The 144,179-nt window shown below is 46.4% G+C and overlaps 1 protein-coding gene across 2 annotated transcripts; it reads right to left on the reverse strand.

The window, feature by feature from the left end:
* Positions 1-13,577: 13,577 nt before the first annotated feature.
* Positions 13,578-117,825, reverse strand: ETS1 (ETS proto-oncogene 1, transcription factor). 2 transcript variants are annotated; one of them, XM_067563669.1, is made up of 9 exons: positions 117,742-117,825; positions 111,905-112,043; positions 46,837-46,956; positions 45,642-45,842; positions 40,898-40,975; positions 39,142-39,390; positions 34,954-35,214; positions 20,904-21,022; positions 13,578-19,465 (listed from the first exon to the last, which is right to left on the reverse strand). In XM_067563669.1, the coding sequence occupies exons 1-9, from the start codon at positions 117,811-117,813 to the stop codon at positions 19,250-19,252; spliced, it is 1,455 nt and encodes a 484-aa protein (XP_067419770.1). In that variant the 5' UTR covers positions 117,814-117,825; the 3' UTR covers positions 13,578-19,249. The 2 variants fall into 2 exon arrangements, with proteins under 2 accessions (XP_067419770.1, XP_067419761.1); XM_067563660.1 differs by lacking the exons at positions 111,905-112,043; positions 117,742-117,825 and adding an exon at positions 82,040-82,470.
* Between the last annotated feature and the right edge of the window lie 26,354 nt (positions 117,826-144,179).

The raw sequence follows: 144,179 nt of genomic DNA on the forward strand, positions 1-144,179 counted from the left end.
CACAGATGGGGAAACTGAGGCACAGAGCCGGGGCTATGCCAGTCTGTTGCAGATGGGAAGGGAACGCAGATATCCTGACTCCATGGCCCAGGCCTCTTAAAACAGCCACTGAACATGTTTGATATAAGCTAAGGACGACTGTTTCAGTGGAGGGTTAAACCCTACCTTCCTATTCTACTCTGGGTGATTTCCTTCTCTGGCTACCCACATCCTGCCCTGCCATGGCATGTACAACTCACCACTGGTCTGATGCCACCTGCTGCTCACTGTGGCAATTAGCTTGAGGTCAATGCCCTCGTCCACTGTTTGCACGCCGTTGCTCTGTCTCCCCTTCTGGTCTGCAGCCCCAAGAACCACAGCGTCCTCTTCATGACTCAGCCCTCCGGCCAGGGCACTCGCTATTCCCCTCTTCCGGGGGGCAAAGTCCCTTCTCCCTAGCAGACCTAGGCCGTCTGCCCTCTCACTGCCTCAGTGCCACTCCCTCAGGGGCTGGCAGGGAACACAGACCACCTGCCCTCTCCTGCAGTCCGGGAACCCGCAGCTCAGCAGTTTTGGGTTTTCCTCTCTTAGTCCTCACTGCTCCTTCCCTGGACTGTTTCCAACCACAACCAGTTCCCCTTCTCTCTCTGGGTGTACCAGCACCAAACCCTCCTCCCTCTTCCCAGGGAGTACCCACTACCTGCTTTCCTGCCGCCTTAGGCTGTTGCCAGCTACCTGGTTTTATACAGGCCCTGCCTGGTCCTACACGGCTGAGCCTGCTCTCAGTTAGTTCTCTGCTCCTAGCCCTGGCTTTGCCTCCAGGTGCAGCTTGTGGAGTTAATTGGCCTACCTAGCCCCCTTAACACCTGTCCAGTTCCGTGTGGGGTGGACACCCTGTCACATGCCCCCTTACAGTTACTAGTGCATGTTGCATCCTTCCTCATGGCCCAGCCCAAATCATTGTGTAATGCTGCAGCATGCTGTCACTGCAGAAGGGAGGCAAGTGATCACTGGAGGGTAAGATTTTTTTCAGAATAAAAGGTGCTTAACATAAGAACGGCCACACTGTGTCAGACCATGGTCCATCTAGCCCAGCATCCTGTCTCCCAGCAGTGGCCAATGCCAGGTGCTTCTGAAGGAATTAACAGAACAGGCAATTATTGAGTGATCCATCCGTTGTCATCCACTCCCAGCTTCAGGCAGACAGAGGCTAGAGAGACCGGGGTTGCATCCCTGACCATCTTGGCTAATAGCCGTTGATGGACCTATGCTTCATGAATTTATCTAATTCCTTTTTGAACTCCATTGTAGTTTTGGCCTTCACAATATCCTCTGGCAAAGAGTTCCACAGGTTGACTGCATTGCGTGAAGAAGTCCCGCCTTTTGTTTGTTTTAAACCTGCTGCTTATTAATTTCATTGGGTGACCCCTGGATTTTGTGTTATGTGAAGGAGTAAATAGCACTTCCTTATTCACTTTCTCCATGCCATTCATGACTTTATAGACCTCTATCATATCCCCCCTCTTAGTCGTCCCTTTCCTGAGCTGAAAAGTCCCAGTCTTTTTAATTTCCCCTCATATGGAAGCTGTTTCATCCACCTAATATTTTTTGTTGCCCTTCTCTGTATCTGTTCCAATTATAATATATCTTTATTGAGATGGAGTGACCAGAACTGCATGCAATATTCAAGGGGTGGGTGTACCAGGGATTTATAGAGCAACAGTATGATAAGAAAGACACCCTAACTCCACAACCATCCTTCTGAGTCCACAAGTGGTAAATAGCAGAGCTGGGACAAGAACCCAGCTAATCAGACTTGGAGGTTATTGCCCTGTTTACTAGACCATTGGCCATCTAACATACCACTCAGTAGTCTTCAATACGGCCTTAAAATTGGCTGTTCCCATCATCATTCCTGCCAGCAAAATGCTTCAGTACTACTGGGGTGCGTACAGCATGAGAATTCAGATTGGTGAAAAGCGAGCACAGAAGGGACATGAATCCCGCTGAAACAAAAAGCTTTGAAAATGTAAGCTAGATATTTTGCAGTGGTTCAGCCAGGATGAACTTCATCGCCGAGCAGAGGGACCAGCACAAGCTCTGTATGCCACTTAACACCTATTTGGGGGCTTAGATGCGATCTACAAGATACTTGGCTTTTTGCAGGCTCTCTGCACAGGTCCAGTTCCCTGGCTCAAGCTTAGCATTGGCAAAGCAGGGTGTTAGCACAAAATGATGACAAATAACGTCGGGCAAAACTTTTGGTCCAAAACCTTTTCCAGTCAAAAATGCAGGTGCAGTTTGACTGAAACAATTTGTGAATTCGTATTGCAGCTGCTGAATTAGTTCAGTTCAAATAAAATCTAAAGGAATCAAAACCGTTCGTTTGACGTTTTCGAAAGGAAATGATTTCACTTTTCAATCGACCCAGCTTTTTGTCTAGACGCTTCCTTCAATTTTATATATATAAAAAAAATCTAAAAGCTTGAAAACAAAACATTTCATTCGACCCGAAACAAAAAAATATTGGACTTTTTGATGAACTGAACATTAAAAAAAGAAATCATTTTGGGTGGACCCCTCATTATTGACTTGCCCCTGATTTTTTTTAACTGCCTGCGAACCAAAAAAAGCCGTTATTCTCACAGCTCTAAGAACAGATAAAGAACCAACTTTTAATTTTAAAAGACTTCAAGAGCCTCTTGTTCCTGTGCTGGAAGGCCCGTTTTCTGCTTTTGATGTAACTTCGTTCCACTCCACTTCCCATGCGTTGCAGCATCTGCAGGAAGAGTGCGATGGTAGCACAAGCCAGAATCACTTTCGTTTTCACTGCCCCCTACCAGGGGGACATGTCGCATTTTCAGACAGAGCGCACAGCTGTAATCAGTCATTTGGTAAAGAGAAGTGAGTAACTTCCATGCTGAATTTCATCTCCTCGACACTGTGGTGATTGATGATGTGTAAATCAGAGTGATCATTAGTCGTCTCCTTGTGGTCCATTGATCACTGGTGATCTGCAGTGCGCTTGCTGGTGGTCTGTGGACAGCTGGCTGGTTACACGCTGTTGGCTCCTCCTTTCTGTTTCCAGCTGGTAAATCTCATTCAAAGCAGCTAAAAACACGTGGAATACTTTCCCGTCACTTCTTTTCCGTGTTGCCGTAGTTGTCACGGGGACGTTGTGAGATCGCACAGTGGGGAAGGGGGAGAGATTTGGGCCATGGCAAATGGGAAGGGAGGTGGATCTGCATGAGCATAAGAACAGCCGGACTGGGTCAGACCAATGGTCCGTCTAGGCCAGGATCCTGTCTTCCAGCAGTGGCCAATGCCAGGTGCTTCAGAGGCAATGAACAGGACAGGCCATCATCAGGTGATCCATCCTCTGTTGTCCACTCCCAGCTTCTGGCAGTCAGAGAGCTAGGGACACCCAGAGCATGGTTTTGCATCCCTGCCCATCCTGGCTAATAGCCATTGATGGACCCGTCCTCCATGATCACGGTGATGAACTGGTGAGGTGACGCCATCCTGAATGGGAAGGGAAGAGGCAGCGGGGGAGTTCAGCCATGGGGAACAGGAGGCCGGGTGGGGAACAAGAGGGGCGGTGCATTTTGGGGAATGAGCAGGGAAGCAAGGTGGGGTCGTGAGGCATGAGAGGGGAGGTAAGACCAGGCAATGGGGAATGGGAGAGGAGGTGGGGCCAGGCGATGGGGACATGGGTTCGACTTGTGAGGAAGGAGGCGGTTGTCCCCACGACCCATGGGACTCGGGGATGGTGGTGCCTCCCACTGGGGCTCGGCCAGTCCAGCTCATCCCAGTGCTGGCCAGGTTTTCCTGTGGTAATCGTTCCTTAGCCAGGCTCTGAAATCTCCTCTCGGTTCCTTCCCATTGAGCGGCTGGGCACAATGGCGCATGGTGTGGATGGCTTCCGAGCAGGGCCAGGGTACAGCAGCTCTCGTCAGAGTGGAGACGGCTGAGGGAAAAGGAGATGGGAGAGGGCGGAAAGTTTCTGTTGGACAGGGTTCAGAAGGCTCTGTGCCGCGGGAGAGACTAGCGGGGAAAGAAAACAGTGCGAGGAGGGGAAAGTGCTGACTCCAAAAGGCAGCCCTGGCATCCCCAGTCAGCCACTCTCAGCAGCCACCTGCAGCTGGAATAGCAAGTGGGCTGCCTTGCCGGAGCTGGCACACATGCCTAGTGAGGAGAGATCTACCTTGGACAGAGGGTGAGGGGGACTTTCCACAGGGGAAGGAGTAATCAGGGCCCAATGATTTGAATTCCCCAGCTCATTGCCCCACCCTCACCTCCTCCTGTCCCCATCCCAGCTCAGTTTAACGGGGAATTATCTGCTTTGTCTAGAATATTTAAAGCCCCCATAGGATTCTCTAGCAGGGCCAGAATTCTCGGTTATACTCGGTAGGGCTTTGCCAGTGGGGGAATCTGAGAACCAATGTCCAGTGTGTTTCCACAGCTCCCCTTTGGAGTTTTCAGCTCACAAGTCACGTCACATTCCCAGATCCTTCCCCCCACCTTTTCTGCGTCTTAATTCTTCATTGAGCAACTGCATTTGAAGGCGAGGTGATTCCCCTCTATGCCTGACAGAGCTGTCTCATCTCATAAAGATTCTAATCTCTCCTGAGGAGCCCCGGTCAACCAGTCAAGCATGAGCCTGGCCCAAATGAAAGGCAAAAATTGAAGAAGGCTCATATCGGACCTTAAATTAGCTACGAGCATCAATGTAAATTTCTCATCTCCAAGGGGAAACCTGGTACAGTAGAACCTCAGAGTTACAAAGACCTCGGGAATGGAGGTTCTTCATAACTCTGAAATGTTCGTGACTCTGAACAAAACATTATGGGTGTTCTTTTAAAAGTTTACAACGGAACGTTGACTTAACACAGCTTTGAAACTTTACAATGCAAAAGAAAAATGCTGTTTTCCCTTTCTGGTTTTAGTAGTTTACATTTAACACAGTACCGTACTGTATTTGCTTTTTGTTTTGGTCTTTGCTGTTGCCTGAATGTGTCCTTCCAGTTCCAAATGAGGTGTGTGGTGAGCGGTCAGTTTGTAACTCTGGCATTCATAAGGCTGAAGTTCTACCGTATATAGATCTCACTGATTAACAAAACATTCTCATTCTCTCTTTCACACACACACAGTTCAATTCAAAATCATCAAGTCAATCAGACTAAAACTAGCATTACAGGTGGTATGTCCCTGCCTTGAGATGCTCTGTGTGTGCTGCTAGAAAGACTCCCGGTGTTCAAAGCACTAAACTCTTTATAGTTCAGAAGTCTATCTATGGTATTTCTAAAGAGCCCATAATTAAGTTTAGACTTCAGCAATTTCACTTCCCATTTTCAATATCACTTAGTTCCGTCCCCACCCAACCACCCTTTTAGATTTTTCAGACCAAAGAGACCAAGCTGGGGGAAAAAACACCAAATTATCTACATATTTTACCCTCTATGTATGCTGCCCACCATGTTGGGTATGTGCTGCTGCTCTGGGCTCTGTATGGCCATCAGAGCTTGCACCCTCCCTCTGTTACACGTATACCTCGGTCATAAACCCTGCATTGGTCCCAGGCATACAAGTGCCTGAACTTCATCGCAAACTCCCCCACTATGGCTGAGTTCTAGCCCCAGCAGTGTTGCACCATGCCCCCACTCATGGTTTTACTGGAGCAAAGAACAGGACCAGCAGCAAAGCGGTCTAGTAGAAGACATCCTCTCCCACCCACCCACACCTCCCACCAGCGAGAATTGCTTTTGTTGTTGTCACTGGGTCAAATTCATCCTAGCCTCCTACAAGTCACTCGGGTTACCCCAGAGCCGGGCCCTCAGTGAGGCAGGATAGAAAGCAGACACTGAGTCCATCTCTTCCCCTCTTGAAGGCTGACAAGTTGCTGCTGAGAGGCTGTCTGCTCCTGGAGGCCTTATCAGCTGGGGACTACCATGGCTGATCTCCACGTGTGAGGAGCTTGTTGACAGCCCCTGGGAGAGCTAGGGGCATGAAGGGGACGGAGAAGAGAGCAAAGGGGTGGCACCTTCCCAGCTGGTTATTTCTAGGCAATCAGAAATGCACTTCGCTTGTGCCCGCCCAGGCGGATCCCCCAGTTATTCATGCTGGAGCCCGGTCACTCCAACTCGCGTTTAAAGTAGCTCATTTTAGTGCCGGTGGAAGGAGCTGGAGGGCCGACTGCCGGCAATCCACACAGATGTTAAGGTCAAGGCAGCTGGGAAAGTTTTCACCACACGTGCCTGCCTCATCCTGACCCGACGGCATTAGCTGTAGGTGTGTGAAGGACGCTCAGGCTCCATGGCCCAGTCAGTCCTTAGCCCCTCTGTTTAGGTGGCCACTTAGTGTCGATGGCAGGTTGGCTTTTGTGTCCAGTTCAGACTAGACCGGGACCCTTCTGATCATTTCTTAGAAGGCATCCCTGCCACTGAGTCATGGTTTTGGATCATGAGGCCTGGCCTGGCTTCAGACCACTGGTATTGCTGTGAAACATCGCCAGCCTGCCATTCAAGTGGCAGATGGCACTAGCTGAGCATCAGTTTCCTCATGTCGCTAGGTGTTCTCGTTCACTCTTGTCTACACTAGGGAATTCTATTGGTGCAGCACGTTCTGAATAAACTCCATTGATGCATCATACACTACTGTGTGCATAGTCGCACAACCACAGTGGTTATGCCAATATAAGCTTCCTCACATTTGTTCCACATCTCTGCACTGCACTATACAGATTATAGCTCATTGCATTATGGGTAGGTACCCCAGGATTACTGGCTCTGCTCCCAGACATGATGCATTCTTGACAATTTTTGCACTGAATGTGTGTTACCTTCCAGAGAACTGTGGGAAGTGTGGTCAAACTCCCACAATCCTCTGGGGGTAACCCAGAACTCTCCAGGGCCAGAGCCAGTCTTCACAGGATGGAAGTGGTCCAGAGGCTGCTGGGATCCTGGCCATCGTTGGGGCAGAGAAGCAGAGTCTAGTTTTGGTCTAGGAGGTAGGGTGCCACTGGGGTCTCTCACTCGGGCTGGCTGGGAAATGATTTTCCCACCCCGCAAGAACTTGTAATATTTTGCAGTTGTTTCCTGTCCCAAATCGTGAGGAAAAGTCAAAACCTCGACATTTTTCATAAAGAAACAAAATGTTTTGACTGACCCAGACCAAAAACCTTTCAGCTCTTTGGTTTAACGTCCAAACATTTTAACCTTGCCCCCCTCCCTTTTTTAAGTACGAATTTACCAAAAATTTGAAACAAAGTCATATTCACTGGGGAAAAAAAAAATCAGACCTTTCTGGTTCAACAAGCTCAAAAAAATGTTGTTATCCAAGAATGTTTCGAGCAGGGTGTTTTGTTGAACTTGTCTCTGTTTTGGGAACACTTTCAGTTTCCATGAATTGGCATTTACTGGCAAAAAAACATTCATCAAGAAGCTCCTGAACAGTTCTCTCTCTTCCCTGGCCCTTCTCTTGTTGCCTTTGTTTTTTGCTTTCATTTTTCTCTACAACATTCTGAATAATACACAATCTCTGCCCTCTCCAGCCAATCTTCGAAAGCCAAAGGAGGAGAAGGCTATGTAGGTACAAAGGGTTTTTTGTTTCCTAGCACCAATTAGCTTGTCAGTCTATTAATAATAATTACGCTTCTATAGCACCCCCTCCATCTGAGGATCTCAAAGCATTTTACACTTGTTGAGAAGTATTATTATCCTTATTTCACAGATGGGGAAACTGAGGCACAGAGGAATAAGGGAACAATTTGTTCAAGCCATTTGGACTAGAATGCCACTCTCTCAACTCTGTTACAGGGCTTTAGCCACTACAGCCTTAACTAACGCAATCTCTTCCTACCAAACCGAATAGTGTCACAGTGCTGCCAACTCCTGTGATTTTATTGTGAGGCGCACAATAGTTAACTTTTTTCCAGAAATCACCAGCTCCTGGAAATAACTGATTATGAGAGAATCTCAGGTGGTTTTTAAAAGAAGTTTCTCACTCCTGTGGTTGTGAAGAAAAGCTTAAAACATGGCCCAATTGTGCCCAGAAGGTTTAAAAAAAACAAAAAAATCACAATTCAGGCAGAATGAGATTTTTCAAAATAATAAATGTTGGGTTCATTTTATTTTCCTTCTGGTGGGTTTTGGGTCTTTTTTTTTTTTTTTTTTTAACACTTGATGCTGACGACACTGCAAAGGGAGAGAGACTAAAGCAGAGCTGGATCCAAACTGGAAAAACAGGTCAGGACCAGAATTTGGGGGAGTTCTCTATGCAATGACAATGCCCCCAACTTTGGAGTCATTTGACTGAGGCTCCAGTTCTGAACCCCATGTTCTACGCTCATTCCGGCAATCAAGCACCACTGCAGAGCTGAGCAAATATTGTGGGTCAGGGAACAATGGACAAGAACCTTTCCCTGAATTGCTAAACTCAACCATGAGGCTTGAAAATGTTTAGATCATTTCCTCCCCCACTTTCCCAGGTCCAACCAACTGCAGTTTTTCATCAGGTGCATAGGCTCTGTGAATGTGGGTGTATTTCTACTGTTGTTTTGGGGGCCAGCTATCAAAAGACATGCCAAACAGAGATTCTTCAGGCCGTTTAGGAACTACCAAATGTCTAGTGGTTAGAGGAGGGGACTACAGGCCAAGACCCCTGGATCTTTGTATTTGAGTGAAGTTCTGTTAAGAGCATTTGCCGCTCTGGGAGTTGGTTTCCCCATGGACCAAGCAGAAATAACAGGGCTTACCTCCAGTGGGGTAGCAAAGCTAATGAGACCCTCAGATGAAAACTCAGTAGAGGGCCAGGGTGCCTCCCCCAGGAAGGAGTGGGATTCCAGGCGCCCCTAGAACATAGTGTGTTTCACGTCTGCTTGTCACAGGGTGAGCTGGTCTTTGAAGATGGTTGAGGTCATCAGCTGCACCTGTGCCACATTTGACTGGCTTCCTCAGCTGGAAGCAATGAGCAAAGCCTTTGCACCAGGCACCATATGGCTAGGAGAGGGGGCTTGCTGGAACCTGGTCGAGAAAATAGGGAGCAGGCAAGTCAGCAGAGACTGTAGGAGGCCCCAGGTCCTGGAAGGGGGCTTGAGGGATCCCCTGGGACTGTCATCCCTGAATCTGGATGGATGGAATGGCTCAGGACCAACACACCCATCGACCAATGGTCTCTAGTCACTGCCCTGAGCAGAAAGGGGGAAACCAAGGCTGTGACCCAGCCCAGATGCACCAAGTCCTGACTAGGAAGTGGGACCCCACCCTCCAGTTCCTGGCCAGGCAGCAAGCTTTCCAACTTGCCTAGCTGCCTCTGGGCTGCCAGTCTCCTGCTCCAGAGGTTTTGAGATGATTCCGAGGTGCATTAGGAGTTTATCCAAGGATTTCCCTCCATCCTTTAGACAACTCAGGGCCTGGCTTTCGTTTTCTAGCAGGGCAAGAGGAACAAGACCCAGACCAGAATCCAGCCTCCATGCCAAAGAGCCCTGGCTAGTGGGTATGGCTGAGGAATCCAGGGGTTAGCTGCACAAATGGCGGCGCTCTACGGGTCGGTCTACGCTGTCCTCTCCTTGTGGTAGTGTGTAGAGTACATACACCCCTTCCCCCCACCCCCAGCATGGGTATCAACAGCAGTGTACACTGCTTAGGGAAGTACAGACAGGGCAGAATGTTAGGGTATGTATCCTACAGGCCTCGCAACACACCCAAGCTGTGCCTCCCACGTTTATACCGCTGTTTTACATATATTACATAGTCCAGCCTTGAGGGAGGGGCCTGGACTTGATGACCTATTGAGGTCCCTTCCAGTCCTCCACTTCTATAATTCTCCTCTATGATTTTTACATCCCGCGGCCGCAGCCTTTCACCGCTGCCTTCCCTGGGCCGGGGCCTTTCACCGCTGCGTGAAGCTACACACCGCAGTATGGCCACAGCCTGCTTTTCATGGCGGTGGGCAGCTGCACAGACCCTACTCACCACCACCTGGGCGTGCTCAGTGTAGGGCTATCAGACGTGCCAAGACCATGGGTCACCAGTAGGGTTAACCTTAAGGGGGGGCCCTAAGGGCTTTACCACGGCTGTTGCTGAGGGAGGCATTTCCGTCTAGGTGAGCAATCGTACACCACGGAACAACGCTGAACGCACTTGCAAAGGAAATGCAAGGCAGCAGCAAGAGGCAGCCAGGGGAGTATTTGTTCATCTGCCGTTGTTTTAGTTGCAACACTCCGAATGTTTCCTCTTGTGCTAGTATCCCTGCAGGAACAATGAGGCATCTGTGCATCTGCCAAGGGCGGGCACAAAGGCTCGTACACGAACTGTGTCTGACACAACTGGTTTCCGTAGCCAGGGCCCCAGGTGCAGAGGGGTTTCCCCTTTGAGACCGCCAGACTGCATTTTGTGTGCAATCGTTACAACGCTGTTCCCCTCCTCGCTCTCGGTAGCGCCTTCAGAGCCCTACACGCTGCTGACTCGGGGGCTTTCCAGGGAAGACGCAGAGGGGACCAGGCCTGAGGGGCGGGGTGTATTGGGAGTGGGGGGTGCCCCTTCCAGCTGGACAGACACGTCAAATCAGCCTTTCCTCTTGGTTGCCCTCCTGGCCCCATCAGGGCAGCTGAGTAGGGAGACCTGACCCTCTTAACTGCATACAAAATTGCCCACCCTAACATCACCCCTGCAGCCCCTCCTGCACTTGCCTATGCACCCCTCACAGGCCCACAGGCCTCTAAAGCTAATTTCCATCAGGCATTGTTCTAAGGAAGGTAGACACTGGCTGAGAGACTAGAACAGTCATTTTTCCTTTTAGAAGCTTGGCATTGTGAACCCTAAGGGTACGTCTACACCGCGGCACAGCTACGGCTGGCCTGGGGCAGCTGACTTGGACCAGCCGCGGGTATTTAATTGCAATGTAGACGTACCGTAAGTGGCTAATCCACCTCGGTTCTGACCGTATTGCACTGCTGCTATTCCAGTCCTGGCGTCCCCCACCCAGCTCTGACAGCGCCGCAGTCCTAGAGTTAGCTGGAGCGGAGACGAGTCGGGTGGTAGAGACAAATGTCCCCTCTGCTCTGGAATGAGGCCAGCGAACTGATATTCAGTTATTCCCTCCGCATGATTTGCCGCGAGGCCGCGTGCAGCAACCCTATGAGAGAAGGCTTAAAGAAACAGCTGAGCATGGAGTCAGCCTGTCCATTTATTTATCCGCGGCAGCTTGGCTTCAATACAGCATGAGGTTTCTTTGCTTTGCCCAGCTTCCCAGCTGAGATGAAAGGAGATCAGAAAGACGCATCTAAGGTCACACAGCGTGTTGGCGGCTCAGCTGGGACTGGAGTCTAGGTTTGTGCCTGCCTGCCAGCCCGTTTCACTACCCACTAGACCACATGACCTCACTGCATAGCGCAGTGTCAGCCAAGCATTGGATTCCCACATTGGCGAGAGACAAGCGCTCAAAGACAGAAGTCCCATTGTGTGCTAAAATGCTTAGATCTGTTAGGCCAGCATCAGCCTCCAGAACTGGGTGTTATTTAAACCAGTCCAGCTAGCAGAACCCGAGGCCGTCTGTAATCACTAGCATCAGGAACTTGAGCCCGTGGAAAAGACCTGTTGGGTCACCCCCCATCCATCCCTCTGCTACGCCACCCTCGTTCCCCCATCACGTCTCAACCTTGCCTTAAATATCCTGCTCACCTCTGCCCCTAACATATATCTCACGACAACTATTTTAGTACCTGGACAGACAGATGGCCACCAACTCCTTGTGGTTCATATCCTCTGCGTTCTAAGCATTCGTAGCGTCCATGGTGCCTGTAAGCTGAGAGTCCAAGTTATTTCCTCTTAGGCAGTCCCCACTGCACTTTGTATGCCCTATAGCCATCTTCCCTTTTTGCTGATGGCCTGTAAAAGATCCACTGCATTGTTGGCACTAAACATATGAATAGGGTAATCTCAAGTGCTTTGTCTAATCCAGTTTTCATTAACTCAAGCAAATGAGTTTCCATCACTTCCCCACTTTAATAGTCTTACCTGCTAGGGGTCTATGTTACTGCTATCCAAAAAGAGTTTCTTTTTTAAATTTAGGCTGTGACTTGGAGCATATAACTTCCCTGTAGCTAGAGCTGTGCATTTATCTCTCCATGGGGCTAGGTAAGGGTGAAATACCCTTCTGTGTGGAGACTCAACACAAGGCCTTCAAATAGACAAGTGGTGCATATGTCTAGTGCTGATCCCCTCTACGCAGGGGTGAATTTCACCCATCCATCCACGTTAGAGTTGGAAGGTGACTTAGATGTGCTCCCTCAGGGCACTGAGGCATCCCCATCACCCCACTTCACGGGTTAGCTGATCTTGGGTCCAGACAGGTAGGAACAAGTGCCTGCTTCGTGTTTGGAAACCAATTTGAGATGCATGGAGGAAAAGTGCCCAGTATTGCAATTACTCCCCGCAGCAGATGGACCAGGACTAGGTGGAACTGACTCCATCCCCACAATGATCTGGCCAGCCTGAGGGATGTTGCACTTTGCTGTCGAGATAGCCCAGCAGTAGAGCTGGTTGAACATTTTCCAAGAGAACAGTTTTCCATTGGAAAATGTTTGCGGGAACAGATTGAAAAATACCATGATCTGGCTGTTGTTCTAGGTGCAGGGACTATCTTGGGGAAGAGGTGTGGGTTGGGGGGTAGATGAGTAGGCAGTGAGATGCCAGATCTGAGATTAGGTTGCAGGGCAGAGTTGGTTAGGGCATTGCTGGCAAGGTTGAGAAGTGATGGAGGGAATAAGTGTGGGGCATTGTCAAAACAGAATTTTTAAATGTTAAGAAAATGTTGACTTTTTGTTCTGATTTGGGATGAAAAGAAATTTCAAAATGTGACAATGTCCCAGAATGAAAATTCGGAGTTTTGAGCAGCTCTAATCAGCAGCCAGTTATTACACACAAGCACTCCGGAGCAAAGAGAGAGCTGGGAAAGTGTTGTGACTTTGAGGGGTGTCTGTGAGTCACCCCATCTCTTCGGACTATTCTAGCAGTTGTGCACCTTACAGACCACCTCTTTGCTGAGGACTGGGTCTAATGTCAGTATTGCCAACTCTCACAATTTGACCGTCAGACTCTAAGAAAAGCATCAAATCTCATAAGTCCCAGCTCCTGGAATCCTGTGATTACATGAACATTTCAGTTTTCATTTAATGAAAGAAAAATAAGTTTCAAGTCTTTGCAATTACAGGGGAAAACTCAAAAATGTGACATCTACCAGCTCAAAAACCAGAAGCAAATAAAAAGAACCTCACATTTATTGCTTGTACAATCTCATTGTTTTAGTGACCATCCCATGATTTTTTGGGAGGCTGAATCATGGTTTTTGAACGTTTGGGGCTGACAATACCACTAATGGCATATTCTAACCCTCTACAGCAGGATAGGGGGCGGGAGGGAGGGGAGAAATAATCACACAGACACCAAACCTTTATGATTTTTTTTATTCACATGTTTTAAAATACAATATGAAATAAGGCTACAGTATATAAAAAAACTCTCCAGCAAAATGATGTGCCAGCATCAGCAATTAAAACAAAAACAAACCCCTCCTTTAAGAATCCAAGGTAGGAGGGGAGATTTTTGTATTCTTTTTCTTTTTAAAAAAAACAACCCCAAACATACACAGACACACACACACATCGCTACATCTCTAAGCTACCTCAGTTCAGTTTAAAAAAAAAAAAGCACCTGCTTTTTCCTTTTTTTTAATCTTGCTTTTAAATTTTTTTTTCACTTTTAAAAAATATAAATTATATGAAAATACAAGTTGGAAAATAGTTGAACAGCATAATATAACAATCTTTTTTTTTTCCTCTTCTATGTTTATCAGCTTAAAAAAAAAAATCCCATGTGTAAAAACAAAACAAAACAAAAAGACATATTCTTTTACTGAGGCAGTTATTTCCTGGAGATATTCCATTATAACACATATGCATACATATATTTAACGTGTATTCAAAACTCTTTGGAATGTAGACAATAGCTCAACTGACGTTCTATAGACCCCATCAGAGGGACGCATGCCAAGGAAAGCAAATTTGCAGTGTTGAGAATGGAAAGAAACTTAACAAACTCTAATAACCCCATAGAGGTCACCTCCCAAATGGCGATGCCCAAAAAAGCAGGGATTTGGATGTGTGCAAAATTTCAGATGCTTATTGGGACCATTTTTTTGTCTTGACATTGGGCTGGAAATCTCCTGAGAGAAGGTTAAACCTTAGGACAATGATGGCTCATCATAGAAATGTAGGGCTCTAAGAGACCTCAAGAGTTCATCTAGGCCAGCTCCCTGTGCTGAGGCACGACTAAAGAAACTTAGACCATCCCTGGCAGGTGTTTGTTTAACCTGTTTTTGAAAACCTCCAATGACAGGGATTCCACAACCTCCCCTGGAAGCCTATTCCAGAACTTAACTACCTTTAGCGTTGGAAACATCTTCCTAATATCTAACCTAAATCTCCCTTGCTGCCGATTAAAGTCCATTACTTCTTGTCCTATCTTCAGCGGACATAGAGAACAATTGCTCACCATGCTCTTTATAACAGCCCTAAGCATATTTGAAGACAATTATCAGGTCCATGCCCACTCAATTTTTTCTCAAAACCATGGTATAATCTGGTTCTTGTCCTGTTCAGATATATCTCAAGAGTGGACTCCCACAGATTGATAATATTCTTCTTCTGGGCAGAATCTAGCAGTGTAATAAAGTGTGAAAATATTGATGCACACACAAATGTACAGGTGACTGTGTATCACTTTTTGTGTATGTGTGTATTAGAATCAGCTACGCATAGACAGAGAGAGATGGGCAACTACTATAATGAAAAAATGTCTGTAAATATTTGTTCACATTTTTTAAATCCATTAGCTTTGACTGAGCTCCCTTTTCATGAGCTTTCCAATGCACGGTTTTACTGGAAGGAAGCCAGTTTTAACCAAACGCTGCAGAATAGTCCCAACAAACAAACTTTGAATTCCTGATCACAAGTATTCAACGCTACAAAGAATCCTGCCTCAGCGTGGGAGGATGGACTAGCTGACTTCTTGAAGTACCTTGACGAACTACACGCATAGAACTGGACTCATCCAGTTGGAAAAACAGGGCCATATCATGTGACTTGAGTGCTCAAGCACCACATGTTGGAGATGAAATACTCGCAATGAACCGAGAGATCAAGAATTAGTCATAAAAAATATTTGGAATCAATTAAGAGATCGGAGAAATTCCAGAACAAAAGACAAAATGAACTGAATTAAATCTGATTTTACCATTCACCCAGGATGCAATTCATCCCAGTCCTAAGGGGCCAACACAAGAGCTAGATCCAGTTTAACCCATCAAAATAGGACTTGTGCTGGATCTTTGCCCAGAGGTGAAGTGCAACCCCAGTGCATGCTCTCTTTCACACACACTATAGAGATGTTGCGTGTATGTAGGTTAACCAAACTTTTTTCACACCTCATAAAAGATGCAGTTGAAGGTTTAGGTGGAGGCACATATTTGGCCTTAACGTTTCTCAATCTGGGTCACACATCTCTGTTCAATAGTCAACATGCATTTTTTTAAAAAAAATCTGCTCATTTCCAGTGTATAAACAGCACACTGTGCTTTTTTTGACAGTCTCTAGCCTAGAAGGGAGGGGGAAAGAGCAAAGTGTGGGTCAAGTCGCTACATGTCACGAAGGCTATTCTGTCTGTTGGTTGTTGCATTTACATGCAGATTGCAATCTAGGTGGCAAATGGTGGTTGGTAAACTTGGCTAAGCACTGACAGAGGCACATTGGCAAAGATGGAGCCATTCCCTTATAGATAGCAGCCTTTATAGATAGCTTTGAAAACACATCACTGCACTTTATGGAAACAGACTGTCTTGGGCAGAAACAGCTTAATACACAAAATCTGCCCATGGTCAACCCTAATGGAATGAATGACTTGATCAGGTCTGGCAGAAATATTGGGGTCAGCAGCTGAACCCAAGTTCTGTGCTGTGACTAACCCCAGCGGCAGACACTTGCTGCGTGGGTTAGAAGGCAGAATGAGGGCTGGAATGGTGGGGCATCTGGAGTGATCCTGAAATACAAGGGATGATTCAAGGCCTGGCTACAAACCTCCCACAACTGACACTGTAAAACGTCAACCTTCCTGTGGTTCTATGGAACGTATAAAACCCTAAACGCCTAGGAGAATTGTGTTACCAGTTGAGAACTGAACTGCTCCATCTAAAGAGTCACGGGCTTCTATCCTGGTTTTATTTGGGACAAGTGTATTTTGCTGGAATTACCTCTGCCTTGGGTGGTTCTCTGCCTCCCTGGAAAAAAAAAGAGTCTGAAATCTTCCTCCTCACATATCTCAGAAGCTCTCTGAACTCAGCTATCACCACCTTTATCACTCAAAAGCTCCATCAGCCCACTCAACGTGCATGGAGCAGCATCACACAGCCCTCCCACTACAGTGCAGTCTGTCATACACCACTATGAATCAGTCACCTTCTGGAGGAGCATATTGCTTCATGTAGTCTCTCTTTGCATCTAGTTTCTGGCAAGTAGGAGGAGGACCTGGCCTACAGCCGCACAGCATCAGCGTCTTCCTTTGCTTTCGCCAACGTGATCTGAACTCCAATCCCCTTTTGCATCAGGCCTCATTTCTCACTTCTGCAACCTCTGACCTGTCACAGCTGCCAGTCCCCCTTTGCTGAGGGTTAAAGGCACTGAATGCTCAGGATGCTAGGTGAGAAGGTCTCTTTCAGAAGGCAGATTTCATTCGGTGCCTGCTCCTTTCATCTTCCTTCCATTAGCCTTTCCTTCCGCTCTTTCATTTTCACCAGTCCTCTCTGTATGTATTGTGGGATCATGTCTAGCCCCAGCCATGTACTCTGACACCTGAACTTCCTTTTCTCCATAGCCGCCATCTGCCTTCAACATTCTTGGTTTAAAATGCCCTCCGAATCAGCTTGCTGCATTTCTCCACGTGTTCATTTCTACGCCTACCAGCCTGCTAAACCAGGCTAAGCACTCTGACACACTGGCCCTGAGTGAGTTTCAATCAAAGCTTGCTTAAAAACAAATGCCCTGATAGACACAGGTGTGGAACACATGCAGTTCTTGTAGTGTCCAATGGAAGCTCAGCACCTTTGTGTCAGAGCATCATCTTTCCAAGGAACTCAACTGATAGCCTCCCATTGCTTCCTGTTGACACTGCCCCTCTATACCCCAGAACTCTTGCTACACAGAGATGGGAAAACAGGAAGCAAACTGGATGTTCAGACTAAACACAAGAGTGTTTTTGGCAACTTTTATTCAGAGCCCAGTTCTGCAGACCTGATACATTATCTCCCATTGTTCTGTTTCCCCTGCGTCTCTCTGCCCTCCCACTCTCTGGATTGTTTCACCACAGTGCTTCTGAAATTAGTTCAACTGTTAAATGTTTGAACTGAATATATTTCCTTTAATACTGTCTTTACCGCCCCCAAAAAAGATATTTAAGGTCAAAAGCCCCAACCCTAGAATCCGATCTGTAGGAATCTACCCTTGGGGATCTACCCTTCACCTTGGGATTGATCCAGAATTGAAGTCAATGAGGAGTTGGCCACTAGCTTCAGGTGTCTGTCAAGAGTAACTCCTTTGAAGTCAGTGGAGTTTACCAAGGGCAAGGGAGAGGAGTATCAGTCCCTATGGCTATGTCTACACAGCAAAAAAGACCCACAGCAGCGAGTCTCACATGCTTAACATTAAGCACATGAATGGTCCCTCTCACTTCAATGGGGCTGTCATGTGCTTAAGCACGTGCTTACGAGTTTTGCTGGACTGTATGCTCGGCATCCTGAGGGATCGCTCCCAAGACAGGGAGTCAGGAACCCATCTGTGAGTCTGAGCTTCCATTCTGCATGTGCTTAGAAGGGCTGAACATACAGCACTGAAGGCAATGCTGGTCAAAAATGGAGGGGAAAAATCATCAACAGTTTCAAAATCATTCTTGTTTCACTTTTAGTTTCCCAAAACTTTTCATGGTTTGTTTCCTCACACACTTTTCCATTTTCCCTTCACCACCGACTGTGTTCAAAACAGGAAAATTTCAAAGCTGAACTGTTTTGGTCAGCTTAGTGGTGGCATATTTAAAAAAAAAAAAAAAGAAAAGAAAACCACCTGGCATCTGAAGTGTTAAAAACATTCCTTTTAAAAAGAAGCTTTCTGATTTTGAAAATGATACGTGAAATGTCAGCAGCGTTTTCGATACATCAGAAATTTCAAAATTTTTTTTTTTTTTTAAAGTGTGGCTGTCCTAAAAGGATGTTTTTTGACCCAAAAAAAAATTCCTTTCAGAAATTTCATTCGGCTTTAACAACAAAAAATAAAGCAAAGTGCATGGGACTCAATGCAAGCGCAGAGCATCCTCCCAGAATTTTTGGTGGCCAATTTGGCACTAATTTTCCTTCACATAAGATTCAGAGATCGTAAGTCAGAGCGCTACACTTCTCCAGTGGGGTCTACATAAACTATTTTTTCTTTCTTCACTGTGATAAAACTCTCTGCTGGCATAACAGAAACATACACACACACAATATTGCAAGACTGAGACCATCTTAGAGCTTAAGACTATTTAAAAAAAATACTGGCACAAAATTTAATAAAATAAAATTTTAACAAATAATAATAAAAAAAATCTTGGTCCCTCCTAAAAAAAATCTGTCCTTTGTGTAACAGAAAATAACCGACAGAAAGGCAAAGTAACAAGAACTGTTCTTGTTTTTTTCCTATGTCTTCCCTGCCTGCGAAACAGGAAGTTCCGCCCACCCTTGTTCCTCCCATCAATAAAACAAAACAATTGCATAATCCTTTGGAGTTTTGTCACTTCCTGAATTGTCAGTTTGTTGCACTGGTAACACAGTAATCAAGGGAATCTTTCCATTAATAATTTTTCCAGATGGTATGAGATGGGAAGGGCTTATTTTGATCTTTTTTTTAAGTGAGCTATATTTTTCTGGCTTCCTTAAAACTAAGAAATTCACCCCCAAAACCTCTCTAAGAACATTCAGACAAAAAGTTCCATCTTTCTTCTCCCAACCAAACATTGTCAGATTCATCCAAAAGCCTGGATGAAGCTCCTCCCCTCCTTTCCCCCATCAAAAATGTCAAATTTGAGTTGCTCTTGAAAAAATATATATATATAACAGCAAAAAAAATATTTTTAAGGTCCCATTGAATCTCCAGACTGACACAACATAACCTTCCACACAGTCTGGCTGGTCCAATTCACTCATCAGCATCAGGTTTGACATCCAGCATGGCATGGAGTTCCTCGGGCGTGTAACCTAGAAGGCTCTGCAGGTCACAGACGAAACGATACACGTAGCGTTTGCCTGCCGTCTTATGTATGATGTTCTTGTCGTAATAGTAGCGGAGGCCACGGCTCAGCTTCTCGTAGTTCATCTTGGGCTTGTTTTTCCTCTTGCCCCATCGCCTGGCAACCTGGTAGAGGAGGAGAACAAATGTGAAGGGCACAGACATTAAATATAGACATTAAAATAAACTTCTTCCTCCTGGGTTGATTTGGTGATAAGGGACTGGAAGCCCCTACCACTGGGAGCACTTATAGTGATAGGGAGGAGTTGAGTGTGAGGGTTTGCAGAGGGCCAGCAGATCAAAACCCTCCTGGGTTGCACAGACAGCACCCATGGACTGTGTTGGGGATCATGAAGTGGAATCAGATAAAGACAGAGCACGGAGAAGGGATGAGGGCCTGATCTGTCCATTGAAGTCAATGTAAAGTTCCACCTCTCGTCTCAATTTCTTCAAAATTACTTCAATTTTAAGCTCTTTGGAGCAGTGGCTGTCTTTTTTATATGTACAGCACCCAGCACACTTGGGGCCTGGTCCATGGTTGGTAGCCTCTAGAGCTGTGCAAATACCAGATTATTTCAGCACACTCGCATTTCTGAAAAATTTAGGGAAAACAAAAACAACGAGAGGCCTGTAGCACTGTAAAGACTAACAAATTTAATTTCTGCAGGCATAAGCTTTCATGGCTGCAACCCACTTTCTCAGATGTAAGGAATAGAAATCAGATAGGGGGTATATATATACATCCAAGGGTAAGGAACAACAATGGGGAGGGTAGGTGTTAGCAAAATCCATTCAGTTAGAGTAGATGACGCCTGTTCATAACCATTGATTAGAAGATGAGAATGTGTGAACAGTGACAATTACTGCTTGTAATGAGATAACCATTCCAAGTCTCTATTCATGTATATATATACCCCCTATCTGATTTCTATTTCTTGCATCTGACAAAGTGGGTTGCAGCCCACGAAAGCTTATGCCTGCAGAAATTAAATGTGTTAGTCTTTAAAGTGGTACAGGACTCTCGTTGTTTTTGCTGTATACAGACTAACACAGCTACCCCTCTGGAACTTCTGAGGGAAAACAGTTTCGGGTAAAACTGAAAACAATTTTTTTTTCAACATTGTTGGTTGTTTTTTAAATAAAATTAAAGGACATTTTTAACTGAAAAATGGAAACACTTAATTTTTTCCGGAATTATCTTTCCCGCCGACAGAAACAATTTGGCAAAAATGACACAAAGTCGTGAAGCATTTTGCTGTTGCCGAATCTGCATTTCTCCCCCGCCCCCAAACTTTGGTATGAAATATTTCACCCAGCTTCTAGGTGCTATTGCAATAGAATTAATAATTGATTATTAACAATCAGACTGTAATGCACTCTCTAAAACCATTGATTTTTTCCAGAAAATATCCAGGGACCGACATCCTGCTAACCTTATCCCCTCTACACAGGGTCATACTGTCATGACTCACAGCATCTCAGCCATGAAGAGAGAGAACATAGATTACTCTCCTAAGCATTTTCAATGGTCTCTGTATCTCTGATCAGTTATAATGCACCATACCTCATCTGGGTCCGAGAGCTTGAATTCCCAGCCATCGCCTGTCCAGCTGATAAAGGACTGGCAGGACTTGTCAGTGAGCAGCTCCAGCAGGAACTGCCACAGCTGGATGGGTCCACTCCCTAGGAATGCAAAGAATCCATAAACTGTTAACATCAGGTGAGCCAGGAATGAAGCAGATGCAGATTTCTTTTCATGCCAACTGGAAGACACACACAAGCAGATGGATACAAACCGTGTTGGCTGTTTGTTAGTACAGAGAGCACTGGGAACTGTGACTCTGCTTCTGTTATATGTTCCACCACTGACTCAGATGCCTTCAACTCCCTTTCTCAACTCCTTTGACAAAATTAGGCCCCTTCCTTTTTTCTATATTCTTAGACTGCGGGTCCCTTGGGGAAAAGTCTATGATTTCCTCTGTGTTTGTACATTGGGCCAGGAGCAATAGAAGTCTGATCAGGGATGGGGGCTTTGAATATGACCTTAATATCAATTATTATTAATATGAATCAGTGGAGTTCACTGTATACAAAAACTTCCGACACCTCAGGGGCCTACAGGAGCAGTACAAGTGAAGTGAAGTGAAACTGGCAGTTTGAGAGTTAACTCCTACAGGTAAAGCTGCTTCCTACTGCAGTCAGTTCAACCACTGGAACCTCGCTCTAAGTTACATAATGAGAATTATTTCTTGGCATTAAAATAGGGAGGAATCGTTCTGCCACTGGAGCATCGACTTCCCGTCATTGCTCAGACTCCTACACTATCACCCAGTGCCCCCTGACCTTCCCGTTCTGCTCTTTGGCTGTGCACAGAGATGCAATAAAAGGGACACAGGTATGGAAATTATTTGGCTTCTCTCCAGGACGTGTTGCTGCAGGAACAAACTACATAAACTCGCAGAGAACAAAGATGAGGGAGGCAGCACGGCTGTTGCTGCAAGGAATAGTGATGGCTGGGTGAGTGGGCAGCTGGGAGGAAGGAAGGCATTTCTGATCAGTGCTGTCATAACATAACCCAGAAACACAGGGTAAGCAAAGATGGTCTCACAGGTTAGCATCTTGAATACTTCCAAGATTTAGAACAAGAGCCTCTGCAAGATTGGAGTGTGCAGGCTGACACTAGGGTCTTCTGCACTAAAGGCAGTGAGTGGGTGGTTGTATGTTTTCCAGCAGTGTCCTAGCACACTGAAAATGGAATCCCACCCGGCCATGACATCCTGAAAGCAGCTAGGCCTGAATCCCTTTGTACACTCTGCAGCTTGGAGTCAGCAGAAGAGCGAGCTTGCAATGTCCAACCAACTCCGAGCTGGCCAAAAGCAAATTCCCCAGGTATTGTTCTCATAATGTATCATCATGGATGCAGAGGTGAAGGGTTTGTGTGTGTGAAGCATCCCTTGTTACATATAATTCTCTTTGCCCCAGAACAGATTTTCTAAAGCCTCCTCTAGGGGGCCTCAGCTGTATTTAGCTGAGGCTGGCCAGATAATTTAAAGGCACGGTAATCCCTGTCTATTTGCATTGTATCTTGCCAAGCCTCAGGGCATCTAATTCCTACATGCTTAAGCAGGGCCGATGTGATGCAAAGTACGTAGCATATTGCCCCAAGACAGTGTGGGTTACACACTTTCCAGGCAGGCTTTCACTGGATTAGAGTCACAGACCGAGTGAGTCCTAAATACCGATCTCTTCTTTTTACTCATGTCCCAGCCAAAGCCAAAATGGAAGCCCTCAAGCCAAAACCTGTCTGATTAGCACCTTTCAAATGGGACCACACCTGGAACACTGTGTTCCATTTTGGACAATGCATTTCCAGCAAGCTACTGACACATCTAAGAGGGGCTCAGAAAAAAGCAACAAAAACGATCCAGGGCTTAGAGGGAATAACTTGCAAGAAAAGAATGAAATATGTAAAGCTGGGTTCGGCAAAAATTCAAGTGAACAGAGTAATAATGGCGTTGGGTGTAAGGCGCAAGAAGGGAGAAGAGATACTTAGCTGGCAAAAGGGGTGGCTAATAGAGCAATGGGATGAAGTTACTGGATGACAATTCAGGCTGCCTGTCAGCATACAATTCCTGCTCGTGGGAATCTGAGGATGTGGGATAATCGCCCAAAGGGTGTGATGGATGCCCTATTGCTTTTAGATTCAGAGATTCAAAGACTAGCAGGGATCATTACCATCAGCTAGTCTGACCTCCTGCATAGCCCAGGCCAGAGAACTTCTCCCAAATAATTCCGGTTGGAATTAGTGCAGATCGTTTAGAAGAAACAGCCAAATCTAGATTTAAAAATTGCCAGGGACGGAGACATTTAAAACTATTGGAAACTAGACAAACCGCTAGTAGACAGGGAACAATCCTGCCCACTGAAGAGACAGACTAAATGGGACTTAGTGTGTCTTTTTTGGATCTAGAACAGATGGGCTCAGTTCTGAGCTCACCTCAGTTCTGCCTTGGTGTAACCCCAGTGACTCCAGTGGAGCTACCCCTGATTTACTTAGGTGTGAGACCACAACCAGGCCCTGGGAATGGAGGGTACGTCTACACTGAAAAAACCAAAAATGAAAAAGCCCACCAGGGTAGCAAGTCTAAGAGCCCATGCCTACAGACTCTGGCTCACGCTATAGTGTAACCCTTCCCCCCTCGGGCTGGGCACCGAGACCCAGTCCACCTGGCAAGTGTCAGAGCTCAAGCTCCAGCCTTACTGGAAATGTCTACACTGCTGTTCTTGCACCACAGCATGAGTCTCAGGAGCCCAAGTCTAGGCCCTGACAGTCGCTGCTGTGGGTTTTTTTGGTTTTGGGGTTTTTTTTTTTGCAGTGTAGAGATGAACCCTGATATATTCCTTACTGTCTGCTAGCTCTTCTTTTATGTAAAGGGTATCTCAGTGATTCTGAGACCCTTTATCAGTGGATTGATGTGCAAACCAAATCAGGTTCTTAGTATCTCTTACCCCAAATACGAATGAGAAATACTATGTTCTGCAGGGAAACATGTGAGTAAACTGCCCTCTGTGCAACTTTTCCAAATATTGGGGCCAAGGATTTTGTGGCACACTGTCTATATCTGGCAGGGATTAAGCTTCAACCACATTCCCCAGATCATTACGCTGGGGAAGCTCAGCTCGGGACTCTGCAGCTGTCTGCATTACAATGGGCTGATCCAGGTGCCCCAAACTTTGGGGAGCCAAAACTTCACCACTTGAGCACCTTCCTAACATTCTGAATTACAGCTTGGTGGGGCGCATGACTAGGAGGTTATTTCATCCCTACGTAGTGTTTCAGCAAGGTAATGTGGGTGGATGAACACAAGACAATCCATTTGCTTTGTGCTGCTATTTAGGTCCGACTGAGCCAGGTTCTGTGCCAGCCATTGTCACTGGCGAAGCAGACGTGCTGGGGGTGAAAGAGGCAAGGCAAGTGCAGGTCAGAGCAGAGGGCCTTTACCCCAATGCTCCCATGGAGTAAATCAGAGCAGCCCCTTAGTTGCTCTAACTAATGTCTGTGCAGGTTGACACTGGGATGCAGAGTAGAAAAAAGACCAGTATCTCCAAATCCTGTTGATTTCCCTGAACCTCTGTCAACCCAAAGAATGATGTTTTAAACAGTGGGAACAAAAATGGGAAAATGAAAGGGGCGAAGAGAAAAACACAGCCTGCCTTTGATGCATGTTCCCACGAATGGGAAGGGTTGTCATTAAACATTCATTTAGGGCTAGTCTACACTTAAAACTTAGAGAGGCATAGCTGTATCAGTACAGCTGTGCCGCTGTAAGAGCGCTTGTGTAGCCGTGTTATGTCGACGGGCGAGAGCTCTCCCGCTGACATAACGCTGGCCACACAAGTGCTTATGCCAGCAAAATTGATGTTGCTCAGGGGGGTGTTTTTTTCACGCCCTGAGCAACAAAAGTTTTGCCAGAGCAAGCGCTAGTGTAGACAAGCCTCTAGACAAGTGGCTGACCTGGCATGGCACATCACCAGGTCACAACAGCTTTAATGAACACTTCTGAGGCGTTCCAAGCTTCCAGAGAAAAATTTCTGTAACCTTACGCCAAGTAGCCCAGTGCAATTAGCATGTTCTCCTCGCCCTTTGCTGCCAGCTGGCACGCAGAGGTGTAGGGAAGCCTAGCAATCACTTTATCACTCTAAGCAGCATGGGATCACATGGTGTGGCATGATGCAGGATGCCTTTTCTTTGCAGGAGGGAATGTTGTCCAATGGCTAGTGCAGGGAACTAGTTTTGCTCCACAGGGTCTACTCCTGGCTGCCCATTGGAGGATGAGTAGTCTGATAATGAACGCATTCACTGCCTGGCTAGCAAGCAGACTTCAGCTCATGCGCACACACACACACACACACACACCGAGCCAGAGGGGAAGGCAACAGAAACATAACAGCCTTGCTGCTGCTGGGGTGACACCTTGTTTGAAATGTCAGAGTCAACCGATGCAGGAGGCAGCAGGAACTGACACATGATGCATGTCTGAGCTTGTGTGTCTGAGCACAAGACTGGAGAGCCGGCGTTATCTGGCACCGCCTCTCTTGGTATTTTCATCTCGTTCCTAGCAATGATTACATTGTTCAGGAAGAGAGAGGGCTGTGAGCACTGAGGACATATGCTGAATCGGGCTGTCTCTGAGTTAGAGTGATAGGATCTGGGATGAGAGCCTTGGAGAATGAGGCTCTTATCTTGCCATGGAGCAGGCATTAATAATGGGTGGGATTTTCAAGTGCTCAAGGGAGTTAGGTGCCCTGACTCCTGGAGGCATTTTTGAAAATCCCACCCAGTAATCCTCAGCACTGACACGGCGTTACACTTTTGAAGTGCTGGGTGGTGCAGGCAGCTCAGGAACTCGTGTTTGCTCTCTGTGATCTGTACCTGCGTCTCTCGGAGCACGCAGCACTTTATCCCTCTAGCTGCACATAGCGACCCATTTCCCACACCTTCTGTTCCAGCCTTCCACATCCCGGATCCAGCCAGCCAAGCAGGGTGCCAGTTACCAACCAAGACACCTGGCCCCAGATCTTCCTCTGGCGTAACTCGGCACCGCTCCCATCGAAAGCAGGGGAGCTATGCTGATTCACACGGAGGAGCTGGCCATTGAGGTCTTTAAAAGCCAGTTGCCAGCGGAATAGTAAGAAAAATCATTGAGAAATGAGGTAACTCCAGGCCTGGCTGGAACATACTTCCTGCCTGGTGACACAAGCAGTCTCTGAAATGAAAGCAGATCCCTTTGCTTCTGCCAGTCCTACAATCCCCACCCAGGGGCCAGATTCTCAGCTGGTATAAATCGGTGCAGCTGCATCCCAGATGAGACACGGGCCCAAGGCGAGAGATCCTCTTGGGGCTAAGTGTGGTGAAAGCCAGAGTGGCACCGGCAGAGCCCCCAGCTAAGACGCAGCCCTGCCTGTCGGCAGTCCACTGCACTGCTGACCTCGTGGGGACATCCCCATACAGATATCAGTCTTTAGGCACAGATGCAAGTGCAGTGCAGACACAAAGCTGCCTTTTACGATGGGGTCACTTCAAACACATCCGGGAGCTTTCAGCCGTGCCTGGGGGGGCGGGTTGCTGAACCCACGCATTTTCATATGCGCCCTGGAAAGATGAGAACCTCGCACACACCGCCCCCAAGGCAAGGGCTGAGAATTCTGGGCTGTCCCCTGAGCACAGTCTGATGATGACCTTTGTCCCTGGACGGGCGGGAGGGGGTGCTAAGAATAGAGCCAGTCAGAGGGGGCTCACATGCTAAATGTGACTCACAATGGACGCCCTGTCTCACTTCCCTCACAGCGAAGAGCATTGGGGAGCATCACGCATTAGGAATTCTCGAGCGTCATGGGGAAAATATGCCTCTTAAGCCTGATTATGAAATGCCACTACAGTGGGAACCCTGTCTGAGCAAAGCCTCTCCACAGTGCTCCTGGGCGTGCACTTCATGAGTCCCAGCCAGGTCACCTTTGCAGGTTGCCCCTCTGGCTCTGCCTTCCCATGGGGCTGCTAAGAGGTGGCTTGTTCAGGGCTGAGCGGTGTCCTTATGGCGAGCTGTTTGATGTGATCCTGCTCCAAATAAGGCCAGATGCAGCTGAATGAAAAGGCGTCTCTGGGCTAAGCTCACTGGAGCTTGTTCCCAGGACAAAATGGGAGTCTGCAGTAGCACAGAAGCAGGGCTGGACAGGAGCTAATCATGTCCAATTCCCTTTGTCCTCTGCAATATTCTCTGCTGTGCAGACAGCAGTGCAAGTCCTCTGCACCACTTACATCCTATTTCAGGCTTAGAAGAGGACTCCTGTGGCCCTCAGGATTTGAGCTGGCTCCCTGCACAGGGGAGAATTTCAGCCCTCAGCAGATTCTCCCTCTAAAGCCTCCCACTTGCAGCTGTCCCATCTTGGCCTACGATCTCATCAGGTCTCGCCAGCTAAGAGCAGCTGGGCCTAATCATTCCAACAGGGGAAAATCCAGGTGGACGCAGGAAGCGATGCTGGTGATAAAGTGGGTGCCATACTTCTGGATCAGCGCTGAAGGAAGGAATGCTCCAGTATGGAATTAGGGGCGCTGTGCTGATCCGAGTGCTGGTTTTCAAATGAGATGCAAAACCTAGGCCCAAGACACATTATGCCTGAACGTCCCTGGGCCCTATTGCAAAAGGGTTTGCATTTGCAAACCCAGGGTTTTGGTTTGGGACCATCTCTAGCACTTAATACAATGCAACCCAGCATTTAAACCAAACTCCAGCATGGTCGGTGAATTCTGCTGACCTGAATGCCCCCTGCAGAGTGAAATGAGGGTGGTGCTTCACTGCCTGCCCTGAACTGTTGCTGGGGAGCTTTTAAACAGCTGCTATGGTCCACCCCAGAGGTGGGCACATTTCAGCAGTGTCTGATGTGGTTTCAAATCACTTTGAGATGAAAGCGTCTGTTATAACAATGAAGCATTGCTAGAAACACAGCGAGCTGTGGTGAAACTGGGTTTTATTAGGACTTTAGAGTCTTCCTCAGGAAGGGGAGTCCCATTAACAGCAGGATTGAGCCCAGAGGGGCAGGCGGGCCTCAACTAGGGAAACTTGCACCACTTCACCAGTGCTTGCATGAGTACCAAATGGGGTAAATCACTTGGGTTCAAGCCGCCTTGCACCGGTTGCAATGAATTTACATGATGATTTGCACTGGCATGACTACATCAGTGCAATCCACCCGCACACCCTTTCTCTGCCTCCTCCCCACGCCTTCCGGAAGAGACAGGTCATTACTTTACTTGGTAAGGCCTTATCTGAAACATGTCACCCCGCTCTTTCTCTGGCTGATTTTCACATCCCCTCCCCCCAACGACATTGTTTGAAAGAAAGAAAACAAAAAACGAGAGCGGCGCACCTATTCTTTTCACAGTGTGGTTTGTGGTTCCAACCAAACACAACAAGTGGGCATAGCAACATCTCCAAAGCAGCCTTCACTTCTGTCATGCACTGTCTCTGCCCTGGGACAGAACTTCAGGAGGGGCTGAGATCTGTTTGCTGGCCCTGGGCAGTAGGTAGATTTGGGCAGTGGTGAGTTTGTATCTCAGCATTTCATCCCCCATATCAGCCACAGGCAGCTCTTCCCCATCTCTTTCCCTCACCAAATTTTGCTTTGTTAGGAGCATCCTAGAGGAGTGTCAGTTTCAAACAGAGATGGGTCTCAGTGGCAAAGTGCAGCTTCAGATCACCTCAAAGTTTGGGCATGATCAGAGCAGAGTTTTGGTTTGAGACCATCTCTAGTTTCAGAAGCACCCAAAAAGCATCCACAGTGGAGCATGCAGACTAAAGAGTGCCAGCCCACATGGCAGGCGGAGGATGGACCGGGGAACTGTGACATGAAGCTGACACTGGGATTCCAATGTACTATCTCTGTCCAGGACACCCACAACTTGCTGTGGCCTAGTCTGATTACTTGCTCTGTGGAGTGACTAGTAAAACTATATCACCCAAGAGTCAACTCCGAATTGCAAAGGCCATCCCACTCGATGGTTCAGGCTGCACATTTTTGTTTTAAAACCTGAGCTACAGTCATGGTTGGTCAGTGTTGCGTGGGGTTGATTTTACTGTCGTTTGCATATGTCTGGCAGATGGCACATGGGTCACTGAACCAAGCCCGGGCCCCACCCTCTGGGCTCCACCTTAGGGTGAGAAACACACCTCAAAGAGCCGTTTGCAGTGGAAGCTGGTGAAAGCTAGAAGCGGGTAGCATGGGAAACGAGGAGGTGAAGTTACGCTTGAAATCATCCCTCAACAGCAGGGAATGTTTATATTGAATCGGACTCCAAATAGGGCAGGCAATGGAACCATCGCTCTTCCACAGCCGCCTGCCCCTAGGAGCGTCCACTTTTTGTCTGTCCACCAGAGGCAAATGAATGCACTGATGAACTCTCATAACTGACACATACCAGCTTCACAGGGATGGCCGACTTCACCCTTCTCTGTCAGAAGGGAGTAGTCACGAAAGCAATAAGGACCTTGACGTTTCTACCCAAGCAACTGCACTAAGCGTAGATGTCCAGGCCACCACATTCCATGTAGCCCTGCGAGCATCTCCTCCCGGGACTTGAGAGGAACTGAGATTAATGCACTTAACTGGCTTTCTGATGCTGGCTGGCGACAGCAAGCTTCCACCCCGCATCAGATCGCACCTGTCAGGCCTGCTAGATGTGAGTTTCAGCCGACAGCGTGGGCGGCAACATAAAGAGAAGGAGTATGCAGATCTCCTAAAAAGACCCACTTTCTTCAATGCTGTCTCTTCTTTCTTGTAAATCAGTAGCTGTGTGCTTTCAATTTTCAATGGAACAGACAATCCTCACTCAGAAACAACAGCTTGTCCAACATGGGCCCCTGGGCTTTGCATTGAGATTTTTTTTAGGGGGGAAGGGTTTTCGGATGCATATTCCGGAGACATCGGTGAGACGTGGCAGGTGGGGAAAGGTGGGTGCTCAGGTCTGGATCGCAGTTGGGCAAAGTGGTGGTGACACTTTCATGACTGATTTGTTCAATGGAAATGCTCCTGCATGTATCAGGGAGGTAAAGTCTGACGGGAGCCAGATACTCCCCTGTAGTCTAACGTTGGCTGTCCTCTTGATTGGCAGCACTTCTGTCTCAGAATGAAATTAAGACCATGTATGCTAGTGCCTAATTTGCATAACTGCATAATACTCTTGCATACTACAAATTAAGACCCTGCATGCTATTAATTTGGGGCTATAAACAGCTTTACACCTGGCTACTCTCTAAAGCACCGGTAACTTCTTACTCATTAGCGATGGCCTAGAGAACAGGAAGAACGGTCTTGTTCTTAAGTCACTGAGCTAGAACTCAGGAGATCTAGGTTCAGTTCCTTGTTCTCCCACTGATCTGCTGCATAAACTTGGGTAAGTCGCTTCATCTCTCTGGGTCTTGCTTCACCATCCCTGAAATAGGAGCGATGATTCTGCCTTGTCTATTTCGACTCTGCGCTCCTCGAAGCAGGAGCTGTCTTTGATCAGGTCTCTGTGCAGTGACAAGCACAAAAGGGCTCTGAAATCAGTTTCGTTCCAGGCGTTACTGCAGTACAAATAACAACTATATGGAAAGCCACAGCCAAATGTCAGGGACTTTGCAGAGAAGCTGACGTGCTAGGGCTTGTGAAGTGAACAAACCCCATGTTTCTGCGCAATGCGCTCTTTTGTTTGCTGAAGAACAGCTCACGGTGGTGCAGGCAGGTGGCCACAATGGGCAGAAGGGGGTGTTAAGTGCTAGCTGGTCCCACTGGCTAAGAGGTCAGCAGAGGAAGCGGGTCAGGCTACAGACTCCAGGTACACATCAATGGAAAAAACAGGTCACAGAAACCTGAGAGAGTTAAGACCTAGTTTAGTATGTTGGACCAGTGCAGGGTTGCTGTCTGCAATATATTCTTCAGTGCTTTGTCTGTCCAGTTTTAAAAACCTCAAGGGATGAAGGCCTTGCTGCTCCTTTTGGGAGATCATTCCACAATCTAACAGCTCTCACTCTTGGACCTAACTCACCTACTTGCCATGGAAGGGTTGTCTCTAAATCCCCATGACTGCTTTGAAAATCTCAACGCTGCAGTCGGCGTTTGGGCACCTTGCTTTGAAAACGCTCACCCCAGCAGGTAAGGGGAACAGTCTCTCAGAGGAGCACTCGCAGCTGACCTAGCTGTGTCCCTGTGAGTGTGGAAACAGGTTAGAAACTGAATTTTCATGAAGTCTTGCGCAGTTACATTCTTCTTCCAAAGATAAGAAAATTGCATCAACCTCTCTGAGCAACCATGGCAACTTGTTAAATTAGGTCAAGATGTGGGGGCAGATAAGGCGACTTTGAAAGTCTGCTCACTAGCTGAGTTACGAACACATCAAATGCAAGCTGGGCTTCCGCCCAAATGCACCTTCTCTCCAAACTGTGTGCCTCCTAGGGCTGATACCATCGGAGCTCTGCTTCTCTTGCGATAAAGTACATCGGCACCTCCCAGAGCCATCGGCAAAACAGGCTCTTGAGAACAAAAGCTGAACGACATTTTCAATGTCTTGCATGCAAAAATAGGGGTCGCTGCAAAAAATACCATGCGCTTGTCCATTGTCTTTGCTCACAGGAGCTCAAAGCGCTTGGCAAACATCAGTGGAGCCTTGCCGTGCAGGTAAAGATTGTTGTGCCCATTTTACAGAATGGTGACCAGAGGCATGGAGACTGGGATTTGCACAAGCCACCATGTGAGTCAGTGGCCAAGTGAGGAGTAGAACCCAGGAGTCCTGACTGCCAATCCCCCGCTTTAGCCACTAGAGCCCACTTCCTTACCAGAACTGGGAACAGAGCCCCGGCATCCCGGCTCCCAGGTCTGCTCCAGCCCCTAGAAACTACTTCCCTCCCAGTGCTAAAAGTAGAACTCAGGCATCCTGACTCCCAGCCCCCCCCCCCACCCTCCTTGATCACCTGCACCAGGAGACTGGCTCAAGTCTGCAGAAGCAGTTATAGTTTGGCAGTTTGGCCTCAAGTGCTCACCATTCCCCAAGCAGAAACACTTGCCCCATTTTGCCTTTCCTGCTATTTATTATTAATTTTAACTAGGGAAGCCCTGTCGCTTCCCAGTGTGAGCTCTGGGCATCATCTCCTGGATGGGAGGAGCTTGCAAAATACCAACACTTTTCTGGGCTCACCGCTGTCTCTAACTGCTCATTTAAAAGCTACAGCATGCAGTGAAAGCAGAGGTTGTAAAGGCCCATTATAGAGATGGCCTGAACCAAAACCTCAGCTCCAAACACTCCTGGACTTTGGAAACGTCTTAATCCAGATTAGAATTTTGGAGGCTCAATTCGCCTCTGCTTTGGAGCTTGTGTTGTAACAAAGCAGTTATATTCGGCTACCAGATCAAAACGGCTGCGTTTTGTAACCACACTGTTCTCCCTTTGCCCGGGTGTAAATGATGACAGAAAACGCAAAGCCCTGGAGAATCAGGGATCTTTATAATCACACGTCTGGATTGATACAGCCACAAACTTTATCTGCTGTAGTATTTCTCCTACAAAAATGAGGTGGGTCCAGTTCCTTATTAAACTGAGTTCTAACAGACAGCAACTCCCCTAGATTGAGCAAAGGCCAGTGATCTGAGGCCATGATTTTCAAAGTGACTGGTGATTTTGAGTGGCTGAATTTCCAAGGGCCCAACTTGAGATGCCTTAAAAGAGCCTGGCTTTCAGAGCACAGGTGCTCAGCACTTCCCAAAAATCTAGTGCTTCTAAGGTCTGGACACTGAAAAATGGAGGCATCCCAAATCCCTAGTCACTTTTGAAAAAACTTGGGTCTGGTGTCGCTACTTGCAAAGTTACTGTACAAGAAAATGGGCACTTGGATGCCCCTGTATTCCATACGCCAAGACCTTCCTACTGTGGGAGAGAGCATCGTCTCCTAGTTAGCATATGGGATGGGGAAACAGGAGATCTGGCTTTTATACCCAGCTTTGCCCCTAATTCAGTGCCATACTTTTGTGCCGCATTTTCCCAATTCCATGGAGATCAGCACTAGTGCACGTGGTCATCACAATTCCAAAGCACTTTGAGATCCCCTGGTGAAAGGAGCTATTAGAAGTGGAAAGGATTCATTGGCTTGGAGGGAAAAATGCCAGGGCTGTTTATGGGCCTATTTTGTGGGAACAAATAAAGTGGTTTATGGAAAGAAGCCATAATGAATATATCATGTTGCACGGCACCTCCCACAGCTGTATGTTTCACCGGTCACGTCCTATAGTGCAGTAACTAATTCAGGAATGCAACATGATTCAATTTGGTTTTTGCACAGGTTACTTAAAAGACTCCCATTCAGCTGGCTGGGTTGATCTCTCTAAAATTAATGCTATAGAAACAAACCACTTCCTTTTTACACATAGCTCCAAAAATTATCTTCCCACCTCCCCCTCATCTCCCTGCAAAAAAATAAAATTCTCAGCCCCGAGATGAACAGTGTGAGTGGGAGGAGATTTCTGGGAGGGTCTCACCTCAGGATCTGCTCTGAGCCTTTTGATGATCTTTATCTGCACAGGCTATTTCTGCCTCATGGCTCCTCCAGGTCACAGCTGCCACCAATAGGTGCCGTTATTTGTGAGTGGACGGGGAACTGATGAAAGATACTGTGTAATGCCTGTTTTGCTCTTTGATCTAGGTTTCAAATAAGTTCTGAAGTCCAATCAATTTCCCCTCTCCCCTACATTTTTCCCCTCAAACTCAAAAAATAATACACAGTTCAATAACAAAACCTGCACGCTGAGATTTTGAAACAAAGAAGGACAAAATATTCTAATATTGCAGGAGAAAGACCCAGCCATCACCACACTTGAAACGCGCTCCACAGATCTGGCGCTTGCCCGGAGCCCCATTCTGTCAGCCACAGCCAGTAATGACAGATGGAGGCTAGCAGCCCACCTGAAATCAGTAGGATTGCTCCTGGAGTGCTGTGTAACACAGCATCCGAATGAAACCCTTCACAAATGTATAGGGCCTAATTCTTCATTGCCATACACCTGTTCAAAGTGAATGGAAAGAGCTACTATTCTGATCTGGTGGCATTTGAAATTGCATTGGTGTCAATGATAAGGTAAGGGGTAAGGCCGTGGAGAATCCAGCTCCTAATAACTCCATCACCCTTCATTCCCGAAGCTACAAAAGCATCTCGCAATCTATACTCAGACTGTGTAGTGCCTCTCCAAATGCAGACATTTCTGGGGTGGAGGGCTGCAGCACACTGCACAACAGCATGGAGAGGAGAAAAATTGTCCTAGCTGACGATGAAAACTCCTACCTTGAAAGATAAGGGGCCTGGCTCTCCAGTGCCGTGTACCTGGTGTTGTCAGTCACAGCTGTGCAAAGTGAGGGTAAATTGCTATCGGACTCAGCAAGGTGGCATTCTGCACCCACTTTGCACAGGTATAAATGAGACCAAGACCGACTGGCTCAAGAGACTGGCGATAGGATAACAGAGACTCTCACCTCTAGGTCACTGCTAGGAAACTGCTCCAGCAGTAATACCCAAAAGCTGTTACCGTCTGTGGGATGGTTGGAGACTTACGTGAGACGGCAGGTGAGATGGGCCCAGGTCACAACATTGAGACCGAGGTTCTGGAGACCTCAAAAGTTATGGGGTGTTTGGAGCAGCCTCCTCTAGAGACAGGGAGCAGAGGTAAAATGCAGACCCTGATGCAGATTCGGAGTTTGAACCCTCTCAGAGTACAAGGCTGGAGTGGGTGCTTAAAGGGACAGGTGTCACATCCCAAATGCCATCACTACACTAAGATATGGTGTGCTTGAGGCCATTCGGAGGGACCCATTCATCACTGCCCTGAAGGCCAAAGCACTTTCTCCCCCCATAGACACTGTCCCTCTCAGTCAGGGTTGAGACACATAAACGAGGGACAGTTTGCTGATCTGCTGCCCGTCCTGCGCCTCCAGTCTCCAAGTCAGCCAATCTCATCCCTTTCCCCAGCGCCAAATCCGGTTCAGAACGGAATCCAATAGCCATCTCTGAAAGGCGCTGCCCTGGGGCAGGTGAGCCTACCTGTGTACCCAGCGAGGGCAGCGGCAGGAATGACAGGCTTATCCTTGTTCATGTCAGCCCGGTCTCGAACATAGTCCTTGAAGGTGCCTTTGGGTTTGTGATTGGGCAGCGCCGCTGGGTAGTCCTCGGAATCAAAGCTGTCATAGGAGGGGACGCGCTGAAGGCTCTGGAAGGATGACTGGCTGCTCCAGGACTGCGTCAGGCGGTCACAGCTGTCGTAGCTCTCTATGCTCTCGAAGGAGTCCTGGCCCCCTAGTTTACCTGGCAAGAAGAGGGAAGAATGAGAATCACCCAGCTGGCGAGGAGGCAGTTTAAATGTGATGCACAAATCAAGATCAGGAGAAGGCCAAGACCCCAGGTATGCACTCCATCTGCCAGCCACACAGACAGCAGAAGGGGCCTCAACCCTGCTAATTGCGTTCAGCTCCAACCCGGACAAGACAGTGCTGTTCCACTGCTCCCTCCACCTCGGAGCAAACTTGAATCCAGCACTGACACTGTGGGGCTGGGGTATCTTTATCATCCCCATATTACAGAGCAGGGCGATTTGAGGCACACAGAAGTGAAAGGACTTGCTCAAGGTCACAGAGTAAGTCGCTTGTAGAGAGTCGGGAAAGAACTCATGAGTCCTGACTCCTAGTCTCCACCCCAGAAGCAGGAAATAGCCTGAACCGTGTTCATGGCCGCCTAAAATGGACACGCCTTCTGAACGGGGATTGCCCTGGTTCCAAGGGTTTGAAGAGAAATACGCCACTAAAACGGACAGGCAGGACCACATATTCCAAAGACAGATATGGAAGCTTCATCCACAATACAAAGATGCAAAGGAAAATCCTAGAACCAAACCCTGCGGGAGCTGGGTTTGAATCTCCTGACCTGCGCCCATCTCTACTGATCCCTTGTACGGCACCATAGGCCTGCATGGCACTTCACACTGCCTTGGAGAGCTTACATGAACACAGATAAATTCACAGAAGGTAGCAGTTACACATCCCAAACAGGGTACGCAGGGATACGATTTACCCCCATGCAGAAGGCTAGCACAAGGTCCAGCTAAGCCTTATTTTGAGTTTCTTTGCTTGCGGTTTTTTGCAACAAGAATATATTGCCACGTGATTGCAGAAAATCCTAACAGCAGCTCTTCACACTCCAGTGTCCCCAAGCAACAGTAGACCTGGAAAGGTGTGGGCTGAGAATTCAAGCAACTATTTTTTCTCCTCCACTAAGGTGCACTCCTGTAGGGCTACCCTTATGCAACCAAGCAATATATTAGGGGCCATATCCTCAGCCAGTGGAAAGCTTTGTTGAAGCCAATGGAGCTGTGCTGATTGACACCAACTAAAGATTGAGTTCCCTGTATTTGAAAAAGTGCAGGCAGCTAAAAAGGGACCCAAACATAGCCTTAACTGCACTCTCTGGGATCCCTTACTCTGCCTGTTGCTCAACATCTTTGCTGACAAGCTAAGAGCGTAACAGGATCATTCAAGTTCATTAATTTCCCAAACTAGGCTAAAAACAGCTGCCGGGATTGTGTAAGAGCTCCTGAAGAAATTTCCACTGGCTGAGTTGCCTGTGGCTCAGACCCAGATAGTAAATCTCAGAGGGGAAAGGCGGGCGGAAAGAAGCTGGCATGCTCACCCAAATATTTGTTGTGTTCTAGTTTAAACAGCTCTCCCTGCAAGAAGAGCTTAACTAATGCGGGCGTGAAAGCCTATTGAAGTTTTCTTCAATGACTAATGGGCTGCGTTTCAGAACATTTGCTCCCATTCATCCTAACGGTGCATTGATTCTGAAGCCTAATGATGATGGCTTATATGTCAACATTAACTATTTACCTTCTGACATGAGCAATTCTGAATTTGAGATTCCAACTCAGGCCCATCCCTAAATTAAATGATTTTACTACAGGTGACGATGCCTATAATTAAGATTTCCAGTAATAAGACCTGTTTTCAGTTGCTTATAACTTTTGCCAAATTTCATCCATTTGGGCTGAAAATTTCCATGATTCTAGCTGATATATTCTTGGAGCAGGAGGGGTGGGGGGAATTTCAGCAAAAATGATTCAGCATTTTCTCAGAACAGGGTTAGGGGAAAACAAGGGTTTTGCCCAAAATTCCTACGTTTTGTTGAGAAGCTCTAGCACCTCCATGCTTTGTATCAGGGGCTTGAAGGGTGGTCAGGCCTTTTGTCATCTATGTGAAAATCTACCTAAATTTGGCCAAGTTATGAGACTTTAAAACAAAAATCCCAGTTTGCACATGTGCAATAGAGACTTGCCAGCTAAATTCTCCAAAGATTCTATCTGCACTGTGCATGCGCAGTAGAAAAAAATAGTCCGTGATCATGTAATTAAAGACTGTATCAGGATGCATATGCATAAGGGGCCAAATAAAGGTTGCATGGGTAGCCTTAATTCTGGCATTTTTAGCTTTTAAGGGCTGAATTTTGCAAAGTTACCATTCTTTTAATTTGTTTTTTGTAGAGAATTTATAATAAACTTATCATTATAAACACACAGGTTGGATACCCATTTATACTGAGGTTCCTTTGCACCACTCTGATGGGGTTAGGGAACCTTACCCTTAATATATTCACACCTAAAGGAGGGTGCATTTACACTGCCAGGGCAGGATTTAGTGTCAACTAAAATGTGGCCCATGGTGTTTCTTAAATCACAAATGTTAAGTGGTTCACTGATATAGGTCTCTCTCTCTCTGACCCTCTGTTCCTAGCACTAGGTTGAGGGGCTGTTATGTCATAAGAACACCCTTCCCTTCAGGGTTTGTGAGGACTGCAGGCCAGCATAGCATTGAGTCGTGATAGTGAAAGGCTTTCAGTAAGAATTACCAAGGTGCCTTCTTTAAAGAAAAGTTCAAGAGAAGAGAAGGAACCAAATTAGAAGCCGGTCTGCAAAAAAAACCCAAGCAAAAAGGCTTGCCTAAAATTGCAACACAGCTGCCCCTCGGCTCACCACATCTGCCTAATTTGCCTGTGTTATATAAATGTTTAACCAGCAGAAGTCGTTTTTTGTTTTGTTTTGTTTTTTAAATAACCCTCCCAAAACCCATTTCCCCAGCTTGGAAATTAAGGAAAAAAGAAAAGAAAAAAAGAATAATGAAAATGGCCCCAACCGTGTACTGTACATGTGATCCCAACGAGGGGGGGAATGATGCTGGAATTGGCAAAGAAGCTTGATTTTTCACAAAGATCCAACCCATAGCATTGTTCACTTCTTGTTCCACGTTAAAAAATTAAACAGATGTAACATTCAGCATCAAGACCAACTCATATCGATGCTGGCACTATGATAAGTACTGAGATTCAAGACACCTGAGTTCTACTCAACGTGTGATCTCAGGCAGGTCACATTGCCACTCTTGTGCCTCAGTTTCCTCTTCTGTAAAATTAGGATAATGACCCCCTCCTTTTCAAATGGCTTTGTGCTCTCTGGATGACACTCTCTTCTTGCATCAGAATTAAGAGCCAGATCCTCAATTGGTATAAATCCGTGTAGCTGCTTAGACTTCAGTGAAGCTAAATCCATTTTAACTACTTGAGGAGCTGGTTCTGTGTGTTTGGAGTTTAATAATGTTACCCTAGAAAGGCATTTGGTCTCAGTGTTTAGGGCACAGGAGTTCTGGGTGCTATTCCTGGCTCTGCTGTTGACCTCATGTTGAACTGAGACAAGCCACTGCCCTTCTCTCTGCCTCAGTTACCCCACCTCTAAAATGGGGATAACAATACTCACCTCACCTCAGAATAGTGAGGTTTAATTCATTGGGCCAGATTCTCAGCAAGTGTAAATTGCAGTAGTGCCATTGAAGTCAATGGGAGAGGCAGTGATACCTAGGGGCTAGATCACTGCACTGGACCTCAGGAGACCTAGGCTCCATTCCTGTGCCATCTGTAAAATGATACTGACCTCCACTGTAAAGTGCTTTGAGATCTACTATTCATTATCATCATTGTACACCTGCTGATGTGTAAATACTTCCAGACCCTTGGTTACCAGAAACTATGAAACTAGTTATGGGGCACCTATGGTTTCTTTGCCTGTGATTCCTGAAAAGGAACATCCTGGGTAGAGAGAACCCTCCTGTTTGCATAGAGAAGGTGAGGAAAACATCCAGGGTGGAGGGAGGTAGTGGAAAACCAAGCAGAGATTTTGGAGACTCTGGCCATTACCTCGACTGGTGCGACCCATGCACATGTTATCTGGCGTTACAACTTCCTGCTTGATCGTGAAGTAGTCTGTCTGCAGGGAGTCCGTCTGAACAGGGTCACGCAGGATGACCGACTGGTAGTCATTCTCATACTTGAGGGAGAGGAGCTCCTCTGAGCTGATCGGATGGAGGGTCTGGTAGGACTCTGTGATAAAGCTGGGCTCAGAGAACTCTGACGGAGGCACGCACTGAGCATGCTCAATGCCATAACCTGTGGGTGGAATGATTGGGTGGGTTAATGTCAGCTGTTGACCGAAAAGACAATAACTCAAAGCTAAACAGAGCACTGCTGTCTCTAGCTCTCCTCTCCTGTAATATGTTGATACTGTGAGATCTTTGGATTTTTTAAAAATTATTGGTACAGCACCTAGCATAAAGGGACCCTGATTTCAGCTGGGACTGCTAAGTGCTACCACAGTACAAATAACAAATAGTAACAATAAGAACTTCCGTTGACTTCAATGGGCACCAGATTGGGCCCTTAGCAAATAGGAGCAACCTCAGAGTTGTTGTGGGGGGAAGGATTAGATAAACCACCAGGGGGAGGCTCCCAGCAGTTTCCCCAGGAAATGGAGTATGAGGATGAGGAGCAGGGTCCTTGTCATCACATTGGAGCTGTATACCGATTGACATGGCAGCCCCCATGGAGATTGCTCACCTTCACAATCACCAGGAGAGAACTGGTGCCATCATTAGGTTTCAGAGTAAACGTCAAATTAGGATAACATGGAGCAGTGGGACTCATGCAAGGGATGCACTGCTCTTCTATGCAACATGCTGGAGTAGGATTAGCACTGTCTTCCTTAAAGCAACGGCAACCAGGAGAATCCCCCCATAAAATGACATCTCTCTGCTTTATACTTATACTTCTCCTCCTGCAAGCACTTTCGGATCAAATCTGCTCTATTTACACATCAAAAACAAGACTTCCCCTCACTGCTCACCGAGCAAGCTTCACTTGGCATCAAAGCCAAGCGAGCTCCTGTTTGCTCCAACCCTCTGGACTGACCAGAGAGAATCTGGGATCCAAATGTACATGACCATTCTTTCAATAGTGTATGAAGCATAACAGAACTTTCCCTCCTGTATGAGCTCTGAAAGGCTGGAACTGGGGGTTGAATCATGCCAGATCAGGGAACCAGCGCTTTCCCTTGGTGGCTGCCATCTGGCACTCCAGAAATGCTGAGAACCCACAACCCCAATCAAAAGCAATGAGAGGGTCAGGTGCCTAAGTGTCTCAAGTTGATCACCCAAAATGCAGGCAACAAAAACCAGAGGCCACTTCTAAAAATGTAGGCCTAAGTCTCTAGATGAAGTGATATCTGTCAGACTGCAGACAGCATGAAGCAACAGCTCTGAGGTGTGCACTTCTCTCAGTAGCCGCAGTATGTGTTAACTCTGAAACCTAATGATGACCCCAACATTAACTATCTCATTAATTGTCAAAGGACACAAGACAGAAGAGGGATAATCATACTATGAAAGCTGCATATTCTGCCATGACTGGGGTAGTTAACTGTCAACACATGAATCAGATGGGGCTCAGAAGACACATGAGAACAGAGACAAGCCTAGAACAAGTGTCACTCTTCTAACCACAGCCAACAATTTTAAATAGGCTAATGACCAGCCCACTGTAAACCAGATGCAATAACATTAACACGCTGGATTATTTGGAAGAAGAGAGGAGCAGTTTTGGGAAAAGGGCTCCAACTTACTAATGAAGTAGTCCGATGTATAGCGGGATTCTGGATATGAGGGGTTCACTCCATTAGCTGAGTACGGCTTTATCTCTTCTATAAGAAGAAAGGGACATTAAAGAATCAAGTCCATAGGAATCTCATCTCTGCTGAAACTTTCAGTTATACATGGTGGTCAGAATTTCCAAAAGCATTCAGCTTCCATTTAAACCAGGATTTTCAAAGGAGCAGAAGCAAGTTAGGTGCCCAAATCCCATTGAACTGAGTGCCTAACTCCCTTAGATTCTTTGGAAAAACCTAGCCTTAGGACCCAATAAGTAGCCTGATTTTCAAGAGTGCTGAATAGGGTTCCTATCTCAGGTGGATCCTCTAGGCAATACTGAAATATTATTAATTATTAGGCAAAAGCCCCGATTCTTGCATGGTGTAAATTGATCAAGTGTAAAAGTGCTGAAAATGGCTGACAACTTAAAAATTGGACAATAACGGACCACAAATCCCAGTGATGACTGAACCTGGTGATATTCGGAACAAAAAATAAGCTCTCCCGTCAGGTTTCATGCTGACTCAACAGACATTCTAAGCTTCAGAGTGACAATCCTGGAATCTCATTATATAGATGATTATTATATTTTAATTGCTTCCATTAATTGTGGCTATTTTTCATTCTTTGATGTTTCTGGTGTTGAGTGAAGAGCTCATCACAAAATTTTGAAATTGGACTCTTTTTTTTTTTTTTTTTTTAAATGAAAAAGAGGGACTCGTTGTTCCAGAAAATTTTCCCAATTTTTCAACCAGCTCTGGTGGGTGTGTTTGCCTAAAACACACCTGCGGTTTGAGCATACACACTTCTGCTGCTCCTGACCTGCCCATATGAAAAGGAAAAAGTGCAAGACACTGAAAACCCTGTTCCTACTTTCATGAGGCATTGCTCCACAGCCACCAACTTACTCCTACTGAATACTCTTTGGTGTGTGTATCTACGACACTAGCACAATGGGGCCCTGGTGCATAATTAATAATAGTAACTGTACCCTCAATACATGGATCATTTCACCCCTGCCCATCTCATCAGTGCTGTCACATGCAGAAGTTGATTTTGTCTCCTCAGTTTGGAAGCTGCACAGTTTCTGCCTTGGCTCCTCTTATTAAGATCTCGTTCAATGCAGGAGCAGTTGCAGAGCACACAGCGCAGGGACACAGACAGCATAATGGGACATTAAAAAGGGCAACAAAAATAAAAGCACAAATTGCTCTGCCTGTGTTTATTTCTGCTGAGGCTGGAGAAAAACTAACCAAAGATAATGCACGTTCACTTGAAGGAGGCTAATTTTGGCCTCCCCTCCTGGGATTGCAGGGTGGAAAATATTCTCAAACAAAGGAAGGTTTTGTGTAGAGAGACCTAATCCCGGGCGCTTTTTTCCCCTCCCCATGGAGTCTGCCAAGTGGCAGGGTGGGTGACCACAGGGAAAGGGTGGGACTAGGTTAAAAAGGGCAACTTTCAGCTAGGTTTACAGTCAAGCAGAGGGCACTGATGACTGCTGGTAACTGGGGTTATTTTAGGAAGAAATTTGGAAAAATACGACTGCAAACACCCAAATACACGAAGGCAAAGTCGCCCATCTGCTGCCGTTTTTATACCTTGTGCAGCTTGCGGTAGGTGAGTCACTCCCTCTGAAAGAGCTAACAGGGGAGGCGTGTTAATGAGAAGGACCAGGAGGCTGCTACGTGTCCTGCTGTGACCTAACGCTTCTGGGTGGCTTAGTGAAGTTGAAGCTAACTGCTTTGGGTTTAACAGACCAGGCCCTGGTACTGTTCCCATTGAAGAGGATGGCAAGCTACTCTCAGGAAGGAAGGGCTGACAGTGAAGACACTAGATTAAGGTTCAAGAAACGTTTGCTCGATCTCCAGCTCTGCCAATTTACACTGGGTAATTCGCTCCATCTCTCTGTGCCCCAGTTCCCCACCTGTAAAACATGGACAGAAAAATCTGTCATGTCTATTTAGATGTTAAGATCTAGCAGGGACTCGGTGTTTGTACAACACCTGGCGCAATGGACCCCTGATTTGGGGCAGAGCTTCTAGGTGGCACTGTAATGTGAATAATAATGAAACTTCCCATTGATTGTATTAGCAGGATCGAGCCCTGTCTTCCCAGTTTGGAAGGGCAGTTTCTGCCCTTTTTTATTACTCATAGGTACTTTTTCAGTCCAGGAGCACAAAGTGATGTACAAACACGACTTCATTCCCATGGGCCTCTGAGAGGCATGCAGATTACTGTGTTTTACAGACAGGGAAACTGAGGCATGGAGGCATTACATGATTTGCACAAGGTGACACAGCATGCGTGGAGAACAGCTAAAAATAAAGAACCTAGGCATCCCGAGGATGCCTGGAGGATAAATACGGAGAGAACTGCATCTTTATTCTTGTCCTCACACAGTTGAAGGAGAAACAGCCAATGCTAAATCCAGGACCTGGCCTGTAAAAAACCTTTTAGTTTTCTTCTAAGGGCATCTATCTACCTAGGTAATTATACAACCCTCACTACCACTGAGTCTGGGCAATTAAGACATTAATAAATTCAGTCTCACAACCCCTCTGTGAGAAAACATTCTCCATATTTTACAGTTTGGGAAACTGAGGCATGGTGCACCCATATCCTCAAAGGTATTTAGGCACCTAGCTCCCACTGAAATCAATTCCCAGCTTTGCTACAGACTCCCTTGGGCATGTCACTTAGGTCCAGATGCTCAAAGGGAAATCAGTGGGAGTTAGGCACTTAAATGCCTTTTCAGATGTCAGCCCAAGTGACTTGCCCCACGTTGCTGGTAGAAGAGCCGCGAATTGAAACCACATCTCCTGAGTGCCAACCCAGTGCCTTCACCACAAAACCATCCCTCTGCAGTGGATGACTCAGTAAAAACTAACGGAAAAAGAGAAGAACTGAAAAGATACTGGAGCCAAACATGGAGTGGAAAAACACAGGCTAGTGCAGCCCCCATGCACAGCCATGTCTACCTTCTCAAACCACCGGTGAGGGTAAAATTAGTAATCAGTAATTAACCTCCATTTGTCAACAGGTTTCATGGAAGGCACGGAATCCCCCTTCGCTCCCAGCCACCAAAGTAGGGTTACCGACAAGGGAAAGCAGTGGGTGCCATGGATATGGATACGCAATGCAATGGAACTGCTATGAAGCAGCCCTAGGACTGAACTAGATGCTGCATCATGGGGTTGAGTGGACTATGGAGCGTCTGAATTTGCTCAGTGACCTGTGGTTTTCTGGGCCCTTCGCAGCATGCTAGCAATTCCTTGGTAGCACGGTAGGGAGAGTGCAGCAATATAGTCTCGAGGGCTCCACTGATTCAAACTGAGGTAGCTGTCTTTTAAATTCTCAGTGAAGGAGCAATGTGTTTAGGGAATGCTGGGGTCCTAAAACCCACCATCTTCCCCACCCTCTCCACACATTTAGCCCTCAAAGCAATTCAGCCCATGCCAGCACCTGCTTAAGAGCCAGATCCAAAAGCCCCCTGAAGTCCTTCTATTGACTTCAGTAGGCTGTGGACCAGGCTCTAAATCTTGGGGAAATTAATGCGATTAAAGCAGATACTTAAAGTTAAACACGTGCTTTAGAGCTTTGTTGAACTGGGTGTGTCTGCTGCCACTTTTCATCGCAGTTACACAGCTCAGGCTCCCATCAGCCATTTAGGTAGCTCTGTCACTCCAAGATATCTTATCAGACATTTTGCATTTCTATAGCACCCTCCTCCCGCAGAAATCATTTATGAAAACCAAGATCCACAAAAGGTGGTATGCAGGGATATATATAGAGAGATCACTTCACCCACCCCCTCTGAAATGCAGCCACCTCTGGTGTGAAACACAGCAGCTGTTTCACCACACCCAAGGAATAAAGAAAAATAATTTCCAGTTGTGACTGGAGAGTCTGGGTGTGATTCAGAAGTGTTGGCCTAGCTGCTCTCATTGCTCTCAATGATAAAAATTCCCAATAGGAGCAGTCAGGTCAATCCCGAATGCCTTGGAAAAACCCACCTTTCATCCCTTGGAATGCAGACTGGCCCTGCCTTGCCCTGGAATTCAGTCAAGATACTGGCGCTAACACCCTTCCTCTTTCAAAGAGTGCCAGGAGATCTTCACTGGCCACAACCAGTCAGGCCCCTTTGCTTTATGTTTTATTGGAAAGCCGGCATCTCCAGCACAGCCAGTGCTGACCCAGGGTACGTCTGCATTGGATCAGGGCAGTGTGATTCCCAGCCTGCATAGATATTGCCACGCTAGCCCAAAAACCAGCCGTGTATACACTGGGGGTCTGGCAGGATTGCACTCAGGGTGACTAACATGAGCCCAGCCCGTACCGCCATGGACACGCTGCTATTTTTAGGCACTCAGCTGAGTTGGGCCAGCATCGGTACACGCACACGAGCTTGGACTCACACCTCCCCACTCGAAGATAGACTTACCCTCAGAGGGAAGGTCGTCAGCTGCAGAGAACCACAAACACCACTTCCGGCCACACCTGTATCTTCCTTAGAGGTCTCCCATCCAAATAGGGCCTCACTAGATACTGCTTAGTTGATAAGTATGGTGACATCACTGCACAGGGTGTTGGTAAATTACTGAAGCCTACAGCAGTCAGACCCTAAGCCTGGCTCTTCGGGGACCTGAGATTCAGTCTGCCTCCTTAATACGTGAGTCCAAGGCCCCTTGCTGTAGCCCACGTGGTGACCCGCTCAGTTACCTTTCTGCAGGATCTCCAGATGCTCCCAGAGAATCTCTCCCACGAAGTCAGGCGCTAGCTCGAGGAAGCAGTCCTTGCCCAGAGAGCAGAGGGCAGCCCCGTTCATGCAGAACTTCTGGAAATCCACGCCCTTCAGACTGAATTCATTCACAGCCCACATCACCCAGTCCCGCACATGAGTCTCCGTCCACTGCTGGGGGTCTGCACCAAGGGGTCACGGGAGAGAGCCGTTAATAAGACTTCTACGGAAGTTAATACAGTTGTCAGGGATATATGGCCATCCCTTTGCCCGCCCCCTGAAATGCAGCTACTTCTAGTGTGGTACACAGCAGCTCTTTAATCGCACCAAGGAAGCACCCTTAAAGTCAGGAATCAAGAAACATATTTCCAATTGCAACTGGAGAGTTAGGGTGGTATTTCTGAAAGTGCCCATTGCTCCCATTGAAGTCTGTGGTAAAACTCCCATGCTCCAGGTGTTACAGACACGCCATCTCAATGGGGAACAAAATATCAGCTCTCCCTACAACTGTACACACTGGGGCAGTGCCCCACAGATCCCGCTGTTGGGTTGACATAAGTATAACATACAATGGTGGGGAATGTCATAAATTTAGCTTCATCCGGTAGGACCAAGTGTTACTTTTGTCTGCCACTGGAGAGCCTTTCTCTGATCCTGTCCCTGGCTTGAGACAAAGTTTATAACAGCCCATCTTCTCCCTATGGGCGTCAGTCTTCCAGTAACTTTTTTTTTTTTTTTCCATTCAAACCACAAGCACCTTGCAGGTTATGCCAAACAACACCTGACACTTCTGCCCATAGTAAAAATTAAAGGAGGTGAAAATCTCCCAGCTAGGGCCAGGACAAAATATTCATGTCCCGTTGGGTACAGGCCCCCTGTGCTACCTCAAGAGGGAACCCAATTCATGGGGTATTGCTCACTGGGTAGCTGAGAGCAAAAATTGTCTCAACTTCTGAAAGGGGTGGGCAGAAATCACATAGGCCAATCTGTCCAGCAATGGAGGAAGATATCGCTTATGTATTCCTCTGGCCAGAGAAGCCAGGGATCAAGGTGGTGGCAAGAGAGATGGAATGGAAAGGAGCAAGGGGTTTGGAAAAGAGGATTTTTCAGATGAAGAAATGCCTCTGGTTTATAACTTACACAGAGCTCTGCCCATTGGGCACTAGCGTGCCATACCTTTGGGGATTCCCAGCCGCTGTTGCTCTTTCGTGAAGCCGCTGAAGGTGGCCTTCAGTGCCTGGGACATCATTTCTTTACTGCTAGGGGTTAACAAAGGCACATCTGCACATTCCATATCTGAAAGAAGCAGAGGAGGAGACAAATAAACAACTCACCGAGTCACACGCCCCACTAAGGCAGAGGATTATGCTGTTTGGAGCCAGAGGAATTATACATCCAAAACTGAATCCAACAAATAAGCGAGCCTAACAACATGAGCTTGAACCTCCTTCCAGCTGCCTCATAACTTCACCCACAAACTCTCCAGCAGAAGATCACGTGACAACATATCACATCAATGAGGCACAGGTTGGAAGTGGTACTTGCGTGGTCAAAGGCCAGTTTTAACCTGGGGGCATGACACTGTTTCAAGGATGTTCTTGATTAAGGGACAGTGCTGGGTCAAAAACAACAGGCCTGATTCTCTTTTCAGTTCTCCTGGTGTAAATCAGGAGTAACTTCACTGATGTTAATGGAGTTACACCAGTGTAAAAGCACGTAATGATACTGACCTCCTTTGTAAAGCGCTTTGAGATCTCCTGATGAAAAGCTCTATGTAAGAGCTAGGTTTATTATCATTAAAATGGGGAAAGTCAGACCTTAGTATTTTTTAAACAGAAAACCACAATTATATTATCTACACTATAATTATACCTTAAAACTATTAGAAATCTTGTTTGCGACACATGATTTTAAAAAGAATCCTAGGGTCTGCTCCAAACCCGACTGAAATCAATGTAAAGTCTCCCACTGACTTCACTCAGCTCTGGGCAATTATTTTAGGGCTTGATCCTGAAAGGTGCTGAGTGCCTGCACATCCCATTGAAGTCAGAACAAACTGCAGGTTCCCAGAACTGGGCAGGAGCAGGACCTAATTTAGACTGGTCCAGTAAAGACTTATTCCCAGTTTACAAAGTTAAGCACGTGTGTATTTCCATTGACATCAATGGGACTTTTAATGTGCTGAAATCTTTGCAGGATTAGGGCACTAGTAACAATTTGTGGGGCTCCCAGTGCATCCGTCCCCCAATATATTGTCTAATTCATTTGAAAGATCCTCAACTCATGTCTCTATCCAGGTGTCTTGTCCAGACTCTCACACACTGTCAGAACATCACAAATGCTTTGTTTTAGTCCCAGGCATGAAGATGGAGAAAAAATCAGTCTCATTTTCATTCCTAGTCAGTTACACTTCCAGGTTCTCATGCACTATCCCAAAGGTTGCAATGTTTGGATTGCAAAACTCTGCAGGACTTTTGTTTTAAATAAGATTAATTTATATGAAAATTCTTAAATACATTAGGATGGGCCTAGGGTTTTCTAAAAGCTTATTTTTACCAAGCCTACATTCTGCACAAAACTTGACCAAACACTGTACCATCTCAACATTTTCACGTGTGTTACATCTTCCTCCACAGTGATGTGCACTGAGGCCTGATCCAGCAAAGCACATATGCATGTGCTCGTTTTTCAGCACGTGAATAGTCCTATTGACTACAACAGGATCATTCACATCCTTAAAGAAATGCTTGTGCTTCAGGGCTTTACAGAGCACTGTAATGTTCTCATGTGGTGTAGACGAGATAGCATTCCATTGGTGCAAATGCAAAGGGGAATCTAGGCTGATCGGCACAGACACGCCCACTCTGGGTCTCTGATTTACAGGGTTTATGTAGCATAACATCATTCCACAAGGTCTCTCTAAGTGCTGGCCAGGATTGAACCATCATGGAATGAGTTGCTGGCTACCCTACAATCAAAACACTTCACAGACATCAATCAGTTAAACCTCACAAGCATCCCGTGGTTCCCAGGAGCATGGAAAAGGAAAAAATATAATTAGCTGAACACTTCAAATTACCCAAAAAGGTTTTGATTAGGTGAAAGCTAGAGGGCAAGGGGGGAGGGAATATTACTTCCCCTGAGCTGGTTTGCCCCATAACCAGCACTTAATTTCCTGTCACAGATCGTAGAGGGGAAAAAAAGGGGGGGGGAGGCAGAGGGAATCCTGGAAAAAGTTCATTCGTAAAGGACAGGGCGTGACGAAAACCAAGCAGAAAAGCCATCCAAGGAGGGAGGCGAACAAAGAGCTGGAAAATCCCAGATTAACACAGAGTTACATAACGCACAATCCATACAGTGAAACAATTGCTGAGTCAGTCACTGAACAATGCATAGCCACCCCCAGCAGAGACCAGTGATGTCAGCCCAGAAATGTTGGACCTGGGGAGTAAATCCTGGTGAGAAGCATTTACATGGCAAGAACCACTTTGTGTTCTGGGGCAGCTGCAATAAAATATTTGGGGGGGCGGGGCGGGGGAGGGGTTTTTTAAAAAACCCCTATCCTTCCAATTAGATATCTGACCCTTGATTTGCTTATTTTTAAAACACACTGCTGAAATGATAATCACCAAACACTTCACCCTGCCATAGCACTGTGCGTCTCACAGCACTTTATGGCGGCAAGTCAGATTTCACAAATGGGGAAACGGAGATACAGAGCAGTGACATGATCTGCTCAAGGTCAATGGCAGATCCTGGAGTTTATCTAAACTTTTTTTATTTGAATGAAAAAAAGCTTCTCAATAAAAGAGAAACTTTCACCCCCCAAAATGCCATTTGAGTCAAAAACCCTGCTTCCTGCTTCCTGACCTGAAGGGACCCTTCCTAGACAGTAAGAACTTGGGCGAAGGCTCCAAATTCATTTCACACAGGCGAGTCCTCAGGTGATAACTTCCAGTCCTCAAAGAGTTGGGCGGGATTTCAGCTGGTGACTTACGCAGTGAAAGGCTCTGAATATTCCATGACCCTCCCAGTTACGCAACCCTCCCTCTTTGACTGAGATTTTAATACTAAAAATAGAAGCACATCCACAAAAATATATCCAGGGATCACATTACAATAAATTGCACCCGCTACATTTGCATGCTCAAATTCCCATCTCGGCATGCACAAATGGATTAACTTCACATGTGCCTTGCTATTTGCACATGCACGAGGATTTGCACATGGAGATGGGCACATGCACCTTTTTTTTGATGAGCACTATTTAAAAGTATCTTTAATGGGATCCTCTAGTGCAGATGCCCTGTGCTTGTAGGGAAACCCTTTGAACTCCACACAGGTCCATATTAGTAGATCCAATTGCAGGATGAGGGCTGAAGAGCTAACTTTGAGCCCACAGCCCTGCATATCAAATGGATCTGCCCACAACCCACACATTCAGCTCTGCTGTTCAGAGCAAGGATGCAAGATCCAAACCTCCTTCCTGGATTCAGACACACAGCTTGGTGTAAACGCAGTTCCATCACAAATCAAACAAAGCTGTTTCACCGTCTCCACATTTTCACCTTCTGCTGTTTGTTGCCGTGTGCAAGATGCACAGCAGACTCAAACAGAGAAGCCAGGGAGGCTAAATGAAATCTGGCTCTTCCTTTTAACTCCCTTCTCCTTGAATCACTCCAACCAGGTATCCTGCCACTCACGTATTACGACTTACAGAATTCCACGGTTGGATAAACTGCTACTGATCGCTCCTCTTCCCCTTTGCATTTGAAATTCATGGCCTAATTCTCCTCTCACTGATGCCACAGTCTTAATCAAGAAGTTATTTTGCTGTGCTATTTGCATGATTTACAGGCAAATCAGGACTTTAGAAAATAATGAACAGATTCAAACGTTGTGTTCGGTTATTTACTGGGTTTGTTAGAGAAGGCTTGAAGGAATGAGCAGGAACCACAGACATCTCTCCTATCCATCTTCCACTTTGATTGAGATCATGCTGAGAGAAAATGGATCAATGCACCTTTCCCTTCATCATCATGTTACTTCATAATGCTTTGCTTTTTTTACTCTGCAGTTACAGGGACCACCCAGGCACACACTGTCCCCTCCCTTTAGCAGGCTGGTTACACAGCGGCTCATTGCTCTCTGTCTGTATGAAAGGATGATTCAGGATTAGCCTAAGGAAACTTCTTTAGCCTTGTTTCCCACTGATTCAACCACATAAACACGTGCAAAGCAGAATTCTTTAGGCAATGTACCGGGAGGGGGAGAGGACATTTGGATGTGCACAATTGTGAAAATGCTTGTGAATATGGTCCCTATTTTATTATAGGCAAATTAGTGTCTGCAAAGTTGTTTATAGGTGGGGTCCCCCCGTTTCAAATTTAATGAATTTAGGATTTCGGTATGAACATTTGCACAAAGAAAGCTTGGTAAATGGGAGAGCCTAGCTTATAGTCAGGGTCATTCAAGGAAAAGTGGGCCCATTTTCAGGCTAAAGAAAGAGAGACCGAATTTTTCAACGTTTCTCAGGGGGTTTTTTTGTATGAAACTAGATCACTGAAATAAGCACGAAGCCTTACATTTCCAATTTGTCATTTCAAATACTAGGCACTAGTTTTTATGGGACAGTGTAAATTAGAATCAAAGTGTGTTCTAGAATGATATATTGTATTTTTTTCCTATTGGACTGTAGCTATGAGTGAAACAAACTCTCTTTAGCACTTCACATATTGGGGCCCCAATCCTGCAAAAACACACCCAGCTTCATTTCAGGCACTTTGGTAATCACACTGAGCACCATGGGAATGTTGTCATGTGAAGCTAAACACATGCATAAGCCTTGGCAGGACAGAGACATACGTTTGCAGGCTAGTTCCAGGCGGCTGATTTGGAGGCTACTTTGGAAAGAAACACCTTTCTATCTCAGCTCTGCCTCCCTTGGTTTTGAGGTACTTAAATTAGACCCGTCAACTTTTTTTTTCCCCATTAAAGCAGTCTATATTTCCCCAGAGTGGAGGATGGGCTTGATTTTCCTCTCACTGGCACTACTGTAATCCTGTTGAACTCAATGCAATTTCTCCTGATTTGCACCAGGCTAAGTAAAAGAAGAATCAGGTCCTAGAGTTCTGTCTCCCATCGATCCCCCATGCAATGTCACGTGTGCTGTGGGTTCTGGTGTTGGGAGCAGGCACTTAGAAGTCAGAGCCAAGAAGCACTTTTATAGCAAAGACAGATGAGGCTAAAGTCTGCTGCGGTCAATTTTTGTTGCCACCTTAAACTTGGTTCCCAAGACAAAACCTGAGCCAAATATCATGTGCCTCTCTATGTACCTTCCCCGTCCCCAACACACACACACACACACACACACACAAAGAACAAGGGCTTGGAAAGAATTTATCTAGAGACAGTGGGGTTTAAATCAGGCCAAGCTCATTTGTTTCTCCTAAGCTTCTCTTGGAATTTTCAGCTTCATTTAAAAGCAACAGAAAACAGCCTAGACTAGCGGTCTGCACGCTTGTCAGGAGGTTGTGAGTTCTAATCCCAGCACTGCATGGCTAAGGCCTTGTTTGAGCTGGGATAATGTGTTGTTCTGCACATTATGCTATAAATAACAAATAACCTCCCGTGTCTTAAGACCCAGATCTGCTGTGATGCCAGTAAGAAACTAGCTAATTTATAATAGCCAGCTGGCCAAGCACATGAGGAGTTTGGGCACATTGGAGCAACATCTTTGATATGTTTGTACAGCACCTAGCACAATGGGGGTCCTGGTCCTGTATGGGGCTCTCTGGGCATTATGGCAGATAGGGCCCAGGTGGTTTTATCACCATGTCCAGCACCCTGTCTACAGTCAGCTTCCACTGTAACTACAAGTGCTGGAGTTTGTACTGATGGTGAAATACGCTTGCCCTGCTCCCACTGAAACCAATGCACAACGTTTCCTTGACGTCTAAGGTGCAGAACCATGAGAGGCAAAGTCTTATGGCTTAGGTCAAAGGGAGTTGCAGATCAGGTCTCTTTCAGGTGCCTCAGGATGGGAACCCCAAAGAACCAGGCACTGGAGAACCCTGCCCTGACTATTTCTAAAACAAACATTTTGAGATCCTGGGACAAACAGTTCTAGCAGGATCATTAGTCACATGGGCCTTATCAAAATCCAGAGACAGCTTTTATTATTACCGATTATTTATACAGTAGAAGCACCCAAGCTCCTCAACCAGGGACCAGGACCTCATTGTGTTGGGCACTGTACATTATTTATTAGGTTTGTTACAGCTGCACTAGGAACCCCAGCCACGGACCAAGACCCTATTGCGCTTGGTGCTGTACACACACAAAACACCAAGACAGAGGGCCTGATTTCTCAGGTGCCTAATGCCCATCGGTTTTGTAAATACCATTACAAAAGCATGGCTGGGGAGAGTAAGACAGCAAACTATCAAAGAGGCAGGGTGTCCCCGAGTTCATCTCCCAGCTATGAGCACACGCTGTCCCGAACCAGCTTCACATTCATAAACTATTTATGCACCTCTTTTATTTAAAAAAAAAAAAAAAAAAAAGAGGTTGAAAATTTCTAAACTTTAGGTTTTTGACCTTAAAATGCAGTGCCTGTGCCTGATGCTGGTTGCTTAAGCAAGATAAATAACCTTTTTTTTTTTTTAAACAATTAAGTTGCGTGGTGGGGAGCAGAGGCATTTTTATCCCAAGCTTCCACACAGAGTCAATGCCCCTTGAAAGTTCCCATTAGTAGCTCATTTTGTTTCCCATCAAAAGCACCAGTGTGTCCCTGTCCAGCCCCCACTAGTTTACACAGTAGCCTGCACATAAATGGATGTCCGGTGGGTCAGAGTAGAGCTGGCTGACCCCTCCCCTCCTCCTCCCATGCATGCCCCTCCTGTCCTTGCTCTGATGGATGGACGCAGAGGTCAGGAACCCAGCGCGCTGTTGTCTCAGGTAAAAGCGAAATGCCCCCTTTCCTCCCGGCTCCAAGGCCCCCCCTCACACTCCCGGGCTAATCAAACAAGATGCCTGGGATTCCGCTGCCACTGCATCCTTATCACACAGAAGGCTGAGATCTGCCTCCATCAGGGCCAGGCACTCTGTTCCACAGGCGCCCGACGCCAAACAGAGGGGGTCAGCAGCTGTTTGACTTGACCCAGCGGAGTGAAAGCCGGGCCATCCCAGCCAATCCCTGCCCCGAGGAGCTTCAAGTGCAAAGGGGTGACGTGAAGGGAAGCCCAGAGCAGAGAGAACATGGAGGGGGTCATGCTGCTGACTCGCTCCTTTCGGACCAGGCAGAAGGTGCGAGCCACAAGCAGGGAACTGGAGAACTTGGGAGAAGGCGGGGGCTGAGGGGCCTGCGGGGGAAACGTAGAAAGGCACAAGGAGATGGATGGGGCGTGGAGGCTGGCATCCGACTCACCCTGAAAGGAGAGAAAGGGATGGCTATGGAGGACAAAGAGGAACAGCCTCTGTTGCTTTCCCGGCTGCTCTAGAGTCACAGGTGGACACACGTGCACGGAAGCGCCTGTGAGAAGGGGCTTCCCGTCCAAGATCCAGTAACCCACCTCACACATGTTTTCAGTGAGCCCTTGACCATGGCAGGGGAGGTGAAAAACAAAGGAAAGCAGCTGGTAATTTGGCACCCAGAGGTGGGACCTGCCAGCTGGCTGATCTGGTAAATGCTTCCCCAAATTCAATCTGGCACCTGACAGCCGGAGCTATTTTTAATGCTGTTTGTTTAGTTTCTCCCCTCCTCCCTCCAGTGTTCAGAAGACAAGATTCACCCAGAGGAACAGGGCTGCGGGGTGGGGAGAGGGGAGGAATCAGGACAAGCCGGCTCTAATCTAGACTCCAAGAAAGAGGACAGAGCCCACTAATGGGCTGATGCAGAGTTTACAGGCTCACCCGTGAGACAGACACAGGTGAATCCTAGAATTCTCCCCCGCCAGATGAGAGAAAATTCCAGTCTGGACGTTAGTGCCCATCCATGTTGTCTGCCCACTCCTGCAGGTTTGTGTGTGGAAAACAGGGGGCAGAGCTGCTCCCTAAGACTGCGGGAGATGTACGCTTTGAGCACCTCCCAGCACTGGTGGTGAAAGGGCCTTCTCCTCCGCATCTTCTGCTGCCAGAAACTGACTTGCTGTCTCTTATTGTGCCCCTCGAGGGGGGAGTAGTTGAAGGACTCGGTTCATCTCTGGACTGTTTGGAGTCTGCTTGAAATTATCCCCGCCTTATATTGTGGAGCCACTACAAGCGCCCCCATAATAGTGCCGCACACCAACTCAGCTAGGATGGGGGGACGGGGGCGATCCAGAAAGGGAGGCAGAAGGACCCTGGACCTTCAAACCTGAATGAGCAGAGCTCAGAAGCTGCCCACCGAGGCAACGTTCACCCCGACAGGAGAGGCTAAAATGGAAGGACCCTTCCCATGGCCCCCAGAGGAGTCCACGTTGGAGTGCATCTCACCACAGCCTGTGCCTCACACCCATGGCCCCCTCAGCCTGTCCCAGAACAGCCTGGCCTTTCCTAGGCGCCCTGATCTGGGTGGGCGGGGGGTGGGAACGCCTGGGCAAATAACCCCAGCTGAGCTCCTGTTTATTTAGGCAGGATTAGGTAAAATTTGTCTGCACTTCTGAACTGTTTTCACAAGCCCAGCCTCTTCCTCCCACGCAGGAACTGAGCCAGCCTGTTCCAATTAGGGCCCCTGGATGCACCCAGCCCAGAGAGCTCCCAAATGGGGGGCTGAGGATGACAACGAAGCGTGGGAGAGGGGCAGGAGAAAGGGAAAGGAGCAGAGACCGTGGATGGAGAGAAAGGAGTGGGGGTGGATGGAGACAGGAAGAGTAGAGGAAGGAGGTTGGCAGAAGGAATGGAGAAGACGGAGCAGAGCAAGGGAAAGGGAGAGAAGGGGTGCTGAAGAGGAGAGATCATTTATCCCTTCTTGGTAGCAGTTCTTCAGGCACCATCCTTCTTCCCGGAACGGCCAAAAGGGGACAGACATTAGCTCTTTCCACTTGAAATAAATCATTTGGGGAGGGGGGGGAATAAGGCTTTTTCCCAAACAGGGAAAATAAATATTCTGTGTTGGAGATGAAAGCCGGGCTTCAAAAAAGAGCAAGAGTGGAAACTGACACCCCACATTGCTTAGCACTGCAGAAAGAACAACAAAGCCGGTTTTCTTCCAGAGCGCGGCAGCTTTCTTATGGAGGTGGGGGGGAGGAAGAGAGGTTCTTCCAAATAAATAAAATTAAAGATTGGGAAAATGTCTCCCCCCAACTCAGAGAAAAGGATTTGTTCTACGTTTAGACCCTTTGCGGCTCCATCAGCGTGGCAAGCCTCACAGAAAGAGATGGGTTTAAAGGGATTTCTAAGCGTTGAAGCAGGGCTGGGACTGGGAGCCAGGATTCCTTGATTCTATTCCCATCTCTGCACAAGCTTGCTGCCACGGGCCTTGGGGAAAGACATGCCACGTCTCTGTGTCTCAGTTTCCCTATGTGTAAGACTGAGGGGATGCTCACCTGGTGTGAGGCTTAATTCATGGTTATACAGTGCTTTGAGATCCTCAGCTGAGATGGGTTCTAGAGGAGTAGAAAACTAGCTCAGCAGTGCGCTCCTGTGATGTCGCGAGGGCTTTAGATGCTGCTACGGCATCCTGCACTCAAAGCAAAGCCAGCTGCGATAGATTTCCATAACATTAACAGCTCCCTGCACTCCTCAGACAAATCTCTGCTGCATGCCAGAAACACTCCGGTCAATTCCGCCTGCTAGCTGGGAGCTCAGGGCCCAGCTCTGCCCTGCATGCTGGAGCCCCTGCAGCATGGAGAAAGTCACGGCTGAAGGTCTCTCTTAGTGCAACCTCCACCACGTCCCATCCTCTCAATCCATTACTAGACTCTTTAATGTCTCAAGTCAGGTCCATTCCATGTTACAGCAGCTTGTCTATTGCAGGGTGTCCCTTTGGGCTTGTTATTCTGAATGGAGCCATATTTATGGAAAGAAAAGGGAACATGATTGAAATAAAATTAACAGGGATGGTGGGGAAAGGTGGAAGCTCACCTGGATAATGTGGCTTCTGCTGCCCTGCCCCTCCATTGCAGTCTGCAATGAAACGCGACAAAAGAAGGTGCCCAAACACGTGTTCTCCATTCACGATCACTGACTGCCGGCTCTATCTATGGCCTTGTCTACATTAGAAAGTGTTGTCGACGCAAGTTACAGTGATGATCCAAAAGCGCTATCCCAAAAAGCTATCCCACTGTGCAATTCGCCACCTTGTGCTGCTAGGAGTTGTGGGAAGGCAGAAAGGATCGCAGTGCATCAGGGTGTGGGCTCATCGCCCCATGATGCAGTGATTTCCGTCCCGTTATTCCGTGAGTTTCCGATTGCATTTCGTGACATTTTTCAGTGGCCCCAGTTTCAGCTGCCCTCTCAGTGGACAAGCGTGTGGCCATCGCTGTGTGGAAACTGGCAACTCCAGACTACCAGTCGGTCGCTAATCATCTGGAGTTGGGAAGACAACTGTTGGAGCTGTGTTATCACAAGTGTGCAGGGCCGTTAATTGCATTCTGCTACGAAGGACTGTGAGTTTTGGAAACGTGCATGAAATAGTGGATGGCTTTGTAATGATGGGATTCCATAACTGTGGCAGGGTGATAGATGGCATGCATATCCCAATTTTGGCCCTGGACCATCTGGTGACGGAGTACATCAATAGAAAGGGGTACTTCTCAATGGTACTGCAGATGCTTGTGGCTCACCGGGGGCATTTCATTGACATCAACGCGAGTTGGGAAGGGAAGGTACATGGTGCATGCATCTTCAGGAACACTGGCCTGAACAGAAAACTGCAAGCAGGGACTTACTTTCCAAACCAAAAGATTCCAAAGGGGAATGTTAAATGCCTATTGTGATCCTGGGAGACCTAGTCTACCCCTTACTGCCATGGCTCATGAAGCCTTATATGGGCAACCTGCATAGCAGCAAGGAACCCTTCAATAACAGGCTGAGCAGATGCTGAATGACCGTTGAATGTGTATTTGGCAGATTAAAAGTTCGCTGGTGATGCTTTTATTTGCCTTTATGTGCAAGAGACGAAGATTGCTTATTCTTCACAGAGTACGTCTTTATTAAATAACAATTATTCACAACACGTACAAAAAGCTGGTCTGGATGGGCAAAAGCAGTGAGGGGCAGCATGAGCTGTGACAGCTTGGTGTAAGTCCAGCTATTGTTCTGGAAGCTATCTGAACGGGGTACCAAAATGGGCCGGGAGTTTGGTAGGAAAGTGGAGGTGGAGTTTGCCAGGACATGGAAAGCAGGTCTGTATTGGCTGCAAGAGGGGCTGAGTATGCATTAATTCCAACTGCAGCATTATTAGTGACTTTAGAACAGCTCCATTTGCTCCTCCACGGCTTTTCTCATGCACTCATAACCTGCTCCTGGTTTTCCCTTCTCTCCTGCTTATCAATTTTCTGATTTTCGGACACAGTGTGTCTCCGTGCTCTTTTTTCTTTTCTTTTCTTTTCATCTCAGAAGACTGGAGGAGTTCTTGGAACATCTCCTTGCTTCTCCGTGGTTGTTTTCTTATCAGCCGCAGGTGCTCGGCAGGTATGGAGGGGTTTCCCCTCAAGTGCATGTCTATAGAAGCACAATAAACAATGAACAGAAGCATGATTGTGAGTGCAATAACAGCATTGATGCATTTCTGTAAAACACACCTCTTTCTCACTGTCCCCGGGCAGGTGCACAGCTTAGTGAGGTTGTGCCTGGGAGCAGGGGGCACTCAACCTGGGGAAAAGGTTTTGGCTGGTTGTTTGGGGTATTGATGCAGGTAGATAGGGACAAAATTTTAAATTGTGCCACCATTTTCCATAGGTGGGGGTCATAAAAGCCGATATCTCACTCCTGAGAGTAAGCAGGGATGCTAAGGTGCATCTCCTCCATGTGAGCAGCTTCAAACCAGGTCCCTGTGCTGCTCGCCTGTGTGCCACTTTGGTCCCTGCACAAGTGATTGCCGATTGTTTCCTACAACAGGGAAGAAACAAAGTAGCTCTGCTGAGGAATCTCCGGAAGAGGATTGCTGAGTACCTCCAGGAAAGTTTCCTAGGGATCTCTCTGGAGGATTCCCGTGAAATCTCAGTGGGCATTAACACATTTTTCTATTGCACTGCCTACCTGCACTGGGGAATGCGAAGCACATGCAAACACAGCTACTCTTGTTCATTTCTATGCCTTCAACCAGCTGTATAATGCAATAAAGCAAAGGACAGCTGTACCTCAGGTAACTGAGCAACATCAGCTCAAAATAATCACTTACCCAGGCTCCGCCTGCTGCATCGCAGAGCAGGAGGACTGGGACTGGCTCAAAGCTTCTGGGGTCGAGAAGAGGTCCTGGCTCCCCATGTCAGCAAACGATCCAATCTCCTGCTCCACATCATCCTCCAACTTGACCTCCTCGTCCACGACATCTTTGTTGAGGCTGAGTCTGGTGTCCGCTGCCACTGGGACTGTGGAGGTATCCATAGGTCTCTTGGCAGTAGAGGTGGGGTCACTGCTGAGGATGACTTCCAGCTCGTTATAGAAGCGGCAGGTCTTTGGCTCCGCACCAGAGTGACGGTTTGACTCCCTAGCCTTTTGGTACCCCTGCCACAGTTCCGTGATTTTCACACGGCACTTCAGCAAGTCCAATTAATGGTGGTCCCTTCTCCACCATTAAATGAGAAATTTGACCCTATGTATCAAAGTTCCTTTGGCTGGAGCGGAGCTGGGACCGCACAGCCTCCTCACTCCAAATGATGATCAGATCCAGCAGCTCTGGTGTGCTCCAAGCAGGACAGCATTTGGTGCATAGAGCCGCCCTGCTCAGCTGGGAAGATGAGATGTGAGCTCTCCACACGGACCAAGCAAGAAGTGGAATTTCAAAAATTCCCAGGACTCTAAAGGGGAAGGGGGGATGGCTGCAGGGCAGCGGGAGTTCAAACTGATGGCCAGAGCAGTCAGGATAGGCATTGTGGGACACTTCCGGAGGCTGTTTACCTAACCAAGCACGGTGTCTACACTGATGCTGTGTTGCTAAAAGTTTGGCGTAAAAAGCTCTATGCCTCTCGTTGAGACCGTTTTCTTTTGTTGCAAAATCAGGGGAGTTGGGTCGACGGGGGAAGTGGGGTAGAGGGGGAATTGCAGTGCATGCACTGCCACTATTTTGGCACCAAAAGCTGACTTTGGTTGACAAAAGTCTGTAGTGTAGACCAGGCCTAAATGTTCAGATTGGAACGGCGCTAGGATGCTGGAGCGTATAAGGGAGGGAAAGGAACTCTGTATGCCCAAAACACCCCTATTTAGGAGCCACCCTTCAGAGACAATTATATTTTCAATGACCAGAAACTTCTTTCACTTCTGCTGCCTGTTAACGTTCAGGGAGGAAGGGGAATGATGATGCAAACAGTATAGGGAGGTGGGAAGTCCCCTTTAAAAGGTGGGATTAGTTATTTCACTTTCAGGTTTGTTTTCCTTAAATCCCTTTTTAGCAGGAACAGGAGGGCCCTGCTGGAGTTATAAATTCAATGCTCTTCCTTGCCACATGCCTCCCCTGTGATAATCAGCTCTAATCCCCACTAACTGCTTTGCTAAATAGCTTTGATTTGCAGGCACACACTTGCTGCCTCTTGAAAGATAAACTAAAGGGAGCACAGGGTGGGGTCAGCAAAGCCTGTAATAGGCACCAGGCTCAGAATGAAAGGAGGTCAAGTGAACCTAGCAAGCGGTGCAGAAGAGAACAAAGCTTGGATGCAGACAGAGCTCATCAATGTACCAGCGGGAGCTGTGTGCCTAGCAATGAGACGTTGCTCCATGCAGGAAAGGCTAAGATGCAGATCTGACTGAACCACCGTGATTCCCAGGAGTAGAGCTGAACTGTTGCACAGCAATGGGAATAAGCTCCAAAACTACAGAGATCCTGACTGTTTAAGCAACCAGAAGTTCATCTCCCTCTTGGAATCAGTCCTAAGTATTCAAACTGCTCCAGCCTGTAATCTCTGGACTGGACGGGCTTTGCTGCCCGAAGTGTTAACTGTCTCACTTTTCCAATCCCGGTTACAAGCACCAATCTGTTGCACTACCCTGTAATCTGCGCCCAGTGCACTGTTACGCTGTGCTATGAACACCCATTCAACTGCATGGGACAGAGGCATGAGAAAGCTTAGGAACTGCTGAGGGTTCATGGCTCAGCTCTGACTCGGAGCCTTGTCACCAAGATCTGTAGGTGAAGCTAGAGTATCTAAAACTGGCAGAATGAGTCTGTTAGTCTCTTCCACTTCGATCACTGAAAGTCTCTCATTTCTGGGATGTAATTTATTCCTCCTTCCAGCCCTTAGGTCTTTCCCCTGCATTTGGCTCTATTCTATTCTGTCTGGATTTTTATACTGCACTCATCACCGTAGCATCTGAGCCTTCCAGCGGAACACTAAGCAACGTGACTACACATCTGTCAAGTGTTGTTTGTTCTCTCATCCTCTCCCGAGAGGGAGAAGCATGTGGAGCGGAGTTTTGGAAGGCTAAAATTCCAATGCACACACCCTCCAGAGACTTGGCTTTGAGTCTCAAGGTCAACCACGTGAAATGGGTTGGCTAGTTACAACCAAATCACCGAAAGTTTCGTCTACATCACCGGCGTGTTGCTGCCCATCTCTGCTCAAGAGAGGCTCAGGCACTCTGAATCAGCACTGAGCTGTACTGCAGTAGGCATTGCAAAGACCCAGGCCAGGGAGAGCGGAGGTATTTTCAAGTCAGGAATGGGATGAATTGACAGCACATTGCCAGGGGTGGTCTAGAAAGCAGGCATGAGGGCCATAATAAACCCATCAGATGCCTTTCCTCTAGTAAGACAGACACACACACACACACACACACACACCCCTCCATGGCCAACCCTTTCCAGCATCACAGCCCCACTCTACACTGATACTGCGTTGACCTACCTACATCGACCGTCAGCGGAAGCCAAACTGAAGCGAAGACACTTCCACAGCTAGATCAATACAAGGCAGCTTACGTCGACCTAGCCCTGTAGTGTAGACCAGGCCTAAAGCTGTGACTCCTCCGTAACACCCAGCAGCTGTTACACAACAACTACTGGGAGTTATCCGCTTTAATCCTATTGGCATCCAAGGGACATTAGACACACCAAACCATAACACCACACCCCTCCTCCCACTGCCCAGCCATCCCCGCCTGGAATTCCCCAATCGCAGTTTGACTGACAGCCAAAGGCTTGGAGACACTGCTCTCTCTGTGTCCCTAGTGCTAGCGCCTTGCCCCCAGGCTGAGTCAGTGACATGTAATGCCAGACATAGGGCCACACGGCGGAAGACGGCCTTAACTGCCCTCAAGCTAAGGTGACGTTCCATCCCAGATCTCTCTCTGCCCCCCACCTCCGGTGCACACAAAAGCCATCCACATGCTAGCAGAGGAGTGCAAGCCCCTGGACATCTGATACCTGGGCTGCTGGTGAACAGTTGGTGAACAAGTTGGCGCCGCTCAGTGAGCTCAGCTCAGTTTAGCACCGACGCTCTGGCTGTGCAAAAACAACGAGAGTTCTGTGGCACTTCAACAAATTTAATTTTAGCAGGCATAAGCTTTCGTGAGGCTCGGCTCACTTTGTCAGATGCAGAGGTAGAAATGAGTTTCATTGTTCCTGAGAAAAGGCCCCTTTCTCTAATACACGGCCACTGTCCATACAGCACATACAACTTCCCTTTCCACTACAGTTCAACCCCCTCTCTAGAACAGAGACAAGCCTTCTGTCTGGGAACTGCGGGTATGTGGACACGGCAATCCTTGGATGTGACTGCAGCTCATGCAGACATACCTGAGCTAGATTAAAGCTACCTAGCTCGGGTCCTGGAGCAGTGATGGCATGGGAGCAAAGGATTCAGCATGGGCTGGGCTCCATGCCCAAATAATTACCCAGGGTTCTGGGCAGACTTGTTCAACCCGTGCTGAAGTTTGCATTGCTAAGGTGTCACTGCTCTAGTACCCAAACTAGGTAGATTAAAGCTCGCCTAGGTATGTCTACACAAGCTGCAGTCCCAGATGGGTTTACAGTGCATACATACCTTTAGAATACACCACTTTCCAGAGGCCCTTGATGATACAGGACAGTATGTGTGGAGGAAATCATAAAGAGTGAATGTTGTACTGTCTTGGCTGTCTCGGACACTAGGGTCAGTTCTCATCACCCTGCTCTTTGGCCAACCCAGTTCTTTTCTGCTCACAGATCTTTCCAGGAAATCAGAGGCTAACATCTCTTTCTTATCAAAAGACTTTTCCCATCCAGCACAGAACGTGCACTCCTGAATTTATGATAGCTGGGCAGGCCTCAGTCCCCCCGCACTGTTCTCATGTATAGCGGCCCTACTTTGTTTGCAACAATTTTTTTGTTTTTTTTAAAGAAATAAGATATTTATGTCTTTGTTTTTAAATCAAACAAATAATTGCACTGGCTTGGCAAGCAGATCGGGGTTGGGAGGTCAGAGCAAGGCGGATAAACTTCAGGAGCATTTGTTCAAACCAAATAATATTAGACCAAAAATAATCATCAAAACCACTTATGGCTCCTCTGAACAAATAACCAATTCCTGTAGCTACTGACTAGATTCATGTGGCTATTAATGATCTCAGCCCATTTTCTCTCTTGCCCTACAATCAGAGTCATCCCTTTGCACCATTGCATCTATTGCCAATGGAGTTTTGAACTTGGAAGTGTCCCCTACTCCTCCACTATTTCTGGCCCTCATGTCTCCCGCACTATAGTTCAGCCACTCAAGGAACAGCCCCTGCATCAGATGTTAAAAGCAGAGGAATTCACAATGCACTTAAACATTTAGCCAAACTGGGGAAGGTGGTTAGTTTCCCTACTTGAAATTACGTTGCATTAAAAGATGAGAGAGAATGGATCAGAAATGCCAAGGATGAGGGGAAGCTGGGGCCTCTCAATCCACCAAGCATTTCCCCTCTTCTCTCGTATGCTACTCAGACAGCTGAGAAAGCCCTATTCCTAGAGCCCTGCACGGATACAAATATGTGGATCCACATCCAATCTGCATCCTTGAGAATAAACTTCTATCTGACCGGCAATCCACCTTCCCTCTTTTAGATGTATCCCAGTCCCCACCCTCAAACAGTTGATCAGCCCCGCTCACCACCTAACAGCTGATCAGCTGTTCCAGTGGTGCCAGGGGCTGGCAGCTGCTCCAGCCCTGCCCCAGAAGTCACAGAGGTCCTGGAAAGTCTATCCGTGACCTCTGACACCATCCGATCTGTGATCTGCAAAAAATAGTCTGCGGATAGCCGCATCCAGGGATGTGGATACCCACGGATTTGCAGAGCTCTAGCTATTCCTTCAGCACCTGGCATCAGGGCCACCATCCTTCCAGCAGTTACAGCACCAGCAATGCCACCATGTGGCCAGACACAGGGGCCGCTGCAGAGCCCACAAGGCACTTCCCTCCTACAGTGTTCAGCCTGATCTGTAGCTTTTCTGCCTCCAGGCTGTGAGGAGTGGAGCAGCCACTAGCCACTGGCCCGGCCCAGCTGGACTCTGACTACTTGAGGCTGCAGGCAGAAGGCTAAAGAAGTGCCACCCTCAAGGGCACTAGAAACCTGGACTCCGGGGCCTCTACCGCTTGAGCACAAGGAGCTTGCTCACAGTAATAGAGCAAATCCTGCATCCCCTCACTCGTGGGCTAGATTGAGACCCCAGAAAGCAACATCCCACGTTCATGCTCACAGCACCAGGGCATTATGTCCTAGCACCAGTCCTGGCCAAATTCCATGGAACAGGGAGGTGTTCATGAGTCCCCCTTGCAGTCCATGAACCAGGCGCACTCTGCACAACGACCATTGCTCCCCGGTAGCTGCGAAGTAAGAAGATTTCTCTGGTTTGGATGAAAAGCGTTCGAAGTCAGTTTACTGCTGAAGAAAGGTGCTGGATGGGCAGCCTCTATCTAGCCACAGAGCAGGTACAGCCTGGGTAGTAGCAGGGCAAGCATATGCGCGCACACCATGTCACTCCGCCCACACAATCCATGCCAGCTGTGGGAGGACATCTCCGCTGCACTCTCCATGGCCTGCTCAGTCCTCAGACTCTTGCTGAAACCGCAAACCAGGGGACCAGTTGTGGTGGTTACTACGCTGCATAAACCTGTCTGCTGGGAAATGGATGGAGCACATCAACTACACTGGCTGGCGGCCATCCCACGTTTTATTATCCACTATAATTATTACTGGAGTGAAGTTAGTGCTGGCAATAGCCCTGCAGACTGGAGTCCTCTGTTTATCTCTGTCTTCGGGCTTCTTCAGGGCTTCTCAACCTGGGGGCCATAGTCTCAGTGGGTGGGACGTGTGCAGGGCCGGAATTAGGGACAGGTGACCCAGGTGACCTCCTGGGGTGCTGGGTTTGCGGGGGCACCAGGCTCGCGGTGCTGTATTTGTTGTTAGCGGCAACAGGGAAAATAGAATGCTGGAAGTAAAATCTTTCAGGTATTCAGCGTGTGGGTCCATTTTTCACTAGCCTCCTTGTACGTTCTGGACTGTTGTAGAATAAATAGAGATTTACAGATCCTAGTGTGCAAATTTATCATCTCATGTGACAGGGATAAGTCATGCGTGCAACTCATGCATCCAAGTCATGAAAGGGACTGCAAATGCAATAAAAAATAAGGTATTGAAAAGTTTAAGAGATGGAGAGGGAAGGCGCCGAAGACACTCCTCTATGTGGGGTGCTATTTGGTCTAGGGACAGGCCTAGAGTGTGGCTAGATGACAGGGAGTCACCCCATACTGGTGAACAGGAGTCAGGGAGAGTGGTGAGTTCTCGGTTGGATCCCAGCTAGCCGGAAGGGGAATCTGGGGCAAGAGGGGATGGAAGGAGAGGAGGCGGGCTAGAGAGGAAGGATGGTCCAGTGGTTGGGTGCTAGGATTTAGGAGAGAGGGGTTCAAGTCCCTGCTCTGCAACTGACTTATGTGACCGCGGGTAAGTCACTTAGCCACTGTGCCTTGTTCCCTCTCTGTACAACGGGGATAAAAGCACTGCCCTGCCTCCCAGGGGGCTGTGGAGCTACATTAATGACAGTGAGGTGCTCAGATATTATAGTAACGAAGGCAAGAGAAGAATCTCCAACAGAGAACCTGAGAGCCAGTGGCCTCTAGCTGGTACTGCAGCGTCTAAGCACTTTTAACAATGTACGGATTTCGCCCCCCTTGCTAGGTGATGTATTGTGACCTTCCTGCCCTGTTATTTTTACACACATGGGGAGAGTAAGGCACAGAGAGGCAATGGGGGGATTTTCCAAGCACAAATGGCAGAGAGGTGGCCCTAACCCCCCCAATCCTGCCCTCCCTGGAAGTCATTGTCACACAGCTGACACAACACAGATCTCCTGAGCCCGCACCACCTCCAGCCTTGTCCTTTAGGACTACGAGAGGCAACCAAAGGGAAAGGCACCAGGTTGCCAAGTTGCTGCAAGCTGATCTGATGTGACCTCCTCACCCAATGGCCTGTAGGAAAAAGGCCACACTGACCCCAGGCTAGCACCGGATATGCCAGAAAAGGTCTTTACCAGCCCTGATTTCTAGGATTCTTCCTACCAGGGATGGGATAAAGCAAACATGGGGAAAAGGAGGGGGTGGGAATGAGCCATGGAAGGCAGCCAGAGTCATGTTCCTTCCCACGGGGCTGCCCTGACAGCTTCACTCCTCCCGGCCCAAGAGCCGAAGGCCTGGACAACGGACTTTTCCATGAATGACTCCGAGTGGGGATTGCGTCACTCACCAGCCTCCCCCTCACTCTCTCGACGGACAGATGGGAACAGTGCGGGGGAGGGGGATTAAATCAGAGGGTGCTCGGATCTGCTCTCAGGCCGGCTGAGCTCGGAAGCAAGGGGGGAGAGACGGAGATGCACACAGGATGCAGTGCGCAGCATTTGCAAGCTATCCAGGCATTACAGCCACTCTGGCCTCAAGCCTTCCCCAGCAGAAGCGCTTGGGAGCAGATGGTGAAAGGGTTGATTGATTGTCGCTGTTTAGGCCAAGTGGCTCTTCACGTGGGGCGAAGGGGACAGGAGGAGTGTCCTTTGGCTACTTGGAATCTGGGGTTCCTTGCCAAAGGGACTCGGGGAACCCTCCACAGATTGTAACCCCCCAGTGGGGCAGTTCACCTCAGGCCTGACTGGATAGCTCAGCAGATCAGCCATGGGCGATGGCTCCTGTCACTGCTAGCTCACCATTTGAAGGCAGGTTTCACCACCCCGTGGCTTAGGTGAGATTGGGGAGGGGGCGGGTGTGAGGAGCCTTGGTCCAGCTCCTCCCAGCACGTAGCCGGTCGGCAACTACTAGCAGAGGATATCCCCAATGGTTGGTGCGACAGGACGCTGGGCGGGGAGGGCTCTGAGTTACGACCGCGAATTCTTTCCCAAGTGTCTGGATGGTGGGTCTCGCCCACATGCTCAGGGTCTCACTGATCACAATATTTGGGGCCAGGAAGCAATTTTCCCCCAGGTCAGGTTGGCAGAGACCCTGGGGTTTTTGCCTCCCTCTGCAGCAGGGCGCCTGGGTCACTTGCGGGTTTAAATCCACCAGTGTAAATGGTGGATTCTCTGTAACTTGAAGCCTTTAGTTTAAATCATGATTTGAGGACTTCCGTGACTCAGCGAGAGATTAGGGGTCTATTTCGGGAGTGGGTGGGCGAGGTTCCATGGCCTACGATGTGCAGGAGGTCAGACTAGATGATCACAATGGTCCCTTCTGGCCTTAAAGCCCCTGAGTCTGTCCCCATCTCAAAAGGTAGCACTGCCAGGGTGATGACCTGGCAAGGGGGCCATGGACTGAAGGGGCCGGTCGGCAGCTCCCTCCATGCCACAATGGCAAGTGGAGCGTACAAGCCTGTGCTGGGCCTGTGAATAGAGGACAGGTAGGCTGCTCATGTGCTGAGGTCACTGCCCAGCAGGGTGACCAATGTTGTCCCATTGTTTCCTTGTACTTCCCCATCCGTTTATATCCAGCAATTGTCCCTTGTCTTATACTTGGTTTGTAAGCACCTTGGGCAGGGATTGTTCTGTGTTCGTACAGTGCCTAGCACAATGGGTCTCCTTGTCCATGACTAGGTTCTCCTAGGTGCTCTGGTACTACAAATAATAAACAATAAGAGAGAGGATTTCAAATCTCCAGGGCTGTCCACACAGCACCATTCACCAACATTGCAGCCCAAAAAGAAATTGCAGCCACCTCTCCACCCAGTCTGTCCACCGGAGGTTTGAGTTTTGCAAAGATCTGGGTCAAAGGCTGATCAAAACCCCACTGAAATCAATGAGACTGTCTTTGATGGGTTCTGGGTCAAGGCGGGCCGTGTGTTGCGGGTTTCGTGACCATGCTTTCGGGGAAGAAGAGCATGTCAGGCTTTTCCTGCTACAGCATCCATCTCGTTTCTTTCCCTTTGGCTAAACCTGAAATGAACAAACTCCTCTGGCCTCACTGAAGCCAGCTGAAAATTTGCCTCAAAAGGGAATGTTACTGGGGTGACATTCTGCTCAGCAGAGGCGGTGGGGAAAAGAGAGTGAGGCGAAAAGGAAGGGAGAACCCACTGAGAAGCTGGAGAAGGGTGGAGACACAAAGCTAAGGAGAGGAAGAAACTGAACAGAAAGGGAGTGTGGCAGAGAGGGGGAGAGAGAAGATGACAGGGAAAACCAAAATACAGTACACAGGGGCTGAGAGAGAGCCAGTCCCTGAGAGGGAGTGAGCACTGGCTTCCTTGGGCTAGAGAAGACAGGAATCTAAAAGGTGCATCAATCTCAGGGTGAGGAAAAGGTTTTAAAATCACAAGGCCAGAAAAGATGAAGGACCAAAAGCAAAACCCGAATTCAAACTCTGGGCAGGGCTCCTGGCCTCCAATCCTGGGTCATGCTCCTGGCTCCAGGCCCAGAGTGCCTGGGTCTCTGAGTACGTCTCTCATTTCAATCTTGCCAAGCAAGACACAGCCAGCAGCTCCCACAGGCTGGCTTGGCTCAGGCCCCCAGAGATTGGGAAATCGTGAGTCTCGTAAGGGCTCTGACGAAGGCAGTAGCACAAAGAGCTCCGTGACCGTAAGGGGATCTTTTTGGAACAATCTTTTCCGAGACAAGTCATGAGATTGTTTCTTCCCTGGAATTTGCTCTGGCAGCTCCCATTGGCTGGGTGCTGCTGACTCAAGAGACAGCCTGGCTTTGCCCTCAGATGAGTAAATAAATTGACATGGGGGAGGGCGGGGGTTGGAGGAGGAGCTCCACATCGATTGCAGGATGAGATGAAAGAGGGGAACGGGTGCAAGCGTGGAGCTATGACTCCTCATGCCTTGCACACTCAGTCAGACAGGGATACAGCTCTGACTTGGCAGCACGCTAGCTGCTACTTTGTAATACACTGAATTAATCACTGGATTAGCAAGCACATTTACACACACTTGCTCCCAGCTGTTTAAAGACACACTCTCTTCCCCCCTGCCCTGCCCCTCCTCCCCCCACATATTTTTATATCCAGAGGCCAGATTCTGGCTTTCAATCCAGGCTTGCTCTATACAGCCAGCAGACTCCACAGGCAAGATGCCAACCTCACCAAGAGGAAGCCCATCTCAGTTACAGACTGGAGATGCAGAATGGCCCGTGCTGCTTAGGTCAGCCCCCTCCAATACGTATGGATCGGCCTGGGAATGGATCAGAACAAGAATGATAGGAAGTTGGGGAGTGATGGGACCTCCCCGTCCCCACTTGTTTCTCACTCTCTTCTGAATCACATCAACGTAACTGATTTCCACAGTGGCTAGATGGGCCCGACAGACCACAGATCACTCTACAGGATCCATACAGGCCCCATACCGCAACGTCTAGCTTCTTGAAAGAGGGAACGACATGGGCGCGTCATCCAGCTCGAAGGCAAAATTCACATATGGCCGGGACCTTCATGTTTAAAGTGTTAGAGCAGGCTTCAGATCTGAAGCCGCTTACAGGGATGGAAAATAGCAGCAGTGACTAATGGCCCTGCTGGGCCACAGTTACCGTGGCAGCTCCAAAACCTCACTGCTTACGTAGGAAGCTGAAGCTTTCCTGGCATAACTGCAGAACACACAGACCACGATGCAGAGGTACCCGGGTACCAAGAACAGGATGTATCGCTGCGACACTAGCACCTCATCCCTTTGCATCTAAGTTTGTAGATGAGACATACCCATACGTCAGAGTGTATTTTACTCCAGAAGAGAGACAGGCAGGTCCAGTGGTCTAAGCACAGGTCTGGGAACCAGTACTCCTGGTTTCTAACCTCCAGAACTAATGTCCTCTGCAGTCAAACCAGGAATAATTCTACTGACTGATCTCACACACTTGTTTTGAGAGCTCAGGAGTTAATATCCACAAAGCGCTCAGCACCTTATTAGAGTTGTTTGGAAAGTGTATTCTTTTCCACGGCAATTTTTTTTCTTTCAAAACGTCTCACTAACATTTTCTGACTTTTCAATGGAAAAAAAAACAAAAAACCCCCAAAAACGGAATGTGATGGTTTTGAAAGCCGGTTTTGCTTGCAGTGTTCAGTTTTGGATAAAAAGTTCCATTTTTGAAAAACAAAAAACAAAAGTGTGGAGGTTTTGGTTTCCAAAATGTTGACCAAAACAACAAATTTTAAAACTGTTCGTTTGAGTCAAGCAGTCATTTTCTGATGACTCTGGTTATCGAACCAAACCCCCCACCACCTGAGTCCCCAGCTACCACTGCACTACACAGTAATCCACCCACCTTTATGGCACCACTGCATATAGAATCTAGATCCTCCTTCCACAAAGCCAGAGCCCCTGATTACTCAATCTGCGTCAGGAGCTCTGTTAATGCCACGCAGTGTAGGGCCTATGACACACAGCTAAGTAAGTCAGAGTCCGGCCAGTAGAAGGCAGTGGTGCACATGTAAATTAACTGTTAATTATATTGACTAGCATGCTTGATAAGTAGTCTCATGGATGCTAAAACTTCCAGTCCCACTAGTCAAATGCAGCATGGCCTCCCTTGTAACTACAAAGCAGTTCGCTAGAGAGGTTTTCAGTGCTGTTGAACTCAGGAATTTTCAATTCAGCTGTCAAGGAAAATACCCAGAGAGGTGAAAATGGGTGGTGATGGCACATTTTAAAATAATAATTTGACATGCAAATCAAGGGTAGCTCTACCCCTGCCAACATGGCTCTGATTTTACACTTCAGGGCCCATTTTCTACCCTGTGGATAGGCAAGGGCAGTGTACATACCTGCACCCGAGTGAGCATGAGAGTGGAAGGATGGTCTTGAGGTTAAGCACAGTAGCTGGAGACCAAAACCTTTGCGTTCTGTCCCCAGCTCTGTTACAGACTTGCACAGTGACCTTGGATGAGTCTAGCTGCCTCAGTTTCCCCTGGAAAGTGGAAAAATGATCCCTTGTCTCACAGAATCTAATGTTAATAAAGAACTTGGAAACCCGTTGATAGGATGTGCTAGATAAGGGTCTGAACTGAATCGTGCTGAAGTTAACGCAAAACTCCCACTGAATGCATTAGTGCAGGCTTAGGTTTCAAGAATGCAAAGTCCTTAGCTCTTTGCTGCAGAGGGCAGGTTCAGTCACCCCACTTTATGTTTTAATGCACACGGCTTGTTTTTCATCACTTTACTCTTTCCTGTTCAGATAGAAAAAGGGGGAGGCACCTACAGAGAGGCTAAAATTAGCAGAAGAGGGTTTGTAAGGCTTGCCAAGGCATATCATAAGTCGGCCTATATGCACATTCCATGTACATCTGACAGATTCCTTGGAAACAAGTCCTCCGTGCAAATACTTTAAACAAAATTGACGGCAGGATGGTGGGGGCGGGCTGTTGGGTTTTTGGCGCTGTGTCTGGGTTCTCTCATTCAAACCCAAATTCCTAACTATGCCCATCACCCTTTCGGAAAGTGCTCCAATGTACATAATCCATGTGTAGCCAATTTAAGCCCCCTCCATGCAAGAAAATGCATTTCTTTCCTTAACAATCCACTAATGCCTTGCAGAGCTTGGGCGCCAGCTTGACATTTCCAAGCCTATCCCATCAATATCAACCACATGGAAATCTACTCCCTTTGGTTTGTATAGGGAGAGTTGCACGCTCAAATCCCTAGAGGGAATATACACCAGCACCCCAGCAGCACACTAAATCTTGTATGGGCACAGATACAAGTCCCTAGCCAGGAACCAATCAGAGATTAGCTGCATGTTGAGCCAGTAACACTGATTCACCCTCTGCGTGTGCGTGCATACTCTTCCTTCTTGTAACAGTCGTACAGCACAGACTGTCCTGTGATAAAGAGCTCTGCATCTGCAGGTATTAGAGGAGCGATTTAGTGGTTGGAACAGAGGACTGAGAGTCGGGGCTCCTGGGTTCTAATCCTGGCTCTGCTGCTGTCTCTGCTTCAGGAAAGTCACTTAGGCCTCAACATCCCTGAAAACTGCGAGATGGGCTCCGCTTTACAGATAGAGAAACTGAGGCAGAGTAGCTAATTTGCAAGGTGCTTTGAGATCCTCAAACAAAATGGACTATCCATGAAACTATAATTACATGACAGGTGGGGGGAATCAAGCTACTGCCCTAGCCCTCCTCAACCCCAGGGCAGAACAGCACCAAGAGATACCTACATAGGGTCAGGTAGGCCTTGGCTGAGACCAGGGGAGATGGGGGATACACAGGATAGGAGACAAAAACGGAGTAAATACTAAACCTCCTCCATCCTCAGCAGGGAGGAAGATGGGCCTCCTGAGAAGCAGAGTGGCAAGGAGTGAAGATGTCACAGAAGATGCTAAAGAACAGAGATCTACCATTTTAACTCTGCCCCATGCCAAGAAAATACTGGAAATAGGGACATGCATAGGGGAAAGAGCTGTTTGGAGGCCAGAGGGCTTGGGGGCCTCTGTCAGTTTGGAATAAACCTCCAGACTTCTGCACACCTACTCAGACCCCAGGCTCTGAAGCCCTGATTGTATGGCAGCCATATTTTCAATGACCTAAATGCCACCAGAATGCACATATAACTTAGCATCACCTACACATACCAATTCTTAAATTTAAAAGAAACAAACAAAAGACCCAGGTACAGTTTTTGCCTACAAAGGTTTGCAAAACAGAAAATTAGAATGATGCAAACAAAACATCTGCCTTCCCATCCCCTGATCCCAAGGATCTCAAAAACTGGGGGAGATGGGATTTAGATAAGAATTTGGGGCCAATCATTCGTTTAAATAAAATCTCGGTTGCCAATTTTATTTTATTTTTTTACATCTCTCTGGGCCAGGCTGTGAGCTCGGTATTCAAGGAAAGGGACTCGTGTTCAAGTGTTTGCAGAGCTGAGCTCCAAATTATCACCGTTTGCAAGCACTGCCTGCTAGCAACAATCAACAGAACAAAATCAGTGTGGATTTACACCAGTTGAGACGGGTGTAAACGCAGCAGGGAGGCAATATTGAATGTATCATCTCACAAAGAACAGCAATAAAGTCCACCTTTTAGTATCCAACATTAACATACAGCTATTATCGTTGGAAGCAGTGGAGTTATACCACGATTTCGTGATAAGCAGAACCAGAAATAAATACTAGAAAATTAATCAGAAATTCAGCCTCATTCGAACTCGAGCGGTCCCCAAAAATTCCAATGCACCTGGGAAAAATGTAGGAGCTTGCTAAAGAATCAATAAATATTTATTGTTTCCCCAGAAATATTTTGACTGTGGTTGTAAGCATGGCCTGATGCCAGCAAACTGGAGTCTTCTTGGCCAGCACCGCAGACAAATTTCTCTATCTATTTGGAAGATTGTAAAGTACACAATGAAAAAAAAAAACCCAAAACACAATGCAGAGAGCAGCTCAGTCACGGAATAGACACAGAGCCAGGTGGGGGGAATCAGCATAGTCCCATTGGCTTCAATGGAGCTATGCTGATTTACACCAGCTGTGGATCTGGCCTATCATTCACAGCCTTGTGCCCCACCAGGAGCAAACAGCCCGTGTTAGAAAACTGGAGAGCTCGGGACAAGTCCTGCCGCTGGATCACTGCAGGACCCTGGGGCCTTAGAAAGGAAGCTGTTAACAATAATACAGCTTGATCAACAGGTAAAAGTCCTATTGACTTCAATGGGCATAGGATCGACCCCTTGGCAACTTAAAGGATGCAAGATTTGATCTTGGTAAGCCTGATACAGTGAACCAGACAGTAGGGCATAACGGGAAACACTGAGGTTGCGTGGCGGTACATTTTATCCAACTCACACCTGTTCCCTGAGTTAGCCGCTCTCAGCCAGACAGTACAGCTGGAGGAAACAAGGGGTCTTCCTTTCTGTCTGCAGCAGCACAGCTGTCATCTCAAGTTCTGATTGTTGGATCTGTATTACTGAAGGTAAATGGGACCCTCAGTTTGGCTTTCAGATCCCAGGTGGCATTTGCAAAGCCAAAGGTCTGATGGGTCGTGGGAGAGACATCTTCTTACTTCTAAAGCAGACAGAGTCGGAGGAAGGGTGGTCCAATGCTTAGGGCAATAGCATAGGTCTCAGGAGACAGGATCAATTCTCTGAATAAATGGGATCTGTTCACTGATATCAGTGGGAGCTAGACTAGGCCCGAAAGCATCTACAATTCTGGAATATCCCTCTGCCTTAATCAATCGCAAATGGTTGAGTGCCCAGGTGTAATGAATGTTCAACAGTTGTCTTGCAAGCAGCAAAACTGGTACAACTATAGAGATTTTAATCCCCTCCTGCAACACAGTAGTTCATCCATGCAGTTTTAACAACAGTGCTGACAACACTCTCCTCACCCCTCTGAATTTCCATGGGCCAGGGTAAAGGAATCACCTGCCATAACAACACCGTATCTAGTTAGATAAAATATCTGAAGCAGAATAAACTAGTCTGAGTGAACTGCTGCAACCTTTTAAAAATATATATTGCCTTGGATTTCAGATCATTATAATCCTAAAACAGATTTACACCATCACCTAGAATTCAGGCAAGAGGGTTTTCCTCTTGGATCAGTGACAGACACATCAGTCTTTTACAGATGCATCCACTATACATGTGAGCATCTTTACTCATGTAATATACTTGTCTTCCTAGACGTGAGTACTGGGTCGGACCCAGTCTGACCATGGAAAGTGGATTTGCCAGATTAAAGTGATAGCTATTCTTTTACAGAAGCATTTCTTTTAGCTGATTTCCTTGTAAATATCAGCCTGTCCTACTCCAGGCAGAGAACATGCAAACCCCAACTACCTTGCTGTGTAGCCACCAGCCACCTGCCTTCAGTGTGCAATGCTTGAAAAGCATGAAACTTGACTACAAACACTCTCTCTCTCTTTGGAGAGCTGAAAAGCAAAAGACCAAAATGTTACTTCATCACTTCATTTTCTAAGGTTTGTCCAACTACAGCACACAGAAATGAGCAAATTAGAGGATGCCCCATGTAATTACATTGTAATTGCACAGGTATTACATAGATATCTGAGTTAGGTGACATAAAACAATGCCAAGTTCAAGGAAAGAATGTTGTTTTTGCTCCCCTTGATTGGAAATATTGTTCTGTTTTCCATACACAGAGCAAAATATGCCCTGTTATTCTAGGTGACTTTTTAAGTGAAGAAAGAGAGACAAGGAAAGAACCAATATCATTTCACCTGTCAGGGATGGGGGAGATAATGCTTGGTCCTACCTTGAGTGCAGGGGACTGGACTACCAGTTCTGTGATTCTTTGATTCTGTCACATTACAATCCTTTTGACTGCCCTTCCCTTTAGCAGACAGACATTTTACATTTAAACAAATTGCAGCACATAGAAAACATAATCAAACCTTCCAATGGGAGTCAGTCATCTAACCTGCTTTGGTGCTTTTGAAAATCCTACTAAGTCTCTATTTTCATCTTTTGGTGTCTAAATACCTTTGAAAATCTGACCCACAGTCCTTTCATGTTTCCAGTCCCAAGACCCCATTATGGTAAGGTAAGAGTTAAACCTGATGACAGGTAGCCTCTCTCGTATACAATAGTGAAGAACTTTGCTTGTATCTTGTGCTGCTCCAAACCACCTTACACAATTTGTATTTAATATTAAATTGTTATTAGTGATGAGTCCAAGACACCACACTTCACTGCTGCTACGTAGTCGCACAGTACCATAAGGAGACAATTTGCAATGCACTTCCAAAACTAATACCTTCACCAGCTGATTATTTGCAGATACCATGTGTTCTTTTATTTGCAGCAGTGTTGTCTAGCGAGTAAAGCATTAGTCTAGACATCAGGAGACCTGAGTTCTAACCTTGGCTCTGCTGTGCAACCTCAGAAAAGTCACTTCCCCTCTCTGCAACTGTTTCTTTTCTCGCCCTTAGTTGGCTTATAGTGCAAGCTCTCAGGGCAAAGGCAGTCTCTCATTATGTGTGCAGACAGCACCTAGCACAATGGGTCACTCACCTCAGTTGAGACCTTTAGGCACTATTATAATATAAATAATACTACTAAGGTATAATGAGGAAAGTATCACAGAATAACTAGGAGCAAAGAGAGCTGGTGGCTGCATTTGTGATCAGTACAGTGCTTGGCGATGAAAGGTGCTGTAAATAGGTGGAAAAACCAGAAAGAAAAAAAAATGTAGGTCCCCTAAAATCAAAGGGAAATAAAGTCATGGAAAGAAAAGATGCTGTGGATTCAGAGAGCAGCCTGGTGGCACAGACCTGACCAAGGCTGACAGGAGTGTATGGCATGGAACCAGGACTGACTTCATTTGCATGCTGTGTGAACAGAAAATCTGTTCTTTCCCCTAAAGTTATTGCCCAGTCAGCTTCCCACCCAGCTCAGCAACCCACCTGGTCACTGATCTGAGCAACTGCCTCCTCCCAAGGGATTCTTCCACTTCTGGAGCATGCCTCTAGTTCCCAGATTCTGCTGCAGATGTGCACTGATGGAAATGTCACAGCAGCCACGCTTAAGATTCTGGGGTATATCCTAAGACCCTATGGTGCCCACAGCCTGATCAGAACCAATGACCTGGCCCCTCCCTGCCCCCCCCCTTTTTATTTCTGCAGGAGTGGGAAATTAATGGCCAAAAATTGTGCAGGCATAAAGAGCAATTCGGGAATAGCTTTCTTCTGAGTAGCTACAGCAATGCCAGTGTTCTTCCCTTAGGCTAATCAGATGACTCCCCTTGAATGAGACTGCCCTGCTGATTCATTAGTCACCCCTGCCCTAACCTCAAAGTGCATGTACCAGGCCCGAGGAATGAAGGTGTGTTTGGGAAGGTGTTCCTCTTACACTTGCTACAGGAGGGAGAGTAAACATTGCATTTTACAAGCCATGAAAGATGGTTTTGTAGGCAACAGGCCTGGTGGCCAGACGTCACTATTTCTATGCCCAGTCCTGCCACAGACTCAGTGCATCAGCAAGTCACTTTCCCTCAATTTCCCTACCTGTGAAATGGAGATCAGAACATTAAACTCCCACCCCAGGGGTGCTGCGAAGGTTCATTCATTCATATTTTCCAAGCACTCTAAGATCCTGATAGGGAAGGCACCGTAGACATGTAAAAGTTCATGTGCACTCGCAGGAGGATTTGCTTCCTTTGGAAGGCCCCTCCGCTAGGTCACTAGATCGCTTCTGCCTTTAAAGAGGGGAGAGCAGAAGGAAGCGATCCTGCCATTGAAGATAAGCCATTTGATGCTTCTCGGTCCTATGTCCAAGTGCGGCTGATCAGAACCCCTTCACCTGGTTACCCTGGATTACACACCGCATTGAAGGGTTCCACTTCTCCTTTCCTAGCAAAAGTCAAGTTTGGTAAAATCTTGCTTCAGAACCTGAGCCCATCTCATCCCAGCCCTATCAACCAAGTGCAGGGCTCGCCCAGATAAAAGATGCCACCCACGTGTGACCCAGTGGAAAATAATGTGTCTCGTTGCATTCATGGTTATGGGGCTTGGGAAGATGCATGGGAAATAATGTCATGATTGCCTTCCCACACCGGATGGATTCTTCTTTTGGTGTAAATCAGGAGCAAGTCCACTGAGCACAATGGTGTTACACCCGGGGCAAACTGGGAAGAGCAAGAGGAGAATCAGGCCACAATCTCTCTACCCGTTTTATCTCTCTATTGTCTTACTGCTCCGTTACCTGTGGAAAACCCCGAAGGCAGCAAGTGACAGAGTTCATTAGCGAGAAATGTACTCTTTTCTCAGCATTTCTGATTCCCATTATGCACCCCAGCATTCAGCAAGGCTTGCCAAGTTGCTCTTTGCTCTGACCACAGAGGCCAGGTCAGCCTTTGCAGAGCTGCAGCAAATAGAAGGATTTACCTAGGGCAGAGTTTACCAATTTCAATATTAAATCACTTCTAAAAAAAAAAATTGGTAAGCTGTATCCCACCTTTTATAGAACAGCTGGCAAACTGCACCTTGCCAAATATACCCTGCAGGCTGGTTGGGATTTGCAATTTAAGCTGGCTCTCCTGTACATTAAAATCATGTATTAAATTATTACACTAATAACTCATCTAAAATGCAACATCTATCTGTCTAACTAGGTTCTTATACAGATGCCCATCACCCTGGGATCTGAATTCTCATCTTCCACACAGGCACATTGGCAACTTTTAATTTTGTACAACTTTGCACCCTTTGGTCCAAGGCAACCTGTTTTAAACCATCAGGATATGCTACACGGCCCAGCTAACTCTCCTGAGCGGAGGTGAGTTGAACAGAGCGTGAGGGGACGGGAGAAGGATTTTATTCCAGGGGCAGAGGAAGAGGGGGAAAAGGTGAGGGATGAAAAGAGCTTTCCATGGCTATCAGCCCAGCCAGTGCATCTTCATCATTTTACAAGAGCATCAGACACCTGGCATATTCAGTACTGTTGATGCACTGAAATAAACTAAGACTGCAGCAATTCTCACTGCATACAATTAAGCCTGCAGATAACAGTGACTCACAGAAAGCAAAAACAACTGAACAGCAGGAGGACTAGATGGGTCAGGGACTGACAAAAGGAGATGGAATATTTCACCTTCTTCAGCAGTGACCAAAAGATGTCACCATTCCTTGGCCTCCTGGAAAGGAGTTGCTGGTCTCCATCCATTCCTAATGAAGCAAGTGTACACATCCCAAAACACGGCCACCTTTGTGGGCAGCCTCAAAGTGGCCATCATCTGAATGGGCCCTGGACACTGAACCCCCACCCCTTGCAGAGTAAGGATTGGGGAGGTTTATGTTCTACGGACAGAGCATCATCAGCTTCCAGGGATGGTTAGCCCAGCACCACCCATGATCTTGACATTCATTAAACCGAGTGAAGGGAAGTTTCAGGTTTTTCTTTACAAAGTTATGGGGGAAATGGGGTTAAGCCGTCTAACTGACAACACTGAAATAGTACAACCACCGAAACAGAAGCAATGGGAACTACAGGCGATAGGAAATGGTCTAATTTTGTAGTGCTCTTCCAGACAAAGTTTGAACTTTGGGTCAACTTTTTAAAAATGCCTGCAGTCCTCAACAGCACAGGAAGAATCAGGTTTAAACTTTAATGGGCTTGTTAATGTGCAGAAAAGAAACTCAGCTGAATATTCAAACTCAAACTTAGCAGGGCAAAATTCTGCTCTCAATGTCCCCCCAACGAACCACATCAATCCCAAAGATATTGAATGGTGTAACAGAGCAGAATTTGGCCCCATGTTCTCAAACGGCAAAGAAGCCTGTCACTTACTGGCTAGTGCCGGGAGATGCTCAGATTTAAACAGACGCCTTAATATGGGTTGAGACACAAAACAATTCCCCTGTCCTCCCCCAACCCTTCCATTCAAATGTCCCTAGTAAATCCAGTTACTTCCGCTCATCATATCTCCATGCTTTTAGCTTGTGGACAAAGTGACTGTGTTCCTTAATCATGGGAATAATCTTTTGTTTAACGCTCTCCTAACCAGAGTCTACAGAAGTAGGCATTAATGGCTAACAATTTCAAAAGTGACTCAGGGCCAGATTTTTAAATGTTTTTAGGCACCTAAAGATGCAGATAGGGATTTTCAAAAGAGGGCGCAAGTCCCATTGAAATCAATGGAAGTTAGGCACCTAACCTGCTTCACTACTTTTGAAAATTCCACCAGGTGCTTATCTGCATCTTTCAGTGCTTAAATACCTTTAAAACTCTGGCCATTAGGGGCCTGCCTTCCACTGGCTTTCAATGAGACTTAGACTCCTAAGTGACCAAATTGCCTTTGAAAATGGGACTTAGATGCTTTTGGAAATTGTACCCAATATCACATTATAGGGCCATATACATCATTGGTCTCATTGAAGAGGTACTGGAGCATCTGCAAATTTCCACTGAAGTTGCTTTTGAAAAATCAGGCTGCATATACACCTAGGTATTGCATATGGCTGGAGGCCTGTTTAATACATTACACTTGCATGTGATTTTGTGCAGCCTATGCATGTATCGATTTACTGTAGCTATCTGCAGACAAGCTGATCTGATACCAGCTTGTAGTTTATCTCTGTGTGCTAACCACTAAACTGTGAGGGCCCCCTGTATTTTTACTGTCAGCTGTCACTATATTTCCCACATGCAGCCTGAAAGTGCGTAAGCTGGCAGGAACAGAACTCAGACTGGATTTCCTAGAAACTTGATAATTGACAAGAAATGCAGAATTCTCCGACTGATTAATTTATTTATGACACTGGCACCCAACAAAAGCCAGAAACTTCAATTTCAATCAACAGGAGATCTTGCCACTACTATAACAGTGGAGAGAAGCAATGGAGTTGAGCTTAACCCCCTCATGAAGCTAGATGGAAAAGTTTTTGCTGCAGGCTCTTTGGTGATTAAAGCTCTATGCTCTCCCCTAGCAGAAGCTGAAATGGAAGTTGTTTTAGCATTTGGGGACAGACAAGCAAGTTAAATGAGGTTAGAATGAGAACAGCAGCCCTCATTATGGCAGAGGCTGAGCAGCGTTAACCACAGAGAGCAGGAGCTAACTTATAGCTGTGTGTTTATTGTTACCTGCAACATGTTAAAGAAACTCCCTCTCCAGATAACATCAGCACCCTCTCTCAGCACACACAATTCTCCAAAGGACGAGAAGTAGCAGCAGCAGCAGCAATGCTCTCTGCTTTAACGTGTGTTTTGATGAGACAGAGTTAAAACTTGGTGCCCACATGGTAAGCTTGGGATTTGGTGGACACAAGATATTTCCAAGATCTTGCGTGAGCCACTTACTGCGGGCTCAATAATGAAATCATTCTAATATTTAGATGAGGTAGAGGTGGTTTCTCTGTGAGACAGTAAAAGTGATCAAAGCTTCCCCTTCTCCAAATCTCTCCCTCCAAAGTCAGATCCTTGTCCCTCTCTAAGTATTTAAAAAAAAAAAAAAACAGCTAGAGAAGGGAGAACCACGTGAGAGAAGCATTTGTGTAGGCAATAAAACAGTCTTAAAACTGATCCAAGATCAGAGTGCTTTGCCTTATCATCAGTTCTCCCTAAATGTGTTCCTCGATTCCTCAGGCTCCTATACAGGGAGGGAGGGGGGAGGTCGCCTGCAGCAGCTCCCGTTACCATAAAAGTTGTGGGGTTTAGGGGTGGAGAGGAGGGGTGGTTACAATTTCAACCCACGCATTTTGCAAAACTCGCAAGTCAAATATTTTTACCCCCTTCTCCCACCTACTAAAAAAAAAAACAGCTGCAAAAAAAAAAAATTGCCCCAAGGGAAAAGATTCTCATGAAGCCCTCCCCAGGAGGGGCAAGAATTTTAGAACCTGGTCCAACAGAACCTAGGGGGCCGAAATGCAACAGACACTCAACCAACCATCCTTCCTAACGTAAGCTAGGGACCAGCACTAGTTACAACAGACACTTCTCCCTCTGTGATCGCCTTCCCAGGATCAGGGGTCCCATCAGTGCAGACGACACATTTCCCAGCATAGTGAAATTAACCCTAACCACCAAGAGCAGAGATTCCAGATCCTTGACCAAAGGATCAAGCAGCGAAATTAACGCTGCCCCCCAAAAGCCCAGATCACAGACCTAAGGCTCCAGCAGTGAATTAACCCTAACCCCCGAGATCACAGGTCACAGAGCCAAGACTCCAGCAGTGAAACTTACCAATCACCTCTACCAGCAAAGATCAGAGCGCACAGACCAGAGCCACGGAGATGCACCAACCCACCCCCACCCGCCCAGAACACGGGTCCCAGACCCCTAAGAGCAAGGCTCCAGCAATTAACCCCCCCACACACACACCTACCCCCTAGCTCCTGCGGGGGTGGGAGGCAGCAGCCGGCAAGCTTACCCGGGGAAGGGAAGAACTCTACATCCACCTTCTCGGTTTTGATGATGGTCAGGGTGGGTTTCAGGTCCACAGCCGCCTTCATGGTTCGCTCCCGGATTTCCTCGGCTGATGTTGAAATAGTCACTGCCAGGGAGCGGGGGGAGGAAAGGTTTGGTGCCTGGATTCCCGGTGCCCTCTGCTGGGAAGGGTGCTCCGCGCCCCTGCCGTGCGCCCCTGCCTGGCGCAAAGTTGGGCACTTGGAGAAGAAGGGGGAGTGTCTCTCCTCGCCTCCCTCCCTCCTTCCCCGGTCCGCTCTCAGTCTGCTCCTGCTCCTTCTCCTCCTCGGCTGGCCGGGCTCGGTATCCCTCCCTTCTCTCCCTCTCTCTCTTATTCTGCTAGGGCGGATCTTCTCACAGCCGGCGCCGCTGCTCAGTCGCCCCCCCACCCCAGCAAGCAGCGGTTGGGGTGAGGAGCTCCGAGCTGCAGGGAAGGGGAGGGAAATGGGCCGGGCTCAGCTTAGTGACAGCGGCCGGGGGCGGGATCCGGCTTCCTCCGCCCAGCCGGCCTCAAGTCAGCGGGTTTCAAAAGCCCCGAGAGAGGCGCGCAGGGTGCCGGGCGCCTTGGAGCGGGCAGGGCGCACCATCCCCTCCACAGGGCAGAAGGGCCCTGCCCCACCCCGCGGAGGGAGGGGAAGGTCCCTGCCCACCTGGAGGGTGCAATGGAGAAAAGGTCCCATGTTCCGTCCATAGCGTCTGGGTGAAGTCCCCTACCCCATAGACAGGGGCTGGGTAGGGGGAAAGCCCCATGCCTAGCCAAGTGGAGAGGGGCTGAGAAGGCCCCATGCCCTAGCTATACACTCAAGTAGGGGGAAAGGCTCCCCTGCACCATCTGTAGGCAGGGCCCCCACATGGGGGGGAAGGGTACACTTTAGGGGGGCAGGCCCAGTCCAGGCTGCAACCCCCATGGGTATGCACGTGGAAGGGGGCACGTTACAAGTTTGTACTGGGCCCCAAAAATGCATGCTTGGGCCCTGTCTACAGGGCGGGCAGAGAGAAAGTTCCTTGCCCCTTCCATAGGGCGGGCTTGGAGGGGAAGGTCCCATGAAAAAGTCCTCTCAAATGTAATAGGGTTACTCACACACCTTCCCCCCGAGATGCTATAGAACTTATTCTGAAAACCTAGGGAGAATTGAATAGAGAGATTAAAGCCTCCTTTCCCATTGCACAACAAGGATCTCATTCTCTAGTACTGCCTATAGATCTTTTCTAAAAGGGATGGATAAGAATAAGCAGATGAGACATGGCATGGATGATACCACAGTTTGGTCTCAGATATACACATAGAGCTTGAGCACAGCCCATTGAAGTCAATGGAGACCCTCTCCATGGATTTCAGTGGGCTCTAGACCAGGCCCAACCAGTAGATAATTGTATTGCTACATGCCTTCATACAGCCTTCTACCACCCCGAGCTTCTGTTCACATTTAAAAACTGAACTAAAAGACATTTATTTATACGAAAAACAGCACTGGGAATCTTTGATTGGGATTCTATGAGAAAACACAACTTGTCATGGCCAATTCCCCCGTGCAGACACTTTTGATTCTCCAAGATGACATCTTGTTGAATCCAAGACAACTGCATTCCTCCTGCAGAAGAGAGGTACCCTTCGCTCCCTCACCTGAACTGTTGGAGTTGCTGCATGCTGTTACACAGTCTGATGCACTTCACACCAGAAGTAGCTGCATTTGTTGTGTATGTGTGCTGCATGTATGCTAAGGGAAGTGCATGTGTGCTGAGGAGGGTGGGTGTGTATGTTTTTGTGTATGCATAGGGAGGGGACAGAGAGGGACAAACAGACAGAGAAAGTGTGTGTGTGTACATGCACGGTGTGCATGCATGGGATGGCTGGAAGTTATTCAGTACAGCTCCAGCTTGCACAAATGGTTTGTAAAAGAGCTTGAAAGGTGCTATAAAGACGTGAGATCAATATCATGCCAGTATGTCATGAACTTAACTGAAGAGCAGAATCTCGGTTTTCACATAAAATATGTTTTATAGGTAGCAAAAACTTCAGACCACAAACGGCAGAGCAAGAAAGGAGCTTATGACTCAGAGATGTCAATTTACCGGTATAAGTGTAAAAAGACCAAAACAAATGTCCTTAGCAACCTGCCGTTGTGGTTCTCTCACTCTCAGAATCTAACAGTCTCCGTTTCACGCTAAAAGAGACTGGATCATTTTACTCAGAGATGGGCTGAATTCTACACTCCAGATGTGAACATCACAGAACCTTGAGGCAGTCTGAGTTTGGATCCAAATTTTATGCTGCTTCTATTACCTAGAAAAGGATGAACCAAAATCCCAATTCCAATCAGGTATAAAATCTGAACAGATTAGCCTAGACTCACCTCCAGAGTTTACCTATGGCCAGACGCAGATACAAACTTTGTGGCTCAGGGCTGTTTATAGAAGAAAGAGCAAAGTGGCTTTGGGGTTGAGTGACTAGGACACGGAGTTAGGAGTCATGGTGCTTGCTGGCCAAATTTTCCAAGGTATTTATTATTTATTTTATTATATTAATAATAGAATATTATATTATATTTATTATTTCCAAAGTATCCACCTAAAGAAGCAGACAGGCACCCAGTGGGATTTCAAAGGTGCTGAAACAGATTAGGCTCCTGACTCCCATTGAAAATCAATTAAATGTACAGGATACAACCACAAAAGGATTTAGGCACCATTCAAAACCCTCACTCAGCTGCTGCCTAGCCCCAGAGGCAACTACATTCCTATTGCTGTTAAGTTTCTGCTGGTAAAGTCCTTTAGACACCTAAGCTTCCGCCTGTAGGCATGTGCAAAACTGCCTGTATTCTGACATCACTGAGCTGTTTGGCACCCTACTTCATGCTTGGCAGGATTCTCCTTCTAGGCATACCCAGAAGCCTGGAACAGTAGCACACCTACCACATCCAAACAATAGCCAGGGACTCAGCAGTGCCATGCCTAAATCCCTTTGCAGATCTAGCCCCAGGTGTGTAACTCACTTCAATGCTTTTCAAAATCTTACTAAGCATCTATCTGCATCATTAGGAACCTAAATCCCTTTGTACATCTAGTCCTAAAGCCCCTTTACACCACTCTGGCAATGGAAAGGGGTCTTAGTGCAAATGAGAACCAGGCTCCAAATTCTATTCCCAGCTCAGCCTCTGATTCACTGTGTGAGCTAAAAAAAAAGAGAGTCAGTCACTTAACCTCTGTGCCTCAGTTTCCGCATGGGAATACTAATTCCCACCCACTTTTGAGAAGTGCTCTGAGATCTGCACATGGAAAACTGTGCAGAAATGAAAAGCATTCCTCTTTGGTATCTAATGCAGCAATAAAACTGGAGCTCTGAAGCTGAAAAAGAATGATCAATAGTAATACACGGTTCTTATTTCACACTGTTCCTCTGTTTATGAGATGTTGGACTGAGGGCTCGGATTTCCCATTTGCTCTCCTTGCAGATTTTTATTTTAGTTTTGCTCCCTCTCCTTGGGAAACAGGGAGAGACACAAAGTGGAAATGAGTAACTGAAAGGACTTTAGAAGGAGGAGGCAATAGCAGGACCTTTCCAGTTCAAAATCAAAAGCTGATGCAAAAGAAACAGCTGCCCTGCTGTAGGACTTGTTCCAGTGCAAGCTTGGGAAGAGAAACATGATGCAATTTACACAGGCCGATAATCTTTCCCTTCCTATGTTTCCCTGGAATGCTGTAGCCTCAAGGACTATGCATGTGTAGCATATATACATGCATTCTGTAATTTGCCATGGGGAATGGTGTGTTGTGGGGTGGGGAGACCGGTTACATGGCTGGCTGCAGACTTTTGGCTGTAATGATGAAGCCATCAAAATGCACCTGTGGTCCCCGCAGTATTAAAATGACCCAACCATTCAGCGGCGTTCGATAATCCAGGCAGTTCACGTCAAGCCCCTGCCTCCTGCAGCAAACCACAATCCTCAGAATGAAACAGATGAGACACGCTACGAGAGGAGACTTGCTCAGAGTCTCACCCCAATGGCTGGCTGATGGGATGGGCTGTCAGCATCATCCATGAGAGCAGACCCAGGAGCGAGAATGGAAGGGTCAGCCAGTGGGATACACAGAGTGCTGTAATGACAGGCAGGAGAACTAAAAAGCTGTGCCAGAGGTGCCAAAGCCCTCATCCCCTGTATTCTAGCCCTACTCCCACAAGACGATAACTGTTGGCTTAGACCTACTGCAAGTGATAAAATCCCATGGACTGGCTGGGATCCCGTGCACCTGAAGTGAGCGCCTTCTCTTCTGGTCAAATAAAATAAAGATGTTTCTTGCCACTAGAATGTGTTTTTTATTAGGAAATATATTTAGGTATACGCAAACGCTCTTGGACTCCCCACTAAGTTCTGGCCCAGCCAAACAAACGAGATGAGGTCACAGCATGATGAGACAGAAGTTTGGGGGAGCAAGAAGCTACAACCCTATTTCACTTCACTACTCTGGGGATGAAAAGGAGGCACTAAAATCCAACCACAAATTCTGGAAAACCAGAGCTGGAGCCAGTGCTGGTAGGAGAACCCAGAAGATTAGGAGAGAGGGAGCATCTGGGAAGCTGGCTGCAGACAGAGAATCCTAGTAATGAAGCCTCTCTCTCTTTCGGACCAGCTACACTGCTACCTTAATTTGTACTCACTTCAGAGCTTGAGACATAAAAGCACCAACTCTGAACTCCAGCTGAGACACTAAAGGGCTATGTGTTTGGGAAGGCATGGAAAGAGCAGTTTCAGCTGGGATGTGACCATTTGCAGTTCAAGTCCTTCCAGACGTGAGCTAGCCTCAGCTCTTGCCAGACTAATTCTTGTTTGCAGTTGTTAGAAAAATCTGTCCTCTTGATCATTCGAGATTCCCCTGCCTTTCCATACTCTCTCTTGTTATTTAATGTTCATAGCCATTAAGCTTCTCTCCTACAGAGGAGGATGTGATCTCACGGCTGAGATCGACCCTCTTCTCACTGATATACTAAAAAAGATGCTGTTGTTCAGAGATAACCATTTGCCCTCTTTCCACAAAAGAGCTTGGTTGTTTCGCAATCATTGGGAACAAAGAAAGGGCAGACAATAAAGTACCCCTTGTTCCCAAGAAGGCTGACTAGCCTTTGTCATTTTTTTAATAATAAATAATAATAATAATAAATGAATTTAGTGTTGGTGAAAGGTGTCCCGGATTGGGGTCTCATTTGTGACTTGGGGTTAGCATGTCTTTCTGGTTCTGACCCTTTCAATTTGGCAGAGCCAAACTGCAGTCCTTTAAATAACCATTCTGTGAACATCCAGATTTCAGGCAGCTGTAATGCCCCCTCTCTTCCCCTCCTCCAAATTTTCCCTCTCTTATTGTCGAGGAGACAACACGTTCTCAAAATGATGTACTACTGACTGCATAAAGAAATCACTTCCTTCCCCTCCCCCCAACCACTGAAATGCAATCAGCTCTGGGGCGAAATGCAGCAGCTGTTTTAACAGCGCTCAGCAACACTAGGGCAGGAAATTAAGAATACCATATCCAGTTAAAACTGTAGGGGGATATTTACAACAGAATGTAATTAGTCAAATTGGAGCCCTATCCAAAATTGCAAATGAGATTTTTTTTTAATGGCTGCAAGTGGTCAGGGCCTTGGTTTGATGTCCCATCAAGTAAACCATATCCAGAGGGCATCAGACAAAAATCAGGAGCAAAGGGAACAAATGGCACGTGATTCCAAGGGGAGACAGAGACATGAAAGGATTTTCACAAGAGGGTCATTGATGGAAAGAACAGCAGCCACCTCTCCAAGAAAGGAAAAGAACAGGGAGGGGGGTGCTGGGTGTGGAGCTGGTCAAAGGCAATGTGAGGAAAATGTAAGTGGCTGCCACCAGTGTTCCTCGGGGAGATACCTTTCCTGGAATTCAAGATTATAGGAGAAATTCTTTCAAGCACCGTAATAGCTCGGAAGAGGCGGTTGGTTGATGCTGGTAAATGGGACTGGACTGGTAGCCTAGTGACCCACGTCTTTTCTTTATAGACAGGGAGCAGCAGTGTAAGTGTCAGCATTAGTCAGCATGATCTGTGTGTCCTTCCTCTGTACCTGATCTCCAGGGAATGACAGTCTGTTACAGCCTCTGCCTACAGGACCCGGAGCTTTAGCTTGAGCTGCAGAGCCTCAAGGTTTTAGATCTAGAGGGCTTTAGTTGGGTCCCCAATACCGGCTAAGATTGCAGCCTTCATTACACAAATGGGGGCTCCTCCAGCATCCAGACTGCTCTGGCCTGCAATGCCCAGGACACACTAGTTGCTGTGTGTCACAGGCCAGTGATTTGCAGTGGATGGAAGCCACTTTTATCTTACCTTGAGAGCCTGGCTCTGTAGCTTAAGCTGGAAATCATGTATTTTAACTCTGGAGGTCCCCAGTGAACCAAGCTCAAGATGACAGTTATCACACAAGCTTCCCCTAATTGCCCCTTGGTGCTGATGGGGGGGATTGTCTCTGAAAGACAGCCTCCACTACTACCCTGATTAGCTTCTCAGCAGAGATGGCTCACAAAGGTACCCTCCTGGTGTCAGCTATGACCCCCCTCACCCTCAACTGTGCACTGGAAACAGGATTCTGGCCACTGGTTCTGCTCGCACAGAGCTCTACACAGCCATAAGGGGGTAACAGCTTTGGTTCCCTAGAGTGGATTGAAACGGAATCATTTTAAGGAGACTCTTGACTAGCCAGTCCATGTCCTGGCTAGGTAACACGTCTGTGCTGGATTTGATTAGTGGAGCGCGTTAGCACTCATTCATTACCTTGCTTGGAGAGCTGGGTGGGTGGAAATCTCTGTAACACACACTGAAGTATTGGCTGCTCCCAGAGTGTTCTAACTCCTCTGCTCATCTAGCTGCATTGAACTGTTCATAAAAGTACCCCGGCTTTTTAGTGACGTAGCTCTAGACTCTTCACATTTACTCCAAACACAACAAGCAGCCAGACTTCCTCACCCCATGCCACTGCTGGGTTGCCATTATTCCATTCTGAATGTCACCCTCACACTCTGCTTTGCTCAGGTTCAATATGCAGCATCTCTGCTATTCCAACCCTGGCCTTCTTTGGAACCAAGAGCAGCAAATGTCAACAAGCTCAGAAGCTTTGTAATATGAAGAAACCGGGGGCAGGCTGAGACCCAGAGAACTTCTTTGTGCTTCTGACTTGGACTTTAGCATTCCCTAGATCTCTGGCAGTGAATGAATCGTGAACGCACTCACGCTGCATTACTAGAAATGAGCTAGACTGGAACACCAGCTCTGACCCCACTTGCACTTCAGGGCAATTCTGATTCTTATTCTGAGTTCATCTCTATACGTTGCCCAGCCTCTCCCTTCACCCCTGACTGTAGATTTAATCAGCTCTGTTGTCCTCCTCCATAAAGAAATGGGGAATTTTGTTCCCAAATGTGCAATGGAATCACACGCGACAACTCTGATAAACCAGAGGAAAGTTTTCCATGCAGCAAGCAGCTATTTGGAATGCATATTTCTCTGCTTCGTCATGGCTATTTAACAACTTCACTCCAAGAAGGATCACGGGAGAACCGCAATTTGTTTCCATGAGGGCACTGGCAGTCAGACAGTCCCAGCTCAAACTTCAGCCTACTACAATTCCTAGCCCAAGAAATTGCAGCCATCAAACAAATACAATTGTGCATATGTTGGCGGTTTCAGACACTTGAGAAAAATGGACATGGGTGGTTCGGGAAATGAAATTTTAGAGCACATCCCTCAACACCCTAAGGATGGCCATATGGGAAAGACCCCAGTCAGTAGCTTAGGAGCAGAAGTGGTGAGGAATTTTTTGACAAAGTGTATTTTCATTGAAAAATGCTGATTCATTGAAACCAAAACAGTTCAAGGGGACTGAAGAGACGAGGTAAGTGAGGTAATATTTTTTATCCGACCAACTTCTATTGGTGGAAGGTACAAGCTTTCAAGCTACACAGAGCTTTTCTTCAGGTCACAGGAACATGTCAGTTTCGATGAATTTCCCAATTTGAAAATAAAAAAAACGTTGAAAAAAGTTTCAACGTTTTTGAAACAAAATGTTTGAGGGCTTTTTTGTTTGTTTGCTTCTTTCAAAACACCTTTTCATTTTGAAATTTAACTTAAATTAACAATAAAAAAAGTCACAAAGAAAAAAGGTTGAAGTGAGAATGAAACATTTTAATTGACCTGAACTGACATTTTTTTCAGTTTGTTGGTCCCTGAAAATTTTTGGAGCTTTCATCCCCATTCCAGATGAGAACATTTTTCAAAATCCCAAAAATTCTCACAGAATGGGAAAATAGGTTCCCAGCCTAGCCCCACTCAGCAATTGCACATTCAATTCCTGGTGGTGTCAGATACTTCCTCTGTGACCTCGTGCACGTCATTCTTTGTGTCTCAGTTCCCCATCTTTACTATCATAAAATAATAATAATAATAATACTTTCCTGCTCTACAGAGGTGTTGTAAAGACAAACCCATAAATACGTGGGAAGAACTCAGCTTCTGTAGCAGTGCAGGCTGTGTAATTACAGAGAGAGAGAACCTTTACACTGGCTTGGATGGAAAGAATCACTAGAGGGAAAAGTCTGGTTAGTCATCTTTCCTATCAGACTAGCATCTGGAGGCTCCAGTCAGGGCCCCTCTGTGCCAGGTGCTGTACACACATATAATGGAAAGACAGTCTCCGCCCCAGAGAGATGTCAATCAAACATATGATGAGACACAACAGGTGGACACAACACACAGATGGAGGAAGCTCAAGATAAGGATTATGATTAGCGTAACAAGCTGTGTTCACCGCACACCAGCTGCCTAGCTATGGAGCTGCAGGCTAATTTTCTGCTAGTGTGTTGTTGAAAGCATGAATGGGCCCTGTCCCAGTACAGTCCTAATCTGTCCTCTCCCCAGTTCTGCTCCTTTGGAAAGGAGGCACTCATTTGGGAGCGATTTGAAGGGTTCTTTCGAATGAGCTGTGCACACTTGCAGTGCAGGATTTTGTCTGTGTGCATTTCGAATAGCAAAGTCTTGCTCAGCGCTCTCTGCATTGGAACTCTCGCCCCTCCCAATTGTCTCTGCTTGGCAGCCCTGCCTTATAGCGAATAAACGACAGAGAAAATACTCCCGCTCTACACGTGTTTGCATTTTTCAGGGTGGGTGTTTTGGACGGCAATCCTGGCTCCACAACAATACTGCTCTTGTTCTGCCTTGCGCTACAGAGCAGGCTTGAATAGATCTGTCTAAAATTATAAGCGGGGCAGCCCCTGGGCTCTGAGAGATCACAGGCCGCATGCTAGGCCTGAACAAAGACCCCGCTATTTCCTAACAATTAGCCCAGCTAAAAGGACATCTATCTCCTGCTATTAGAGCCACCACGTGCCTCCAAGTCAGTCCATTGTACAGCTAATTAAATAACATGCCTCTCTCCCCATGAGGGTCTCCTGATTAGCTTTCCTCAGCTCCTATTCCTTGCCAGTACAAATGAGAAGGAGACAGCAGATCAGCAGGGCCCTCCAACCCAGTGGCAATATCACCACCATCATCACCCATTACTTCAGTCTTTTAAATATGTTTAAAAGAGTAGAATGGACATCTCGGGATACAGAGGTTTTAGGAGTACAAGATCATTTTCCTCCCTATCTGTCTGCCCACCCCCAACTCCCATAATGGATAGCTAGTAATATCATGCATGCCTGCAGCTCCCATTGGCTTCAACTGGAGTTGTGGACACTCAGCGCTTCTGCAAATCAGACCCTTTGTATTCATACATTCAAAGATGTTTAAGGCCAGGGACCATTGTGATTATCTAGTGGGACCTCCTGCATAGCACAGGCCAGGGAATTTCACCCAGCAATTCCTACACCCAATTGCCGGTCGAGCTGAGAGCATATATTTCAGAAGATATATATACTTAGTGGTGATGTAAAGACCCCATGCGATGGAGAATCCACCACATCTCTTGGTAAGTTTTTCCAATGGTTAATTACCATCACTTAAAAACCCTGTGCCTTCATTCAAATCTGAATTTGTCTAGCTTTAGTTTCCAGCCACTGGACCTGTCATGCCTTTGTTGTATAGACTAAAGAACCTATTCGAAATCTCTCAAAGCACTGAATATTTATTGATTAATCTTCACAAACCCCTCTGAGGTGGGTTAATATTTCTCTCCCCTTTTGACGGACAAGCAAACTGAAGCAGAGAGGTTAAATGACTTAGCCAAGGTAGATCTGTGGCAGAGCTGTGATTAGAACTCAGGACTTCCTGACTCCCAAAATGATATTCATTCCTCTACATGGGTCTAGACTGCATAAATCCTCCTGCAAATGTAGGGTATAGTTTCCCAAAAAGAGGATGTGTTTAATATCTATGTACATCTTGCAAATATTCTGTGTTCTGCCTAGGAAAACGGTATCCCCAAAATTATAGTAGCGTGAGTAGATAGAAACCTGATCCTTCTCACATGAGTTTGCATTGACCTTGACCACAAAAGGATTGGATCCATAATCTGAATACCATAAAATACAGATAAAGACTCATTAGTGTTTTGGCATCAAGGGCAAAATACATCTCTCAAATAGAGGCCAACCTGGTCTGGATAAAATAAGAACTCACCTGAACCTTCACCCCAAATCCATCTTGAAACATTTTTTGCCTGCCAGGAAAGTTCAGATAATCTTTCTCCACGTGGTAGGAACATATGAGCTGACCCAATGACCCAATAGTCCAGTATGCTGTCTCAACTCAACTTCAATTCAGAATCACTAGAATGGGTCACACAGAAGCAGAGGGGCCCTTTTACAAACCGTAGCGTGCTCCGGCTCAGAATAAGGGGCAAGTTTCACCTTCTCCGTCCATCACCTCCCCCTTCGTTGGGGGAATTGGCATTTTATATATGAGCTAAAGCCCTGCAAACAAAATACGCGAACAACCCCCTGCAAGAGCACAAACCGGCTAAATCACTCCAGATGTCCAACACCTCCCTCTACCACATCACACATGCTCCCCAGATCCAGGAGAAACGTGGTTGCTTTCTGCCAAGTCTATAGTCAGCATTAGTTGAGTGCATCCCCCGTACCCCAATCAAATAATTATTTTCCATCCTCGGCCATTTAAATCATTTTCGCACCAATGGTGTATGGCTGGAAGACTACAAGGAGGGTCTGCAGACTAATGAGCCGATTTCCTGTGGACCTCCAGTTCCAGCCCTGGAACAGCTGGAGCTGCCGATACAGTCAAACCTCTTTCCACACAAGTGATGCAGCAAGACCCCAGATCCCAACTCCTGTCCCAGGGAGAAAGTGAGAGGAAGGAGATGGGGGAGGAGATAGAACTCAGTTTCTGTTGTGGTGGGAACTGACATGAAGTTAGCTCCTGTTTTCAAAACCCACACGTCTCCCGTATTGCTCAAGGCCCTTTCTTGACAGCAGTTGCTGCAGGAGCATGCATGGGAAAATGCTGATGAGATTCAGAGATACATTGCAGTTTGCCAGAAAAAAATAACTAGTGTGCATGTGCACACGTGTATATGTGGGATTTTGTAGTAAAAGCACAAAGAATAACTTGTCACAATCCACACTGCTATTCAAATCATACTTACTGTACCCTCTGCCAATGCAAATGTGGTCCAAATTTTTCATTACAAGAGGTTAAATGACTTGCCCAAAGCCATGCAATAAGCCAATCGCAGAGTTAGGGAATAGCACCTACTTCTTCTGATACCCAGTCTTCTATTGTAACCAGTAGACAGCACTTTTCAGATCTAAGAACCCCTAAATTGGGATGTGTTCAAAAGCACGGATCTAGGTCTGAAGTTTGCAGCTTGAGTTCCTCCCTTATTCATCTCAAGCTTAAAAGAACTAGATCGAGAAGGAGAGAGCAGAAAGGTGCAACACGTTAACCAGGGGCCCCTCTCACCCAAGCAGTGCCCTGTAGCCAGAGAGCTACGGGAATAGCTCCCCAACCCACTCCATTAATAAGAGCCCAGGAGGGGAAAAAAAAGTTTATATAACCTCCCCTTTTCTAAACTTCCTAAGTGCTTTAGAAAGTGGCTGCCCTGGAAACTCGAACTGGAAACGAAAAATATTCTCTCTTCCATTTATAAACATCTAGAATGTTGATAAAGTGAGGAGTGGCATGTTGAATTCCACTTGACAAACGTGGGAAAGCCCTGATAAAACCATCTCGTTTTGGTGGGCGTGCAGTGGAAAGCACAGCAGGAATGGTCTGATGCCACCATAAACTGGTAGCTAACGAAGGAAAGAAGAGAGGCCGGAGAGGATTTCAGAAGGTACCTTCTATTCTCAAAGGCTGCAAAAGTTGTAGGGAGGGAGATGAGCTGACTTGAAATGAAGTGAAATAACATTTTGAAGACATTGTGCAAACTCATTCGCACTTGGATGCTTTAGCCCAAATGAAAGGTTAAGTTATCCAGGCTGGAAAATATGGAATTAATGTTGGTAGCTATGATCCACAAATATTGGTGTGGAGGGTTACGGGCTGACACACAAATTGCATGGAAGAGGGATCCTTTCAAATGCTGTCTGTCTGATCTGAAGTAGGAGGTCAATTCTTTCCATGCCTGGGTCTCTCTCTATAAGTTAGTGCTGAGTTCCCCCTCTGCAGGTTTGGTCTAGATAATCACTAGATGAGAACCCTGGATTCATATAGTCCTGTACTGTGGAGCAATTAGGATCTGTTCCTGGAATTTTAGAGCTAATGGGGAAATAGGGTTTTGTCGCTGCAAAAAATTGAGGAAAATGAATTCTGCTTTGTTTTTGTTGGAATTTTCTGTGGAAAACTCCCACTTTTTATGGAAATATCAAAAAGGAAAACATTCTGGTCTTTGGCTGAAAGACGTTGGGTTTTGGGCCTTCAGTTTATTGACAAAACATTTGAATTTTCCAAGGAAAGCAGACACTGTGAAAAAAATTGTTGTAGTCAAAATCCCAAGTTTTCCATCAAAAACCAGTTTAGACAGATCATTTTTGACCAGACTGGAACCTAACTCTGATAGGAGCCTGGGGGCTGCATTCTCTGTTGCTTTGCATCTTGTTTAGTCATTTAAACCAGTGCAGAGTGGGTGTAAACTTTACAGATTTAGTAGCTTTTTTCACTCACTGGCTTGCCCACTGACCTGATGCAAAACCTTGGGCAAGTCACTGCCCCCTGCCTCAGTTTCCACTTCTTTGGTACGGAGATAATATACTGCCCTCCTTTGTAAAATATAATAAGATCTGAAAAGCACTGGATTACAGCTAGGTGTTGTTAGTAATGTAAATGACAACAAAGGGTGCAGGGCAAAGTAGGAAGAAGGAACAATTTGGCTCAATCCCATCCAGGGATTTAAAAGTCCCTAGTGGTAAGATTTCCACCAATTCCATGGAAAGCTGTTCTGAAGTTTCTCCTGACATGTTCAGATTTTTCCTCTCTCTTACTTTGCACCTAGTTAGCACAAAGCATTAACATTTAAGGCTAGACACATCTTTGCCCTGCGCCGTGTGTTGTCATTCATGTTAATAACACCACATTGCTGCACTGGAACAGGCATGTGATGCTCTTTTCCATCTCTAGTTTCTATGATTATCCAGACCTCATGGGCCTGCAAAACTGGGTTGAAATCTCAAAATGACAGGTCCTTTCATAAGATTTCTGGTACTGGTCAGAAATCCCACCTGAACAGCTTCCCTCGAGGCATTTCATCACTTTTTTTCTATTCTGCTCCACTTCGATCCTTACACCTCTCACCCACCACCATGAATGTCTTAGATCCTGCTTGAATTATGGAGGTGCAGAGACCACCATGAAAATGAAAAATAAGAGGGAAGGGAAGAAGTTATCTCAACATATTTGACTGCTGAGAAATAATTGTACACTATTTTGGGAGGGAAGTTTGGGTTAGTTTTTATTTAGCCAAACCACCTTGCCCATCTCTACTGGAGATGCATATTTTGCCCATTCTTCCCTTTCCATGCAAATACTCTAATACCCATTCATTGTCATTGCCTGTGACGTTTTCTAAGATGATATATTGTTGGTCATGCATTGCATGTTGTGTCTGCATGTATAGTTCCATGAAGAGCTTTAATGATCACTCATTCTTTATCTTGCTGCTGTTGCAGTCAATGGCAAAGTTCCCATTGAGTACATTTGGGCCATTAATACTTTCATGCTGCTCTAGGGTCAGATGCAGGCCCACTGAAAGTAACAGGAGATTTGCAAATGACTTAAGTCAGACCAGGATTTGGTCCTTATATTTTAAAGGATAGATTCTGTCCTTGTGTACAATTTGCAGTGAAGTCAATGGGAGTTGCCCATGCATCCAAGAGCCAAATTTGGCCAGCGTTTATTATTACAATAGGCCAAAAAGCTAGTGTCACATGGTTTCATGATGAAGGGTAGGGATGAGCCTCATGGGAAATTCAGATTTCACAAATCTCACAACTATTTTGTGGGATCAAGTTCATTTTAACTGAATCATTTTAACTGAAATCCAAAGGAGAGTCTATTTATATACCTCTATATAATAGCTATATCAACGTAATATACATCTATTTTCAAACTAAAAGGAAGCCAGTGCTAATAGTGAAGGTTGAGGAAGCACCAATGGGTTTTTACATGGGGTACATCTACACGGGGATAAAAGCCCCGTGTGGCGGCCACGGCTGGCCGGGTTGGCTGACTGGCACTCACAGGGTTTGGGCTGCAGGGCTAAAAATTGCTGTGTAGCTTGGGCCCGAATGTCTGTTTATGCAGCGATTTTTCAGCCCCACAGCCTGAGCCCAAGTCAGCTGACCCAGGCCAGTCACAGGCTTTTGATCCCTGTGTAGACATACCCAGGGAGGGAGACGTTGATCTACCAAGCTTTAAACTGAAACACTGATTTGCTAATGCCCATTCATTAACCGCCATGTCCTGGGGGCGGCAGGGGGCGGGGTGCACGTCCCTGTGCACTGGCACAGGAATAAACATTGAAAGTTAGAAATATGGATTGTCCTTTTAAGAAGCGAAATTTGTCAGCTGGTCTAAATTGCGTTGACATTAATGGAGCTGCACCAATTCCCAGCAGCTGAGAATCGAGCTCCGTAATTATAACACAGCAGATAGTGCTTCTAACGTAAACTCCACCTGCAATCCCAAACCTTTCCCACTTCTAATAGGAACCACCCCAGCACACACACAACACTTTCTGCAGCTCTCCCATGGCTAAGAGCAGTTGCTAAACCTTCCCATTCTCTTGCACCAAAGGAAACTCTCTGCCCAGGTACTTCACACACAATCTTGTTAGCCCACCCGGCTGCCAGAGAGATGCAGCCTGCCTCCCTGCAAAACAGCTGCGAGGAATGGAACGATATTTAATCCATTGTGAAATATTCAAAACAGTCAACATTCTGCAACTTTACAAAGCCTTTTGATACTAAAATCCCACAAGGAAGGGCCCATCCTGCATGTTAAAAAGCAGCTTCCCCGCAATTAGGCTTACTATTCAAGAGGAGTCCAGAGATTCGGCATAAACTGCAGCACGTGTTCTGCAGACTGTACATAGCTTCCAAGGGATAACCTATTAAGAATTGCTGGTGGTTTGGTATTGCTTAGGACACCTACTGTGCAAAGGGGATTTTCTGTTTTGTGGGAGGGGATGGAGCAAATAACTGCAATGCTCAGCTTTTGTATAGCATCTTCCTTCATGGGACCTGAAAGCACTTTACTAATGTCAATGAATTAAGGGTCCCAACACACTTGCAAGATATTAATCCCCCAACCCACACATCTTCAGTAGGGGAAACTGAGGCACAGAGAGGCTAAGTAACTTGATCAAGGTCCTTCAGGAAGTAAGTAGCAGAGACACAAATCAAATCCAGGTCTCCCAATCTAGTGTTTTCACCACAAGATAATCTTTCCTTCGTGACAGGAGCATAGAAACTAGAGACAGAAAACAGCCATGAGGGCAGAGACCTCAACTGAATGTATCTGCCAGCTGGTCCGTACATGAGAAGAGCACACTGTGCTACCTAGGCCAACAAGTAGCCGCTGAATGTTCTTTCCAATTGAATTATGAGCCCTACTCAAATAGCAGGGACAAGAATGACAAGTCTTAGTGAGCAGGCAGAAAGCACAGTAAAACCCAGTCTTCCTATCTGAGTTATCTATGGAAGGTGAGAACCCCAATTTGGAAAGCACAAGAGTCAGAGATAAGTCCATAGGAGTTACCCCAAGCTTAGGGAAGATCTGGGCAGGGTCTTTTTGCCACCCACAAAGGAACCAAAATCCACATCTAAGATATGAACGTTCAAAATCATTTAGGTATCTTTATGCCATTATTACTTGCATTCACACACTGCTGTCATGCTGGGATCCAAACAAGAAGAACCAGCATGGCAGCAGATAGGGCACAACGCAGGGAGTCAGGAGACTTGCGTTCTGCTTCGATGCCTCCCCCGACCTACTGTGCAAGTCACTTCCGCTCGCTTTCCCCTCCCACCCTTACCGTGTAAGCTCTTTGGGGGCCGGGACTATCTCTTGCTAGATGTTTGCACAGCGCCTAGCACAATGAAGGCCCAATCTTGATTGGGCTCTCTAAGCACTACAAATAATAATAATGGAAATCCAAAATACCACAACAGCACATATCCTAATCATTTTTGGTGCCTCTGCTCTTTTTCTGATCTGGCTATATCTTTTTTGAGATGGGGCAACCAGAACTGCATGCAGTATTCAAGGTGTGGGCGTACCAGGGATTTATATAGTATCATGACATTTCCAGCCCAATTTTGCAGACTCAAGGCATTCAAAGAGCTCAGGGAGGCATCTAAACTCTGGTGCTTATCTGAACTGAACACCAAACTCCAAAACACTTCAACTTTTGAGATCTGCCCAGCATGGAATTTAGTTTGCATTCAAGTCCTCAACCCCCATCAGCTGCAGTAATGCATACTTATTCAGGAGCATTTTTGAGCTAGCAAGGGGGAAGCCTGGTGACTCTGCAGTTCTCCAGAACACTGCTATCTTGGGTCGTGCGTAATAGTGGTGGTGTTGAAAGGGGCTAGATGATGGCGCAAGAAACTGTAGGTGGAATCTTTCACCACTAGTTCACTCATGTAAATCCAGCCAAGATCAGTAGCAGTTGCACTGTGTTATAGTGATCTGACTGGGTAGTCAGACATGATCTCTGAGACGGTTTTGAGTAAAAGAAGGTTGTCCGGAATTACCTTTCAAAAGATCACGTCTCCTAGATTTAAAATAAGGGCTTGGGTTTTGCTCCTGACCTTGTCCTCACAAAATATGAATGATGGGAAGGACAGACAGACATGTTGTGAAACACTGAGCGAAGTCTTAAGAGACCTGCACTCAGTTTCCAACTCCACCAGAGACTCCCTGTGCTCTGTGACTTTGGGAAACTCACATAGGCTGGGATATCCAAAGCATAGGACTAGCCAGACTGGGTCAGACCAACGGTCCAACTAGCCCAGTGTCCTGTCTTCTGGCAATGGCCAATGTCAGGTGCTTCAGAGGAAACAACAGAACAGGGCAATTATTGAGTGATCCAGCCCGTCATTCAGTCCAACTTGTGGCAGGCAGAGGTTTAGTGGCACCCAGAGCATGGGGCTGTGTCCCTGACTACCTTGGCTAATAGCTGGTGATAGACCTGTCCTCCATAAACTTATGGGATTCTTTTCTGAACACAGTTATATGTGTGGCCCTCACAACATGCCCTGGCAATGAGTTCCACAGGTGGACTATACATGGTGTGTAGAAGTATTTCCTTATGTCTGTTTTAAACCTGTCGCCTACTAATTTCATTGGGTTATCCCCAGTCCTTGTGTACTGTGAAGGGTAAATAACATTTCCTTATTCACCTTCTCCACACCATTCCTGCTGTTACAGATATCTATCATGTCCCCCCCTTAGTCATCTCTTTTCTAAGCTGAACTGCCTCAGTCTTTTTGAGCTCTCCTCTGTACAAAAGAGGTTCCATATCCCTAATATTTTTTGTTGCCTCTCTGTACCTTTTCCAATCTGAATACCTGTTTTGAGATGGGGTAACCAGAACTGCACCCAGTATTCAAGGTGTGGGCTTACCAGGGATTTATATAGTGGCATTATGAAATTTTGTCTTATTATCTATCCCTTTCCTAATGGTTCCTAACACTGTGCTAGCTTTCTTGACGAACGCTGCACTCTGAGCGGATTTCTTCAGAGAACGATCCAGATGACTCTAAGATCCCTTTCTTGAGTAGCAACAGCTAATTTAGACCCCAGCATTCGGTATATATAGTGGGGATTATGTTTTCCAATGTGCATTACTCCACATTTATCAACACTGAATTTCAGCTGCCATTTTGTTGTCCAGTAACCTAAGGGAATTAGGTCCAAAACTCAGTGGGAGTTGGATGCCTAACTTCCTTAGGCTTCTTTGAAAATCCCAGCTATCACCTCTCTGACTCAGCTCCCCATCTGTTAAATGAGGCTATTACTTCCCTAGCTCACAGGGATGTAGTGAGGATAAATCGATTACGCAGAGCATTGCTCAGATACTAGGCTGATGGGTACCATGTAAGTACCTCGCTAGAGTTTGTGGCTAGCATACAATTACCTAATATTATTTATTAGCTTACAACGATACACATCAATGCTTCACAGAGTTATTTTTAGAAAGTAGTTTCCTGCAACGTGTCTTATATGCAGTGCACACCTAACATCTGTCCATTGATCAGATCTAGCTCCAGGACCAAGTGCAGATTTAGAGGCTATCACTCAAGACGTATTGTAAAATTAGTCCAGAGGGCATGTCACTCAGTCAATGTTATTAGCAGAGTAGTAGCACTTAGTCATGGACCAGGTCCCCATTGTACAAGGTGCTGTGCAAACACACAACGAAAATAGGATCCCTACCCCAAAGAATTTACAGTCTAAGTATTCATAATCTAAGCACTCATTTCTCTCATGCAAAACAAATCTCCCAGAATTTAATACAGATGAATGTAAGAGGGTTCTGTGGAAGTTGAATAGGACCCTGCAATCTTATTGATTCTAACAGAGAATGATCTCCTCTCTATAGGGTTTTGGAACCATTCTATGGAATTCTATAACGGAGATCAAATTTGCTATGAAATTCTATAAAACGGTCCATAAACTCTGCAGAATTTAGCAGGACATGCTAACTTTATTGGATTTTGCCAAAAGGCCACCCTTCCAACAGCTAATATCAACCGCTGCCTGCTCCCCCTGCCTTTGCTGTCTGTGTTGGGTTCTGGATAGAAATCTGGGATGAAGAGGTGATATTGGAGCAAACTAAGAGCTTTCCCCAGCTCAACATCACTCCACTGTGCTGGCAGCATCAGGGTTAACCACGGAGGAGCCCTGTAATGCAATGATTTCTGGTTTATTTCAGCAGGGGAAGTGTGTCCCTGCCTGATTAGCCCGATGGTTTCCTCTTTTCCCATAACCTCCAGACCCCCATGGCCTGAGTGTTTACTTTCTGAAATAAAAAATCTGCCAGTGTTTTTCTTTTTCAGGGCATGTGGATTTGGGGAGGATTTGGGGGCGGAGGGGGAGTTGAATGGGATGGGAGGTTCGCACACACCTCCCCTCTTCCGCCCCCCCACTTCACCGCCCACTCTTCTCCAGCTGCAGCCTCTGAGCTGGGACTCCTGGCTTCAAGAAAAAGAGCGAGCAAGAAAAACATATTAATGAGGGAGTTTGGTCTCCTGCTTCAGCAGCTATAAACACAGTGAACATCTGGAGGAGGAGGGGTGGGGGGGAAGTGGGCGGCCCTCCATGCCGCCAGGAGCTGAAGGAAACAGGCTGTTTTTCCAGGGTCCCAGCCTCCACACTCCCCACCTCCCCTGCACAGACACACACTCCTCCCCAGAAATCATCCAGCCACCCATTTCCATTCAGAGATAAATTAAAGAGGGAGCCTGATGCTGACTGTGCTGGAAAGCTCTTGCCAGGCCTGGCCTGTCATCATGCCATACGAACAAGACAGAGCCCGCTGAAAGCCCTGTTCGAAGCTGGGCCAAAGGGCAGGTTAGCCCTCGGCCTGCCACCTCACCCCTTCACCCCCAGCTCAAATTGAAGCACTTGGGTTCCAACACCTTGCCGATAATTCTCTCCTCCCCCTGAGCCGCCAGCTCCTTGCCTCATTCTGCAGGCTAGAGAGGCGGGGAATAGCTCTGATGAGCAGCATGACTTGTGAAGGCCTGTCTGATGCAAATGCAAGCTCTGAACCTTGTGAGACTGACCCGGCCTGAGACAGAATGAGTCTTCCATGGTGACCCTCAAGAGCTTTGTGGTAGCATCTTCCCGTTGGTTGCTTATCTTACCCAGTGAAGACCTTTACTCCTTTCCCGCATGACCCTCAGTTCCGCCATCCTTTCCCAGCAGCCTATTTACACCAGGCTATTTAAGACAGGCTGCTGGAGCTGCTGGTGACCTTTTTGCCTAGGTCTTTATGCTTCTCTCTGCAAGTCTGTCAGCAGCATCCTGGGTCATCTCCATTACTGGCTTTTAGAGTGCACAACATGCCTCAGAGACTGGCAGCTCTGGATGTGGAAAGAAATCCCATCCTCCAGTTCCTCTGCGAGGAGCTTCAGGACCCAGCAGAGAATGGGGCATGCCTGTTAGTGGCCATCTAGACGAAGGCAGGTCTTTCCAATCACTGGCTTAACTCTTGCAAGTATAAGCCAGTGTTCAGTGCACGTTGTGTCCCCCTTCAAAGACTGGGCCATAGATGATAGAAGAGTCTACTACTGCTACTGCCTGGAGGAGTTGCTGCTTTAGCTCCAATGCTCGATGCTTCAATGCTGGATGTCCCAGGCCCCATCCATGGTGTGACCTACTACAAAGGGATTTCCCCTCGCTTTTGACACTCTCAAGGCATGAGGCAGGATTTTTCAGACTCAGATAGAAACAAATAGAAAAGAGAAACCCTGGATTTTTATCATCCTGCTGATTAAATGAAAATAAACCTTCAGAACGCACATTGGCACCAGCTTATAGAGGGGATAGCTGGAGGTGGAGCTAGGCAGTTTCCCCCATTGTCTTGCCTAGAGAGTTTCCAAAAATGCTTTCCACTTAAGCTTGCAAAAGTTATAGGCTCAAGCTGCTGAACGACTCCTAGGGAGATTTCGTGACCACATATGGTCCCTGGTTTTATGATCCATCTGAAAGGAATAAAGCGGGGGTTCTCAAACTGGGGGTTGTGACCCCTCAAGCAGTCATGAGGTTATTGGGGGAGGGGATCATGAGCAATCAGCCCTCATGCATGCCAGTAAGTATGGTATGGCATGGGGGGGTCATCACTTTTTTGTGGGGGTCATCACAACCTGAAATATTTTCAAAGGGGGTCGCAGCACAATAAGTTTGAGAACCCCTGGAACAGGGGCAGCCTCTCTCTTTGCTGTTGGGCCAGAATAAGTGCCCTTGAATGGAGAGAATTGTGTCTGTTCTACACCAACTGCAGAGCCTCCATGCGGAGTGGTCGGTGTGATGCAATTAAGATTGCAGCCAATAAGAAAAGCTCGGGTGCGGGGGGTCCAATGAAACCGACTCCAGTCTGGTTACATGCAGAAGCAGATTCCCAGCCTGTAGCTCTCCTGCGAGGCTTCTTTGACTCTCAGGCTGCAGGATGATGAGAGACCAAGGCAGAAAGGGCCCATTCATCCCATCCATCCATCCCCAGCTTCCGGTAATGGCCCTGAACCGGGCTGGTGCAGGCAGGGTGGCAGTGGATAAAGGGGGTGGGGGGAGGAAGGAGTGAAAGATTGTGATGAGCACGAACTAGAACAGCTGTGCAGGGAATTTCCTGCAAATACACTCCCTTTATTTAGTCTGGGGGTGAACAAATATCCTCCACTCCCACCACCCCGGCCCGTTTCCTTGAATGCCCCCCCCCCCCCCATTTCTCTGTTTCCCCCATGCCCTTTGATTGAGAGGTGGCGGAAGGAATGGTCCAGGCCCTGCCACGGGTGCCTGAGAACTCCTGTCGGGGCTCCCAGGCACAAGCAGATGTGCTTTCCCTGTGAAAAGCAGCCCATTCATCTCTGTGGAGAGAGCGCGGGGGAGGAGCAGCACTGGAGGGGGGCGGGGGGGCAAGTGTCAGAGGAGGCTGAGAAAGGGAAGGAGACCGCAGTTAAAAATAGGATAAAAGAACATGAAAAAATGCAGAGCATTTTTTTGTTTTTAAGCATCACTCCGACAATGCGCTGCAGCTGGAGAAGCCATCGAGCTGAGCCATGCTGGCCTTCGCTCCCCTCGCAACTCCCCCTTCCTCGGAGAGAGGGCCTGGAAAGCAGCCTAGAAAATGCACACACAAAGAGAGCCTTCCTCTGGGGAACTCCACTAGAGATCAGGGGGGTGGGGGGGGAGGCACGACAGGGCAGATGTCACAGCAAATCCGGAGCAAAGGAGGCGGGATCTTGGCAGGGGAGTCCTCATCGTCCCCACTCACCCAGCTGAGAGCATCCCCATTGAATTTCTCTCTTATTCTTGAGCCCCAGGCCCTGACCCTGCCTGATTCCGAGTGAAGATCACAGCAAAGCGGGGAGGGGAGGGCAGTGGGGGTTCTCCCTCGGGCCTGGGGAGGAGGGGGGATAACACGTGACATTTTGCCAAACATTAAATACGAGGCCCCAGCTGCATTCAGCACCTCAGACCCAGCTCCTTGGAGTCTAACAAATAAACGCCCCAGAAGCACCATTGCACTGGCAAGGCTCTGGCCAGCGCACAGGCGGGGGAGCGGTTTTGAAGGGTCTGCCACAGCCAGCAGAACTTAGAGCAGCCAGGGCCAATTTGACACTCCGGCCGCCCTAGAAGCAGGGATGGGAAAGGCAGCATGGAGACAGCTTCTCCCAGCCTGCCTGCAGCAAGCAGGAGCTCAGCTCTGCTACAGTTTCAGCAGCCCAGAGCAGGAGCTGGGAATAAGATCAGTTCTGATAACAAAGGAGGGCTGGGTAACAGTCATAGTCCCAAATACCACCGGAGGTCACACACCGCTCTGTTGCAGCCCCCCAAGTCAGATTGGCCAGGAAGAGGGGTTATGTCCGCCTCGGGGATTACACAGGGCACGACCTGGAACCCACTGCACCAATGGGCATGTTCAGGAGGTTAGAGCTTTTAGCGAGAGACGACTGGCGCCGGGCAGCTTGGCACGAGCGCTCTTCTGAAAGGTCACATCCTCATCCCACGAGTGCGGTGGTTTGCTCTGGGCCTGATGTACCAGCACAGTGGAGTGATTTTGGGAGGGGGGAGGGAAACGAGGGGACTGGTTTGGATGAAGCAGCTCAGTCATTTGCACAGGATGAACCTGCACCAAACCTTGGGAGGTTCCCATCTGGAAATAGAAGCAGCAGGACAAAAGGGCAGAGTTACGGACGCAGTGGGAGTTACGGCAAGTCTGGCTAGACAGCAAGGAGAGACACATCCAGGCCACTGCTGCCGAAAGATTCGGGGCCTCCTCTAAACATTTCAAACCAAAACATCAGAGCCTCATGAGGAGGTGAGGCAAAATTCCATTTTTATTTTGCTAATGGTGACAGAGCTTTATGTTAACACCTTTTTTCTATTTGTATCTATTTATGGGAAATTATGGGGAGGGGTCAGAATCATTTAGTGACCATAGACATCAAGAGTCAAACACACAAATAATCAACATCTGTCAAAATATTCACAGCAAATATCCTTTAATCAAACTCTAATAAGTTATAAAGCAGCATTTCTCTCACTCTGCCTGGCTGTAAATGGTGATGATTAGCCATGGAAGTATTTTTTCATTGTGTGGCCGGGGGAGGGGGGGGAGAAACTGATATTTAATCAATAAAAATCTAATCATTCAAAGCCTCTTTATCAGGCTGATCAAAGACTTTATCCTGCCTTCCTGTTCCCACCCATGCCACATTCATGATCGACAGTGTCTTTTCAGCAGGTAGCCTCAGTGAAAACAATGGGACTGTTTGCATAGTAAGGTACTAATAAGAGGCAGAATCAAGCTCTCAGCAGCTATTTCTGTCACCTCCTAGGCTAGGTTTTACTCTTATTTACTGCTGAACAAACAGGAGTCCTCGACCATCAGGCCCCATTTAATGGAGGGATGCTAGCATATGATCTACGGTGGGACATACCTCATGGTGAGGACCTGTTGAATGCCGCATGAAAAGATTCATGGAAATTTCTTCTTCCTCAAGTGAAGTCATTTCAGCTGTCTCTCCCATTAAAAACAGGATGATCTAACTTACCACTACGGCAAATACACCGGTGCATAATGGAAGAGCCTACTGAGATGACCCTAGCTATGGAAGATGCTGCCAAGAATATTTCAGTTCCCAAATCAGAATATTGCTCTCAGATCCATTTCTCTCCACTAGTTTTGCGCTAGTCACGGTACCAGGCTGACAAATGGGGAGATGGAAGACATCTTTCATTGCACTTAAACAGTACATCCACCCTGGGCAGTGGTAGAGCAAGATTCTGCCACCACTGTTCCTCAATTTACCCCTCTGGGGGCGGGGGACACATTTCCCATCACCGCAGTCCCTCATTTGCAGAGCTGGATAACGAAGAGGTGACTTAGTGGCAACGGGCGCTGGTGATTTCTGAGGTGACATGGCTGCCTCTCAGTTAGGTAAGGGACTGCTGCCGTTTCACACAGAGCACAGCAGAGGCTTGCTAAGGCCTAGCTTTGTACTGGGTGACCTAGAAAAGTGAAGGGCTCTGTATGCTATCGAGTGTCCCTGGAGCCACATCACAATGACAAAACAGTTTAGGACAAAGGCAGAAACTAGCATCTTCTGCAGAGGGACCGTTACATTCCTGGCTGCCTAAATCCTGTGCGAGAATTTGACTGATCCAAACGGCTGTCTTGGCAAGCCCCTGTTCCCTAGCAGGGATCCCTAGTCTGCCCTGATTTGGGTCCTTCTCAATCACTGAAGGATTCTATTCACCGGGAGATCGTTTGCAGGGGCTGTTTTCCCTTTTTCTTTGGGAAATGTAAGACTTATAGAAGAGAGGTGGAGAGCCCCGGTCTCCCGGAAGCATCGACACAGTCCTCAGTCCTCCGGTGCCATTCCACTGCCCTTCACCGTCCACATACCTCAATGCACCTTACCCCCAACCTGCACCACCCTCTGCTATTCCAATCTTTTGCCTCTGCCCCCAGACACACCCCTCAGTCTCAACCTGCATCCTGCTATTCCAGCCTTGGACAGCACTCTGCTAAAGGGCTTCAGTCCTGAGCCGCACACCACCCTGCTACTCCATTTCTAGAGCTCCCACCAGCTCTGCTAATGCCCCCGTGCTGACAAGCCGTCCCTTCTATTCCATCAGTCTGAGGGACTTAGCTCATCTTAGGAACCTCAAAGCCAACCTGGACCATCCTTTGAAATTTCAGCCCTAGACCCTCCAAGGCCTCTGCTATTGCACCTCATACCTCAGCAACAGCCTTCCCCAGCACTCTTCTTTTCCCCTCTCCTGAGCAGACAGAGCAAGCGGTGCAGAACTTACGTTACAGGTGGGAAAGTTCACCACATATTCAGGATGAGCTGTTCACTTTAAGGCTCACAACCAGAGAAGAGCAAACTTTTCCTGACACTCTGCACAACACTCAACCCAGCCACAGCAAGTTAGGCTGCTGCATGTCTGTGACACACACACACACACACACACAAAAAAGTGATAAACATTCCAGTTGCAAATTCTTGCATTTTTTAAACATAACCCCTCCCCCCACACAAACCCCCAATTTTTATGGTCCAGTTAAACTTCAAATCACACTTTCCCCTATTCATATCACTCCATAATCTTATCTGACTTAGAGCGCAATGTAAATAAACTCTCTCTAGCATCAAAGGCAAAAATTCTTCTGTTAGTGCAAGTAAGCCTGAAACTTTTTGCAAAGCTGCTGTTTTGTACCACAAAAGGAACATTTTTACACTTCTATTTTCCTTCTGTGTCTTTTATCAACATTAGGACCATCAAACCAAAATAGCCTCCTCTTCATAAAGAGATCAGAAGACAGTGTATGATTTACATGTGTAACCAAAGCACAGAGGAGCAGAAATGAAAGCGCAGAGCGATATATACAAATAAGAGTTTCCTCTCAAGTAAAATTAGAAACTGTTCTGGACCATAAAGACAAGATGGTGTAAAGAAAAAGCCAAATGGTAGAACAATTTAAATCACAGTAGAGAGAATTGAAGAGAAGAATTCCCTACAGAATATCTGAGGTCCTGCCAGGAAATCAGATTTCTTCCACAGATACTGCTACATTAAGGACCTGATCGAAAGCCTGTTGAAGCTAATGGAACTCTTTCCATTGATTTCAAACAGGCTTTGGATCAGGCCTTGATTCCTGCAGCTGTGATATTTCACAGACCCTGCAGGAGGACTGGGAAGCTGGGTCACAGATACTCTGGTCCCGAGAGTGCATTCGCACAAAGAGAGGGGGAAAAAAAAAAAACGCAGAACTTTTCCAGAACAGATTTTCCGAGGTTTGAGTACATCCAAACGTCATAAGGACAGATTTCATCAGAGCTGAGAACCGGCATCGTGATGGGAGAGGTCACCCATGGAGTTAAGCGAATATCCAAATTCAGAAATGATGGGAATATTCACTTGCATCCAAAAGGGAATTTTAATCCAACCCCATTCACAACCTGCCTCCTGCTAACATGCCCGTGCGTGAGCTTCACTATCATGACTGTCAGCAAAGAAAAAAAACCCACGTTTTTAGTTGAAATGCTCAAATATTTGCCCAAAGTGAATTTTGAATTATGCATTTGATTGTAAAATTCATCAGTTCTGTTGCACTCTTTTGCTACATTAATCCTGTGGTTTCATTGCTTTTCCCTGAATAGCCAGCCAGTTTATGTAACTAACAGTGGGTGAAAAGGACAGAGGGCCTGAACAGGCCCTAGGCAGCACTGAAGCCTACACAATGCCTGATAGACTTACAGGGGACATAAGTGATGCAAGTACCTCATCTTGGCTTTCTGCCCAGGGGTCACTTTCACCCAGCTTGAATTTTATCTTATCTTAGGTGCTTATTTGGCCTTGCATTACAATAGTATGTGAACATCTGCCTGTCTTTAATGTATTTGTCCTCACAACGCCCCACCCCCACCCACCTGGGAGGCAGGGCAGTGCTATTGTCACCATTTTACAGATGGGGAAACTGAGGCACAAAACAGCTAAGTGATTTTCCTGCTCTGCCACAGACTTTTTGTGTAACCTGGGGTCTTGCACCCCAGTTCTGCCAAGTCTTAGACAAGCTCCCTAACCCCTGGATCATCCTGCCTCTTTGCAAGTGTTAATGTTGAACATGCAATTTGAGATTTACATTGCGTCAGTTAGTGACACAAGACAGAACAAATCGCAGACATGACTGTGGTAGTCACAGTCTGAACAATCTACAGAGCAAGAATTAGTCACTGATTAGATTTGTAACGACTTTCAAATTATGAATGAATTGGAGAATTTCAGTCTCTGAGGATGGCCCCAAAAAAAAAAAAAAAAAAATCTAAAAATGATCATTACTTGTATTACAGTGGGGCATGCAAAGACCCCCTGTTGGGATCACAGCTCCACAGGGCTAGGTTCTGTACAAATACTTGGTCAATCGTCTGTTTCTAACTCAGGCTCAGCTCTACAGCCTGCAAAGAAGAGGTAGGTGCTTCCAAGTCCACATACAGTCACGGTGGTGGGGAAGATACCCACCGAGCACCTAGTAATTTGACACTTTTACCCGTCCCTGCCTGGTTTTCAGTGTTATTTCTGTGGAAATTTGTCTTCTGGAAGTCATGCTCCAGGGACAGCAATTAGTAGGATAGCCTCTAAGAAGCCCATATCACTGATCAAGGCCCCACTGTGCTAAATGCTGTTCAGACAATAAAGAAATGAAGACAATCTCTGCCCATAGAGCTCAATCTGTTTGACAGACAGGACACACGTGGACAAGACGGACAGGCGGAGCAGGGAGGACAAGAGACCCATAAAGCGAAGAATTTGGTCGTAAAGTTGGAGTCACAGTTCATTGCTTAGCTAAGCAATGTCGGACAATATCAGATTGCAAACAGTGGATAGGCATGATGATACATGGGAGAACTCACACCTTTAGTGGGACTACAACCTTCTTCTCTGAGTTAGTTGCAAGAGATAGTTCTGAACGAGGGGGAGGAGGAGAAAGAATGTGGTCCTATCTGGAGAACACGTTCATTGACAAAACAAGGAAACCAAGACCTTTGGCTTCCTGCAGAAGCCATCTTAAGGAAACGCTGCTGAATTTAATTATAGTCTCTAGCTTTTTTCATCAGCAGATCTCAAAGAAAAGGAGGTCAGTATCATTATCCCCATTTTGCAGATGGGGAAACTGAGGCATGTGGTGGGGAAGGGACTCATCCAAGGTCCCCCAGAAGCAGGAATAGAAACCATATCTCCTGAGTCCAAGTCCCATGCTCTATCCACCTGGCCACACTGCCTTCTTACTGATATAACTCTTTAGTGGCATTCATCAATTATTCTTCACACCATCCCTCAGAGGTCCTCCACATTTTACAGATGGGGAAAACTCCGGCACAGCATCATTAACATGACATTGGGATTGGGACCCATGAAGGAGTTGGCCCATCCTCCACCTGGACTAACTCTATTAACCAGGCACAGAACCATGGTGGATGTGACCAGCTGTTCATATTTGGCTTGTTCCTCAATGCACAATCCTCTTTGCTGACTGCAAAGACCCCGTGAGGATCTTTTAGCAGCTAGGCCTGAAATTCCGTCCAGCCTGGGACAGAAGTGCATGTACACACTAGTCTGTACCTGTCAGACATCCCTGCAGTCACCTCTTGAGAAGACAGCATCAGGGTTTCTCCAGCAACCTTACTTCACTGGAGTCCAATTCCTTGTCCTAGCACTCAGTTTGACAGAGACCACAGCCCACACAGATGAAAATGGGGAGAAAAGAACCCAGGTTCCCCAAACAAAGGCCTCTACCACGTGAGCTAAAAGGAGAATCTCTCTGGGCTAAATTACACTAAGGCTTTTATCTTTGTAGGCCTATCACCAGTAGAGGGAGACAGTCACAACTTTGATGTTCAATCCAGAATTGGGCAGCAAGACAGACGCATGACAGATACAGTATTCGTATTACACGTGCTTTTTAAGCAGGGTGACCATGCCTGCTTCCCTCCCCCCGCCCCACACCTTTTGAGAAGCTGAACTCAGCAGGGACACAATGAGGGCACAGTCAGGAACGTTCAGCCCCCTGCCCCTTGGCTCCTGATCGGAGCTGGGTGGCGTAATGCAGGGCCCCTTCCCAGCTGGCATGATGGAGGGACAGTTGGGCCAGATTTCAGTGAATGGCATTTTGACCTGCTACTGCACCACACACACTTTTGTAGTCCTGGCACCCCTGCCAGAGGCTCCATTGTGCTAGGCACTGTACCCCAAAATTTCAGCCAGAAGAAAGCAAGCCGCAAAGAGCTTACAATTTTATACCAAGACAAGGCGAGGGCAGAAAACAGAAGGAGAATGGGGTGGAAAGGATAAACAAGATAACAGTGTAGCAAGTAGAGATTGTCCAGTAAGCAGTAATTATTGCTCCTCCCAGCCTAGCAATGGGTCAGATAACAGGCTTTCTATAGGCACCACAATAAAAGAGGAAGTTAGTACATTGAAATCAGGAGGTTGCAAAATTCTACTGAGAAGCTCTCGTCCTAAAGACCCAGAATGCTGCTCTTTAGATGTGAGCTATAAGTAAAATCCGTTCCACGCTCCTAAAGGCATCTTCAACTCACCCCCATCTTTAAGTAGACAAAGGACCTACCTGCGTTGTAGTGTTCCAAGCCAGTGGGCACTTCCTGAATGGCCGACTCGTCCCAGACTGGGTAGCAAATCCTTTGCTGGTAGCAGGTGGACTGAAACCCACAACTCATCCAAGGATCTTCATAGGGGTTGGCAGCACCCTGCCTCAATTACAAGGGAAAGACATCAGCTGATTTAGTCACACACACACACACACAACCCCTCTTTCCAAAAAATAAAATAAAAATTCTAATGAAAATTTCTTCCAGAAGAAGTTTCAAAACAGACATTTACATCGAGTCAAATAAAGATATTTTGTTTGTTTTGTTTCCCAAAACCCCAAACAAACACTCAGAGAGATGCAGAAAGGTCTAGGAATCTCACTGGAAAGCCCAGAATATTTTCCTCCCCACATCTGCAGACCCGAGAGGTTTGAAAAGGGCTGCATGCAAAGCTTTAGGCTGAGGTGAATCCAAACACCAAAACTTCTTTTGTTCACCCTTTGCTCATTAGCAGACCACAACTCAGCGCCAACTCCAATTAGGTGGGATCCATAGCCACCAATTAAAGCAGACTTTCGGCAGCAGAAGGCCAATGGACAGCAGCTGTGCACCCACCTCCAGCCCTCTCCCAGAAGTCTCTCTTTGGCACTCTGTCACCTCTGGGTGCAAGCCATGCCCCTCTTCACCAATGGGGGAAAACTGAGTGGATATTTTGTCTGCCTTCTCTCTCGCTCCCCACCTCTTTTGGGGCCAGAAACTGGCTGATAACAGCCCATTCTATAGAGGATCATAAGCATGGGCAAATTCTCACCACCCCACAATCCAGCAGTAGTCCAGAAGCTGCTGCCTTTCAATAACCGTTCTTCATTCCCGTTTACTAGATTCAGTTCTTTTCAAGGCACCGGGCTCTTTTCAACGCTTGGGCATCGTGTTTTGAGCAGCTCAGCATGAGGGCTGATTGGCCTCGACGGAGAGTGCTAAGCACTTGAAAATCTGGCCCTGGGTTCATCTGAAAAAGTGGGCCCACCTGAACTGATCCTAAAAATATGAGAATTACTCAGTGAGAGAAACTGTATCAATCTAGACTGATTCATCTTGAAACCACCTCCGTTGGGTAGCAAGCTGGGTCATTAGAAGGTCGCAAAACCCTTTTTTAAAAAAAAAAAGAAAAAAAAAACTGGCAGAAGAGATTGTAAAAAGCGAAGAGATCACGGGTATCTCATCTTGTATCTCCAGACACTGAAGATAATGAGGTTTGGATAAATAGCCACGCCTCATTCTCTTCCTGGGAATGGTTTGTCTGCAGAAGAAACCTGTTCAGAAGAGATCTTGGGAACCAGAGTCTGTTCTGCTTTGCTTGGGCATTAACACTTGGTATTTCTTAGCCATGGCACGTTTCAGGATACCAACAATTAGCACTTTGGAACTCACAAGGGCGTACAGTCTGTGTCCTCTCTGCCTAGAGGGGCAGCTACACCAGGGAAAGTGGAACAAAGAGGGATATGTGGTTTACTACAAAGGAAGAGCAGTCTTATTCCAGATGGGTGCTCTAGGGAATGGGGTCAACCCTCTTCCCTGGGGAACATTGCCCAGGAGATGCATTCAATGGTCACACCTCCCAGCTGGTCTTGACCCATCCTCTCCACCCTACATGCTTTTGGGGCTACAGAGTACGGTTCCTGGGAGGGTGGGGGTGGTTTTAGTCCTATCATATAATCCCTCTTCCCCCAGGAGTTGGGGACCGTGGTGATTATAGGCTTATTACAATGACTATGGTTTGTCCATGCCTCAGAGTGATGGCAGGTTCCAAGGAAAGGAGGTATGGAGTGGGGGGAGGGGGGGAATCACCCGTTTAACTGGTGATGTCAGGGATCATGGAACCCCCTTGATTTCACAAGTTTGTTTGCAGGAACAGCACTGAGCCAACCGAGAACAGGCTCAGCTGCAGTTTTAAGCCATCATTGAAGGTTTGCTCAGCCAGCTTCTGAACGCAGGGTGGTCGTGGTCCTGCTCAGAGTCCAAGAGCAGGTGGGTAAGCTCAGGGAACTGCAGCAAGGGGCGGACTAGACACAGCAATGGTAGGAAGTTGCAGGAAGGAGAAAATAATTGTAGACATGACATCAGGAACTATTAGCGTGGAAACACTAAGAATAGCTGGTCTAGAGAACAGTCTCCTGAGACTTTTATGTGACAGAGGCTCAAAAATAGACTAGATAAAGGACTGGAGACTAGTCACCGAGACACAATGCAGAAGCCATCATTCTTATGTGCTGCTGGGCTTGGATGGATGCTTGCAAAGCTCTTGGAATGGGCATAGAGGGCCGGTCCAAGGTGCTCAACCCCTTCCATGCCCAAGGACTTCAGTATCAATCAGGATTAGGCATTACGAACACTGGAAGGCTGTGTGTGTCTAGTCCAATCCTCCGACCAGGATACTGAAGGAGAAGTTGCCAGAGGTGTTGTTATAACTGGTTATTCTGCAACGTGACAGAATGCTTGCCTTTGATTTAGTCACCAGTCTCATTTCAACGGTGGCCTAAAGCATACCACAAACCGAGGTGTCTCAATGGGAGGGGCGGAGATTTCATCAAGAGTGTCACTGACCGGCTGCGTAAGCTCGGGCAAGCCACTGCCCCTCTGTGTCTCAGTTTCCCCTATGCACTTGAGATCCTCACATGGAGCTTCTAGAGAAGGGTACGGCCTTAACACGTGCCATCAGGGAGACTTGCAATGCCATACTCCTGCACCAATTGCCAGTGGCTGAGCTACTTCTCTTAGCAGAAGAGCAATGGTAGCTGTGAGGGGTTTCTGAAGAAACAGTCAGGCAATGGAATGAGACTCAAATGGGCAAAAGTTGGGGGATCTCTCGCTACTCCCATGGGCCTCCAAGCTCCTGTCCAGGAAGCCACCTCTAAGGGGGAGCAAGGGGGTATGAATAGCAGGTACAATGGGCACAATGGAGCTTTCCCAGCCCAGTGCAATTACACTGCCGTTACTCAAGATAAGAGAACCAGACCTGTTTACACAGCTAGGCTGTAAACCATCGGAAAAGGATGGGCTGTCATACACCCTGTTACCAGAGAACTTTGATCTGCTGGCAAGGAGATTCTTGCTGGTGAGGAGGAGGAGGAGGGTTAAGAGAGTAGAGTCTCCCCAGCAAAGACCCACCTACCACTGGTTCTGCACCCTCTGGGACCACAGTAAGACTTCAGAGCTGACAGGAGACAGTCTTGTCCCTGAGCTGTTGGGAACTAAATGAGGCAGAGACAAAGGGTAAGGGAGGGGAGAGGACAAGGAGGCAGAGACTGTAAGAGGAAAGAAATATGGTGCTAAATTCCATGAGCAGCTACCAAAAATAGTGGAGGGTTGTTTAAAGTAAGAATGAGCTTGTGGTTAATGCACTGGGCTGGGACTCGGATGATCCAGGTTTGTTTCCCTCCTCTACCATAGGTTTCCAAGTCACTTTCCCATTATATACCATAGTTCCCAAGCTGTAGAACAGGGATAAGATTACACTGCCCTGTAGCACTGGGTCTGATCTGGTCAGGCAGGCCACTAGGCCGGTTTTAAATCAGTCAGTCCTGATTTTCTGTCTGTCCCCTGTCCAGTACTTAGAGAAAACCAGACAAAGACATACCATTAGGGGTGGGATGGCAGGCTCTTCAAATGGCATCCCACCATGCATGTGAGGTCACACCAGCGGAGTGCTGGTTGCACCCTTCTCAGAGGTATGGGAATGTCCAGTGTTCTGGAAACATAAAAGAGTGGCCACCCGAGATCCATAGTTGTTCCACGCGTAGGACTCCCCTTTGCACCAATGAGAGACTTGCACAATTACAGAGTCTACTCAGAAGGGCTATAGCCCAATCTGGCCACACTGTCCAGTGCAACACTTGGCACCATGAGAAATATAGTCCCGCAGAAGCCATGCCAGGTAAGACTCACAAAAACTCCTTGGTGTGCAGCTCTGCAGGGCACCTTAGTTCACCCAAGACGCACAATAGATATGAACTCAAGTAAGAGGCGATGCAGACAGCTGTATGGGGCCCTAAGGCAGGCTATTTCTCCAACAAGAGGAGCAAAATAAGGACCCAATTTAAGACACAAGGCATGTGCTCAGTTAGGAGTGTGGGTGATGAATAAACTCCAGGAGTTAATTCATAATTGTAAATAAATCTAAGATGTGAAACCAGAATAAACAAGCTTCTGACCCCAATGATGAAAGGCTTCCCCCACTGAAATCCACGGCAAAAAGCCCTGTGGTGCCAACCAGGGACCTGCTGCCATTAACACATGGCCCCGGGGTTACTACATTCAAATGAAGGTCACAGGAGAGGGAAGCGGGATGAGCCAGGTAGCCTCCAGCTCAGTGGGAAAGATAGATGTCGTCAGCAGCCTTTGACTGCGATAACAGGAAAGAGAGCTTCCTTCCCAGCCTTCAGCCATCCTGGGCTGCCACCATCCAGGCATCTGCAGAGTGCCAGTCTCCTCCATTCACACACTGTCCCAGCTGTTTCCAGGCCATGTTCTCTCCATTGCTGGCCAAACATTAACCATTTCCTTCCCGCTCCACTTCTCCTTAAACCACGTGGAGGTCAGTGGAGCTCTGAGCTATCTGATCTCTGGAGCTGGTTGGAGTTTTTCCATAAAGAAAAAAATTTCCCCAAATCAGAAAGTGTAGTTTTGTTGGGGGAGGGAGGGGAATGAAAAATGTTGTGTGTGGAAAAAAATGTCAATTTCAGTTACATTTTTCAAATTTTCCATGAAGGAAACAACTTCTTTTCCATTTCAAAATCAGGATTTTGAAACCAAAGTTTGTTAAAAAATGTTTCATTCAGAAGTGATCAAATAGTATAATTTTTACATTTCTGAGCAGAGATTTTTTAGGACTTTTTGTCGTGAAAATTTTCACTATTTCAACTTTGTACCAATTTTGGACAAAAAACCCCCTCAAAATATTGAACTTCTCAGCAAGATGGAAATTCCACTTTCCAACCAGCTCCACTTAACACCTAATTTTCCCATCCAGAATCTACAGTTTTCACGTGCCCTGTCTAGGTTCTTATGCTGTACCCAGCACTGTGATGGATGAGTGCCTGTTGATGTGGTTTTAAGGTGTATATCTATGGCTGTGTGATAGAAATATTAGATACACAGAGGTAGAGAGTCAGATTCTGGCCCCTGCTACAACCTCTTTACCCCGCTCCATCAGCACAAAGGAAATAGGATATCCCCTGGGCAGTTAACCCAGATCAGGAACAGCTTGTAACCCTATGCGATCCCCTTGCAGCCACTAGCATGGTCATGTGCCAGCCGTTGCCAAGTGCAGATCAGTGGCTGACTGGCAATAACCTTGTGCTCTGGCTATTCTGGGCTGTGGAGCCGTTCATAGCCACCCATACAAGGACGTTCTAAGCTCTGTAGAAGGTCTCCAGAACCTTCACCCCAACTCGGATCAAACCTTGTCTGACTTTTGAAAAAGCTGAGATGCCTTTACCCCTGACCCATTACATGTGCATTCATCCAAGGAGGTCAGAAGGATTCAGGTTCAGGCCAGCAGAGGAAGAGGCAGCACGGATACATCAAAGGTCATTATCTTAATGTTTCTGCTCTGACTCATGTAAGAATTTGTGCTCCTATGTCCAGCTCAGATTTGCAAGCCCCAGAGGTTCAGATAAGGTTTGGATAAGAACTGAACATTTAGTGGCTTCTCTGAATTAAACAAACTCTGAACTATTTGGCATTTGCCTGTCCATGCTGCCAAGCAGAGTTTCTCCAGAGTCCTGCAATGCTGCGCCAAACTCCTATCAGATTAAAATAAAGAAAAAACCCACACACACCCAACATCCTTCCTTACCATTACTCCTGGACGGGCCAGAGGATAAGGGGCTGGGCTTCCAATGGTTGTGTCCATGTAGTAACTCATCATCCCAGAGACACCTGCAGAAATAGAAGAAGCCTGGCATGACAGGGGAAACAGGACCAAATCCTGCAACCCTTATTCATGAGAGAAATCCTATTGACCTCAATGCAAGGAAGAGTGGTAGAACTGGGGTTCAAAGGTGGAAGAGACCTATCAGGTCAATTAGTTTATCCCCACCATTCACAATGTAAGAGCGTTCCCTAAAGTAGATTCTCAAGTGTCTTACCTAGTCCAGTTTTAATTGGCTCTTACGCCTGTGAAGAAACAGCAGCCTCACACAGAGGGTCCAATCCAACACCTGCTTCCAGTTACAATAGAAAGAGAGAAAGGCCCGTGTCCTCCCCCTCAAACCTCACTCCCCTTGACACACACACACACACAGGTTCGTAGCATGGGCCATTCAGACAGTGGTCTGCAGTGCACCAAGGTAGTATGGCATGTACTCCCTTACCTTCCCTAGCTAGGAAAGTGAGCTGATCTCAGACTGGCACAATAAATAGCATATAGAACAGAAGGCAAACCCAGCCTTTGTGGAAAGGTGCCAGACTGACTGACAGCCTAAGCCCATGGACAGCAGCAGTGAATGCTTCACCCAGCTCTGCCGTGCCAACCATGGACTTCCACCGTCTTCCAGAGGGACCAGCTCCAGAGTGCAGACAGTAGCTTGCTCATTCTCCAGAGCCCGTTCTCCTTAAGGGGGAGCCACTGAGGGAGCCACTTATAGCCCAGTTCAACACCCCTTAAAGTCAAAGGGAGTCTGTCCATTGAAGTGAATGGGTCAGACCCTTTGTGGGTCAGGGGATGGGTAAAGGCATGGGTGGGTTTGTTTGTTTTTTTTAAATCATGTGGACAGTCCAGCAGGGGTCTGGATTGAGACCGTCAGCTCACCCACTGCACAGCCCCGTTTCTTAGCACCACTCTCACGGCAAACCTAATACTTTAAATAGATATCAAAATTAACTTATACGACTAGGTGATTTAATGATAATGTACATTAGTAGTGCAGATGCCACATGCACACAAATCTCACGGGATGTGAGTGCATTTAACAGAGCTACTCTGGCTTTTACACTGCTTCAGAGTAGCTAAGGTCAGAGTCTGGCTCATGTATGAAATGCTCTTCATGTTTTGACCCATTTATAGAATATTTAACATGCAGGTATATGTCTCCTGTTCTTTATGGAGCACATTTATCTGGGGCTGTGACAGCAGAGCCAGGTTAGCCTCTGGTGAAGGTTAGAATCTGCCTCCAAAGCTCATGTATAGCCCTGGTGGGAAAATCCCCCAGGTACAAAGTGAGCGCCAGCTCCCTCACCACTCTGAGGGCTCTGTTGAACAGTTTGAAAGTGAGTTTGAACAGTGCAGAGCCATCCCTATGCCTGTGTTGGTGGGCCCTTGCACCAGCGATGTTCACTGTGGGAGTTTTTCACCTGCCCTATGGCCCTTTTGCAGGGCTGGGGTGAAGGAGCTGAAACCTGGCTCTATGTATTTGCAAAGAAAGTAGTCAATATATGTGCCTGCCCCCCACCTCGCCCAATGATTTAGACTCATAGGAGAAACTGTAGGGCCAACTGGCTTTCCATGTCTTGCGGAGCATGAGATATACGTGCATTCAGTGTCATTTCCTCTACGTACAAAGCCTTTTGCCTGGAAGGAAACTGTAAAGAGGGAGTTGTCAGGGATCCGAAGGGCTCTCTTGCAGGAAATAACGCAGGGCCAGACTGGATTACTATTTTTATAATTTATTTATTTTAAACCAACCCTTTCAGCAGCTACAGGCTGCGCCGTGGAACAGCAGTCAATGGTGTGACAGGTCTCCACCCTGAGAAAGCAGCAACTCCATTGCCCTCTGAAGAATTTGTCATTCAATTTCTTTAACCCTCCATGGCTACTGTCTAGACAATTGTAACCAGAAACACTGAACTCTAGTCTCTGGTGACTCCACATTTTACTCCTCATTCGCACTTTATGCTCTTCCTTCCTCAGAGCTGCACCTAATCTGCACTAACTCTAGGAGGCGCTGTGACTCAAGGCACAATTCCTGCCTGCTTTTTCCTTGCTGTTGGGGGCGGGTGGATAGTCATCTGCTGCTGGCTAACAGCAAATTGTGATCCCCTCTGCACTGTCTGACCAGCAGGTGAGATAGCAGAGCCAAAATTCTAGCCATTCCCCATCCAGCAGTTCATACTTCTCCACTCAGCCTTCAAATCTGCTAGCATGTGACTCCAGGAATCAAAACATTCAGGAAGTGATTGAAACCAACACCTGTATTTTGTTGTGTCACACAATAATGTATGGATAATGGTTTTTTGTTATAGCTTCCCTTAAAACAGCCCCACCCCTCAGTCTGTGAATTAAACAATGTTTAAAACAGAAAAACTAAGGGGGAAAGTTACATGCAACTGAAAAATTCCTCCCACACCCCATGATGTGTCAAAAGTGAGTTTGAACTAGAATTGGTCAAAATAGGACATGCTCTATGACATGCATGGAAATGTAAATAGTAGTCAGAAGAGAGATTTGAACCATGGTTCCCTGGGCTACAAGGGAGTGTCTTTCTTGCCACCCACCCTTGGCACACCAGCCACCTTTTGTGATGCAAGGGGCCAGGCACTCAGATTCAGGCAAAACACAGTACGGCTCACAAAAATCTGACAGCCGAGAGGCCTGGAAGGAGTAAGCGTGCAAACGGCATTCATTTCTCCCACATACTCAGACTCCCCCTTGCTGCTCTGCACAACATGGAGTCCTCATTAATAGAGCTGGTCAAAAAAACAGGAAATATTTGTTGTAAAAAGCATACACCCTTTTTTTCCAAATTAAAAAAAGATGCATTTCCCCACCCTCACCAGCTTTGCTAATTAAGGCTCACACATCCCAGTGCAGGTAGAGTATACTTTAACCCTGTCAGAAAGTGCTGGAAATGTTGACATGAAATATCACAAGCATTTCCCCTCTACCCCAACCTTTTCACTCAATCTCTGAAATAAAGAGGGGTCTGGCTTCAGATGGTCCCTGAGACACCACTGATGGTAAATGGTGCGGCCGAGGGCAGGGATTTCCTCCTTTTTAAACAATGATTCCAGCTCATGCCTCTCACCTTCCTGGGCTGTACTGGGGTTTAGTCAGCTGCTTTGTTATCTAGCTGGTCAGAAAGGGAGTGAAGCACAATGCTGGCGGGTGTGCAGCGCTTCCTCCCAGGCGACGTTTAAATCACCTTTAACGAAACTGGACTGTAAAAGCCAAGTAACTCCATCAGCTTCCTTCGAGCACCTCAGGTTCTCCATTGCACCAGAGTAAGGCAACCGAAGTCTCAGCTGTTACACCAGTTTTATACCTGCATAGCTCACAGCAGAATTTTGCCCAGAGTCTGTTTGATTTAAGGCATCTTTCCCTTCCTTTTATTCCAAATCACAAGCTAAGTTTCCCTGTTTCCGCCTCTATTCATGACCCAGTTTAGAGGCCACTGCTAAACAGGCAAAATGATGAGCTTGTATCTTGCACCATTGAACATCAAGATGCTTAAGGACAATATTCTTTGAAAATGTCAACCAACATTTCTTCGTTTAAAGTAGTCGAGGGGATTTAGACACACTTTAATGGGAGATTCAGACTGCTTGGAAAAGCTCAACTAAACAAGTTCAGTGCTTCCGAGAAACGAACACAAAGGTATGCTACCCACTGAGCGAGTAGCACACAGGGATTGGCAAGGCACGCTGACTGCCCCAATAGCCATCTCGCCAACGTGTCTCTGCCTGGGCAGGTCCAGTCACGAGAAGCAAGAGTGCAATTCACTCTCACCAGACCCACTCAGACTTCACTCGTGCTGGTTTTTGATGCCAAGCGTTTCCTGTATGACGGTGTTGCCAGCTCCCATGATTTGGTCATAAGTCTCATGATAATTATTGTTTTCCTTAAAGCCCCAACTCATGGAGTCAGGTGGATATGTGATGATTTCAGCCTTCATTCTTAAAGAAGGATGTAAGTTTCTAGCTGCGTGGCTGTGGAGAAAGCTTAAAAAATGTGACCCCAGGGCACCCTAGAGATTCAAAAAGCAGAAGGCAAATAAAAATAATTATTTTTACATAATCTCAAGATTTTAAAGCCAATTTCATGATTTTTTGTGAGCCTGACATGATTTTTTAAACATTTGGTGTTGACATCATGGCATGACTCCATACCTGTAAAACTAAATGGGCTCTTTATTAAGAGACCCTTTTACAGAGATGCTGCAACTGCAACCAACATTCTAGCCACAGCCACGCAGATTGACTTCCAAGACAGGTGCACACTCTCAACTCTTCTCTCCAGCAACTTGCACTCATCCCTGCAAGTTCTACGAAGATTGCTACAGTGAGGAATTTTATTTTGCTGCAGACACCACTGAAATGGAAACGTTTGGAAAGGGTCAGTTTTGATTCATTTCTTTTTTGAAAAATTTTTTTTGGGGGGGGGGGGGGGAGAAGAGGTTCAAAAGTGTTAATACATCCCATTTTAGTGGTTTTTTAAATGACAAGTTCTGATTTTGCTTCAAAATGACTTTTTTAAAAAACAGAGAAATGGTCAAAATGGAAAGAAAACATTCTGACTGACCTAATCCAATTTTTTTAGGTTTGTGAAATGTTTTGAAATTTCGATTTTTCATCACAATTCATGTGAAATCCTGAAAATTCTTGTGAGATGGGAAAAATCAGTTCTCCACAACTCTACAAAATATGCTGTATCTAGTTCTCAGTTTAGCCCCTCACTCCGATTACGCCAATGACTCGGTAAATCTCTGAGATTTACCATCTTCTCAGTGTAGGACTGCCTCCCAGCGAGACACCCTAGAGCTCATCGCTGGACAGTAATCAGCCAAGGTCTCTAGCCAGTCGTCATGCCCGTAAATTAAGGCATTTCAGTTTCTTCATCAACATGAGCAAGATAATTAAGAGGGATCATGAGACCAGGGCGCTGTCCCTGAAAAATTCCATTGTGAAAAGATCAGAAAGTGGTTTGCCCACACAGCCTGAGGATCTGAGCAAAATAACACCTGTCCTTTTCTACATGAGGAAGTTGCAATGGTTTAACCAAAGGGGTGAATTTAAACTAATTTAGCTAAACTGATGCTTTGGCTTAGATTGATTCCCTCCCTCAAACTGGCACAACTTTCTTATGCTGACAAGGTCTCGGTTTCTCTTGCTGTAAGGTAAAAAGGACATCGCCAAAGAGGTTGCTTCCCAAAATAGAATAGACTTTGCAAAACAAAGGCATAAAGAAATAGGAGATTACAGAGAGAGTTTGAGCCCACCAGAGACCCTTTCAATGATGAAGGCGTGTGTCCTGGAGCAATTCACATTCAATTAAAACAGCAGTACCCACTAGAATTTGCCTTTCCTTGCTTTGCAGCTAGCACAATGGGAAAATGTTTCCTGAACAAGACCGCTAACTCTCAGCCACACAGACTCTTGAGACCTTATTTCATTGCTCACTGACTATCATTTGCATTTTTCTCTGGTTACCTTTGCGGTTTGAGCCTTCCAGCAGTACACTACACTCAGTGTTGCCGGCTATAGCCAGGAGCGGCCAGTTCTGGGGTTGTGTGATTGTAAGCACTCCGATAGCACTGAACCAACGTTGACACCCGAGACAAGGTTACATGTGGATGTTTGGAGCTTGCAGTTCTACGTCACGCTAAAAGAACATCACAAGTCATGAGTTGGGCTCCAAAATTAAAAATGGAGATTTTTTTTTTTTTAAAAACAAAAATTCTGAAAATTTTAAGCCAAGTACATTTGGGGTTCTTTTTCCGTGCCTTCTGGTTTTTGAGCCTTAGGATGCACTTCAGTCATTTTCAAGCTTTTCTCTGCAGCCAGGAGGGATAGCAGCTTTCATTTAACAAAAACAAAAAAAAAATGATCTGGGGTTTTAAGAAAAACACCAATTATCTCAAGGCTTGTGATTAAAGTCACCAGATTTGGCAAAACTGCACGTCTCTCAGATCATCCCATAACACCAATTCAATGCTCCTAGCCACCCTGGGCTAAATTAATCTTTCATCTAACTCCACTGGCTTCAACAGTTTTGCACCAAGGATGCTTTAATTTTTTCTTATTTGAGATTCTAGTCAGGTCCTTCTGTTGTTCCAGTCACCATGGTATCAGAGTTTGAAGAGTTATGCTGTTAGTTTTGATCCCTAATTGGGGACTGAAATCTTCTAGGCAGAAGAAAAACTGCCATGTACCTTAGGTCAATCACATACCCCTAGTTTACTTTTTGTCCTTAATCTAGTCAGATCCATGACCTGTGAGCAGGCTCAAAAAAAAAAAAAAAAAAAAAAAAAAAAAAAAAAAAAATTACGTGTGGTACTATATACCGCCCTATGGGCAAACGCCTCATCGGATTGAAGTCTATACAAGTTTTGACTCCCAGAATTTCACCCAATGTTTTTAGCCACCCACGTCTACACTGAAGGAGTTGATTGAGAATTGAAATTTGGTCCATACCAAAGGATCTGTATGTTTTAGAGCTGGAGGGGAATCAGTTTTGTGGGAAAACTGAGTATTTGGAAGTTGTACCTTTTTGGACCTTGTGAAACAGGAACCATGTTTTGGTTTCTTTACAAAAAACAAACACAAAAATCCCTGAAGTTTTTTTAAAATTTTCATTCTCGCTCCCCTTTTCTCCATTTTGCAACTGGGAGCAATAAAATAAAATGTCCAAGTTTGTTTTCCCCCACACACACACTTTTTCAGTTCCATTTTTATCCTTTTGCCAATCTGTAACTTTTCCAAATTTGAGGATGTTTTGGAAAATTGCAGAGTAGCAAAAAGAAATTTGGAAATGTGGGGACGGGGAATTCCCCTTATCATATGGAAATGAGGTATAACAAGCGCTTTTATACCAGTGTACTGTACCCACAAAAGAGGGGGGAGTTGATCCACTTAGCATTGCTGCATAGTTAAACAGTACCACTTTTGTGCTTAGACAAGGCTTCAGCGTTGATGTTCTTACACTAGGTGGATGGACTGAGTGGATAGAGTCACCTTAGCAAGCTAAACGTACTGATTCTTCCGCTTCTCTCCACTATCTTGCATAGCAGAAGTTAAGGAGTGGCAATTTGGGGGGATTTCACATGGGACATGGATGATCTGTTAGAGGAAGGCAGGTAAACAGGTACTGTATCTTCATATGGACCTAGCCACATGGCATGGAACGGGAAAGGAGAGCAGAAGGATATAGGAGTGTTTGTATGGCTGCAGAAAGGAATTGGAGTGCTTTGTCCAGGCTAATTTTTAAGGACTCAATGGATAGCGCTTCCACCTCTTCCTGTAGGAATTTTTTCCGTGGCCTAATATATCTCACTGTCAACAAGTATTTCTGATACTCAGCTATATTTTTCCCTTTTAGTTTCCTCTCATATGACCCTAAATAATTCCTCTCATTCCTGGGAGTTGACTTCCTGCAGATACAATTAGATGGTTTTCATGGCCACTCAGCTGAACTAAATTTTACCCTCAATTACACTGGTATAACTGCAGAGTAACTTTGTTGATATCAATGGACGTAACAGAGAACCAAAGCTACGGGAATACTATAAAAAAAAAGTTCAAACATTTGGTTGAATTGCCTAGTAGAATACCTATATATTATGTGAACACACATATACTCTATTTTTATTCTCTTGTTTCTGCTTCTTAATTGGAGGACTGAAACTTGTTAAACACCACTATGTGACCAATCACATGCACAAATAATGAACTAGCAAAGTCAAACCGCAAATTTCCCATGGATGTTGAATGAATTATACAACAAATACCAGACAGTGAGGCTGTTTGAAATTTTTCAATTTCACCAAAAACAAAACAAAAAAACCCACATCCACCCACACTCTTTTCCACCAAAAAAAAAGGAGAACAAAAATTCCCACAGGGAATATGTCACTTTCAACTATGTTTTTAGATGGGAAATTGATCAACTAATGAAAATTTTGGTTTCATTTAGACTTGGGGTTTTCCTTTAGTTTCAGTTTAAAAAAAAAAACAATCAAACTTTGAAATTAAATTTTAATTTGAACATTTTTAAGTTTCTTGTGACAAAGCTTGCTAACAAAAATTATTTGTCCCAGATTTCTTAAGGTTAAAAAAATCCACTCCAAAACAAGTTTTGACCAGCTCGATCACAAAAGAGATATTAAATTAATTTAGCCTATTTGAATATATCTTTTAAAAATAACTTGTGTTCATAAAAATTATTATCCTCATTTTAAATATGGGGATACTGAGGCACAAAGAAATTAAGTGACTTGCCCAAGATCACCGAGCAGGTCAGTGATGGACCAGCAATAGAAGCCAAGTATTCCGAGTCCTGGTATAATGTCCTATCCACTAAGCACATTGCCTTTCAGTCCAGTTTGTGGCTCAGCCCACGTCTAGTGACTGGGTCCCAGTGCTATGCTCAGACCGCTCCTCTCCCCTAGGTTCAATACCCTGCAGTCATAAGGCTGCTGGGCCATTTAAGGTGCCCACAGAGCATAGCAATGGGCACAGCAGTAGAACAGAAATGGTGGATCTGTCCTTCCCCTTCTGTAAATTAAAAGGATTCCTATCCAGGCCTGTATCTCAGAAGCACTGATAGACAGGGAACAGGATAGGAGGAGGGCAGGGAAATTTAGCAGCCACATGAAAATGTTTCTAATCTTGACTCAAGCCATCATTAAAAACAAAGAGGAACTCAAAGTAAGTGGGTTCAGCTGACTGGCTGACCCAATGCTACTTAGTTATTGCCACTGGATTTTTGTACTAAGCAATAATTTATCATCATTGGGGAAAGAGAACCCTTGGAAGGGAAATTCTTCTGCAATACTTTAACCCTCGAAAGGCTGGAATTTTCCAGAGTGCCTGCCAATTTAAAACTGAGGGCAAAGCGTGTCTATAGATCCAGTAATACATCATAAACCTATTCCATTCATCATGCTCTGGCATTGATTTAAAAAAAAAAAAAAAAAAGATATTCCCAATGCAGGGCTCCGAAGGAATGTGGACAACAGGAATGAGCGTTCTTGGTTTGCTGCAGAGAAAACAATTGATAAGACATTTCTTTAAACACATGCTCCTTCCTCAGTTATCCTTTGATACTATTGTAGTTTCTCTCAATATTTGCACTTTTCATTTGAGAACCTCAACGCTCATTTTTATAAAAATCTCACATCTGGAAGATAATAGGCTACGTACAATTTACTGTGGGAGAAACTGAGGCACAATATTTGATTGTAAACTCTTCAAGACAGGTACTTTGCAGAACAAATATACTGTCCCGATCATACTTCTGACTAACAAGGATTAAATGACATGGCCAAGGACATAGACTAACTCAGTGAGAGTCCCAGATAAAACCCAGGTACCTTGACTCCCGGGCCCCTATCCTAACAACCACACTATGAAACGATTATGTCAGTTGGTTGATCATTCCTTTAACAGGTTTTTCCACCACAGAGAGGTTTCTGAAGGGAGAGTCTAATGCAGAATAGGGGAGTTTTTGTAGTAGGGGGGCAAGATCGTAAGCAGAGTTTGTGGCATCCTAACACCCTGCACCCATTACAGATTGCAGCCTTAGCTTAAACCAAGATGAGCAAAGCTTGGTACACGTACTCTCTCTGTCGTTTGCTCCCCGCATGCTGCACTTTTGGGAAAATTGCCTTCTGGTTAAGAATTCTCATATCCTACACCCAGCTCATTAGCCTTTGACAAAATTATTAGTCTGCAGCTCCTTCCATAATTTGATTTGAATAGTGGCCCCATCAAAAGGGCTGCAAACCAGTTGGTAAACCGACAGCTGGAGGTCATTTCAAGGGCACCTAACACTAGCCAAACAGTTTGCTGATTAGGGCAAGCACCTACCCAAAGAGGCTGCTGCTGTTACATATCTCACAGCTGCTATATATGAAATTGCAGGAAGATGTGAAGGGGGGCAGTGAGGTCATTTGTTATTCCACTACAATGTTGCCAGCTATGAAACAGATGAATGAAAAGAAAACATCATGGGCCAGATCCTCAGCTGGTGTACATTGACATAGTTCCTTTGTGGAGCTTTGCTGATTTTCAACAGCCGAGGATCTGGCTCTATGAACAAGATGCATTTGTGAAATGCAGAGGAAGGCTCAACCAGTGAGCAAGGGGGAAGGAGGGTCTCCTGGGATTTGAGGGACCCCCCTTCAGTTCCCTACTCTGCCACAGACTTGAGCAAGTCACCTTGGGCCAGATTGTTAGAAGAATTTAATTGCCTGGAGACACAGAGTGGACTTTTGAAAAGTGCCCAACACATGACAGTTGGTGGGGTTTTCAAGAGCAACTGACTCCCATGAGTTTGGCACTTTTGACAATCCCACAAAGTTCCTCTGTGCATCTTTAGGCACTTAAATACCTTTAACAATCTGGTCCTCAGTTTCCCATTTATACATTTGGGATAATATCACTTCCCTACCTCATTGGGATGAAAAGGGATTTGGGGGTGGGGATAGATCAGCTGAACATCAGCTCCCCGTGAGACACTGTGGCCAAGAGAGTTAATGAGATCCTGGGATACATAAAACAGGAATCTTAAATCAGAGTAGAGGGGTTCTTTTACTTCTATATTTGCATTGGTGCAACTACAATCCCATGTCTAGTTCTAGTGCCCACATTTCAAGGAGGATGCTGATAAATTGGAGAAGATTCAGAGAAAAGCCACAAAATGATCATTAAAGGATTAGGGAACCTGCCTTATCGTGACAGATGCAAGGATCTCAATCTATTTATCTTAAAGAGAAGGTTAAGGGGTGACTTGATTACAGTCTGTAAGTACATACATGGGGAACAAATATTTAATAATGGGCTCTTCAATCTAGCAGAGAAAAGTACAACATGATCCAACAGCTGGAAGTTGAAGCTAGACAAATTCAGACTGAAATAAGGAGTAAATTTTTAACTGAGAGAGTAATTAACCAATGGAACAATTTACCAAGGATCATAATGGATTCTCCATCACTGACAATTTTTAAAATCAAGATTGGGTGTTTTTTTCCCCTAAAAGCTCTTCTCTAGGAATTATTAGAGGGGGAAGTTCTCTGGCCTGTATTATACAGGAGGTCAGATTAGATGATCACAATTGTCCCTTCTGGCCTTAGAATATAGCTGTATTGTGAGGATCAATACATCAAAGGTTTCAAGGTGCCCAGATAAGTACCAACTAGATGTAAATACCTATCTTTATCTAGAAGCAATCTGACCGCAGGCACCTATAGGACAAAAGTCAGAGCTCTGAGCCAGAACTGGTTAAACTGTTTAAGCATCAAGACCTTCATAAGAAAAATCAAAGGCAGTAAGCAGTCAGCGCTCTGGCCAGCTGTTGTTTCCTGTTGTTTAAAGCTAACATTCCCGTGTAACACCAAATTTGCTTTGGCAGAAAGTTATTGAAAATGACAAGGGAAAAAAAAAAAGATCAAGAACAGAATAAAGTCAGCACTGAATAAATACTCGCCAGTAAACCCCCTTTGGATCCAAGCCCCTCTCCCTGAAGGTATCAGATAGCAGAGTGAGTGTCAATGGGCCTTTAATAGCAAATTAGTGGCCACATGCAAAGCATCAAATTAAAGACTAATGGAAACATGGAAGACCTGACTCTGCATTTCTCAGGGGCTCAAAGCTCCCAGTGACTTCCACAGAGCCAGCTGGAGTGTTGTCTTATACACAGGAGGCAGGATTGCGTTCTTAATGATGAGGAACTGCACTCACAAAGCCCCACAGCCTTTCCTGCCTCACTGTTCCCAACTTCAGTTGCTTTTGGAAGAGGAGAACTAAAGCTTGCACACATCTGCATGGCATTGGTTGTTTTCCAGTCCATCTTCAGTCTTGAGGATATTTTAAGGCACACTATTATTGTGATTTGTAAAATAAGGAGGGGTGGAAGTAATGTTTCCTGCAAAGATAAATAGCTGGTAGAAATCAGCTTCACTGCAAAAGTCAGTGGAGTTACTGATTTATACCAAATGAAAATGGCCCTAAACATTTTGCTCTTCCTCCCCTCTCCTTTGCAACAAAACTCTTTAGACTGCTGAACCAAAAATCATATGTAAGATTATTGAAAATAAAACTGAGCTCACTTACAATCTGTCTTTAGCTGTAACTTTGCTCCCATACACTGTTACCAATAATGCCAAGAAGCTACTTTGCACCCCAGGCAAGTAAAGCAGTAATGTGATCTTTAATTCGGTATAATACAAAGAGCATTGTTTAAAGGAGGCAACATTTAAAGGACCCTAAATACAACCAGGTGGAATCAGCAAATCATTATGATTCAATCAGCTGGGTTAATTTGTTAATGAAAAGAGAAAGAGTAAATACCTTAGCAGGTCACCAGCAAAGTAGATAGCCTGAAAATTAACATAGGTAGACAACAACCCAAATGAGAATTTAGCATAGAATCCCAAGCTTCACTTACTACTTGTTTGAAAGACCAGAGAAAAGGGTTGTGTCCTCCAGAGCTTCCCACACTTGTCTAAGGTCTCTTGCCAACTACCTGGTGAAATCCTCTGCACTAGAGCTAAAGAGGATGGAAATACCACAATGTTTCTAGCAGGGCCGCCTATCAAATAGAAAGGGGGTGTGGTCAAGACCGCAAGCCAGGGGCTGCTAGAAAAGGCCAGCTCTGAACTAGGCTCTGACACACACAGCACCAGCAGCAGGGAAGGGAAGCGAAGCTACCACTGCCAGATGTTTACCCACAATGTGAACGCGTTAAAAAATCCAACTTCTGTTAGTGTTCTTTATAATCAGAGAAAGCCCCTGTCCTAATTACAAAGGGTGGGGGTAGGGGGGGGGGTCTTGGATATTTGCCTTTGGTGATTTTGGTCCTTGGATATCCTTTACATAATTGAATAGAACAATTGACCTGAGGATCTCCAAGCACTTTATGAGCCTGTCAGTTCAGCTCCACAGCACCCTGCATCGCAGCAAAACATGTCCCCATTTGAATTCTTAAGTGAATTTGTTTCAAATGTTTTCCAATACCATGATGATGGGCATTCATATAAGGAGCTGAAATAGACCCTGAGCATGGGGGCAAGACCCGCCAGTCAAAGCCATGGGAAAGAATTGTCTGTAGTAAAGATCTAACTGATCACCATATTTGGGGTGGGAAAGGACTTCCCCCTGTCCCCATCAGATTGGCAGAGACTGTCAGGGCGGGGTGGGGCAGTGCCTTGCCTTTCTCAGCAGTGTGGGGGCACACATCACTAGCTTGTTAGTAAATGGTGAGTTCTTTGTCACTTGAAGTCTCTAAATCAAGATTTAAGGCTTTTAGTAACTCAGCCAGAGGTCATGGACCTATTGCAGGAGTAGGTGGGTGAGGTTCTGTGGCCTGCAATGTGCGGGAGATCGAACTAGATGATCATGATGGTCCCTTCTGGTCCTAAAGTCTATGAGCCTTTTGTTAGTTTCCTGTGAATATTCTTAGCCAAATTTACTTGCTGGAATATTTGCAAAAGTGGCCAGTTTTAAACCAAGATTGCGGAATACTCATGGAAAAAATGAATTTTGAATTTACAGTTAATTATTGACATTGGAAACCCACATTTAAGAGTTATCCTTGTGCAATCAGGGAAAGGAAACATGCCGTGTGACCCAAGTGTCCAGTCAAAGTGAATATTGCACGTGCACAACAAACTGCATAAGAGCAAACTGCAGACCAAGAATTCTTTGCAGAAATTATACAGGGAAAAATTCTATCTATAGGTGGGTTTTATAGCATCCATCAACATAGCATCTAATTGCTTTCCAGGGAATTAAATATGCAAAGTGAAGTCTCTAGTGGACTTGATGGCATCTCCTGCTTTTCCTGCTTCCCTGCTTCTAAGATGCACTGCTTACTCAAATACTTACAGGGGCAGATTTACAAAGGTGTTTAGGTGACTAAGATGCAGATTGAAAACTCCACTAGGTACTTGTCTGCATCTTTAGTCACCTAAATACCTTTGTGAACCTGGTACCCATCATCTTTTGATTGTTTTTTTTTTTTTTAAGTTATGGATGAAGTTTCTGTGAATAATGAATAAATTCTAGAAATCTGCTGATCTCAAAAGATTTCCACCATCTTGGACCAAAATCCCAGGAAGTTGATTGTAACCATGATATTTCAGGCACACCGGTCAGGATTAAAAAAAATCCAACACGGATCCAAAAGCACAGGTGTAGGTTCAGAAATTCGAATCCAACACCTCACCTAACCCCCCCAAGATTCTAAGGGATTCCATTTCAAGGTTCCATTTTAGCCCCTGCCTAAATTACTCAGAAATATACGACAGCGGGTGGTACGACTATACATTACCTGTTGAACTCACAATCATAAGGCATGTGTCATTCTTGTAGCTATTTTAGTCCAGGAAATTATTTACAGGGCTCCATATTCTAAGAAAGGAATCCAGCCTGCTGGACTTTGATAAAAAGGCTCTTTCAAATCTGAGCCAATAAGAATGGAATGTACCCAGTGATCAATGTGTAATCTGGACAACTCTTCCTGAGGCTGGAGGATGATGGCAGCTGCGAACAAGATGTCTTTGAGATGCGTTGTAATGTGAGTTTATTTGACTATAGTAATAGATTATTTATATTAACAGTATCACTGAGATCTCGACTGAGATCAGGGTCCCATTGTGCCAGGCATTGTAGATATAGCTAGGCAGAGACAGTTCCTGCCCCAAAAAGCTTGCAATCTAAATAGACATAGGGAATATTATTAACCCCATTTTGCAGATAAATTAATGTTAAACCCAAGTTCATAAAGAAAACCTGGCTGAAAACAGTACCAAACGCAGCTCCACTGAGTCACAGACCAGTTTTTTAACCACAACCATCTTCCAAGCTAGAAAAAGGAAGTACATATAACCATCTACCATCGATGGTCCTCAGGGACCCATATATTCTGTACCTTGCACAGAGCCATATGCTCTGTCAGCATTGAGTGAACAGTGATCAATTATCAAGGTACAAATTAATGACATTGTCTCAAAAAATAAATGTCAACATTAAACACTCTGCAGAGACTTTTTGGTTTTTTGTTACAGGTTCTTGGGTACAAATTCCCATCTATTATTGGGCTTTAATCATGCATGTGTTTTGTTTTAGCTAATATCCACTCCAGAGGCCTTTGAGCATGCAGGGCCTGATCCCTGAGCTGCTGGCGGTTGTGATACCCAAGAGAGTCAATAAAACTGAGAGTGCTCAGCACCTCTCAGGATCCGACTGATACTTCTCCCATTTGAATCCCATTGACTCCAGAGGGGGAGCCGGAAGAGACCCTCAGGGCCTGATCCTGGGAGGTGCTGAGTGCTAGCAGAACTCCCCTTGAGTTCACTAGCAGCTGGGTTAAGTAATCCCTTGGTTATGGCAGAATCCTTCAGTCATTACTCATGCTAAGTTCCCAGTGGGGTCTGATGTGAAAGGTATGGTTCTTTGTATGTGTGTATTCTTTATGGTAATATAGAAAGTCAGGTGCTTTTTACTGCACCACCATCACCTGTGATGCTCTTTACGTTGTCAGTACATCAAGGACATGGTCCAGCCAGTTGTCATGCATCTCACGGGCACAGCTGGCCTTCTCTTTGATCATTGCCTTCCCAAAGGGATGGCGCTTGCGAAGAATTAAGAGTTCCCCAGGGGAGAATAGGCCAGATGCTCAGCTGGCGTATCCTCCAAAAGAGACATGGCTTTGCTGTACCAGTCACCAGCAACCTTTGGTCGAGCTGTGCTGTGATTCGGCTGTTTTCCTTCCAGCTGAGGATCTCAGAGTGCTCTATGGAGAGGCGTGAAGGAGGAAGCTTCAACACCGCTGTGGGTTTGTGGGGAGGTAACGTCATCCTTGTTTAGTAGAGGAAAATGCTGAGGAGGCAAAGAGCTGGGAAGTCTGACCACATGCCTGATGGGTCACTGCTTTGCCACTTGGTGTCATGCACACCCTGCAACGTCCATGCAAGCCGGGCTCCGCGAGTATAGACTGGAGCCAGGTTTTGCAACCAAGAGAAGGGAGGGATCATTGGTGGTGCCACCTTCAGTGATGCTGCTGTCTCTCCTCCTACTTCTGGCCCTGCCAAGGGGGCACTGATGACCTACACCAGCACTCTTCACCCCAGCATGTCAATCCTAATCCCAGCCTGGTACGGAGGGGAGAGAACCCACCTCGTGCTCACCTGGCAGCAGCGGCTCCGGTCCTGCAGGGCTGGGCCTGGCTTCCCACTCCAGGAGTCGCAGCACCATTTTCCCTTGTTCCAATGACAAACTCAGAACAGCAGCACTGTATGATTTTATTTTAGCAATGAATAGTCGTCGCTCATTTGCCTTTGCCCAGCAAACAGAAAAAAACATTTGACAAAAGGAGGTGCATGACTGAATTTTCACTTGTATAACATACTTGAAAAGACACCGTATACACCTAAAGGGTACCGGGGGAAGCAGTCACCACCCACCGGCCTCCCTGTTAGCTCCACTGCTGTGTGAGCCAAGCATTGTCGTTTTGTGGCATTTTACAAGCTCCTTGGCACAGGTGTGAGTGACTAGACCGGGTGCAGGGCAGCCGAGCGCAGTGAGCCTATGGGAAAGCCGAGAGAAAAAGTAGCTGGCCTAGATCATAGCCTAAGGCTCTAACCATAACCACTTTTTCCCTCCTTGCTGCTGAACAGTGATCGGACAATGGCTGCATATCCAGGGCTTGAGCCTTCAGGATTTCACCCTGCTTTATCTCTGTCACATTGCCACGAATGGGGTGACACATGAACCCAGAGTAATGGTGCAGAGAACTGAGGTCCTGGTCTCTGGAGGCACACCTCCCCCACCTTTCTCTCTACTGTAAGAGGAAGTGAAACCAACCAAGCCTGTGCGTGCTACCAAATGCAAAAGGACTGGTCCATACCTGAATGAATTGCATAAAAGCAGTTGCCTGGGGCAGCATCAAATGTTGTCTCCTGGCTATTCAGTATCAACGCAACATCCACCAGGGAAAGAGTATGGAACCAGGTAGAGAGGGAAGGAAGCCTGAGAGAAAACAAAAGGCCTCCATGCTGCTTGTAAATTTCATTGTGGATTTACCCAGGCTGCAGTAGTTCCCCTCCTCGGGCCCATTCTAAATCAGGCAAATTGGTGTGTGCTACAGATGGCTCAGTGCAGGCCCAGGAACAGCTGTACACATCTGGCCTACAGGTGTTGATGTTTCCATTTGCCAGCTACCCCTCGAGGGCAGCCAGTGCTTTTGGCAGAATCATCGTAGTCCCACACAATTGCTGGAGACAATGAGAGAGATTAGTTCACTAATTGTCCTTATGTTTGGAGCCTAGGCTATGAGTAACTCTCATCCCAGTCAACGAGAGTCATCCATGTCCTACAGAAGGAGTTTAGGGCCTTTACATCTGAGAGGTGAGGATTAAGTAGGAGCAGGGAGGCACTGAAATATTACAGAGATGCCCAGATGCTATGGTGATGGGCAGAGGATAAAAACTAGATTGATGTGGGCCATTTAGTTCAGGTGGCACTCACAAGAGTTAATGTGCACTAAGGACTGGTCTCAACCAGTTTTTGTACCACTATAACTATATTCATTTAAAAACCAATATATAACATGTCTACACTGGACCTGGAGGTGTCATTTCTGATCAAGCTAGGATGCTAGCAATAGAAGTGTTGCTGTGGCAATAAAAGTGACAGGAATGGCTAGCCGCCCTGAGTGCAATCCTCTCTGAAATCCTAGGCATGTACTTGGAGCGGCTAGCATGTTCACTTGATCAGAGCTAGTGCAGGGATGTCTCCTTGAACTGGGAATCACGTCTTCAGCTCCAGTGTAGACACACCCACAGTGAAACCAGTAAAACACCCTAGATCGCACACAGTTATGCTGCTATAAAGGTTCAGTGACAGGTCCCACCTCCTTGGTGCTGCCTTGTGGCTCATCAGGGCACTACTTACTCTATTATAGAGTCTCCAATGACCGATTGCCACCTCTCACGGGGTCCAATGCAGTGATATTTAGCCTTCCGCTGTAGTCCCACCCCTTCCAGGGCACAGAAGTAAAGAAATGAATGCTAAGAACTCCAAACAGGGATCCCCCTTCTACACAGGGCTTGTCTTTGTGAAGCCAGTCCTTTGGTTGGTCTATATGTCCCATCCATCCAGAGGCTTATCCAAGCAGCAAGCGCTCTGAGAGCCTTGACTGCAACCATCCCTCAATAAGGAAGAAGCAGAACTGGCTAGGCCGTCTCCTTTTAACTCCTCTTTCCACACCTGACATATGCTGCAGGTGTAGCAGTGTGGGGCCAGCTGGATCCAAGGCCCTCATTAACCCTCTCCTTGCTGGTGTGGGCCCATATGCCCCATCACAGTTGCTCACAGTGGTGTATTTTATTCCTGTAAGTGATACAAGAACTGTATGGCGACCAATCCCCGTAATACTGGTCCGGCATCTGCAAAAGTAAAGCTTTCTACAAATGCAGAAATATTCTAGCAGAGTTAGCTGAGAATTACAGCTGTGTGAATAATAGATTTTTCAGTTTGCTGACAATTCCAGAAAGTTGGGAGCACGTTCATTTGGGGGCAGACCTAAAAAAGAAATTTTCCAGGAATCAAAAAGCCAAATGCTTCATTTTGACTTTGAGCATTGTAGGCTTTTTGTTTTGGTTTTTAAATAAGATCAAAGGACATTTCAAAATGAGAAGCCGTTTTGAATCGAAAGATCAAAACATTTTGTTCACAAAATGTCAGGACAAAATGTTTTGGTTTTTTTCAGATTTTTCTTTAACTGAAGCAATTCACAAAAATCTATACAGATATACAGCGAGATATTTCAGCTGACCCAAATTTGCATTTATTTTTTTTTTTAACCAAAAAAGAAATGGTTGGAAAACTTTCGCTCAGCTCTAGTTGAAATGCTGTTGTTTTAGTTCTGGTTTTTCTTCGTAAAGAAAAATGGCATTTCATCAAAGTGGAAATTTGAGTTAAAAAATAGTCTTTTGGTTGACATGGGGCTTTGAGTGGGATTGGTGTATGTGTTTGTTTGTTTGTTTGTTTTACACATTTTGACAAAACCAGCTTTTCAAATGAACTCAACAGCCAGTAGTTAGTTTAATGTATTCATTGTTTGTTAATATGTTAGTTAATTGCTGTTAGAGCTGCTTGAAAAAAAAAAAAGAATTTCTGTCAAAAACAATTCACCCCACTTTGTTTTGGTGAAATTTAAAATTTTGATAAAAATGTCGACATTTGAGGGGGGAAATATCAGCTGTCTCAAGAGCTGCTAAAAAAATAATGCCTGAAGAGGTCAATGGAAAACCTGGCGTGTCCTTATGTGTACTGTGGGACTGTCAAGAATGGCTTTACTGCAAGGATTTGGGGGGCATTACTGCACTGGTGTACTGAACAAAATCATGCCCAGAGGTGGGACTTTACTTTGGACACTGAGAGACTGGCACTGAAGTGGGAACTTAGGTAGCATACTTGTCATACCACAGCCTGCTGCTGGAGGCTGCCCCAGGTGGGGTTGCCTTATGATGGGGATCTACCAGCATGTCTTGCAACGGATCTTCTGTTCAGAAATTCAGTTAGACTGGAATTATTATTTGTCTTAGTGTAGCCCCTCAGAGCCCTAGAGTGCCTCTGTGCTAGGTGCTGTACAAACACAGAACAAAAAGACAGTCCTTGCCCCACAGAGCTTAGAATCTAAGAATAAGACAAGAGGTGGCAGCTGGATACAAACTGACGGAGAGGGGAATACAAGGAACTCAGACAGTACTGGTTAGCGCCATGGCTGGTAGTGTCAGCACAACGGTAGCCTAACTTTTGTCAAGTTTTTTTTGTAGGCATCATAGAAAAGGGGAAGTTTTTGAAGAGGGTTTTGTGTTTGTTTTCATGCAAGGTGTGCAGGCAATAAAAGGATTCCTGTGCTGCAGACAATATGCACAGGTTACTATATAAGCCACACACGAGCACACAGAGGATGATGGAGCTAGACCCTCAAGCATAGGTCTCTGGCCCTTAAACTATAGGAGAAACTTACTTACAGTGTAAAGTCTTTTATTCTTTCTATGAGCATCAGGCACTCACATGCACAAAGCCAGTACAGCACATCAGCGCCACTCTTGCCCAATTACTTTGTCTGATTTTCCCAAGTTCCCATTTCAAACTGGGAGTGAACAGTAGCTGAAGAAGGTCTGGGATTCAAGTGGATTCACAGAATTGGGGTAGACCCTTCAGGGATAAGAACGTCTGGCCAGGGACAGAGTGACACAGGGTGTCAGCTGCATTCATAAATCAGCACCTAGTCTCAATGCGTTATTCTAAGCCTGAAGAAATGAGTGGCTTGCTTTCCACAGCTTCGTGCAGTGTCACTTGATTTGGATCCAACACAGCATTGCCTCTGAAGATTCTCTGGGTTTTCTTTCATGGTTCACAACTTCTCAGTGTCAGGAGTGCTACCCGGCACAGGGACGATAAGGAAGAAAGCTCAGATGATCTAGGAATTAAGAGCTATTCCGTTGTGCTTTGTTGGTACGTTTCATGGCTTACTGGGTTTTCTCTTCTCATGGCCCTTTTCCACCTGGCAGCCCTTGTTGCTGTCCATCGACCGACAGACATGTGACAGAATGTAGCAATGGCCCAGCAGTTATTGTTTGTTTTACAGTTATACCTGGAGGTACCAACCCTGTTGTGCTAAGTGCTGCACAGATATATAATGTCCCTGCCCTGAGAGTTTACAACCTCAATAGGCAAAAGAAGCATTCTTGTCCCTCTTTTATGCATGAGAAACTATGGTGCAGAGAGGTTAAGTAACTTGTCCGAGGAGTCTGTAGCAGAGCCATGAGCTGAACCTAGACCTTTCAGGCCCAGTCCAATGTCTTACCCACAGGCCCTCCCTAATTCAGCATCCAAATCAGTGTAAAACTATATTCCTAGTTCGACCAGGTATATCTGGATTCATTCTATTTTTTCCCCTACACATTAATGTGAACACATGATCTGAGACAACAGGACACCATGACACAGGGGACAGTAAGAGAGAGATGCTGCATTCCACAACCCTAAAAGCTTTAGTAAAAAAGTGCTTATGCAGGCAGGTTTAATCTATGCTCTGACAGTTAATGGTCGGTAATGGAGAGGCTTATTTATTGCATGTGCTGTGAATCTAGAGAGCTGGTGCCCAAATGTGAAGTGAAAGTGGGTGGGAGGGGAAACGGCAGCATCTCTGTTATTTACAAACATGCACATCTGTGAGCCCACCAGGATTCCCCCCAGACAGAGGCTGCATTAAGGAGGCTGCTGATCATTTTGCATCTCCTGAGGCACTTTCTCTCTGTGGCCACTTAACCTCATCTGTGTGCTGGAATGCCATGTATTATTCAATGAATGGGCTCTCAGGCCTGAGAGCACATGCCACTGGTCCCTTGGAAACACTAACATGGGCTAAATATTGCATTGCTCTGGACATGCAGGAGGAATACACAGGAAGGGCCACGTATAAAGCTCCGAGGGCTCTTTATTGTGAGCTCTGTGCCTAATAATGGAAGGCAGTAAAGGGTCATTGTAACAACAGACACAACACAACACTGGTCCTTATTCTGTAAACACACAGGCTGCGGTCACTCAAACTAAAGGCAGTCTCACATAGATAGCTGTAGCAGTATCTGTACCCTTATCCTCTCTGTTGTCCAGCCACTACATGATTACATCACACACACTTTTTCTCTGTCTCTCTCTCACACACACACAGAGTATGTTGTAACATCCAAACTGAAGTCAGTAATAATCTTTGGCACACTGGTAATACCAGGTTCTCAAAGTCCTTTATACTCATGAATGAATTGAGCTTCCCACATCCCTGTATGTCAGTACAGGAGCTTACATTTCACAGATAAGGAAACTGAGTGACAGCAAGTCCATATAAGTCATTGTATATACTAGAATTAGAACTCAGGACCTCCTGGTTCCTAATCCCACTGCTGGATCCACTAGATCACCACACCTCTACAAAGCAAGCAATCAAAAAAAAAAAAAAAAAGAGTTATCTAAAGCATGGGTGAGATCCTCAGCTGGTATAGGTTGGCATAGTAGTGATGTGGCATTCACTTCCCTGGAGCTACACCGATTCCTGCCAAGTGAGGGTCTGATGTTGTGTGTTTAAGCAAGACTCAAATGTTGAGTGAAGGTTCAAGTGGAATCCACTTTGATTGAACTGATTCTCCATGCTGTCCTAGAGGTAGGAAGAAAGGCTACAGACAGGCCTGGATGGTCCCAACAGAGATAACCACTTCATTAAAGATAACCTAGAGGCAACATAGACATCCAGCACCTATGGGTGGAGTGAGACCTTCAACGTGACCTCTCTAAATGCCTGCCAGTCACCGAGTTTGACAGATGATGGGATTAATAAATAATGATGACACATGCAACCCAAAGGACATAAAGAAAAACTGATCTCGGTGCTGTGAGGAGCACGGTTTTGTCTGGAAAGGTTTGCACCAGGCTCTTCAGGGGCCCATCACTCAATGTAGCTGGTTGACTTTTTTCATCTGACTTGCCACAAGAGCGATAAGGACAATGAAACTGGAAGGAACTCTATTTCTACAGTGCAGACCTGGCCTGGGGAACTCACTGTCCCCGGGGTAGCATATCACTGACAGCAAGAGCTTAGGGTTCAAAAAAGGGCAAGACATTTATATTGATGGGGCCTTTCACAGTTACGTTAGTGGGGATTTGTTTATTTTAAAAAGGGCTATAAACACTCATGCTTCAGAGCTTGAGCCAACCATTAACTTCCTGGGGTTAGGAAGAAACTTACCCTGTGGGCAAGTTATTCCTTAACTGTCCACCACAGGATTTCTAGTACATTCCTCCATTTACCCTGGGTACATGTATGGCCCTCCCAGTGTAGTATCTCAGAGCCTGACAATCTTTAATGTACTTAGCCTCCCAACACGCCCATGAGATAGAGAAATGCTATTATCCCTTTTAATGATAGCAAACTGAGATCCAGAGAAACCAATGGGAGCTGGGAGCCTAAATATCTCTGAGGATCTGGGCCTAAGGTCACACAAGGAATCTGTGTCCTGAGCTCTACGCCCACTGCTGACAAACCTTCTCCTTCTTGAAGGAGCTGGTGCTGGTGTTTTCAGAAGACAGCCTACTGCTCTGCCATTATGGCCATTGCTACATTCCCACAAAAGCTACACTGCTGTCTATCTACGCTGTGCATTTACAAGACGCTTCTCCCATTTAGACAAAGTCCCCATTAAAATTGATGGGAGCAGACCCGGGTCCATTGTTTTTAAGCAGATTGAGGGGGAATGTGCAGAGAAAGGGTCAAGCCTGGGTTAGCTGATGACCAGAAAACAAGCATAATTTATGCAAAAAACAGTCTGGAAAATCGACATTCCTGGTTGTCTGCATATATAATATTCCTAATAAAAGACCCAAAGATGTGTCTATGAATCAGAGCTTTATTCTTCAGCCACCCGGCACAGAGCACATGAATTTGGGTGAGTTTTCCTTTTTAATTGCTCTGTCTTTTAATGGAGGCCGTTTAAGAGCTGCCTGACTTAAGAGAACAATCCTTTATTAGAAATCAAACAGGTCATTTGGGCTATGACTTTTATCTGTTTTTCCACCATGTCCAGCTTGGCTCTGAGACAACAAACAAGCCATTAATGTCTGGGAAATGGCTTTGATTTTGACTTAGCAACCACGGCACAGATTTCTCCTAGTGGTGCCAATTGACATGTTTAAGGCCATTCCATCTACCAGTGTGTGATTAATTACAACCAGCCGTTACACAGTGTCTCCCACATGCAAAGAGCTTTATGTATATGATGGGCTAGATTCCACTCTCAGTGACACTAGAGCAAATCCACAACCAGTCTGTTGACTCCACTGCCGGTACTTTGGGTTTACTACATTGTAAATCTTACAATAGGCCTGTTACTGTATCTATTTTGCAGATGGTGAAACTGATGTACAGTGTGGTCAATGGACATGCCAAAGGCCTCACAGCAAGAGCGGCAGAGCCAGGAAAATAACCAGGAATCCTGGCTCAAAGGGTATGGCAACGCTACGGAGATGAAGTCGGCATAGCTCCAGAGCATAGGCGCAGCCTACAATGACAGAAAGGGCTTCTCTGTTGTTGTGGGAAGATCACCTCCTCAAATGATGTTAGCTATGTCGGCAGAAGCATTCCTCTATTAACATAGCTGTGTTTACACGGGGGGTTATGTGAGCATAACTATGTTAGTCATAGCTTTTTCACACCCCGACCAACGTAGCTATGCCAATATAATTTTCATGTGTTGGCCAAACCAAAAACCTCTAGTCTATTCGCTATTGTTATATGCTGTTTGTATTATAGTAACACCTGGAGGCCCCAGATCAGAGGCCCCATTTTGCTGGACGTTGTACCAATACATAGAAAGAAAAAGCTCTTGCCCAAAGGAGCTTAAAATTTAAGAAGACAAGAATGATTTTAAAGGCAGAAGAGGAAGCAGAGGCATATACCCCAAGCTAGGACCAGAACCCAGTGCATTACCTACTACAGTAGCTAGCCTTTCTTGCTAGATGGAATTACTTTACTGTTAGTCACAGCTCATATTTACAGGGCCAGGCTCCCTGAATGATCATCTTGATGTGCCTTGAGTGCCGGGGACTGGACTAGAAGAGCTCTTGAGGTCCCTTTCAGTCCTACGATTCTATGATCTTTGTCCTATCATCCATTACCACAGATGAAACTGGCAGGTCTGCAACAGTCAGCCATCCTTAACCTCCTCCTTTGAAGGCCCACACCTCTGGAAAGTTCTTCCTCTCCAGGGCTGGCAACCAGATGTTTTCATTTTCTTTGTGTTGCAGGGGTGGGAACCTCCCGTTTGCCAATCTATTTGGTCATGCTACCTTATATGGAAAAACATGGTTTTAGTTATCCTTTGTTAAGGTATCCAGAGGCCTTCAGGCAGGAGTAGCTTGTCAGAGCTAGCAAATTAGTTCCAATTGCAGGAGAAGTCTGTGAGTCGAAGGACTGAATATCTGGCTAGCCATGTAACAGGTGTACAGAATTATATCCAGTCCCAAGCCTGAAAACTCCATTTATCCGGCAGGGAAGGGGTAACTTCCCCAAGACCTCGGTGTTATTCAGAGGAAATCACTCTGCGGGACTGGAGACTTTTCAGCCTCCAGTATCTGAATCTGTCTACCTTACCTAAGGGTTTATCAAGTGCCCGTCAATAAGATGGGGTCTCAAAGCTCTTTACAAACATTAGCGAATTAAGCCTCCACATCTGTCCTGGAAGGTCAGGAAGTATCATTCTGAAAATGAACAAAATGGAGGCACTGGGAGGTGAAGTGATTTATACAGGCAGTACAAGAAGTCTGTAGAAAAGCCAGGAACAGCTTTCCTAACTCCAGCTGCAGTTGAGTAATCATAAAACCATCTTTCCTCCTCTAGGCTCTTCCTATTTCTCCCCAAATTAAACCAATTGAAACCTTTGACACTCAAGACTCCATAGCAGCTGGTATTTCCCACCAACATGCTGCTGTCATTGGGAGATAGGCATCTCTCCCAGACTTTAAACATCATCAGCCAGGACACGTATCTCCAGCAAAGCCACACAAAAGCTAAGAGTTTGAGCCACAATGTTCAAGGTTAGGAACTTACAGCTAGGCATGTAAGGGAAGATTTTCAAAGACACAAAGAACAATTTGGTGCTCAACCCCTATAGACAGCTGGAAAATCACCCTCCTAACTCCATATCACACCCCTGATTCAGGCACCGAACTGTGTATTCAAGACACCGGAGTCTGGATGGTTTGTCCTAAGGGAATAACAGAAGGGATGGCTTGAGCTGTGACATTAACGATGGGTAACTGGGATGTGGGAGTACCAGCCTCTGCTTCCAAAGGACATAATGGGCAGCCCCAACAGGAAAAGTTGCAGCAGAGTTTGGAAATTTTGGCTCAGACTGAGATGCCATGGGAACTACAGCTCCAACCTACTCAGCTTCCAGGAAATTCTCATTACCAGCTGTAACGGGGCTGTCGTTTCAGCCTCAGTGAATGATCCTTTTCCCAGACAGGGCGCACCTCTCCTTCACAGGGCAGCAATGAGTCACTGAGACAGCAGCTGCGTAACACTGTGCCAGTCATGCAAAGGCATTTCCAGTGGCTCAGTCCACTGTATGAGACTCACTTCAACGTCAACTACCGCACCTTAGCCATGGAGGGCTAGATTGTGCCTTTAGCCACAACCCTGAGCAAAGGTTGATGCATAAACTGCACCATGGCAGAAGTAGCCATGGGGGGAGGGGGGGGGAGGTGCTGTGACACACAGACAGAGCCACATCCCTTGTT

Source organism: Emydura macquarii, unplaced genomic scaffold (genome assembly GCF_026122565.2).
Source record: "Emydura macquarii macquarii isolate MOO-44397 ecotype Brisbane River unplaced genomic scaffold, CSIRO-AGI_Emac_v2 contig_312, whole genome shotgun sequence".
Taxonomy (NCBI): Eukaryota; Metazoa; Chordata; order Testudines; family Chelidae; genus Emydura; species Emydura macquarii.

Excerpts from the sequence above, each read along its gene's own strand:
- ETS1 (XM_067563669.1), bottom strand. The coding sequence starts at position 117,813 with ATGATGAGTTACTACATGGACACAACCATTGGAAGCCCAGCCCCTTAT. Across the intron at positions 21,023-34,953 it reads TGCCCTCGCTGGGTACACAG|GGAGTGGACCCATCCAGCTG; the intron begins GTAGGCTCACCT and ends TTGCATTCCTAG. Across the intron at positions 19,466-20,903 it reads AGCTCTCGGACCCAGATGAG|GTTGCCAGGCGATGGGGCAA; the intron begins GTATGGTGCATT and ends CTCCTCTACCAG.